Genomic DNA, 144,179 nt, shown 5'->3' on the forward strand with positions numbered 1-144,179 from the left:
TACGTCGTATACAAATGGCAAAAAAAAATTTAAATCTGATTTTTTATTATTGTTGATATATTATGATAGGACTGTGAAAGAAAATGATTATGATAAGAAAATGAAAACTATAGTCTATAACTAAACAATGTTTTAAATATATATATAGATTTAGCCTATACCAGTAAATTTTTAGGTTTCAGTCAATTTTTTTCTATAACTTGTAAAAACAGATATGAGAATAATGTTGGATAAAGATGCATATAGAAAATGTTTATATTTTGCATTTTGTATGCATACTAGTGCCTGCGTTTAATAGCCGTTTAATGTAAATCAGGGTTTTCAGGACTTCGGCAGCTCCAGGAAACTTCCACCTGAATCAAACTCAAAGATTTGTACAAAGATTCTCAACTATGGTATGAAAGATATAGGGAATGATTTGATATACTATTTACTTTACACAATATGTCTTTAAACATGGCAATAAAAGGCATTTCCCCCATACAATGTATCTATTCATTGTCTCTAATTTGCATATTAATGTGTTCTTTGGGCAACTTGTAATGAAAAAAGAAGTAGCTATGATAATGAGAGTAATGACATGGTAACATTGACATAATATCTCATATTTCATAAAAATATTGATATAATATTTATTCCCTATATTCACTAATGATGTCTTCCTAAAATGCCTGATAAGCATGCTGTACATCCTGGTGTTTGAAACGGATGCATGTCTCATAACAGACTGTCATATTCTGATTTGAAACCCCACTAAAGTTGTCTTGGGATGTTAAACAATATGAAAATGAGTCAGATTTAAATAATTTACAAAATATTGAGTTTAGTCATTCAGTCAATGTCATATTTAAAGACCAAGGAGAGGGACACCTCCAAACAAAAGCCCTGAATGTGCTCTTTACAGGACTTTAAACTGTGGCTTATATGGTCTCAAAGAAATGTTCTAAAATATAATGAATGTCCCCTACCGAGGAAAAAAGGGGTCTCAGGAACCTTTTTGGCATAAAGGGTTCTTTAAAATTGAGTCAAGAACTCTAGGGTTTTATATAAAATAACATTGAAAACTTTTCCCCCCCTAAGAGTGTACTTTAATCTTTTGTCAATTGGAATTTGTTTGTTCACTAAGTGCAAAATGCCTCAACTATAGTTGTCAAATTTTCAAATGGACATTAACCGATTCTCTCATTTTCTCCACTAAAGCATGATAATGTGTTCAAATTTTGCTCCAAATGTATTTCAGAAATGCACCATACATCATTAAAACACTTATTATAGAAAACCATTACGAGTCTTCATCTTGTGTAAGTGTACATCATGCAGATGAATGTTCACAAAATAATATATTTCTTAATCTGTAAAACTTTTAACAGTAGCCCAAACCACTGAATGCATTTATTTGACTCTGATCATACATCCACGAACGATCAGTTTGAAATCATTTGGCTACAAGCAAAAAAGCTTAAGAAATGCTCTAGCATAATTTATTTGCAAATGGTACTTGGATTGACATTTTGTATCTAATGCAATGAAATTTAATTCATACATTTTTAAGTTTGGCTCAAGTACTGTTTAGGGCCACTGAATACATCTATCTAAATATGAACCTTCTAATACCCTGGCAATATTAATTCAAATTGTTACGCACAATTAAAAACGAGGTCTTACCATTCAGTACAATCCACAAGAGTTTAAATCGTTTATGTAAAATCATCATAACATTCCAATCTAATGCTTTGGCCCAGTGGGCGACTAATATGCTGAATTCAGCTTTGCTGGGCTTTAATGCGGCACCGGTGTGACCCTCTGGATATAAAACGGTGTTTTATTGAGGAGCAGGTCGCTTCTGTTGGCTGACAGTTCCGCTGGGAAGTTTAAAGAGAGTTGTTTAAAAAGTATTATTAGAGAGCGGTTACACAACACACAGCTCACAAGAGCACAACATTCCCACCAGAGTCAAAGCACTCATATCAGTGAGTCACACTGAACCAACAGCCTCAGAGTGCACACACACATACACACACACACACACACACACACACACACACACACACACACACACACACACACACACACACACACACACACACACACACACACACACACACACACACACACACACACACACACACACTTACTAGACAAATGTGTAATGCTGAATGTCATATTTTACATATGCATGTTATTATATAACAAAAATGCCACTCTTATTACATTTTTAATGAATTATTATTATTAATGAGTAATAATAACAGGCACTTTGGCAGAATGTCTTCTGTTAGCAAACCTATCATGCATGGCATGTATGCACAACGATTTTGAAAAACTGGCTTTGCAAAAGATGCTTAAGAAGAGCTTTATTTAGAAAGAATATGGGTGATTATAGAATAATGAGACATCTGTTAAATTAAAAAATGTCACATTTAGGCGTAAAATGTTTTTCTTTGTAATCTTTTAAAATAAATAAACGTGCTTTTGCAACGTGCAAAAGAGTAAAATGTACAATGTAAGAGTGAAATGTCATGAATTTTTAAAAAAGCATCACAGAATTCCCACAATCCACTGCTACTTGATGTTTCTTGGTTTCTTGGATCTTTCTCAAGTCTTTTTCTTTTATTTAAAGGAATTGAAATACTTTTATTATGTATTTTCTTTTATTTAAAGGAATATTATAAAAACGTAACAAGGTGGAACATGATGTTAGGGACAAAAACGTTTTATGAATTGATAAACAATTAAATATAGGAGTTCTTGAGCAACTATACTATATTATTATAATTAAGTATCATTATTAAATATTTTTTTACTTTACTCAAGTACTATTTATATTGAATACTAAAAAATATTGTATGTTATAAAAATATTTACTCAACATTTACAAGAGAAAATACCATTCTTATATTCTTAGCAATTTCATTAAGACATTAAAAGTACAAAATGCATATTTGGCAGGTCTTCATGAGTAAAGACTGCTAAAGTACAAGCGTTACATACAAATAAAGCTCTTTCAATAGAATATGTGGGCTGATTATCATAAAGTATGCACCAGTTTGTTGAAAAGTTTAAAAGCAGAAATGTGAAGTGTTTATTTTTGTTAACGCACTGTCATTAATCTTTGAGTTCATTTCAGCAGATTTTTTTAGGTGCATACTGGACGTATTATAGTTCTTTGGGTGGAGTTGAAGTCAAACACGCTTGAATAGTTTATATCTCTACGTCCCACCATTTCAATACCTCTTCATTGTATCTCGATGGAGAAATAAAGCAAAATAGATTTCTTTTTGATAGCTGCAGTCTGGATGCTTTCACATATTTTCCATCTTCTTTAGTAAGTGAGATTAGATAGAATAATTAGTGTAAAATCAATGCATTACTTTTTAAAAAAGCGTTTACGAACAGTGACAAATGTGAGGTCAGAGTTGGTTTTAAATGTATGAGGTTTAATGGCATAATGTGTAAAAATTAAAGTAAGAGAGGCTCAAACAAGAACCTCCAAAAATGATGAAACTATCCTGTCTTTCTGCATTCAGCACTGGCATCACATACCATATACTTTTAGTACATAGTAAAAGCTGTTTAACGTGTTATTTAATCCAAAAACTAAATTCTGTCGTTTAAAACCCATATGACTTACTTTCTATGGAACACATTTTTTGAGTATATCCTTTTCCATATAATGAAAATGAAAAAACGTCATATTATTTATTTATAAGATGTAAACTTGAGTATAATTTCTCTCTTTCTCTTCTTTTTACACCACACTTGTTTGAAAGATTTCAACTGGGGGAAGTAGAGAAATACCTGAAATATTTCTTAGTAAATTTTCTAGTTTTCCATTATAAATGTTAGTTTAGAAACATGACCACAGCCACTCAAAACAACTTAAGTAAAATTGTTCACTTAATTTGGATATTATGATTGAATTTTTTTTCTATAGGCCTATTTTATTCAATATACAAAGACGAACAGTATGTGATAGAGACATGTAAAAATGCACAGCATTATAGGAATAACACACTGATACTCACTATATTTGATTGAATTTACATTGCAAAGTAAACAATTTTCCATATGATTCATAATGTATTTAAGGTAACAATGACAAGCTTTCATAGTCTTTAACCACAGCATTTACAACACAGACGTGCCTAATGTTTCTTGTGTGCTTATTTTAATATTTATTATAAAATTATAATAAAAAAAGAAGAGAATTAAGTAGAGAATGAAGTAGATAATTGAGAAATTAAGATAATTAGAACTATTACAACCCACTTTAAAATGTTGTGGGTTGGTAACTAAGCACTTTTCATTTTACATGTTGTGTTGCATTTAAATGAAATACAGAGAAAGGTGGGTGAAAGATGATATTATTAATGATATTAATGTGGAATATATCTTAATTTAATTTCACTTTTCATCTCTTTATTTAACCATTACTCCTATAATTAGCTAATACACAGTAACTTTTGAATTTGAATAACGCTTATTTTCAGTGTAGATGAACGTGCTAAAATCATCCATGATAAACCCCATGCATTAACCAAACTATTCCATGCACAGATAAGCTTTAATGATAACATTTGTTATTGACACTCCTGTCATCTAATTGCTACTACAGACAACGTGTAAACACTTTTAACAATGTGATTGTGTTTCTTTAAAAATGTCTTCAGCTTTTATAAAAGTTAAACAAATGTGTGTGTTATTTGATGTCGGCAAACTGAATGTAACTACGTCGCCCCCTGTTGATAAACCAAAGCAACAGCAACAGCGGGTCCCGGATCGTGGAACTCTGTTGAAGCTAATGCTTGCAGTCATCTCCGCAGGACTGATTCACCATTATGTCTACTTTGCTGTAATGTCATTTTAAATTATTGGGGGAAAGGTTCCAGCATCCCCGAAACAGCTGCATTAGTGCGCTAACAGCACTGAAATACACACTTGACAGTTCTCATCCACATCAGCAGCAGCAGCAGCAGCAGCAGCACCAAAGTAATCTGACAACATCTGCTACTATGAATATCGTAGTTTTGCGAGTACCCTAGTGTCTATGTGTCAGTATGCATATCTCTTCGTGAGTGAGTGAGTGAGTGAGTGATTGAGTGCGTGCGTGAGCGCATAACTGCACAAGAAGACATGCGCGCGCGCGCGTGTGCGTGTGTTTTTGTCTGTCAGTCAGTGCAATCCTTATAAAACCACTTGAAGCAGAGAGAAATGTGATTGGGCATTAGAAACATAAAGGGGAAACAAGGGCAGTAATGAATTTAGGGAAAATGAACCCTAATGGCACTGGCATTACTCGTGTTCCATATAACAAATTATTGGAAATTTGACAAGCACACCAATTTAACTCCTCATGTCTGCCGGGAGCTCGACGGAGTCCTCTTCCCCTCGCCACAGCAAGACAATTTCGGCTCATTTTCCTATTTATAACAATAGAACCAGCCATTAAGACAAATTAATGTCATTATCAAGTCCCTATGAAAATGACAACTACCGGCGTTTCGAGCAGCTTTAGTGGCTATTCACGATAATGAAATCCGCTGTACAGCTACTGAAAAGAAACACTCCAAGTAATTATTTTCTAGTAGCTTGTTTGTCTGCCGGCCGTTCGTTTGCTTTCAGCTCAATTATCGGTGCGAGCGGTGGCGTGGAGGCGCGGAGAGAGCGGTACGGGCCGCCGAGAGAGAGGCCTAATTGGGCAATTACCGTCCCGTTCCAGGGCTTTTAGCTCGAGCTGAGTGGGGAGAGCGAGCGCGCGGCCCGCAGTACTCCACGGAGCCACACACACACACACACACACAGAGCGCGCGCACTCTCAGATACTCACACAGACAGACGCCAACAGAGAGTGAGACACGCGAACGCCATCCCCACACCCACATAAAAGTCTGCATACGCTGATAATAGAGACACCTTATGAGGACCCGTGTCAGGCGAACTTGCGTTTCACTTTCAAAATAGCACTAGGCCTACTGTTTTGTAACAATATTGTATGATGCTGAAGGAACTGTAGCTATTACCTGACCTTCACTGTAAAAAAGTGAAACTACAGATAACTTAAAGAGTTAGTAAATCCCCCCAAAATGAAAATTATTCCATAATTTACTTACCCTAAGGCATATGATTTTCTTCTTTCAGCCAAACACAATCGGAGTTATATTAAAAAATATCTAGGCTCTTCCTATAGCTTTATAATGGGAGTGAATGGTACCAGATTAGCCCAACTTCTCTGTAACGTAGGCCTATGCCAGACATTTTATCATCATAAACATTCTTAAAATCAGATCTGCCTCCAGCCAATAAACAACCGATGGATCAAACCCCAATAGACTGCGTCATACTTATTTTCTTTTTCAATAATCTTTTTCTCTCGGATGTGCTTCGCATTATGAAAGAAAAGATCTGAAGTTACCTGCATTACCTACGTCAGAGGTCTTCAACTCTGCTCCTGGAGACTCACGCTGCGCCCAAATCTCGTATGTAGCCTATAGCAGGGTTTGAAACTTCACGACCGTTAAATAGTTCTAGATAGTATGAAGAGTAATATGCATGTTGTCCAGTTCAGTTGCATTGCTTCACCACATTCACAAATCCTTTCCCATGGCCTCCTGGGATAGTAAATGTTGGCGTACTGTTTTCCGCATAGTATAGGGCAGTATTCGATTTCGGAGGCGTCACCGTCCTGCAAAGTTTATTTCTAACCTACTTCAGCACACCTGTGATTTTAAGCAGTCCTGAAGAGCTTGATTAGCTAGTTCAGGTGTGTTTGATAAGGGTTGGAGCTGAACTCTTCAGGACAGTGGAATCTGAAACCTTAACCCCTATTCGGACACGATTAGTTTTACAAGGGTAGATGGAGTAATGTAATTTTACCACAGGCACTTACCTAACACTAAAAGAATTTGCGACCTTCTTTCTGGTCTGAATGGCGTGTGGAAAACACTTGAGTTTTGCCACACTTGACGTCCCACCGCCTATAACGCAACTGAATGCTTCAAGCACCTCCATACTTGAAAAAAACGTGGAAAACTACTTTTAAACAGGACATGATGGAATATTTACATACATATTTACAGCGGGACTATTCGCACGTGATTAGTATTACCTGAGGTAGTTTTTTTTTACCTATTTTTTTAATCTTTACTGATATTGTCCATATAATGATTACTGAGATGGTACATTAGGACGGGACTAAAATCACTGCGAAACTCTGGTAATAATTACTTTACCCCACCTCTCCATGTTAAACTAGTCCTGTCCGAATAGGGCTTTAAGCAGGTGACTTATTGCCTCGATTACTTTGTAGGCAGCGTTTGCGCAAGAAGGTACCTCACGGTTTGATGATCTACAGCAAAATAGAAGGAGCTTTGGCGTTGTCAATGATGGGCTAACTAAACTACACTCTCTATCCAAAACTAAAAGTATAAGGGGTTGCACTCGCCCCTATAATCTCTCCTGTCCGCTTCTCGTAACACACAGTGTAAATAAAAGAAAAAACACCACCAAAAGGGATTACAAAATGACTGGGTAAACAATCGGGAGCATTCTGAGCAAACAAGCAACACAACAAAAGTTAGTCTCCTTAATTCATCATATCTTATCACCTCCCTCTCGACATCTCTTTATTGTCCCTTTCTGTCATTCATTGCCTTTCTATCTGCTCCTGTTTTGATTTTTTATTCTTTCTTTGTATTTACTCGTTTTACATTTTCTCTCATCCTCACGCTCTCCCTCTTTCTCTCTCTGGATCAGAGAGCATGTGTTAATTAAACACTCTTTCAGATCATTCGCTGTCTAAAGTGGCTCCAGAGGCAGAAGCCATTAAGTAGAAAGCCCTGCTATCTGCATCTCCCACATTTATTAAAGTGAAATTCATCCTGTAATTACCCGCCTCTGCGTTGCCCCACGTTTGCCACTCACCTCCACCATCAACACCTGCTCAACGCGCCACCTTGTGCTATTTCCCATCATGCCACAGGGCCAATTAGACCTTGCGGACCCCACAAGCCGCTGAGAGCTAGCTAATTATGTTAATACAAAAAAAAAGGATCATTATGTAAAAATAACAGCTAATGAAACATTACCTTTGATTTTATTTGGATTAAAACAGTCAGAGGCACAATGGTGTAATGATAGTGATTGGCAAGGAAGAATTTCTTTCCCATTTCTTTAGAATTTCAGCAGGGGATTAATTCTTTTTCACTTGCTATGTATAAGAGTTTTGGTTGATGATAGACAATGAGGAGCAGCAACAATGTGCTTTATATTTACATTGCATCGCGGGGTCAGAGGTCACTCTTGCAATGGAACTAGACTCGCGTATGGTCATTACTGAAAGCCAGTGAGTATAAAGTTGTAAATATGGATATTTTTTTTACAAAAATGCATCATTTCACTTCAGAAGGCCTTTATTAAACTCCTGGAGCTGAATGGATTACTTTTATGATGGATGGATGGATGGAGGGATGCCCTTTTTTGGCTTCAAAATCTTATGTGCTATTCACTCATAAAGCTTGGAAGGATATTTTTTAATATAACTCTGTGTTTGTGTTTGGTTGAAAGAAGAAAGTCATATACACTAGGATGGCTTGAGGGTGAGAATGTGAATAGGGAAAGAAATTATAAATCAATATTCCAATGAAATATTAATATTACTATTATAAAAATGTTGCCAATTATTACTCCCATTATTACACTTATTTTTTCATTCAATCAAAAAATAGTGTAAATTGTTTCCTGTGTATTTCTGTTTTAAAATTGTTATCAGTTTTCACACTGAAATGGTTTGGTGAAAGTTTGTTATTGTCAATAACGGTAACTCATAAGAAAAGCACAATGTTGACAAAAAAAACATTACATAGAGCTAAAACATAATAATTCTGAACATTGTGGAGTGTAATTCATTACTAAGTAATTGATTAATTACTGTAATTTAAAACGTGAAATAAAAAGTAAAGTAAGGGATTACTCTTAATTTTTCTGTTATTTAATTACAGTTTATAGTCTATAAAATTTATAGACAATAGAACAATTCTATATCAAACAATAGTGAATTTAACACGTCTAATGTTGTCTAAAAAAAGCTCAAAATTGCTTTTTCAGTTTTTCAACTTTAGTTAGTGTGTAATGTTGCTGTTTGAGCATCAAAAAAGATCTGCAAGGTCACGTAGCACAAAAAAGTTTTACGCACAAAAGTTTTTCCTTGTCGGTTCTTGAATGTGAATGCGCTTATGTTGCCTCGTGTGTGTACCCTCTGCCCGTTTGCCTGCCTGTACCTGTTTTGTGATATTTGGAATCAGTAAATGTTTAAATTGAAACTTTGGACTCCATCTTATTCTTCAGCCCGCACCACACCCATGACAGAAGAACCGACCAAGAAAATGGATTTCCCTGCAGTCACAAAAGGGAAACAGCTCCCTTTAGGAACACCTAGAGGTTTTCCTGGATCTGGTACCTCAAACCAGTTGCTCAGACGACTGCCTCTGCACGTTTCTACGTGTGGGACTGAACAACACCACTCGAGAGCAGCTGTCTGGGGAACCTCCTCAAGGAAGCTTCGCCCACTTTGTGGAGTGGGTGCTGGTATCCTTCGGATCATCCTTCACTATCGACTCCAACCCCATTGCCAAGCCTGAACCCTACGGTTGGATCTAAGCAGTTTGAGCACACCGCAGACTTCGAGCCCTTCTCCGCCGCGAATTGCGAGCCCAAGCCATCGAGGGCTTGTATGCCCAACAAGGGTGTGTGCCCAACAACGCCGCGGAGCCTGAGATGCGCGGGTCTGACCAGGTGAGCCTGCGTCATCCACCATTGAGGGAGCTCCCGTGGAACCGGGGGGCAATGAGGACATGTCTGCCGAGACTGGCCTGCCTGAGTCTCGTCCCGCCGAGACTGTCCTGCCTGAGTCTAGTCCCGCCGAGACTGTCCTGTCTGGGTCTCTTCCAGTCGAGCCTGTACTTCACACCAGTCCAGCCTAGCCTGTACTTCACGCCAGTCCAGCCGAGCCAGCGCATCTCGTCATGCTCGCCCAGCCAGAGGCTGTTCAAGTCACGTCTGACCAGCCAGAGACTGTTCACGTCACGTCTGCCCAGCCAGAGACTGTTCACGTCACGTCTGCCCAGCCAGAGACTGTTAATGTCACGTATGCCCAGCCAGAGACTATTCACGTCACGTCTGCCTCAGCCTGTCCCGGTCCCAGTCCCTATCCTAGAGCCTGTCCCAGAGGCTTTTTCTGACACTGTCATTCTCCCCAAGAATTTTTTTGGGGGGGGGGGGGGCTATAGGTCTTCGCTGTGGCCTCCCAAAGGCCCACGGCCACCTGAAATGTCCTCTCCACCATGACCGCCTGAAGGGTCGTCTCAACCATGGCCATCTGAAGGGTCGTCTCCACCATGGCCACCTGAAGGGTCGTCTCCACCATAGCCGCCCGAAGGGTCACCTTCACCATGGCAACCCGAAGGGTCGTCTCCGCCATAACCGCCCGAAGGGTCATCTCCACCATGACCGCCCAAAGGATCATCTCCACCATGGCCGCCCGAAGGGTCGTCTCAACCATGGCCACCCCAAGGGTCGTCTCCACCATGGCCACCTGAAGGGTCGTCTCCGCCATGTCCGCCCGAAGGGTCGTCTCCACCATGGCCACCAGAAGGGTCGTCTCCACCATGACCGCCTGAAGGGTCGTCTCAACCATGGCCACCCGAAGGGTCGTCTCCACCATGACCGCCTGAAGGGTCGTCTCAACCATGGCCACCTGAAGGGTCGTCTCCACCATGACCGCCCGAAGGGTTGTCTCCACCATTGCCACCAGAAGGGTTGTCTCCACCATGACCGCCTGAAGGGTCGTCTCAACCATGGCCATCTGAAGGGTCGTCTCCACCATGACCGCCCGAAGTGTCGTCTCCACCATGGCCACCAGAAGGGTCGTCTCCACCATGACCGCCTGAAGGGTCGTCTCAACCATGGCCACCCGAAGGGTTGTCTCCACCATGACCGCCAGAAGGGTCGTCTCCACCATGACCGCCTGAAGGGTCGTCTCAACCATGGCCACCCGAAGGGTTGTCTCCACCATGACCGCCTGAAGGGTCGTCTCAACCATGGCCATCTGAAGGGTCGTATCCACCATGGCCACCCGAAGGGTCGTCTCCACCATGGCCACCCGAAGGGTCGTCTCCACCATGGCCGCCCGAAGGGTCGTCTTCACCATGGCAACCCGAAGGGTCGTCTCCGCCATGACCGCCTGAAGGGTCATCTCCACCATGGCCGCCCGAAGGGTCGTCTCAACCATGGCTATAGGTTTTACGCACAAAAGTTTTTCGTTGTCGGTTCTTGAATGTGAATGCGCTTATGTTGCCTCGTGTGTGCACCCTCTGCCCGTTTGCCTGCCTGTACCTGTTTTGTGATATTTGGAATCAGTAAATGTTTAAAGTGGAACTTTGGACTCCATCTTATTTTTCAGCACCCACCACACCCGTGACACTGCCACTCTCACACCAGACACGCATCAAAGTAGCCGTAGCATCTTTTCTCTGTTTACGGATATGAGAGACACTCACGGGCGAGTGACGCATGTCCGCAATTTCCCATGAAAACCATCCGGAGGGGTCTAAAACATAAACACTTATAATAGGCTTAGCATAGTGAACCAAGACAAAAACAAATTTTGAAAGAAGAATTGATTATGTATTGACTTATTTATTTATTTTTTAATTTTGAACAAAAAAAGTTACATAGTTTACCTTGCTGTTTAATATCTAAAGTTGCTAATGCTAAATTGCCTAAAATTACTTGTTTAGTTAATGTCAACCTTTTCTACATTTGATAGTTCAATCAACTTTTAAAATACAATGTATAATTTGTTCAAATTCCTAGGCATCCAGAGAAATATCTTAGCCTCTTTAGCTTTAGTCACTCATGTCACTCAAAAGGCTGTTAATAGTCAAACAAAGACGTGTTCTATGAGTAACAAACAAAGACTCCCTCACAGACACATATAGCCCAAAAATAGCGAGATGCTAAAAAGAAGGCACTGTTTAGAGTAGTCAGATACTGTGTAACTTCTGTATGGTAACATGCTTTTTGTTTGAAAGGTGTGCCACTATGCAGGGTGCCTGATAGAAGAAGTGGTATCCTTGTGCTAATTAGCAAACTAGGAAGCTCCCAAGTCTTGTTCATGAATGCTCTTTCTGCAAGCGTATCTTTCTCTAGGCGCAGTCAAGCGTGTACAATTATCCACCTGCTGCTCACAGACGACACTTTTTTTTTGTCAGCAATCTCCTTTGCAACAAAGTTCATTCTCCAAACATTTGTGGTTCATGCCCTCGCGGCTTCCTTAATCTAGGGTCTCATTTGCTGAATAGACTGGAACTTCATCATTATGCACTTTAGCTCTGTAATAAAGAGCGGCATTGTTCATTTCTCTGTCAATCTAACTTTTAAAAATACTGTTAAAGAAGAGCATTACATCATATGTACTATGTATCAAACACAAACATTAGCAAATAAATCAAATAATGCAATTATAAAATAGAACTCAAGACTTTTTTGTTTTTGCGGAGAGCCATACACAGTTACCCAACCCCCACAAAATCAGAAAAGGAATAGTCCTGTTCTACTGTTCCCTTTTAAATGAATGCAAACTCTTTCTTCGCCTTTCTTTCTAGTCCTGCCTGCTCTTTGAAACTCAAACTTTGTTGATGGTAACATAACAACCGCCTCCTCGATGACCTTTGACCTCAGGCTCTGTGCACTTCCTGTGCCCGGTCTCTGATGGGAGGGATCAGTCGCTGCACCTGCGCTTGGGCAGGTGACAGAGGAATTCTGGGAGAAATGCAGTCTTAGAAACACAGCAGCTTCTCTCTGACACGAGGGTTAAAGCCATTGAGAGCAGCAAAGATTAGAGGCTCTTTGTACTCATCAGCGTTAAACAAATTAATCTATTGCTGCTCAGCTGACTGTAAAATCTCTAGATTTACTGTTTCAAGGCCTAAGCCACAGGGTCAACCCATGCTGCCTTTCCCACAATGTCTAAAACACATATTAGAAAGCCTTTACAAAGTTTTTGTCTGCTTTTTAGGAGTTAGTATATAAAAAGAGCTTATGTGTGTGGGTATTAAAGGAGGATTCATCTTTTCCCCCTCAAACATTTTTTAAAAGGGTATACAATCATGAAAAAAATTACATATAGATCTACAAAACAGAATTGTCCCATTTGGCATACTATATTAAAAGCTGCAGTGCTGTTTTACCAGGTATAGGATAGAATAAAAATGTAAGACAAAAGTTATTACTTTTATTAGTAGTTTTTTTTTTTTTTTTTTTTTTTGGATTCAGCAAATGGAGGTTTGTAAAAGTAAGAGAGCAGTGTAAAGAGAAGCAGTGAGCGTTATGGTCCGGGTCAAATTGTGTCAACTCGAGTTAAGCACAGACGAGCGCACAGAAACTGACCCACGTGTCCTCTGAGATCAGTCTTTTATTCAAAACTCTTTAAGAAGTCTTTATTAGTTTGTTAAAATGTAAATAAACATGTTAAAATGGAAAAACTGTTGTTATTATAATAATTATTATGCTATTATTATTATTTACATTTAATACATTTGCCGTGTCTAACCATTCGAATTAGGCTATATACTTACAGCGCTGTGTAACATTGCATTAAATTACATTACAAGGAACTTTTAATTGACCTACACTTTTTTTTGTTTATTGAAATTAAAAATGTCATCCATAATGCCACATTGAAAACACCCGCCTGTGAAATGCACCGCACAACACAAGTACAATAATGCAACAAAGCATAATATTTTTTTTAAATAGATTTAAAAATGGAAAAATAATGCGGCATCTCATTCTACAAACAAAGGTATTATTTATTATATTAACCTATATATAAGTAATTCCTGGGATTCTGTGCCTTTTGTGTACCTGGTAAAGACCATGATCTCACTGCCTTAAAATGTGGAACAATATCAATTTTAAACACCATTTGAACTTTAAGCATCTTGAAGTTGATTAAAAAAAAAAAAAAGTGAAATATTTTATAGCATTTTGAACCACCACATAATCACCATTTTTCCTATGTCTCCAGGCCTGTGTATTCCAATTTCATGATAAATACAATACTTACTATACATTATTTTTTCCTTTACATCAGTAATTCTCTCTAATGTGAGCTTTTTTTTTCAAATTATTAAATTTATTTGAACAAATATAATCAAGGTTTTTAGCTTGTCCCTCTATACCTTGTTATTTTTGACTACTTTCCCTTTGAATGAAAGTTGGAAAAATTTAATGACATCATATCATTAAGCAGTCATCACTTCTTCGGAGGGAAAACAACATGGAAGTGAGTGAGATCCTTGATCATTTTGACCAATTTTATCTTTCAAATTTGATGTGGCCAAACTTAGTACGTCCACCCTGTTAAGGGAAATGTGAAAAAATTTGAAAAAAATCATATTTTTTAAATTACAGTTTTCACTCATCAAAATAAGTTAAGCAATTTAAAAAAAAATCTATAAGTTATACAAGCTTCAACAAATTTTTAAGTCAGTTTAATGTGATTGAAGTTGGCTTAATTACTTAAATATCCAAGTTTATTGTACTTAATAATTCAAGGCAGCAATTTTTTTTTACTTTAGTGTTCATCCTATTATATCTGAAGAGCTAACAGAGTGGATACTGAGAGTGTACTTGATTGTGTAAGGCCTGTCTTTCCGCGTGGCAAAGTAATTTGATTAAATGAAATACATTTCATCTCAGATGAAACTCGTTATTTCATCTGACTCCATAAATGAAAAAGGTTTTAATGATATCTGTGCATCATTAAGTGTGTGTGAATGTTTGACTATTCTTTTTAACCCTTTACTGAAAATGATGATGTCGATTAGAATAAATTCAAACGTTTACAATTTATTATGTCAGGTAAATGTATCACGCCATTTGCATAATCAGTTCAAAGATAATAGATACAAACATCAAATGCTCTGGAATAAAGAGAGAAGATTCCTTGACATTATAAAATACATGATGCCAAGTGTTCTGCTTACACTTCACATCACAGGCTAGTCTGGGTTACAGAATCAACCCGAGCCTCTCGTTGCATTTCATTATATAGACAGACCGAGGCAGAAACCTCTTTTCAAATGTAAAGATGAGTTCACAGTGGGAATTCACATGAATCACCGTCACAGACTTATTGGGGGCAGAAGTTGATTTACATGGAACCATTTGCTAACAGTGGGAATTTGAATTGAGTTTACACCTTCTGAGAGCATGTGGCCATATGCCTGGAAGACACACATCTTATGTTCACAAATTATTTCTGAACTCTTAAATACCTTATTACCGTTTTGGTTTACTTCTTTGGGAATGAGACCTTTGTACCAGTTGCACCGAGACATTTTAAATTATATCAAACATGTGTAATACTGTATGATAATTATTCACATTAACCCATATAGATTGTACCCATATCTCAGCATGATAGCACAAGAGAGAAATTCAAATGTTAATTTCCTTTGTTTTCTCAGAGAGTTGCACTATCTTCCAGTTTCTCCAGTCTTACAATTGTGAAAGTAATTTATGGTTAAAGTTGAAGAAGTTGCATTTAAAGTTCGTTGGCAATGTTTTACATATTGTTTCCCATCTAAATCCAGTTCAAAATTTGTAACTGGTTGGATTTACTAGTAATTCAATAACAATAAACATGCACTAGAGTATCGTAATGTAGTACTTTAAAGAGTAAACAAAACTGTCTTTTTGACATTTATAACGGTCCCTAACAAAGTGGAGAGTTCTTATTTTCCACTTTTATTTATTTTAAATGGTTAAATTTATTTACCCAAGCTTTACCAGAATATTTTTTCAAATGTTTTACATCACCCTATCACGATTACACAGAAATGGCCAAAAGGGATCGAATGCCAGTAAATGACCCTTAAAACAAATTAAACAACATTCTTAATCGGGAAATGTAATGAAATTCACCTTTCTTCATGGCAAATTTGATTTCTTCAGAAGGAACTGAGAAAGCAAATGTTTCTATTAAGCAATGCTGGACTCTTCGCCTGTTTACTCCTGAATATGACAATTTTTTAAATAAATATATATTTATTTGTATTCATTTATTGTTAATTTCTGTTGCTTTAGATGTTTTGTGAATTGTTTTTTTAGTAAACGATCTCTGGTCAGTGTATCTTGCTTAAAATTTTAATTTATTGCCTTGCTCTACCTTGAGTTTCCTTGTTTGTGTGTGTGTGTGTGTGTGTGTGTGTGAGAGAGAGAGAGAGAGAGAGAGAGAGAGAGAGAGAGAGAGAGAGAGAGAGAGAGAGAGAGAGTGTGTGTGTGTGTGTGTGTGTGAGAGAGAGAGAGAAAGATATATATGTATCCCCTATGATTTTTGTTCAATAATAATCATAGACAGTAAAGATAATAATACATTGAAAAAAGCAGCAGCGGCGCGTTTGCGTGACGTCACATGCGCGCGCCAAGAGTTAGGAAATTCACCTGGCGTCCTAGTTGTATTTATTTTGTGTTTATAACACAGATGTCTGTCTTGAAATTTTTACCTGACTGATACTGATCCACTTACTTCGTCCTCGACGTCGGTTCTGTGTCACTATAGTGTAAGTAGCTTCGGTCCGTTTGGTGTTTGTCGAAGTTCTGAAGAAATATGTCAAAAACCTTAAAGACGGAGGAACAACCTCTGCTTCTTTTTTGTCCGTTTTGAGTAAATGTTGTATGTTTTATATATCGTGTATAATGAATAAGTTTTTGTTTCGTTTCACCAATTTCATTTGCTCTTATTAAATGGTAACTTGCGTTATATATTGACATTATTGCTAAATTGTTCGTAGGTGTGAATGTGTGTGTTCTTGTTTAACTTACCCTGAGAGGTCCAAATGTCCCCTCAAAGATAGTCAAATGTGAAAATGTTGACATTGTGTGTCATTTGGTCAGGCCACGTGGTGAACAGTGATGTTTTTAAAAAATGTAAAAATGCAGAACGTTTTCTGTGATGGTAGGGTTAGCGTAGGGGGATAGAATATACAGTTTGTACAACATAAAAACCATGACGTCTTTGGAGAGTCCATGTAAAGATATAAAAATAAGTTTGTGTGTCCGTCCCAAGCCATGTAATTGGGAGGGTTGGGGAAAGACATGGAGACCTATTCCGGAAAAATCATCGCCAAAAAATTCACAGTCTCTCATCCATAGAATCACCAAGAGTCGGATATGAATGAAATGGTTAAAGAATGAATGATTAACATTATAATCATGGGTATGCTAAGTATTGTTATTTTAACTGTAAGTCAAAACATCATCATTACAGTCTGTGTAACATCCAAGACACTGTCTTCTAGGATGTCTCTGGGTTTCCTGAGGGTCGTTTTGAGTCAGGCACTGAGCCGCAGTCCTCATCGACCCATCAGCCTGGTCAACTTACCACTGACAACCAAACCATCAACCCTCAGGCCAGCATGGTGTTGCCATATTGTCCCATCCTGGCTAAGTATGTCCTTCTCCACAGACACTGAGAGTGGGGGCACAGACATGACAGCTATCCAGAAGGAGACTAAAAAGCTGGACCCGAAAGCACGAGTCACTTTTGGCAGCGTGGGTAGGAAGATTGGCCTGCGCCATATACAGTTACTGGGTGAGGATGGTGAGGAATTGGGTACAATGCACCGTGCTGAAGTGATACGACTGATGGACCAAACAGGGCTGAAGCTTGTTGCCATAAATGACAATTGTGATCCTCCATTATACAGACTGATGAAAGGGAAACAGATCCACGAGGAGCAGATGAAACTTAGAGACGCACAGAAAGCCAAGAAAGGTGCGTTTCATTCAGGAAATGCACATATCAAAGCTGCTGTATTGTAACCGTACTTCTGTGAGATCCAGAGTCATTTGCATAGTGCTTGCATTTCGTGTTAAACCTAACCTTACACTGTTTTGGTCTAACTGCAGGGCCCGTCCAATCTAAGGAGCTCACTTTCTCCTCAGATATTTCCCTTCATGATTTAGATACTAAACTGCAGCAGGTTGTCAGCTGGCTGGAAAAGAAGAACCACGTCAGACTCACTATCAGAGCAAGAACTGACAGTGGCACACCACTGGTATGGAAACAAATGATCTATTTCCTTTAACTTAGTTTAATTGTTAAATCAGTGCGTTGTTTGAATGCACATTTAATTTCTTTGCTTGTGTTGTTTAAAGTGAACAATGTTCGCAGTTTTGAGTTACGGAATTGTTCCAGGTTCAGAACAAGTTTTATGACTAGTATTTTACCTGAGCTTTTAAATATAGTAATAACAGTAATATGCTTATGATGGATGTCTATGGGATGAAGTTTACCAGACTGGTTATTATATTTACATTTAGCAGATGCTTTTATCCAAAGTGACTAACAAATGAGGACCAGCGTGAGCAATTTATAAGAGACAACAACTATATACTAGGTTTTGGCATCTTGTTCCATTACAGAATAACAGGGTGAAGGTCCTGGAAAGTGTCTTTATAGACTTTATGCGCCAAAGAACAAGGGCGCCGCCATCTTTAGATATTGTCTTTGAACTTCCGATTTGCGGTCGCTCTGTATATTTCTATGGGATTTCTGTCCAGGAGTAATTAGCTTTTGAAGTGGATTTACTTGATGTAAAGTAAACAGAAGTTATCATGAGGATTGTTATGTTTAAAGCAGATGTCTTACCAAATGTCAGAATACCGGGAAGATTTTAAAATGAGCCGTTCATTTATAAATAGGCAAGATCGCTGTGAAAATACAGACCGGAAGACAAAAGACAATGAGCGCAGCGCTGAAAAGGGGCGGGGCTACATAAGGTGTGTTACACCTTCTGTGTTATTAGCCATAATAAACAACTCATACTTTCTTATCGCTTATATTGAATCTTATATACCAAAAGTGAGTTATTTGAGCTGTGAGGCTGCCATTCTGAACACTTGTTACTTAGTATAGTTAATTATTTAGTTATACTAGCATGTTGTAGGGCTGGGCGATACTACTTTATACTCCCCCACACATTTAATGTTCAACAACAAATATTTTAGCAAAATGTATTTTCTGTAGATTTATGGTGCTATTCTATTGCGCTTTGTCATTAAACCCATAAGTATCTGTCAGGGCATCTGACGGGGCAAACCGTGCTAAACTATACATGTTAACTATATCAGTGGTTCTCAACTCCAGTCCTCGGGACCCACTGCTCTGCACATTTTTTATGTCTCCTTCCTTATTTAACATACCTGATTCAGATCACCAGCTCGTTAGGAGAGACTCCTTGAACTGAACTGAGTGTGTCAGAGAGACTTACAAAATGTGCAGAGCAGCGGGTCCCGAGGACTGGAGTTGAGAACGACTGAACTATACAGGTCCTTCTCAAAAAATTAGCATATTGTGATAAAGTTCATTATTTTCCATAATGTAATGATAAAAATTAAACTTTCATATATTTTAGATTCATTGCACACCAACTGAAATATTTCAGGTCTTTTGTTTTAATACTGATGATTTTGGCATACAGCTCATGAAAACCCAAAATTCCTATCTCAAAAAATTTGCATATCATGAAAAGGGTCTCTAAACGAGCTATTAACCTAATCATCTGAATCAACTAATTAACTCTAAACACCTGCAAAAGATTCCTGAGGCTTTTAAAAACTCCCAGCCTGTTTCATTACTCAAAAGCGCAATCATGGGTAAGACTGCCGACCTGACTGCTGTCCAGAAGGCCATCATTGACACCCTCAAGCAAGAGGGTAAGACACAGAGAGAAATTTCTGAACAAATAGGCTGTTCCCAGAGTGCTGTATCAAGGCACCTCAGTGGGAAGTCTGTGGGAAGGAAAAAGTGTGGCAAAAAACGCTGCACAACGAGAAGAGTTGACCGGACCCTGAGGAAGATTGTGGAGAAGGGCCGATTCCAGACCTTGGGGGACCTGCGGAAGCAGTGGACTGAGTCTGGAGTACAAACATCCAGAGCCACCGTGCACAGGCGTGTGCAGGAAATGGGCTACAGGTGCCGCATTCCCCAGGTCAAGCCACTTTTGAACCAGAAACAGCGGCAGAAGCGCCTGACCTGGGCTACAGAGAAGCAGCACTGGACTGTTGCTCAGTGGTCCAAAGTACTTTTTTCGGATGAAAGCAAATTTTGCATGTCATTCGGAAATCAAGGTGCCAGAGTCTGGAGGAAGACTGGGGAGAAGGAAATGCCTGAAGTCCAGTGTCAAGTACCCACAGTCAGTGATGGTCTGGGGTGCCATGTCAGCTGCTGGTGTCGGTCCACTGTGTTTTATCAAGGGCAGGGTCAATGCAGCTAGCTATCAGGAGATTTTGGAGCACTTCATGCTTCCATCTGCTGAAAAGCTTTATGGAGATGAAGATTTCATTTTCACGACCTGGCACCTCCTCACAGTGCCAAAACCACTGGTAAATGGTTTACTGACCATGGTATTACTGTGCTCAATTGGCCTGCCATCTCTCCTGACCTGAACCCCATAGAGAATCTGTGGGATATTGTGAAGAGAAAGTTGAGAGACGCAAGACCCAACACTCTGGATGAGCTTAAGGCCGCTATCGAAGCATCCTGGGCCTCCATAACACCTCAGCAGTGCCACAGGCTGATTGCCTCCATGCCACGCCGCACTGAAGCAGTCATTTCTGCAAAAGGATTCCCGACCAAGTATTGAGTGCATAACTGAACATAATTATTTGAAGGTTGACTTTTTTTGTATTAAAAACACTTATTTTATTGGTCGGATGAAATATGCTAATTCTTTGAGATAGGAATTTTGGGTTTTCATGAGCTGTATGCCAAAATCATCAGTATTAAAACAATAAAAGACCTGAAATATTTCAGTTGGTGTGCAATGAATCTAAAATATTATGAAAGTTTAATTTTTATCATTACATTATGGAAAATAATGAACTTTATCACAATATGCTAATTTTTTGAGTAGGACCTGTATGTTATGAGTTATTTTTAAGCCCTTTAATATAAAGCAGGTCATGTTTAGGGCAAATTGCATTATGCAATTTCCATGCAGCCGCTCACTCTGTCTCCGCTATTTTTCAGATCCGCTCGTATCAAAATACTGTATATCGATATAAGCGGTATTGCATCAATTTTAGTTATAGTTTATAAAATACATTAGGAATTGTGGCTAGAAATGTTTATTTTGTATGTGTATATGTAGTTTGTTCCATTACATTGTTGCTCAATATAATTCCTCTGTAATTGCATGATTTTTGCTTGCTTTTAACACATCACAGATGTTGTCAATAGAGCTTGTATTGATCCTGGAACATTCCATGAAAAGTAGGACACAGCCAGAGCTGAAATACTGGGATTTGAAACAGTGATCCAAGTTTACACCTAATTAGTTTATTTATATATAAATTCATTGTATACATTTAAATAAACAAGCAACAAAAGTCACATTTGCTTTTACTATTACAGTAAAATGCTTTGAAAATGAACACAGGTACAAATCACTGGTACCTAGATTTCAGGATTTTCCTCAGTTGTATTTTTTTTTTCTAAACAGGATAAAGTCTTAACTCAGATGGTGGAGAGGATATCAGTGCCTATTGGCTTTGTATCAAAACCCTCTGTGGTTCGTGGGGGTCGTGCTGCCATGTGCGTCCTTCGGCTTGCTTCGGCTAAAGAACTGCAGAAAAAGGAAGCAGAGACTTCGAACAGCAATTTAAAACCTGACTTTGAGAACCCAACATCTCCTGGTACCTCCACTACAGAGGAGCCAAAAGACTTAAAGCAACAGTAAAAATCTATGCAACTTTTAATGCAAAAGTATATTTACTTTGGAGCAAGCCTCCAAAAAAAAAAAAATTCTTTAGAAATTTTCCTGTGGGGTGAAATTAAAACTATTGGGTTCACTGGAAATGGACTCTACAGTAAGAGGGGTTCTAAAAGTTGGACCACTGGATTTGCAGTGTTGTTGAACTCAGAATAAAATGATTTTGATTGGCTGACAACACTCTCAGATTTAATGGTCTCTAAATCAGAACTTTTTAAATTCTGGGAGCAGGTTTCTGGGATGTCTGCTTTTAGGGTTGTAAAACTTTGAGAGCTGAATGATTGCAGCTGACCCATAAATTGAGGATTTGTAGTTGACTCGCACTGGCTAATGTGTGGCATTGAAGATTCATCTGAATTTGAAGTTTTTGCTTGACGTTTCTTTCTTTGTTTGTGACCACTCAAACGGGATGCCAGGGAACGTTTTGGACGAGGCTTCAGCTGAAAGAGACAAAGAGGGCCGTTATTTATCAACACATTTTGCTTCCCTAAATATCAACCACTCAGTTACAACCTAAAGACCAAGTCAAAACAAAAATGTCAGTTTCATGAGATCAATAAGTAAGTACCTGTTTCTTTTCAGGATCATGAACCACACCATGGCGCTGTAAACTTTGCTGTAGCAAAAAAAAATAAAAGGCATATTTTAAGGAAGTTCTTACGGTACACTGATTTAATCACAAATCCAAAATTTTTTATGTCCACAAATAAGACAACTGAAATTGGCCAGCTTACTAATTTAACAATTTAATTTGATTAAACTAGGAAGTATTAATAAATATGAGAAGACCATAAAATGGAGCAGGTGCAGGATACAGTGAAAAATTAGCAACAGTCTTTATAACATGCAGTCAAGCCACACACGTCTTGACATGGCTGAGAAAGGCTGCCCTGAAATGACTTGGCTCATTCAACTAATATCACTGTCGGGCAAATGGACTTTTTGTTCGTAAATAATTTATTATTAGTCACCCTTTATGTCTGTCTATGTTTTTTTTCAGTTTATTCACAAGTTCTTAGCATTTCCTTCAGCGAAACAAATCCTTGGATTTTAGTTAGTGAGGCAGACGATAGGAAAGCACCGTAACGTTACCTTCATGGAGAAGGACTTGCCACATCCAGGGTGAGTGCAGTTGAAGAAACGCTGCTCTTCATGGAAGGACAGTATGTGGCTCTGCAGATTGAACGCAGTGGTGTATGCACGGGAACATCCATCTCTGGGACAGTGGAAGACCAGGCGCTCTTTAGAGTGAACATGCTGATGCTGCTTCAGGAACCAGCTGTCTCTGAATGTTTTCGAGCACTGATCACACTGTACCCGGACTGAATACACACACACACACCATTTTGTTATCCATTTTGTAACTTTCTATGAGGTTGCATGCTATTGTTAGGCTATTAGGCTTACCTATATGAACTTTGTTGTGGTTTGTCATCTCTGTCCAGTTCTTTCCCACAAATGAGCAGCCCGCAGCCGTGCAAGAATAGCCTGGATCGGGATTTAACATGAAAGGTGGGGTGATGCACATCCAATGACTTAAAGAGCCACAAAAAGCACCTTTACTTTGTTTTGATTCAAATATGCTAAGCTTTTTAGCATCAAACCCGAGTTTCGATCTGTTAATCCCATAAAGCTACTGTCTATTGGCGATCTGGAGACTACAATTTATTTTGCAATGTAGAAATAAGCTATTTCCTCTGAATCTACAATTCTTTAGCCACAATAGATAAATAACTAGACGAATAACTAACGAAGTCCAGTAAATAATGAACTTATTTGTGATACAAACCACGAAACCAGTGTGTTTATGATTACTATAATAAATTCAAATAATATGATAAATACCAGTCCAGTTTGCAATATCAACCTGCAAAATGAACTGTCTTTGTAGAACTAAAATAAGTGGAAGTGAATGACACCAGAAGCCTCGCAAATTAAAGTTAAATACAGCCTGCTCTTACTTTAAAATAAAGTGGATAACCTATCACACGATTATGTTCATGTTTTTTTTCTGGAGAGGCCAGGGTATTCTTAAAAAATTCACCTCGCGTTCAACAGAAAAAGTCATACAAATTTGGAATCAACCACTGAACTATTCCTTTATGAACAACAGAACAAGCAGAGAACATACCATTGTGTACCTTCTCATGGCGCTTCAGTTTACCACGCTGTGCAAAACGTCTCCCGCAGCCTTCATATGAGCACCTGATGATCAGAGCCAATGCAGAATATACACAACATCAGACACGTCTCTAAATCAAATCTTATATTATGTTAGTTTACTGAGAAAGACTTCAATTAATGGAAAAAAAACAAGGAGACATAAGACAAACCAGTGGAAAAAGTCTTACAAGAACGGTAGCAGCTGGGTGTGTGTACACTCATGGGTTTTCAGCTGGTTATTCTTCTTGAATGCTTTGCCACATCCTTCAAATGTGCACTAAAAAAAACATTTTTTATAACTATTTAGACAACACATTCCCATATATAACATATACCCACAGCACAAAGGGTTAGTTCAACCAAATATGAACATTTTGTTCATCTCCGGAACGCTTCCAAAAGTTCATAAAGAGATCGTAAAACTAATCCATATGAATTGAGCAGTTTAGTCCAAATTTTCTGGAGACTTCGTCGCTTTATATGATGAGCAGATTTAAAATTAGGCTTTTATTCACATAAACTTTCATCAACTCACACATCAGTTGTGGTAAACCGGAAGCTTTAAAGATGTTCACTTGACCCACGAGAACCAATGAGGTTCATTCTCGTGTTACGCGGCACATTTAAGCTTTAGCAAGAACCAATGAAGTTTGTTCTCGCGCATCAAGCAGGTTTGGTTGAGCTTCTGTTTATGTTCGCTGATCAATGTTTTTTCTGAGAATAAAAGCCTAAATTAAATCTAAATTTCATCATAAAGTGATCGTCTTCAGACAATTTTAACTGCTCAATTCATATGGATTAGTTTTACGATCTCTTTATGAACTTTTTGAAGTGTGAAAGTGGTAGTTGCATAGCTTTTTTCAAAATTTCATCTAAAAGATCTTCATTTGTGTTCTGAAGATGAACGAAAGTCTTACAGGTTTGGAAGGACATGAGGGCGAATAATTAATGACAGAATTTTTGGGTGAACGAACCCTTTAACATTAGTGGTATTATGATACACTACAGTGAAAGTAATATCATAAAATAATGGTACTGAATGATTTATACACAATGATATAATATTTATATGACAGTGCTCAATAAAAGTGTGAGAGACTGGGGCCAGAACTTTCACTTGCTACTTTACACAAGAGTATTTGTGTATTGTATGCCTCTGTTTTCCAGCAAGTGTTTAAATATAACTGAATACAGCCATCACCGAGTTACATTTAAAATGTGTTATTTCAAGCCAACAACATAAATTCAAAACTAAATATCTTTTTTTGTTTTGTAGACATCTTACATAGGTTTACTTCTACTTACTATGTACTGTTTTGTCTCTTGTCTGTGAATACGTGAAACATGTTTCTTCAGGTTGGTGTTTGTGGTGAATCCTTCTTTGCATCCGTCCTCCGTGCATCTATTGACAGACATTGCATGAGTAAATAACAGCTTGCCATCCTATTAAACTTAATCTAAAGAAAACTCACTTACATGTAAGGTCTGTCTCCGGTATGTGTCAGCGTGTGACGAGCAAGGTGATATTTCGTGCAGAAAGATTTGCTGCAGCCGTTATATTCGCACTTAAATGGCCTCTGCGAAAGAAAATGTATTTAACATTAAACTGCATAGAGTCGTGTAGACAAATCGACTTCGTAAACACTTGACAAATGCCATACCGTTTAAATTTATATACATTAATAAAATTGAAAACAGCTTTCAGAACGTGCCTTACTCGTACAAACCTTTAATATCTGAGCACGTTTCCGTTTTATTTATATGGGTTTATTAACACAATCTTCACTCACATGTTGACCCTGCGAATTACTTACCTCCCCTGTATGTTTGCAGAGATGCGCTTCTAGCTTCCATGCTTTGTTGTATGACGCTTGACAGTCAGGAAAGGAACAAATAAATGTTGCGCTAGGTTGAACATTATTTTCATGCTTTGTCATTTTTCGGCTATGAGCTACCACGTGTGCGCCTTCATTTTGATCGAAACGTATGACGTCACGACAAACGTCAACACTACCACAATCCATCCAGTATGGAACGCCACCGAGGCCAAAAGCATAGAAAAATGCATACAACACGAATGGTTGCTATTATGGACCGCAGTATGTGCCAAAAGAAGGGGGTTAGTGCTAGAGGGACATACCTAAAGTGGTTTGCAGAGCTTTGCACACTGGACGAGAAGCGCCACATCTTTAAAATGAGAAAACAGTTTAGATTCCTGCATTTTAATTGCCCCAAATCATTGTTCATGTACATAACTTCATCCTAGTCTTTTTTTTTTAAATAAATAAAAAAAGGTCTATTTAATGTTATAAACAAGTCTATTTATAAATGTCAATTTTTTTTAAATGAATCCAATAAAAATATTTATTAATTTAAATAAATGTATTATGTAAAAAATCGTTTCAAATTACTGAATGAAGATTTGTTTCATCCAGAGTTTTCTTGAATGAATGATTCAATGATATAGATCAAAAATATTTTGCAATAACCATGCAATATAAACAATCTTTATTTGAAGTGTAACATTAGGCTACTACTTTCAAAGGCCATTTACTAATTACAATTAATTAATTACTACTTTATTTATTTACTAATTAAATACTAATTAATTATCGTACATACGGACTTATAGCCTATGTATTTTTGTATGTCATATTTGTACACAGTCCCCGGCAGGGCTAATCATTCATGTAATCCCAAGACAAATGGTTTAAGTAAACTTCAATTTTAAATATATTTAAGTGGAATTGAACACAATAAAATTAAGTTTATTTGCAAAATAAATATTCTCAAACTAGTTAGCTATGTCATCAACTACCTGATATTCCGATTCTCCAATACGATCCAGGTCATTTGATAACCAATTGTAAGGCAAGGAAACAGAAATCCGCTGCAGAGAAGTCTGAAAGTATAGCATTCACTGAAATGAAGTCTCCCTCTGAATGCTCATTCTCACAGTTTAAGAGTTTCGGTTATGAGCCATTCTTCCTAAGTATAGGCGTGGGATTGTGAATAATTTAACTCATTCCCACAGATTTTGTGCTTGCACCCAAAGCAGCATCTCAGTACTAAATTGAGTTCTTTTTCATTACTTATTGGGCTTAAACAGTCAAATGCACACAAAATAGTGTCAAAATGCCAGTCTTGGTGAGTATTCACGTAAACACAGTCAGTTTTAAGTGAATATAAACAGTTTAATGGACAGCAGCCTAATATACCTGCTGCCAAATTATTGCGCAGAATGAATTAGCCGGCTGCTCTCGAATCGCTCTCTCGCGGTACTTTGATGGCATACGTCACAGCGGTAGCATCGGCGCTCTATCAAGTCGGACACAATTTCTGCTTCAATTGCACTGCTTCAAGTCAGGGTCTGCGCAGTGCTTTATGCAGTCGAACAAGCCTATTTCTTGTGTTTACCTTCGGTTGTTTCTGGCTTGTTTTCATTGGTTGTCTAGGTTATTCATTGTTTCATTGATTTCATCCATCTGTTCCTTGTTTAGATAATCAGACCTTTGTGTATATATTGCCCTCAGTATAGTTTGTTCTTTGTGTTGGATGTGCATAGTTATGTCAAAACACACTGTTATGTTGTGTTTTCTCTAATTGTATTATACTAGGGGAGAGCGGGGCACAACCTTACACATTTTAGTTTTGGCTCAATTATTAAATAAATAATTAAGTTAGATTCATCTCTTTTTTTACACAAGCAACATACACATCTCTGCTACAAATGAAGACTTCAAGTTTTTTTCTAGGACCTACCATTTTCATACTGTTGCACTGAAAGTGACAGAAGTGCAAATGTTACAACTTACCCCATATGCGGGGTTAGTTGTAACACTTGTGTGTAACACATAATTCAGCACTATTTTATCTGTATAGTTTGATATTGTTTGTGCATCTGTACAGATAGATATAAATACATCCATCCCCCATCCAATCATCCTTCTATCAATATAGAGATATAGGAAAGGGCTGCACAGTTTTGCAATAAATAAATAAAATCATAAAATATTGTAATTGCAATTGAATTATATTTGTGTGTGGCAGCTGCATGTTTAATTGTTTAATTATTATTATTAATAATAATAACAGCAATAATAATAAAAATTAAAAGCTTAAAATCACATTTTAAAGGGTTTATTGCATGAAAAACAGGCTATATTTAAACAAATAAACAAGTGATCAATGCATAGTAAAAAATAAAAATAAAAATAAATTCCAACATTGTTTGTGAAAGTCCAACAAAGTTAAATATATAAATAAATACTCAAACTTGAAAAATTGTGTGGCTCCCTGTTTTCATTTCATTATCATTGTACACTTGGCGGCTTAGTTGTAACACTGTGCTACAACTAACCCCGCTGTGTAAAACATATTTTAAAAGCCTAGCTAACAGTTGTTAGTAGTTGCTGATATGTTTCAAAATGGTGCTATATTTCAGCCAACAAGACAGTCTCAGGGTTCTGTCACTTTTGCCTGGATTATATTTCTGTTGGTGACAGAACTCTGACATTCCCGGTTTGTCCTGTGTTTTAGTTTAGTCTGGTTTATTGTGAGCACATGACTTGTATTCCTGTGCCATGTGCTCTCTTGTCAATTGTCAGCCCCTCCCATCTCGTTACCTGATAATTGATTAATCTTCCCCACCTGTTTGTTCGTTACCCTCCTTTGCTTGTTCCCTATTTAGTCTCCCTGTGTTTGCAGTCCTGTGCTGCCGCACTTGTATCCACGCTTCCTGTTTTACCCATTCCGTGACAGAACGAACCAGCCAAATGCAGGGCTCGCAAAATTTGAAAATCGCTGGTAGCCCTTCGGGCAGGCACTGAGGCACACTTCAGATTTTGGTATCCCGAAATGGATTTTACTAGCCCAAATAAAAAGACAATTTTTAATTTAGAAAATTGGTTAGGAGTCAAACATCAATCAAAAACTTTTTCAAAACAAAAAATATCAACAATTGGATATAAAATAATCAAATTAAAATCATCAATACAAATATGCATCTGGTTCTAACTGAACTGAAATTTGTGTGACCAGTGTGGAGCATGAATCAGTCTGTGGCTCAGCTCCCAATGAGGTTATGACTAAAAAAGTTAACACTTTAGTTTTGTTTCATTAACATGCAGATTGCAGGGTTTTATAATTACTGAGGTCCCGGATGTGAGGTAGGCTAGTTGGGGGGGTTCGAAAGTATTTTATTTCTCTGATCTACATATCCAAAAAAATTGGATAACAATAACTTTAAAAACATGTCATGCAGCTGATTATTTTCCCTGTGTCAGTGAAGAAAGTAAACATAGGGTCAACTGATAGGTTGATTTATGAATAATTTTCTCAGAAGCGTTCATTTACTGAAAGCTACTAGGAAATCTAGGTAGCCTAACTAAGTTTATTAAATTCATTCACAATACACATATTCATTATTGATATTATTCCTAACAGGCCGTAGACAGGGCTTTATTATCAAAGAGGTCCTAAATTTAAGGGTTCAGGGGGTTCAAATTTTTTATTTCTCTGATGTGTGCATTGCAAGACATTTGAAGGCCAAAAAAGGATAAGAAATAGCTTTAAAACCATGTCAGTGGCAGTAGATTGTCAATACCTGCTCTCTCATCTCCATCACTCTTTCTTTTTCTCTCAGTCTCTTCATTTTGCCCTGTCTCTTCCCCTCCGAAAAATGAACTTTTTTAATTTACTGAAGGCTACAAATTGTATTATATTAATTCTCAACATGTACACATTCATTATTAATCTTGTGCCCAACATGATGCAAACGGCTTTGTTAATGTTTCTTGTCACCTCACAATGACAGTAAACTAATTATTACATTACATGAATCACGTTACATAAGCCTATTAGTTTGCCTGATTATTTTTGTCATTCGTTTAACATTTATGACCTAAAAAAACTGTCAAATATGAAATGTTTAGTTTAGCTACTTACATCTTATCTCGCACTTGACCATAAACTGAAGCGTCAGTCACTCTGCTAAAATTCGTGCTCAGCAGCTTCTGTGACATAAAGCCCGCCTATTTGATTGGTCTTCTCAAATATTCTGACATTGACGAGCAGTGACAGACCAATGAGGCTAAGATGAACACACACACACACACACACACACACTCACACACCCCTTGTCCTCTTTTTCTGACGTGCACTCTGCTCGCGCGCCGTTGCGGATTGAAGATGAACGCGCTGAATCTGATTATAACAAGACTGAAGCGAACACGAATTTGTGTAGATTACACTTAATCACACATTTTTAGGGGGGTGAGGCAAAAGTTTAGGGGAATTTGATTACACTATTTCAGATAGCCCGTCAGGCAAACTGGTTATGCATTTTGGTAGCCCGACTTGAAAACACAATAGCCCCGGGACGTCGGCCTAGCGATTTTGCGAGCCCTGATATGTGGATACAGCGGAGTGAGGTGTTTTCGTCGGGAGAGGAGAAAGGGTCTCAGATATCCTTGTTTGACTATTTTGCTATATGTAGACGTAGGACTGAGGAGAGGATAGCAGCCAGCTAGCATGTTGGAGGAGGTAAGCCCAGTACTGCTACTGGCAGCTTCCCTAAACTTCCTAGTCACCAACTACCCTTTGAGGGAACCCGCCTAGCCAGATTTTCTGGGACTCGTAGAGGCCGTAGGAGACGACAGGATCGACGAGAGAACCCTCCAGTGAGGCAAACTGCAGCGGTCCCAGTGGACCTCGGAGAACCTGCAGCGGTTCCAGAGGCAGAGAGCTTGGCGCCACCACCTCGCCATCAGACATGGCGGAGGAGGAGGAAGCAGGCGCCAACTGTTCCTCAAGTCCCGGAGGCCGTCCCCGAGAAGCCCGCTGTCGTCCCAGAGGACCCAACTTCGATTGTCCCAGAGATGCCCACTCTACCTATTGCACTGCCAGTGGTGATCAGAGAGGCTGCAGCACCGCAGAGATCTCGCAAACGGAGGAGGAGGAGGGCGTCTGCGATCCCACACGGCCTGGAAGCCATCCCCAAGCGCCTTGCCCTGCTGGCACCGGTCCAGCTCCTTGCCCTGCCGGTGTCGCCCAGGTTCCTTGCTCTGCTGGCGCCGCCCAGTTTCCTTGCTCTGCCAGTACCGACCAAGACCCTCGCCCTGCCGATGCCGCCTGCCGAGCCGGAGACTGTTCACGCCACGTCTGCCGATCAAGAGACTGTTCACATCACGTCTGCCGATCCAGACACTGTTTACGTCACGTCTGCTGAGCCAGTGTCTCCGGACAAGATGGCCGCAGCCGAGCCTGTGTCTGTTTCTGTTCCTGAGCCGGTGTCTGTTCCTGTGCCATGGCCGTCCAAAGGGTTGTCTTCACCATGGCCGTCCGTGGGATCATCTCTGCCCTGGTCGTCTCCACCATGGCCGCCTGAAGGGTGGTCTCCACCGTGGCCGCCCGAGTGGTCATCTCCACCATGGCCGCCTGAAGGGTGGCCTCCGCCATGGCCGCCTGAAGGGCCTGCACAGCCCGCTCCGCCCTGGCCACCCAATGGACGGTCTGATCCGCCCTGGCCACCCGATGGACTGTCTGAGCCGCCCTGGCCACCTGATAATTGGGCTGCTGCGCCCTGGACCCCTACTCAGCCTGATCCGCACTGGTGTCCTGCATGGCCTGCATTACCCTGGCTCACAGCCAGGAATTTTGACCTGCGAAAGTCTGCCTGGCTCAACCCTCTCGTCCCTCCCTGGTCATCTAGGACTTTCCGACCTGCTAAACGGGTAGTGACTAGACTGGTTTCCCTCCCTCCCCTCCCTGTCCTTGTGTTTTGATTTGTCTGTCTGGTCCGTTGTTGTGTTCGGTTTGTTTGCCATGTTCCTGTTCTGTTTTGGTGTCCCTGATTTGGGGACGCCAGGTGGCATCCCCTTAGAGGGGGGGTAATGTCAGGGTTCTGTCACTTTTGTCTGGATTATATTTCTGTTGATGACAGAACTCTGACATTCCCGGTTTGTCCTGTGTTTTAGTTTAGTCTGGTTTATTGTGAGCACATGACTTGTATTCCTGTGCCATGTGCTCTCTTGTCAATTGTCAGCCCCTCCCATCTCGTTACCTGATAATTGATTAATCTTCCCCACCTGTTTGTTCGTTACCCTCCTTTGTTTTGTTCCCTATTTAGTCTCCTGTGTTTGCAGTCCTGTGCTGGTTCGTTGTCCATGTTTCCCTCGTGCTTTCTGTGCCTGGCTGAGTTCTCTCTTGTTTTTCCCCCACGGGGTTGTTTTGTTTGTAGTTTTGTTTTGTTTATTTAATAAACATCCTTACCCGCACTTGTATCCACGCTTCCTGTTTTACCCATTCCGTGACAGACAGTGATTAAGGTAATATAAAGTTAGATTTGCTGACGTACACACCCAACCAAGAAACCGAAAAAAAAGTATGATAAAAAAATTTACTTGCATGGTGTCAAAACACTCTTTGTCCAGTATCTTCACAAAATCTTATCAAAACTTTCCACAAATTCGCGGGAGACCATCTTCTGGCAGCGAGAGAAAAAGAGCGGAAACACAACCTGCTTGATCCTGACTAACTATGTAAAAGGTCGTGTTACTTTCAACCCCGTGTTAGGTTGTGCCCCGCGCACCCCTATTTTGTTTTGTTTAATAAAGTATCGCTGCATTTAGGGCCAGTAGGGCCCCTTCGGAGCCACCAGTCAGACAGACTCCCTGCTCTTTGAATGCATATCTTTGCATTGTCAAGCACTTATGTTCTAGAGCAGGGCAGCTCAATCTTGTTTCTGGAGATTTACCTTCCTGCAAAGTTCTGTTCCAACTCTGACACAACTGAAGCAGCTGACTGAGATCTTCAAGAGCACTTGATAATTATAGACAAGTGTGTTGGATCAGGATTGGAGCTAAACTATGCAGGTAGGTAGATCTCCAGGAACATGATTGGTCCATAAGGGAGTGCGATAGGGACAAACATTTCATACAGAGACAAACATTTCAGCATTCACTCTTCTCTATGTCCAAAATCCTCCTGAATGTCCAAAAAGGATGAAGCCTCCATTCCTACGGTATCACCCCCTAACATCAGAGCAAGTCTGTGCCATTGTTCAAATGACTCTGTACAAATGTACAATGCACTGACCTGGTCCTGTCTTTCTCTGTAAACTTTTAAACTAGGTTGTAACGGACAGAACTTGTTACTTGTATTTTATTGTTGCTGGGGCACTAGTGTGATGTTTTGGGTCACATGTAGTTACAACAAGAGCCACTTGAGGGTGCTATTGCCGGGTGGTAACCTAGTATATAAACACACCTACCATAGAGGAAGAGAGTTCGTTTGGTAGAGGGAAATCCAATGTTTGGTCGAACTCATGCTACGTACTGGCTTGTGTTTATAGTCCTTTGTTGAGAACCCTGAGTTTCTGCTCAACTGTAAGTATGGATGGTTTATATTCTTGATGTTGTATTTATTTCTTAAGTTCACTGATGTTAGATGTGTTTTCTTTCTAGAAAGGACTTTTTATTCACATGTTCTGTTATGAACACTGAGCAGAGAAATGGACAGTAAAGCCAAGTGGGAACTCCATTGGCAATGAGGCTACAGCACATGGATAGCATCGGGGCACAGGGAACAAACAATTCACTGGCTACTGTGATGTAGAATCTTTTCTCACATTGTGGATAGTTGGATTAAAATCATTGCATCGCACTCAAAATTGACCGTGTGGAGTATATGCTCATTTCGTCTTCATCATCATCATCATCATCGTCATCGTCAACGTAACTTCTCAAAAGATAGGACATTTCAGAGTTAAGTTTACTTCATTGAATGGATTCATTGTTGAAGAGACAGAGATCTTGAGAGTGCTTGGTAGTTTGTTTATTGAGAGTTTGGCACATGGATTTAGCACAGTGGTGTAAATAAAAGAGGTTCAATGTTAATTTGTTTGTGAGGATATTTCTTGATCAGTACAGGTTAAAAAATTTCTGTTGAACCCCTCAGAGTAACATCGTTAAAATAAACGAGGTGTTACAAGGTAATTTGTGTGAATATCTAGTTCAGTTATGAAACTCTAGACGGCACAGATGAAACTCTAGACGACACAGGCTGATAGGTCCTTTACTTGCAATCTGATAGTAATCATATAACTTACAACACAGCCCCAAGCGGATTGGCCTCTGCTGATTCTGCAGCCAATGAGCTTGCTTGCTCAACATTTAAATAGTCAGGTTCAGTGTTCGCCATAAGCTGGTCCTGCAGATGTCCTGTCCTCAGAAATCCTCCACCTCCCCGAGCTCCACGTGTCACCTGGGATTTATGCCTATTCATCCAGCAGCAGCATATCTTACATGCTCACATCAGCGTATGTGTATATATTAGCAGTAACAAATATTAATACTTGCTCTGCAGCAGCAGCGTAGCAGAAGACAAAAGTCTGCAAAGACCAAATAGCCTAAAATAACATTGTCATTTCCATTAGTATGCAAAAACTGTTCAGAAGGTTCCCATGATTGAAATCCAGTTATTTTGTCTTGTGTAGATGTAAACATGTGTTATGTGAAACAGCTTATTCAGGACAGTACTAAAAAACAGGTAATTTTTATGATCCCTTAATTAGTTACTTTTTTTTAACAAATTGAAAATTTTGCAAGGTATATGTAAAAGTATGGCCACAACTGTTCAGACATATTGATATCTCTGTACTTGTACTCCACACACTAACAATAATGTTGAATTTAATTTAACTTGACATGAAGCAAATGATTGTGAAATAACGTAGTTGGTATTAGGAGGTCATTAGTAATTTACTAATCCTCGGACTGCACAGTATGCGTAAGAATTGTTGAGATATAGTGATTTTCAAGGCATGGAAGCATAATGCAATATTTGTCTTTTGCTACCATGTCTTCCTCTGACTAAGATGGCATCTAATTGTGCCCAACAGGTCTCCCATCATTAACACCACCACGACTAGAGAATTTGGGTGGTGTTACTGGAGGGGGGTTCTGTGAGGCACCATGAATGTGCAACTGAAGAGTAGTCCCTCGTCCTTCTGCTTGGACCACAGGGGCTGGGATAATCACATTAGTGGAAGATGGGAAGTAGACAGTGGCGTGAAAGCCGGGAGAGCAATGGCACGACTAATCCCGTTACTGCTGAGAGAGAAAAGAGCGACGCTGGCTCTCTGCGGAGGCTGAGAAAAACCCTACTTTCCCAGGAGTGAGTTCACCTGTATGGTAACACACAGAAGTTGGTCTTTTGATGCCTATTACAAGGAGACAATTGGCACTTGGCACGTACCACTGCTTTTTTTCTTTTCTTAACACCATCTCACAACATCCCACCCTCCCCATCTCCCCACAGTTAGGCGCCATTACATATTGTCAATGTATAAACAAAACAAAACTAAACAGAGGACAGGCATTCCATGGGACCCTCTTTGACTCCCTGCTGGTGAAGACGTCCCCTACAGTAAGAGCTGCTGTGTGTGAATCGGATAGAGAGGGGGCAGTGCTTCCAAAAACATAGGACTAGCTTTATCTGTGATTTGTTCCTGCACCCGAGTTCAACCTTAATGCAAACTTAATACAAGAACAGGACAATAGGATGCGCTCTATGAAACCGATGCCCTCCTGAATTCACTGGCAGATGGCCACAATCAAGGACAGTCCTAGATTGACAAGGCGTTTCATGGGGCAAATGGGAGGACATGTCCCGCATCCCCACGTTTTTCCTCAAGAGAAGTGCACAGAAGCAAGATTCCTTGCACTCCCTGGCAACGGTGGGAAAACAAAACGTCAGATCTGATCCGTCAAGTCTTTAAGCCCTCTTCTTCTGTCTGTCTCCTTCTTGTCTTTCTGGATTGTACTGTTGTATTGGTATAGGGATTAAGCTTAAGTGGTAAAATAGTGATTTAATGAACTTTGCATGGCAGCATGCTGCACTTCAACCACTATCGCAAATAAGCAGGGCCAGTGGGAGATCGCTATGGGAACTTTTCTGAGCCATATGCAAACAGGGGCAAAGGCTTTTGAGGCTATGGGTTTTTAATTCTACTAAAACAATTTCAAATACTTGAAAACAACAGTCCGAGTGTGAGAGAATGTTCTCAGGAAAAAAACAGACAGCCCACCAGGTGCTCTGTGAGCGTGATGCAGACAGTAAACAAAACAATGTAAGAAAGGGATGCATCCGCTCACCAGACTGCTTTTCACTTTGCCGTGTATTATGTTGTGCTAACCTTTCATCACAATAATGCTCTGCTTTAAATCAATTATACTGCGGATGACCGCATCATCCAACCTAAATCGTTAGATTTAGTCGCTTGTTTCAGTTTGTATAATTTAATTCTCCTCTGATGATCAGGATTAAAAGACATTCTTTTAAGGCATTTAATGAACAAATACTTTATTCTTTTGTTAATGTGAGAAGGACAAATAAATCCAATTTGAACAGTTGACAGGTAAAATCTGTGCTTGCAAAAGGTGAAACTCTATTGAAAGACATTCAAAAAATGTCATTCCATCATATCTATATGTACAACACCAAAAGTAAGTGAAGTATGTTACATTTCTAGACTTTTGAAAAAATGAGCACTATTACTACTATAATGAGCACATTATTGTGATTTGTTAACTTATCCCATTCATGAGGCCCAATGCACACGACAGTGGGTTTGAATCGTTAAAAGATTGTAATCCCCGACCATTGTGTTCAAAAGAGGCTGCGCTTTAGCTTTCAAAACAGCAAGTTCTTCAATAAGGAATATCCAGAATGCATTTCCTGACCTCTTCTTGTGTCATTTTAATCATACATAGTCCTTAGCTGAGTGAAAGGCACGATATGTAATTTTCACCGCTAGAGATCGCTTATTCAAAACAAAGATGTACCTTGATGACGCCGTGAATGAGCGTGGAATCATGGGAATTGTTGTCTTCACCTCCACAACCGATAGAAAAGTAACTCGACGGGACTCATAAATCATATTCATGGATGAGCTAATGTATTACAGTTTATTAACTTTTCTTTAGTATGAGGCAGGTTGGGCAGAAGGTCGTGGAGCAAAACGAGGCAGCTGGCGCGAATGCTAATGTCTCGATTCCAACTGAGCTTTTATTATGCTTATGATGCAGTTGACTGTTTCCGCTCTTTTCGTTGCGAATGTGGGGTAGCGCAGCGCTGTTTTACATGGATAAAACAATCATACTAAATACATTTGAGTTAGTGCTGCACGATTAATCATATTGCAATCGCAATCGCGATATTAAGCCGCTGCGGTTATATGACGCAAAATGCTGCGATTTTATATGAAATAAACAAATCAGGGCTGTTAACGCAATTAACGCAGCATATGTTATTTTTTGTCATCATTTGGCTAGTGTTACATGATCCCGCTCTTATTCGTGCGAATGCTTTTAAACCATTCATGCGGACTAAAGTCTAAAGAGACCACGCTGCCTGTGAATGTCCTGACTGTGACTCACAGAAAGACGTGTGCAAGTATCATGCATGCACACAAGACAGTGCGCCAGAATAGTTCTCTTTCGTGCTTGAACGAACAATAACACACGATTATGCCAAAATGTCGTTTTGCCGAGTATCTTCATAACATAAGATCATTCTTATGCTGGACGTAAAGAGTTGTGAGAGAATGAGGCGCGTGTGAGATCCGCGTCTCTGTCAGCAGCGGCTGCTCTTAAAGGGCCAGCAGCCAATAAAGCTTTCTCTATAAATAGATTAGTCTATTTATAATTTATAATGTATGCAGAGTAGACTGTTTGATAACTTTATTCAATTTCTTTATATATGTCCAACCTGTTAGACAGGAAGGGCACAGGTAAATATGACATTTATTATGGGTTTATGTGAGGATTGTTTGAAGTTAACTTAAATTAAAAGCTGTTATATTTTTTGAAGCCTAATAAATGTTTTAAAAAATTGATAGCTTTCAATTGTAATGACGGAATCACTGTAATGTTGGATGGCTATAATTAATGTTTAAATTCATTTTTATCCAGACATCAATGGCTTCTTGATCATTAGAAGTGTTATCAATCATTTAGTTTTTGTTGCTAGTTTGAGTTGAGAAATACACATTTCAGAATTATCATTAATCTGTGTGTGCATTCTGCTTTAGGACCAAGCAAGTTGACTCATGAAACCATTTGTTTATTATATCACAATCGCAATATTGACCTCAATAATCGCAATATGACATTTTCCCCAAATCGTGCAGCCCTATTTTGAGTGTGTTGAAAGTTGTTATAGTGTTACACTGTGCGTTCGCTCAGTGGCTGGTATGAGACACTTGTTGCACTTTGCAGAATTCTAGATCAATATTATAATATAAAAATATTAAAAACTGGACTTGTGATGCTTAATGACATGCAAATAATTTTAAAATATATTGTATGATGGAGAAAGCTCTCTCTAATTATGCTATGTTAGCCACTTGACAATAGTGTTGTCTCTGAGGTACAAACATGTTACTCGCGGTAAATCAAGAAAACAAGCGATATCAAACAATAAGACTAACCATGTTGAGCTATAAAATATTGAATAGTTTTCTGTCAAATAAAGTATCCAAACAGTTGCTCACTTGTCTAATAAAACACATAATATATTCAAGTATCTTTGGTGTTTCCATGGTTATATAGAAATTGAGGGTATGACATCACTGATAGACGACATATGGCACAGTCAGTAACACTGGTTAAAATTGCTGATTTATCTGAATTTAAACTTTGTTGGAAACATTTGGGTAATGTTAGTACACACGTCAACAATATATATATATATTACATTGTTCTAGTGTTTTTTGGGATATTTTAATACAAAAATCTTACATATTGTGCCTTGAAGTGATCTAAGGCAGAGTGAAAAATGAAGCCAGTCGAAATAGTGAAGAGATGTTTGATTCCTAGAACAAATTATTTAAAACTTTAAAATATGGATATACCTCTGAGGATCACCTGTCACCATGACAATCACCTCTGTGCACTATGTTTCCCAAAATCCTCCCTGGCCATTACCTGCACTCTTTTCAATCAATACACCTGTCTGCCATCATCCTCATCTACTCTCTACATAAGCCAGCACCACACGCACAGAGAGGGTCTGGTCTATGACTAGGACTCCAGCAAACATTGTATGAACTGCTTACCTGTGTGTTGTTTCTTTGTCTCCGCTACCTCCTGTCTCCAGTTCTTCCAATGGTAATCTCCAAAGACCTGTTAAAGAAAGTGTGAAGGATGTCATTTAATCTATTCAGCTGCAATCATCTTAAAGTGTGTGTGTGGTGCATAGACTGTAAAAACGGCCAGTCGATGAATTGCAGTTTAAGTCACTTCCGTGTTGGATTCAAGAGAGAGACCGGAAGGTTGCCGCTTGGTGTGGTGCAACTCCCCTGGACTGTTTGCAATATCTTCCTCTGCTCTCTTGTCTGCAAAAGCCTTTACTCACCGTGTGCACATTTGTTCATCACATTTGTTCTGTTTCCTAACAGAAGAGTAGACCCTAACCGATAAACAACAACCATAAGCTCCATTTCGTTCGATCCAGCCACTCTGCTTCTCTCCATAACCCAAGATGGCCACCCGATTGAGTTTAATGTTGGAGTTCCTTCAGCTCACCCACCAGGTACCATGGAATGATGAGACATTGAAAACTGTCTTCTGGAGTGGTTTGGATGACCTGCTGTTTCTACAAGTACCGGCAAGTGCTACCACAGGTACTCTAGATCAATACATAGATTACGTGCTGTGGTTTGTCCTTCACTGTTGGCGAGGTTGTTGAAGACGACAGCCCCACTCAGTCGCTGTCTCACCAATCAACTCCAGCCCTCCTGGTACCAGCGTTTTGTTTTTTCCCATCAAGCCCGTTCCAGACCCAGAGTTCGGAATCAATCCCGTTACGGCCCGTTAAATTTCCTTTCAGTCCTTGATTCCGTACAAGAGTTTTACCCAGAACGAGAGTCCGCTCCAGGGAGTGAAATCTCAAAATCCACTCCAGAAAGTGAAACCCCTGAATCTGCTCCAGTGAGGGAAATTCCAGAGCCCAACTCGGAGAGCTATTGCACTGTCCATTATGGCCCTAACCTTTATGTGTGTCTGGGCCACACACAGCTCCACACCAGTCCATGAGCACAGTCCAGTGATGGCTCAGGATCACCTATCATCATACTTGTCACCTCTGTGCACTACATTTCCCATAATCCTCCGTGGCCATCACCTGCACTTTTCAATCAACACACCTGTCTCCCATCATTATCTAGTGCTCTACATAAGCCAGCACCACATGCACAGAGATAGTCTGGTTCATGACTCCGTCAAACATTGTTTGAACTGCTTACCTGTGGTTTCCTACCTGTGTTTCTTCATCTCCGCTACCTCCTTGTATTATCTCCTGTCTCCAGTTCCTCCAATGGTATTCTCCTAAGATCTGTAAAGAAAGTGTAAGACTGTCATTCAATCTATTCAGCTACAATCATCTCAAAGTGTGTGTGTGTGGTGATGCATAGACTGTAAAAAAAATATGGACGTAGTGTCCGTGATGTCACCCGTAGGTTTCTGAAGAGCATTTTTGAAGCCCAAAGTGTGCAGAGCCGGCTGTCGCCATCCGTCACCGGAAATGGGCAAAGAGATGGGATTAGCTGAGGTGACGTGACGGCAAACAGACAGTAGACACACGGCTAGTAGTGACAGCAGCGACAATCCACCTGTCACTCAAGTGGCCACGCCCTAATTACGCAGAACTTTAAGGCTTAATATAATTTAAACGGATGAGTTATAAAAAAATTCACCACCCTCACTTCTCATGAAGGGCAAAATTAGCTATATAAACCAAAACCACTTTTTGTACCAGGCTGTAAAAAAAGAAAATCTGCTATAAAGTTGGGCATATTAACATGGGGTCTATGGGATTGACTCTCTTTTGGATCCTGTCTCTAGCGGCCAGTCGGTGAATTGTAATTTAAGTCACTTCTGTGTTGGATTCAAGAGACAGACCGGAAGGTTGCCGCTTGGTGTGGTGCAACTCACCCGGACTGTTTGCAATATCCTCCTCTGCTCTGTTGTCTGCAAAAGCCTTTACTCACCGTGTGCGCACATTTGTATTTCACCGTATATCTATGAGTCTGTGTTTCCTGACAAACAATACCTAAGGCAATGAGAAAAAATTACTTTTAGTCATTTCATGTAGGCTAAACAACCACAATCATATCAGCGTATCTTGAGATTTTCTTGAAGTAGGTGTCAACCAAGTCATAAGATTAAATAAAATACAATAAGATCTGTCAAAGTTAATGCATTAACAGTCAGAGTCACTATTCTTATGGGCAGCGCTCTTACACCTTGAGAAAAATTTACCAAAATGGTACCTTTAGAGGTACAGCAGCTTGTCACTGCAGAACCCTTTAATGGACAGCTCTGCACATTATCTGCCCCTCATAGGTGCATATTAGTACATAAATGTATGCAGTATGAAGGTATATGTTTTAACTTAAATGTGCAAGGCTTCCAGTTTCAGCCACTTCCAGTAATTTCAGCTTTGCTGCTTTATGTTGCAAACTGGTATTATCAAACTATTAATCATAATTCCAACAGTGTTTTGCGCAAATCATTTTACCATAACTGCACTTTGTTATTTGTCTACAGCGGCTAATGAGTCTGAAGTCTTGCCAATTTACAGGCAATAGTACGGTGCAGTTAAAAAATAAAGTGGATAAACCATGTGACAGGGCCTTACCCAAAGAGTGACAAGTGTTGGTTGTCACTTATTTAGAGACAGATATTAGTGTAATTTTTTTTTGCATTTTAGCCAAGGATAGTTCACCCAAAATGAAAAATCTGTAATTAATTACTCACCCTCATGTTGTTCCAAACCCATAAGACTTTCGTTCATCTTCAAAACACAAATGAATATCTGTTTTAATGAAATCTGAGAGTTTTGTCAACTACCACTTTTCAAGAAAGGTAGGCATATAAAGACATCATAAAAGTAAGATGCGACCCACGTGGTTTAACCTCAATTTTATGAAGTGAAGCGAGTGCTTTGTTTCACAAAAAAACATAATTTACCACTTTATTAACAAAATATTAATCTCCAACACACGTTAACACAACGTCTGCTCTTGCGTCAACATAACACGCATGCATTGTGGCGCTCTCATGAACGCGCGCAAACCATTTAATAATTTTCTCCTTACCATGTTCAGTGCTGAAAGATTTGCTGTTCATCTTTCTAGACTTCTTTCATTAAAAAATTATAAATCTGGAGGTCAACAGCAAGTCCACAGCAGGTTATTGGCCTTGGAGATTTAACAGTTTAATCACCCAACAATCGACTCTAAAAACAATCGACTTTGGCATAAATGAGAGAGAAGTCATATTCTGCTTAGATGTCACATTTATTGTTTGAAAGCACATTTGAATTCATTTCTTAATCAAAAAAAAATTTCTTTAACCGCAGCAAAAAAGCATGGAATTTGGCTACATTTAAATCGAGAGAGAGAGAGAGAGAGAGAGAGAGAGAGAGAGAGAGAGAGAGAGAGAGATTCACACAGCTTTTCCCCACACAAATATTTCACCGTACAAGCTGAGGTACAAGAGGTAACACAGAAAAGTAATATATAATAACATTAGCAGATCATTCAATTGAAATAAAACTGAAATAATAAATATAGAAAATACTGCAGCAACACTGTTGCAGATCGTGTTAGGTTCTTACAAGACCTTGATTGCTAATAGTTTAATTTAGAAATTCTGAATAATTTACATTTTCTGTTAGCCAATGTGAACCAAAAGTATTTTCAGATCAACACTTTAAATATCTCCTTCCTGTAACTTGGACATAGGCTTGCTTAAGTACATGATAGATCGTTTTAGCTTCATTCAAAGCTTCACTCTATATTGCATAGCATTCTTTAAGAAGTTGACATAATTCTTAACTCTTTCCCCGCCAGGTTTTTTTTAAAGAAAAGTTGCCTGTCAGCGCCAGGATTTTTTATCTTTTTCACAAAATTTTCATGGCCTCCAGAATATTTTGTTGTATGAATATCTAAACAAAAAGCTGAGAAAATTATCTGGATCAGATTCAGAACAATGATCGAGTCCATCAACTCCCCCAAAGCTTCACAGTCCTATACCTCGTCCTGGGTCAAAATTTCTCTCGTTAACGTTAGGCAGTTTTAATTTATATGCTGTTTAATGTTTAATGATCGCTTTATCTTACATGTGCGTAAGGAATGCTTCTATCGCTTGTTTCTGCTTCTTCTTTATCTGTGTTTTGATACAGATATTTTTAGTACTCTATCAGAAGATGCGTAATAGCACCCTCTATAATGGTAAAAACATGGATTGGCAAGGAAGTACTATGTCATAAACAATGGAAAATTCAGTCGTTGGCGGGGAAAGAGTTAATAATCAACTATATGTGGGTGTCTGAAGATGAACGCATTTATTTACAAGGAAGGTCTCTATTCTATCATTGTGTGTGTGGCTGACTATAATCAGTCAGACCATTCATTCTCATCAAGTTCTGAGTCGTCTTCTGAGTCGCTGTACTCCACGGCTATGCGGCGAGAGAGTATAGTGGCCACGTCATTCCCCACGGGCTCTCTTTTAGCTTGCTGCTCCTGTTGCTCCTGTACTTTCTTTAGTTGGATACCTAAACACACACACACACACACACACACACACACACACACACACACACACACACACACACACACACACACACACACACACACACACACACACACACACACACACACACACACACACGTACAGTAGTCTATACAGTACACAGGGCTAACTTGTTTTGGGCATAGCATTGACACTCTTAAAATCTTATATTGTAGCTGCTGAGTTTGGACTAAACAAAAAAAGCATAAAAAATTACTTAAATGAATCATACGTCTCAACATAGACATCTACATTTACATCCAAGCTATAAGAATATTACAATAACAATATTAATCAAATTTGGTTAATCCAAATTAATTCCAATTACGTACTGTATGGTATGTGCCTTTGCGATAAAGAAGTGCTCAAGTTAATAGTATTGAACGTGCACTTGTTTTGTACTTCATATTTTATTAAGAAAATCTGTACTTGCAAATAATATATGATATAAAGAAGACACTTGCGCTTAAAAAGAGAACACATTCATGAATGTTTCTTAACACTTACGTATACTTTTAAAAAGTGCACTTTGTTATAATTGTCACGTCTTGTTTTGGTCATGTCTTAAGTTTTCTGTTGTCATGTGATTCCCTGTTATAGTCATGTGATCCAGCCATGTGTTCCCTTGTCTGATGTGTCATGATGTCATTGGTTCATTGTTTCATTATTCACAGGTGTCCCTTGTCTGGTCATTCGTCCATGAGTATTTATGCACTCATGTTTGCCATGTGTCCTTGTCAAGTTTTGTTTCACTGTAAACTCTGAGGGCAAGGTCCTGTCATGTTCATGTCATGCTTTTGTTTTTTGTTTGATCACAGTCTGTAAATAAACTGCACTTGGGTTCTCTACAAACTTGCCTCCAGTGGACTGTTACAATAATGTCAAATTAAAGGTTTTAAATTCAAGTACATTTTAAATAGTTGTCTAAATATTTTGTTGTGCTTCTCAGAAGTACTTATTTTGATGTGTTGACTATATACTAAAGCGCTTGATTACATTGGTAACGGTAGTGTTATATTACATTTAAAGATAATATACTTCAAATGTACTAAATTGCAACTTCATCATTCGAATGTGTAATTACAGATATATTTAAAAACATTGCATCAAAGTTTCATTAGAAATGACATGTACTTATAGAAATTTTAGTTTACCATAAATGCTTGTCAGTACATTCGGCAGTACACTTATATTTAAAAGACTAAAGTACATCTATTTTTCAATTCATAATTATTTCTAAAGTTTAGTCGAAAAACACTCTAATGTTCAACTAATTGCATTTAATATAAATTTACAATATATTTAATTTAATTGCAATTAAGGCGAGACACCCCGGGTGAATAGGGTAAAAAACAACAACTATTAAATATCACCATACTTCACCATATTACACTAATAATAGCAAACGTTTTTTGTATTACAAGTTTTCTGAAATTGTATGTTTAAATGTGCACTAATTTGCATACATTACTAGGATTGGATTAAGTCAGGTTAAAAATTGTTTCATTTATTTGATATATTAGAGCCAAAGGTTTTTACAGAGAGGATTTTGTATATCTCCATTTAGCACTCCACAAATCAGAAAATACTGTCAACAGCAAAAATTAATTACATTTTCGCCATTTCTTTAGGAATAAAATGTTGTATAAAATCAGGAAAATTATATATGTAAAAACTTACATAATATAGATAAGAATAAAACTAAAGTCTGATGTATGGCAGTGCTACTGAAGTGAAGATTTCTGGCTCAATGTTGGAGGAAAAACTCATTTTGAAAAAACGTCCTTTAAAAATATATGCTGTAATTGAAATCTACAGATACAAATAGATAAGGTGCTCTAAAAGATACAGTTAAAAGTGTATTTTGGATGTTTCTGTCCAATAGTCTGAAAAAACACTTTATGAAAAGTCAAAAAGCCCAAAATTGACAGATGCATGAAAAAACAGTTTTTGACTGTAGTGTCTCCCCTTAAGTTTACGAAACCATTACACTCAGTTTGAACATAAGTATATTATTTCCTTAAGCATCCTGAATTGTACTTCTTTGTCACAAGTGTAGGCCTACTGTATAAAGTACTGTAGTCATGTGAATGTATAGCACTCTCCTGTTGATGTTCAGAAATCTGCAGAAAGCACTCGACTCACCCATGCGTATTGCTGAGAGTAGGTCGCTGCGAGCGTCTGTGACGGGCTTCAGACAGCGTCTCCGTCCCTCTCCGAGTGTGACGGGATGAGGTGGAGGCGCTGGAGGAGGAGGAGGACCTGCAGGAGCTGAAGCCGGTCCGGGAGGCGGGACCGGTGGAAGAGGACACCGTAGGGATGATGTGATTGGTCCAGGATGAGGAGTAGCTGGAGGTGAGGCAAACGCCGTCTGTGCTGAGGGAATGAGGAGAGCCGTTGCAGGAGGCGGCGGGCCTGAACTGGCATAGTACTCCATCATACTACAAGAGAGACAGAGAGAAGTTGAAAAATACAGTATTTGGAAACATACATGGTCATTGGATTGAGGCTTTTGACTATTAGCATAAAAGTCTGGTCCACATTGTAGCTTTTTCCAGTGCTCACTGTATCATTCCAGTAAACATTGTAAATGCAGTGGGTGTGTTCACACTTGGTTGGATTAAAACAAACCCTGGTGCGATTGCTCTGTAAGTGCGGTTCACTTGAATAAGTGTGAACGCTGCCATCTGAACCCTGGTGCACCAAGAGGATCGAGACGCTGAAAAGATGAGTCTCAGTCCTCTTACAAACGTCAAAGACATGTAAACCAACCAAAAACAGGACATGATGTCACAAGATGCGACCCGTCATAGCTGGCGATGTTGCTCACCACAGTTCAGAACAGGCATCAGAACCGTGTCTCCTCACAGCAGATGTGTGTGTGTGCGTGTGTGTGTGTGTGTGTGTGTGTGTGTGTGTGTGTGTGTGTGTGACGGACGGATGTGTGACGGACCTTTACACTTTTTATAATCTCTTCACGAGTTCAAAAGCTGGTCAGAATACCATCATATGTAGCTGTGCACACACAGCGAGTGCATTTATCCCAGAGCACAGCATTGTTTGGATGTTTGGTAAGTTCCATCACGAAATATACGTAATAAAAACCGACCAATCAGGTTTCGAACATTATACCCATGTCTTTAGGTTCGGTGTTAAAATGTCAATGTGAACGCTAAGCAGACCAGTACTACATGTATTTTTTTTGTTGCCCGGACCAAACAAGCCAAGCGAACCGAATTACATGTGTGAACACCTTTAGTTTACAGACCAATTCGAGATCTTTTTCCAGATTCATTTTGAGACCTGAAACTGGCAATTTAAGCCCACATTTCTTCATCAAATGGTTAGTGAATGAGTTGTGGGTAGTCCTCTGGTATGCTGTAAAAAGACTTTGACTTTTAAAAAGGGTTCTTATTACATAAATTATTTTAAAAGGGTTAAAAGAATATACTTCAGTGCTAACTAACTGTAATATTTTCGGTCATATAACTGCATGTCCATTGCAATTAAATGAAAATGTGTTATAGTTTAAATAATTAAAATTATAGAGTGCTCTTTTGACTCATTTAACCCTTGTGCGTGTTTTAAAAAAAAATATTTTTTGTCAATGTTAATGCCAACAAATTGGCACAAGTGTGTATTTTTATTGGAATTTTACTATTTCACCCCTATTTCCACTAATAAATCTATTTTACACTAGTAACACAAAATAGTTATACTAATGTCCCCAATTAAAAGACATTAAAACTGCAATTTTTTAATCCTAGGGCCATGTAACTATAAAATTATGCAGTCGTTGTTAATAGGCTTTCATTCTGTTGGCAAGGCCTCAAAATAAATTTGTTGTACTATTTTTTACCGGATGGTGCCCTTTTATTAGATTTGGCCTATAATGCAAATACTTTCTTTATTCCTGTTTTATACTTCTGCATATTATAGAGCCAATTGCATAAATTATGCAGCTATAATTGTGTGGATGTGTTGGTATGTCTGAGTGTGGTTTGTTTGTGTGACGTAAGAAAAGTTGTGTGTACAGTTTTTTTTAAAATATACTCATAAGATCTGAAGTACACTACAAGTGCACATTCAATTCAATTAAGTGCACTTCCAAAATGCACCATCAAAGCATATAACCAATATGTTTTTTTTTTGATTAAAGACAAAAACTGCTACAGAAAGTTTTGCACTAGAAATAGTTGTAGACTCAAGTTGTAGCTTAAGTTGTAGACTAATTTGATCATAAGCTACAGTAAACAGCATGTTATATGGCTTAACATGGTTATATGGTGTGTTCGGGAGGCGGGACAAGCGGACTATGATGGCAATTGTAAATGGGTCAGAGCGCTACACAAAGTTGGGCAATAAGTGGCTGATGCTTCACCTCTGCTAATGCATCCAGTGTGAGACTAGACCAGCACTAATTAGCATGGAAATACTTAAGTTTTTTTTCAGCATTCTGACAAATTCAGAAACATAAAACTACAATATCTTGTTTATTTAAAATAGCCGAGTCATGCATTTTTGCTATTACCCATAGTCTGTTGGTGGAAGCATGACGGTTCCATTGACTCCATTTTCCCGGGGCAGGTACTGTGGATGAGCTGGATGTGTTCGAGCCAGTAAAGCCACTCTGTAACCTTCATCAGCACCCACTGTGACCCCTGCAGGCCCTCCGATGCTGTGGTACTCGTGCTCCACCCCTCCATTAGCACTCGATGATGCGGTCCCCACAGGATGTGCTCGGGCTGGAGCGTGGCATGCTGGGACGGGGTAGTCGAAGTTGTTTGGATGTGGTCTGTTGGAAAGAAGATTCATGCAAATCATGCAATAATGATTTCTGAGGAACCGAATCATAAGAAATCTAGTTTGCTTCATTAAAATAATTACTAATGTACTTTATACAAATATACACTTAACCAGTCAAAAGTTTGGAATAATTAAATTTAAAAGGTGTCACACGATCATTTAGAAATCATTCTAATATACTTATTTGGAGCTAAATTATTAATAATGGTTCTTAAATGTATCAATGTTGGAAACAGTTTTGGCTGCTTAATATTTTTGTAGAAACTGTGACAGATGTATTTACTGTCACTTTTGATCAATTTAATGTGTCCTTGTTGAATAAAAGTATTCATTTATTATTCAAATTATTTTTTAAATCGTACTTACCCCAAACCTCTAATTGGTAGTGTATCATGGTTTCCACAAAAAATTTTTTTAAAGCAGTAAAAATCAGCATATCAGAATGATTTCTGAAGGATCATGTGACACTGAAGACTGGAGTAATGATGCAGCTTTGAACACAGGAATAAATTACCTTTTAAAATATTCACATAGTGTGATCGTGTGAAAATTATTATTTTCATGTTATCACTGTGAAGCTGCTTTGATACAATCTGTATTGTAAAAAGCGCTATATAAATAAAGGTGACTTGACTTGACATAGAAAAGTTATTTTAAATTTGAATAATATTTCACAATATTACTGTTTTTACTGTGTTTTTGATTAAATAAATGCAGCCTTGATGAGCACAAAAAACTTCTTTCAAAAAGCAAATACCTGCACACAGTTAAAAGAAAAATGTAATATATAAATTATTTAACCATGCAAATAATATATAGTATTAGCATGGATAGATCATTTATAATAACCATTGCAATATTCATTCAAAATTCTTGTATTGTATCATTGTGCATATAATGCCAGTGTGTATTTTAATGTTAATGTTTTAACATTGCATTGTCCCATTCACTTATTATATTACTAAGTACATCACTGTAACCATTAATATTATATATATATATATATATATATATATATATATATTTTTTTTTTTTTTTTTTTTTTACTGAGTAATGAGTTGAGATAATTTTTTGTAGCAATGTGAGTAATATGGCATAAATACAGTTTAAAATATCTAAAATATCAGACCTGCCCTCTGGAGACAGCGAGCCTTCAGACGATACACCCCTGCGAAGTGTATGATGATGAGGATGATGATGACGATGGTCTGGCCGTAACTCTTTATCAAAAGCCATCATGTTCCATTCCTGTCTGCGGTTATGAGCCTTACGAACCTTCTTCACCTCGCGAGGCAACGTCCCATCAACCCCCCGCTTCTGCTCCTGTGCCAGAAGATGTAAATGATCTGAGCTTTTAGCTTGTAAAAACTCAAGTTAATTCTGAGCAATATCATTTTCCTCTGGGATAGGATCGAGTTGAGTGAGTTTTCACTCAAAGGAACTGTGTGTGTATAGGTCAAATAAGCCAAACTCATTAAGTCATGCACTGCTGCAAACCCAACTACGTCTGCAAAAACGTTACCAGAGACATTATAGACATTCAAAACATTCAAAGGAGTGATTATTTTACCCTATATTTCCTCTTCTCTTTTCTCTTGTCTTCTGTGTCTTGAAGCATTTTCTCCTTCCACAAGTCAAAGAAATATGAGGGGTCTGTGTAGAACTTAATTCCATCAAGATGGTCATCCCTGGATCAAACAAACAAACACAACTCATTTATAAACAACAAACATCTTAAAGGGATAATTCACGTACAAATTAAAAATCTGTCATTAATTACTCGCCCTCATGTCGTTTCAAACCTGTAAGACATTCGTTCATCTTTTGAACAAAAACTAAAATCTTTTTGATGAAATCTGAGAGCTTTCTGTCCCTTCATAGACCTCTACACAACTCCCACTTTGATGCTTCAAAAAGTTAATAAAGAGATCGTAAAACTAATGCATATGAATTGAGCGGTTTAGTCCAAATTTTTCTGAAGAGACTCGATCACTATATATGATGAACAGATTTAATTTAGGCTTATATTCACATATAAACATTCATCAACTCATACATCAGTTGTGGTAAACAGAAGCTCAAGCATGTTCGCTTGACTCGTGAGAACCAATGAGGTTCATTCTCGTGTTACGCGTCACGTTTGAGCTTCAGCAAGAACCAATGAGGTTCATTCTCATGTTACGCATCACGTTTGAGCTTCTGTAAGAACCAATGAGGTTCATTCTCGTGTTACGCATCACGTTTGAGATTCCGCAAGAACCAATGAGGTTCATTCTCGTGTTACGCATCACGTTTGAGATTCAGCAAGAACCAATGAGGTTCATTCTCGTGTTACGCATCACGTTTGAGCTTCTGTAAGAACCAATGAGGTTCATTCTCGTGTTACGCATCACGTTTGAGATTCAGCAAGAACCAATGAGGTTCATTTTCGTGTTACGCATCACGTTTGAGCTTCAGCAAGGACCAATGAGGTCATTCTCGTGTTACGCATCACATTTGAGATTCAGCAAGAACCAATGAGGTTCATTCTCGTGTTACGCATCACGTTTGAGCTTCTGTAAGAACCAATGAGGTTCATTCTCGTGTTACGCATCACGTTTGAGATTCAGCAAGAACCAATGAGGTTCATTCTCGTGTTGCGCGTCACGTTTGAGCTTCAGCAAGAACCAATGAGGTTCATTCTCGTGTTACGCATCACGTTTGAGCTTCTGTAAGAACCAATGAGGTTCATTCTCGTGTTACGCATCACGTTTGAGATTCAGCAAGAACCAATGAGGTTCATTCTCATGTTACGCATCACGTTTGAGCTTCAGCAAGAACCAGTGAGGTTCATTCTCGTGTTACGCATCACGTTTGAGCTTCAGCAAGAACCAATGAGGTTCATTCTCGTGTTACTCATCACGTTTGAGATTCAGCAAGAACCAATGAGGTTAATTCTCATGTTACGCATCACGTTTGAGCTTCTGTAAGAACCAATGAGGTTCATTCTCGTGTTACGCATCACGTTTGAGATTCCGCAAGAACCAATGAGGTTCATTCTCGTGTTACGCATCACATTTGAGATTCAGCAAGAACCAATGAGGTTCATTCTCGTGTTACACATCACGTTTGAGCTTCTGTAAGAACCAATGAGGTTCATTCTCGTGTTACGCATCACGTTTGAGCTTCAGCAAGAACCAGTGAGGTTCATTCTCGTGTTACGCATCACGTTTGAGCTTCAGCAAGAACCAATGAGGTTCATTCTCGTGTTACGCATCACGTTTGAGATTCAGCAAGAACCAATGAGGTTAATTCTCATGTTACGCATCACGTTTGAGCTTCTGTAAGAACCAATGAGGTTCATTCTCGTGTTACGCATCACGTTTGAGATTCCGCAAGAACCAATGAGGTTCATTCTCGTGTTACGCATCACATTTGAGATTCAGCAAGAACCAATGAGGTTCATTCTCGTGTTACGCATCACGTTTGAGCTTCTGTAAGAACCAATGAGGTTCATTCTCGTGTTACGCATCACGTTTGAGCTTCAGCAAGAACCAATGAGGTTCATTCTCGTGTTAGCATCACGTTTGAGCTTCAGCAAGAACCAATGAGGTTCATTCTCGTGTTATGCATCACGTTTGAGCTTCTGTAAGAACCAATGAGGTTCATTCTCGTGTTACGCATCACGTTTGAGCTTCTGTAAGAACCAATGAGGTTCATTCTCGTGTTACGCATCACGTTTGAGCTTCTGTAAGAACCAATGAGGTTCATTCTCGTGTTACACGTTACGTTTGAGCTTCAGCAAGAGGTTTGTTCTCGTGCATCAAGCAGGTTCAGTTCAGCTTCTGTTTATGTTCGCTGATCAATGTTTAAGTGTGAATAAAATCCTAAATTAAATCTAAATTAAGTGTCTACAGAAAAATTTGGACTAAACCGCTCAATTCATATGGATTAGTTTTACGATCTCTTTATGAACTTTTTGAAGCATCAAAGTGGTAGTTGTGTAGCTGTCAATTGAGGAATAGAAAGCTCTCAGATTTCATCAAAAGATCTTCATTTGTGTTCTGAAGATGAACGAAAATCTTACGGGTTTGGAACAACATTAAGGGCGAGTAATTTAAAAAAACCTACCCATCACATAAAATTTATTTAAATTTAAGTCCCCATGAGTCTGTTTGAATTCAGGTTGAAATCCGCACTGGGATAGTAAAACGTGTGCACACACACACACACACACACACACACACACACACACACACACACACACACACACACACACACACACACACACCTGTAGGCAGAGAGTATGTTCAGAGGTGGTGGTTTGTCGCTGGTGTTGTACATCTCTGTGATGGGGTTTGGAGTGCTGCTCTTTGTCACCGCCTGCTGGTCTTGAACAGTAGAACTCTTGAAGGCTTTGCGCATGTTAATGTCCTGAAGTGATACTGTGGCAAAAAGGAAACAGAGAGATTATTACACAAAGTACATCAGTTATCTCTAGGCACACAATATCTGCTCTCCACAGAATTAGAAAACACACCTTTAACAAAGTTCTATATATGCCCTGTATTATCTATGAGTTGTATTTTTTCATGTTATAGTAATTCCATTTAACACATTTACCATCAGTTTCACAGATTTAAAAGAATAGCGAAAAAAGGTTAAAAAATAAATAAATAATCTACAGATTACGCCCATCATTCATGCATGATGCTATTAATATTTCTCTGGTTCTGGTTTAATACAATCATTTAGTTAACCTTACTTTGACATTTTAAGTAATGTAACTTGCATGTCGTTGCTTACCACAGACAGTCATTTTTATTTATCAATAATTTATATGCATTCAATGGGTAATGGTACAAATTTATTATAAATGCTGCAATATTTAATTAAAAATAATTGTCATTTTAATTTCATGGTGACATTAACCTCCTGAGACCCGAGAGTTTGCCTGGTGTGCATTTTATAATTTTTCTTGCTATTTGGTATAAGTAGGACCTAATAAGTATAATAACTAAAATTTGTTTTTGTACAGGAAGTGGTTTTTGCATAAAATTATGTCCTCATGCAAGGACAGTGGGTCTATCTTAACTTTATCCTCCTGAGACCTGAGTTTTGGTTTGGCGTACATTTTAGATTTATTCTAGCTTTTTGGGGTGTATGGCAAGTATGGCAAGCCGTTTTAACTTTTATTCATTTCCAGGATATGAATTCTTGATATCAACAATTCAATTTTAACTAGTTAAAATTATAGTTATTGATATCAGGAATTAGATTTATACTAGTAACAATGGCAATTTTTGATATCAGAAATTACATTTCCACTAGTAACAATGCTAATTCTTGATATCAACAATCACATTTTTACTAATTAAAATGCTCATTCTAGATATCAAGAATTGTATTTCAACTAGTAAAAACTATAATTCTTGATATCTGTAATTGTATTTTCACTAGTGAAATGTCACCATAGGCTGCCATTCAAAATCAATTGTTGATATCAATAATTGATTTCTTACTAGTTGCAATTCCAATTTCACATATCAGAAATACAATTCTTACTAGTAAAAACCTTTATTTTTGATATCAAGAATTCAATTGTCACTAGTTGAAATGTCTATTCTTGATATCAACAATTGAATTGCTACTAGTAACAATGTTCATTTTGGACATCAATAATTCCATTTTCACTAGTGACTATGTTAATTTCTGATATCATGAATGTGATTGTTACTAGTAAGAAAGCCATTTTAGATCTCTGAAATAATATTGATATCAGAAATACATTTTCAGATATCAAAAATGAAAGTTTTTACTAGTAGCAATTTAATTGTTGATATCAAGAATAGACATTTCAACTAGTGACAATTGAATTATTGATATCAGGAATTCACATTCTTACTAGTAACAATGTAATTATTGATATGAAAAATTATATTTCTACTAGTAAGAAATCAATTGTTGATATCAACAATTAATTTTGAATGGCAGCCTATGGTGACATTTCACTAGTGAAAATACAATTACAGATATCAAGAATTCAATTGTTGATATCAAGAATCTAATTGTTGATATCAAGAATTAAATTGTTGATATCAAAAATTAAATTGTTGATATCAAAAATGTAATTGTTGATATCAAAAATGTAATTGTTGATATCAAAAATTTAATTGTTGATATCAAAAATTGAATTGTTGATATCAAGAATTCATATCCTGGAAATGAATAAAAGTTAAAACGGCTTGCCATAGGCAAGCCATTTTAACTTTTATTCATTTTCAGGATATGAATTCTTGATATTAACAATTCAATTTTCACTAGTTAAAATAATAGTTATTGATATCAGGAATTAGATTTCTACTAGTAACAATGGCAGTTTTTGATATCAGAAATTACATTTCCACTAGTAACAATGCTAATTCTTGATATCCACAATTAAATTTTCACTAGTTAAAATTATAATTCTTGATATCAGCAACTGAATTTCAACTAGTAAAAACTATAATTCTTGATATCTGTAATTGTATTTTCACTTGTGAAAAGTCTCCATAGGCTGCCATTCAAAATCAATTGTTGATATCAAGAATTAATTTTTTACTAGTTGAAATTCCAATTTCACATATCAGAAATACAATTCTTATAGTAAAAACCTTTATTTTTGATATCAAGAATTCAATTGTCACTAGTTGAAATGTCTATTCTTGATATCAACAATTGAATTGCTACTAGTAACAATGTTCATTTATGATATCAATAATTCCATTTTCACTAGTGACAATGTTAATTTCTGATATCATGAATGTAATTGTTACTAGTAAGAAAGCCATTTTAGATATCTGAAATTATATTGATATCAGAAATACATTTTCAGATATCAAAAATTAACATTTTTACTAGTAGCATTTAATTGTTGATATCAAGAATAGACATTTCAACTAGTGACAATTGAATTATTGAAATCAGGAATTCGCATTTTTACTAGTAGCCTAACAATGTAATTATTGATATCAAAAATTATATTTCTACTAGTAAGAAATCAATTCTTGATATCAACAATTCAATTGTTGATATCAATAATTCAATTGTTGATATCAAGAATTCTATTTTTGATTTCAATAGTTAAATTGCTGATATCAAAAATGTAATTGTTGATATCAACAATTGAATTGTTGATATCAACAATTCATATCCTGTGTGTGTGTGTGTCTGTGTGATCGCGATCGAGCAAGAGAGAGTGTGTGTGTGCGCGCGCGATAGCGAGTGAGTGAGCAAGAGAGAGAGAGAGAGAGAGAGAGAGAGAGAGAGAGAGAGAGAGAGAGAGTGTGTGTGTGTGTGTGTGTGTGTGTGTGTGTGTGTGTGTGTGTGTGTGTGCGAGTGAGCAAAGTGAGTGTGTGTGTGTGTCGCGAGCGAGCGACGAGCAAGAGAGAGACAGAGAGAGTGTGTGTGTGTGTGTGTGTGTATGTATGTGTGTGTCTGTGTGTGTGCGCCGTTGAGTGTGTGTGTGTGTGCGCGCTCGAGTGAGTGAGCCAGTGTGCGTCACGAAGCTCAATGCAACTACAAAGTTTTGGTCTGGAGTGGCTGCGTGACATGTGACCTGTGTTCTCCGCCATCTTTAAATTATTTATGTTAAATTTTTTTCTCTTCTGACCCCACCAGATGGCAGTGTAAGTGTCCTCGTTTGTGAAAAACATGTTTCAGTTACACAGAATTAAGTATTATGCTGCACACAACCAAAAATGTGATGTCCTCATTTGAGGTCGCAGGGTCTCAGGAGGTTAAAAAGCACCGTGAAAGGAGAAAAGAAAGGAGATCCACGGGTCATTTTGAACCGCACATCCTGTTAAAAAAGCACCCCGCCCCATCTCTGGTCAAGTGTATGTGATCCTTGACCTTTGACTGACCTTCCTCCACACTAGAGTCCAACTCAGTGACCTTGATTGCAAGACGGTCTACGCGGTCCTGTAGAGAATTAGCCCGCAGGTAGAATGTATTAGCTTCATTAAAAAGCTCACCAAACACGTCCTCGGCATGTTTACCTGTTGAAGATGAGAAAAACAGACAGAAGATCGGAGATGAACTTTGAAATAGTCCTTTCGAGAAAGCAGAAAACATCTTACAGCTTGTTAGGAACAATCCTCTTGATGCAAGCTGAGGATAAGCTATACGCTCAAGGGCAAAACTTTTATTTACAATCTTCAAACATTACAGTATGTCCCCTCCTATATAATTACTGTGCATGATCTAATATACTGGAGAACTGCAACACATAAATATTCACTCCAAATCAAATGATGCGTGTCTCATTCCATACATTCACACAAACACATATCACATGCTCAGCAACATAAAGATGCACACACACACACACACACACACACACACACACACACACACACACACACACACACACACACACACACACACACACACACACACACACACACACACACACACACACACACACACACACACACAGACACACACACAGGAAATTGCAGGCGTCATGAATTCACCAACTCAGGGTCTTTGACCTCACAGAACATGCATACACTCGGCGTCCAAATCTGTCGATCTCTCTCTGAACTTGATGGGATTAAGCTTTAGAGCATTTGCTGGAAGCCAGCGAACTAAAAGCATTGTTATCTCATCCCATTCCATCTATTGATTTATAGTGTTTGTGTAAAACGGTATTACTTGCATATAGATTCAACTATATTATAATTTTAATCAGAACTCTAAACTGTGTTCTCAGAACAAGGCTGTCTTGAATAAATCTCAGGCTGCATGTTTTTTTTTTTTTTTTTAATGTATAAAATTAATTATTTATACTACTTCTATATATATTAATATATATTTAAAAAAATCTTCTCAAATTAGTGTCAATAGAGAACATTGTAACTTTTTGTTATTGTTTTTTAGGCAATATTGGTAGAAATGTTTAATTGGTATTTTTTGTTTTGCTTTGTTTTGCTTTGATTTTCTGTTTTGTTTTGTTTTGTATTGGTTTGCTTGTTTTGTTTTGTTTTTTTTTGCTCGTTTTGTATTGTTTTGTTTTGTTGTCCAGCTGTTTGGGTAAATTGTCAAATGATTATTGAAAAGAAAATATATTGACATCAGGGGCCGGTTGCATAAACATAGCCATTACGTTAAGACAGTGTCTTCAGTTCTAAAATGACCTACTACCAGTTAGTCAGGGGCAGTCAGTCTTACTTTTCGGTATTAAATTAGGCCAATCTACGTTTTTATGTAACTGATTTTAAAAAAGCTATGAACAGTCTAAAAGAAACAAATTTGATGTCTAACTTGTAAGACTAGTCTTAGAGGTTTATGCAACCGGGCCCAGAAAAAAGAGTACATATTACATTATGTACATGTAACATGATAGAGTAGGTCTTACTGAGGCTGCTGAGTTGGCGTATGATGGCAGAGAGAGTGTTGTTGGTCACACACTCCAGCTCATTGCTGATGGTCTCAGGTAAAGCTCCTCTGCACAGATGCCTTGGCTCCATGTTTCTCTTGACCAGCGGCATGGCTTCACCTCACCACACACACACACACAAACCTCAGCACCTGGAAGTACACAAACACAGTCAGTTAGACCAAATATCCTCACACATCATTCACAATGTCACATAATGAAGACTAAAATATGAACCTGACAGATTCAAAAAGTGCCATTAATAACCCAACTTAATATAATTTATGTTAAAAACTAATCAATATAAGGTAATGATCCCTACAGCTGTCAAGAAGACACCACAGAGAAGAGGCCAGATTCTCTCACGCGCACACACACACACACACACACACACACACACACACACACACACACACACACACACACACAAACACACACACACACACACACACACACACACACACACACACACACACACACACACACACACACACACACACACACACTTCTTCAGTTGTCCATCAAAATCCGATGATGACGTCCATGCCTTTAACGGTGAGATCTTTGATGGCTGAACAGTCTATCCTGGACTCACAAGCTCTACTGCAGGTGGGGCATATGTATGTGATGGAGGTAGTGGTGGTAACAGTAGCAGCTATGGCTGTATTCCTCCTTGCTCACTTCTGCTGTCTTGTGGTTGTCCTCTCCATATCTAGCGTACGAGCTCCATCTCTACACAGCTGTCTCCAGATGGTATGTCAGCAGCAACATCTTCCAGATCCTCAGGTCTGATTTTACACTTCCTCAAGGCGTTCTTCATCTGATCAACTGACCACTGCAGTTGGCGCTGGGTAATCATGACCTCAATACTTCTGCAGTTGGTCTTTTTAAGTATTTCAGTGTGAGGCACACGATTACGCCAGGTGATTCCCAGAATGCACTGAAGGCAGCTTATGAGGAAGTGCTCTAAGGACTTGATGTGACGGCTGTAGGTTACCCGCACTTCACAGCTATAGAGGAGGGTAGTGACAGACACCGCTTGGTATACGGCGACCTTTGTGGAGGGATGAAGGTTCTTATTATAAAAGACTCTACATCGAAGTCTCCCAAAGGCAGCTGATGCCTGTTTAATTCGGCTCTGGATTTCATTGTCGATGCCACTATCCTCAGAGAGAAAACTCCCCAGATATTTGAAAGATGGCACTACTGACAACTGTTCATCTCTAACAGTGAAGGCAGGTAATCTCGGTGGGAAATTTGTACTACATTGGCAGACCACTTCTGTCTTGGTGGTGTTGACAGTCAGCCCTAAACGGCACAGCAAGGACAGTTTGAAGATCCTCCGGCGTATGGGCAACAAAAGCACAATCGTCTGCATACTGCAGCTCCTGGACCTGTTCCCTACAGATTTTTGTGGTTGCGTGTAGCCCCCTAATATTAAAGAGGTTGCCATCTAATCTAAAGTCCACTGCCACACCACTGCTCTTTTTCAATCTCGTTGTGGAGAAGAGCTTGGTGACACACAGGAGGAAGATGTTAAAGAGTACTGGCGCTAGCACACACCCCTGCCTCACCCCTGTACGTACAAGGAAGGGCTCGGACTCTTATCCGCCTATGGTCACCCGAGCAGTCATCCCATCATGGAATTGGCGGAGGATGTTAACAAACTTATTGGGACAACCAAACCTCAGGAGGACATCCCATAAGAGCTCTCTTTGCACAGTATCGAATGCTTTCGAGAGATCGACAAAGGCCATAAACATGTCCTGATGTTGCTCCCGGCACTTTTCCTGAAGCTGCCGGGCTGTGAAGATCATGTCGATCGTGCTCCTGTTCTTTCTAAACCCACAGTGTGATTCTGGCAGCATTGATTCAGCGATGTTGTTAATAAGTCTGTGAAGCAGCACCTTGGCCATGACCTTACCACCAACAGAAAGGAGTGATATGCCCTACTTTTGCCGCAGACAGGCTTGTCACCCTTGTTCTTATAGATGACTACAATGTTTGCATCTCTCCATTGCTGTGGGATGTTCTCATCAGTCCAGGCCTTGGTGTTGTACTGGTAGAGGGTGCGCATACATATTTACCCTCCTTCCTTCAGTAGCTCAGCAGGGATGTTATCAGCACCAGGAGACTTGTTGTTCTTAAGGGAATGGACAGATGATAGAACCTCCTGGAAGGTTGCTGGTTGACTGAGATCGTGGATGGGAGAAAGTTCAGGCAGTTCGTCCAGGATGGTGGGGTCTGATTAAAGGGTTACTTCAGGATTTAGCATTAAGATTTGTATTAGTAGAAAACCAGTAGTATTTTCGAATTACCTTGCTTCCCCCCCTCATTTCCCCCTGATATGAGAGATTTATGTATTTTTAGTCTGGAAAAAATCCTCCGATGACGCAAAAATCGTCATTTTGCGTCATCGGAGGATTTTTGGGCCAGAGGCTTAAAACTACAGCCAGTACTAGTAGCTAGTTCCGCATGTTTTCACTACGCCCATATGGGGCGGGATCTCACTCACAGAAAGTAAGATATTGTCAGCCATCTTTCTGTAGAAGCTAAGCTAACAGGCTCTTGCTCTGTGTATAAAGTTTGTATAGTGGGCTAATCACGATAGCGGAAGGTAACGTTAGTTTAGAAGTTGAAATGACAGAAGGGGATTTCGAAGATCAGTTGCGCGAATCTGATGCTCGCGGCTACCTGTACGAGCCGCAATACAGCGATGAACAGTTGCGGGAGATGGAGGAACAAGATGCGGCCGGAGCAGCTGCTGCAGCAGGGGAGCAAGACCTGACTCGAGCCCGGCCAGACTCCAGCTGGGGCGGACTGGAGCTGTCAGTGCTCACGCTGTGCGCCTATGGAAACAGATAGAGAGTCCTATTGCTGTCGCGAATTTCAACGATCCCATTTTCTTCTGGACGAGATAAATTGGAAACGCCAGCCAAAGCCCGCAGGGACAAACGGACGGCTTAGTGTAAAGTGAGTAACGTTATTTGGTTTGTTTTTCTTTTTTTTACCAAGACGTAATGTACAGAGTTTGGACACCCGGCATTATCACAATGTTCTTCCCTCGTAACGTTAGTCAGCTGAGCTATTGTTGTTATATTTACATCTATGATAGTATACTGTGTGCAAATAGTTCGCATTGCTAACGTTGTGCTTACTGTTTTGTAGACAATATCGCCTAACAGCCTATCGTCACTTTATGGAATGGTTCCAGCAAGGCGAGCGACTTGGTAAAGACTATCGTCTCGTTTTGCCCACCTGTGTTGTCCAGGACATCAGACGGAAATATCCAGCTCCTGACTGACAATACTGTGAATGAATATAAGGAAACAGCCGAAGCTCTGGAAGAGCTTTGAGTGTAAAAGTGTTAATATTAATTTTAAGTTAATATAAAAGTTATAACTCCCATCGGTTGTGGTTCTTTTTATAAACCTTTAAACCTTTACTGTTACTAGAGTATGTATTAGCCTAGAGAATGTGTGGAGAAATTTTTTGGATACTGCCGCCTGTAACCGGTAGGCGTGGTTTGGGAGTGGCCTGGCCTCGTAAGGGCAGCAAAGCAAGTGCATTCTGGGAGTTGTTGTCTTTCAGCCACATGAGTAAAAAATACATTTTCTGCCTTTTCTCAGTCTAGAATGCTTCAATTTAAAAAATAATTTCACATTTCTACTATATAAATGATCACTATTAAATACACATTCATGTTCCCAGAGCTGAAGTATCCCTTTAAGCAGGGTGTCAAAATGGTCAGTCCACCTCAACAGGATACTATTCTGGTCCTTCAGAAGTGTTTGACCATCAGCTGTTTTCAGCAAAGTGATGCAGCGATTTGTTGGACCGTAGATGGTTTTGACTAGCCTGACGTCGTCATACTCAGATTCTAGTCAGAATGTGAGTCTGATACTGCTCCATTGGGCTGTGATTATGGGGCGTGTTTCATCCGAACCAGGAAAAAAAATGCCTCTGCAATGCCAATTGGATAGACAGAATCAAGTAGGAAGGACGGCAAAAACATCTTTCCGATCGACAAATGCCTTGATCGCAGTTCTCTGTTCCTCTTTTAAAATGAATGCGCTGTCTACATATTCTATAACAGACGCGATGGCTGAATTTACACATAAATTCTCCAGCGGCAGCCATTCTTTGTTGTAAACGAATTCAAACCAAGCACTCTTTGGTGATGTGGATGGTTATGTTACTGTTGCTCGTCTGTTCATCATCGTATAAAGCCCGCCCCGACAATTTGATTGGTCCGAACTATTTTTTGTTCAGGCATAATAGCTCCTCAACAGATCGAGTCCAGTCCAGACCGAACTTCCTGACATAAACATTTTGTGGGCGGGGTTCGGGCTGGCATCCAGGCTAGGTTTTGACAGCATTATAAAAAATGTTATCGGCAAAGGATTGGACTTCATGTGCCTTTTCAGTCCACCAGTCATGGCCCGTATTTTCCTTTTGCACTTTCCTCCTTTTGTACTTTCCGCTTCCTGCCTGCCAATGCTGTCTAGTCTTAATGGATGAAGGGTTGTCTAAAGTTGGGGTGTGCTTTTCGCATATCCTTAAGCAGGGCGTGGATGGTGTCTGAGTTATCGTCAAACCAGTCTTGGTGGTTCTTGCTCTTATAGCCGATGGATTTGGCTGCTGCATCGTAGAGCACAGAGCTAATATAGTTCCACTGTTGTTTCATAGTGTTTTCTGAGCTCAGACAAGTTTCCGACTCCCTAAATTTCTCAGCTATGAAACGTCGAAACTCACTCTTTGCTTGCCAATGTTTAGAGCGAGGGTGCATCCACGAGGTCTTATACTTTGTCTTCTGCTGGAAGATGGTGTTAGTTATGGTAAGGTTATGCTCAGAGCAAAAAGTAAGTAACGTCATACCATTTGCATTCACCCTGCCAATGCCATGCCTACTTAGTACTCCACTCCATATCATGTAGTTCTGTCCCACCTTAGCATTGAAATCCCCAAGCAAGAGGATCTTATCACTATTAGGGATCCAGCAAAGAGTTTCATCCAGGGCTTGATAAAAGCATTCCTTGGCCTCATTTTCAGATGGCAAAGTTGGTGCATAGACACTGAGAAGTGTGGCATAACGCTTTTTTGCCAGTGGGATACGGAGGGTCATTAGCCTTCCACTAATGCCAACCGGTGTTTCTGTAAGACTTGGTAAAAGGGTGTTCTTGATGGCCACTCCTACTCCATAAAGATGTTTTCCACCTGGGGGGAATCCTTTCCAGAAGAAGGTATAGCCCGTCCCTTCTTCTGTTAAAGAACCTTCATCCAGAAGCCTAGTCTCACTCAGGGCAGCAATGTCTATGTTGTAGCGGCTCAGCTCAGCAGGGATCAGGGCTGTTCTCCTGTGAGGTCTATCAGAGATGCCGTGCGAGTCCAGGAAGGTCCTTACATTTCATGTCGCCAGTTTTATATTGTATTGTTTCTTATTTTCCTTATTTCTACCGCAGTGGTGGAATAACCCGATAGGCGCGGTAACCTATCCAGGTAAATGGTTGAGTGGGCAATTTTTAGGCCACCTTTTCTAGGCCCTTCCCCAATTGGGGTGAGCAGTGCGGTCCGTAAAAAGGTCTGCTCAGTTGCACAGGGGTCTGTCGAAACAGCTGCCACTCAGTCCCAGTTGATAGCGACCAAATACCCTGTGCCACTGCCGTGCCAGACGCCCCATCGCCAGACTTTAACCATATGTAAGGTCCAGGTATTGTCACCGTGGTCAGGGGTGGAGACCTGCGCAAGGAAAGTTTTAAAGTGCCAAAGGGGGTGTGCCATCCCCAGCAGCACTATCTTCACCATGATGATGTAAATCCCGATGGCAAGGGTGGTCCCAGGACAACCAGTCCCCCATTGTGGCTGCAGGAGGCTGCCGGGTCCTTCGTCTGTTAAGGCCCGCCTATTGTGCACCTTCAGCGCATTGCTTTTCTGTCAGGGTGTACTCCCTTAGCCTTGTCTCAGCAGATTAACCACAAGGCAGTGGGGCTATTTGTCCAGTGGTTGATGGGCACCAGGGCGTGTCTACGCAGTGGTGGGCCTGCACACTGCGTCTCTGGGGTCCACTGCTGCTCTGAGATCCCCTGTAGTTTAGCCTGGGACTGTATGATACCCAGTTTCCGTATGTGGCCCCGAGGAGGCACTACAGGAGTCTTGGTGGTGGAGAGCCTCTATACTGGCAGGAGGAGGCTTACGCACTCGGCTCCTCTTTTCACCCTCTATCAAGAAGGCTAGCCTTCTCAACAGCAGTAAGCAGAGAGTAACAAGCAGAGAGCACAGCGCCCTCTAGCATACACTAACTACCAGCACCACTACACTATACTACACTACTGCACTAGACGCTTCACCTACACTCTGTGTTCTATACACACACACACACACACACACACACACACACACACACACACACACACACACACACACACACACACACACACACACACACACACACACACACACACACACACACACAATAATAAACTTTATAGTTTTAAAAAGTATACTACTTGTGGAAATCATATACTTAAAAAAAAGGCTTAAGTTCAAATTGAATGTAATGTGTTTGGACCCTTAATTGCATATTAATAAATATATTTGAATGTAATTTCTATTGAAACTTTTTTGACATCTGTAATGATGACATTTTAAAACACTACCGTTAAATTATAATCAAGTTCTTTACATGTACTTCAGATGTTAATCAACACATTAACATAACAGTACAAACATAACAAAAAAAACTATTAAACACATTGGTCAAACTTTTAATTTTACATTATTACAAAGTACACTTCTTTAAAGTGCACTCAAGTTTGGTAAACAGTTATATAAACACCTCACCAGTTCATTTCAAAGCTTGCATGTGTAACGTTAGTTTCATTCTGTGGCCTACTATCCAGAAACAAGTAAGGTAACTGCGTGTCACCAGAAGATTATACAGGGGATTAAGTTATTAGATGCGCGCACACACACACACACACACACACACACACACACACACACACACACACACACACACACACACACACACACACACACACACACACACACACACACACACACAAACACTGCTCTTTGGATTACACCCGCTGTCACATTAACTCCCAATGACACATTTGAGAGAGAACACTGCAAAAGATTTGACTATGGAAGTAAAATAATGACAAATGTTTTTGAAACAAAAAAGCTTGTTGAATTGCACTACTTATGTGATATGCATTGCATTAACCCTGCTTGCATTTTAATGCATTGTATTTTTAGGGCTTGTATTTTTATGGGATGAAATTCAACATGGTTGCGTTTTTAAGCTGTGAATATTTCAATTAAAAAAAATCAACAATCCATATTCACCTTTCAGATTTCACTTGCAAAATTTTCATTCTGTTTAAATATACAACCTGTAATATATGACAGGCAAATTTCGGTTCATTTTATTTCGCTTTACAAATTCAGTGTTGACGAAGAAAACTGTAGAGCAACGGGTGAGAGAGTCATTCATTCATAAAACAGTTTTACAGAAATGGAGCAAGCGGTCAGTATTTGTGAAATAAAATTAACCGAAAATTGGCTGTCGAATATTATAGTGTCACAGTCCTCGTCTGCACCTGTCTGTCTTCGTCTGCACTACACTACCCAGTATCCTCCTTGTCTCCACACCTGAACTCACTCCCTCAGTTACCCACCTGTTCCTCGTCTTTAATATCTGTGTCACCTGTCTTCACCTTGTTATGTTTGATCTGTACTTGTATTTAGTTGGCTTCTGTTCAGTCTGTCTTTGTCGGTTCTTGTTTTAATGTTACTGTGGTTTTGGTGTGTGAGTTTTCCTTTGGCCTGATATCCTGCCTGTACGTGTTTGTTGTTTTCATATATATTCAGTAAACTGTTTGCATTGAAGCCTCCAGACTCAGCCTCCTCCTTCAACCCTCACACACCGTGACAAAAGAACCGACCAACAAAATGAACATTCCTGCTGTGGCTCTCCTCTGCCTGGAACAGAAGGACCGCTCCCTGGAATCCCACACCAGGGATTTTCTGGAGCTGGCGTGCCTCACTCTTTATTCTGACCGTTTGCTGTTTGTTTTCTACATCGCCACGCTCAGTGAGCGGTCCCGGGCACGCCTCCCAGGGAGCGGTCCTCGCCACGATTTCGCCGCACGTGTTGAGTGGGTGATGGTAAATAATGAATCTACTTTTACCATCGACCTCGTAGAGCCTGCCAGCACCCCTCAACGCATTGCAGAGCCTTCACCGCTGTTCCTGTCCAGCCCTGAGCCTTCACCGCTGGTACCGTCCAGCACCGAGCCTTCACCGCTGGAGTTAGATTGAATTAGGGCTGCAACAACTAATCGATAAAATCGATTATAATCGATTATGAAAATCGTTGTCAACGAATGTCATTATCGATTAGTTGGTCTGCTTACGTCACGGGGAGCGTTTACTGGTACGCACACACACGCAAGGTCTCTCTCCCTCAGGCGCTCTGCCGAGCGCGCGCACTACACGGTTTGGAGCAGTCTCTTCTGTCTCGCATGCGCGCTCTAGATTTCGGGAGTTTGAACTAATTCGCGGGCATCAGGGAGCCGCAATCAATATGCGGGAGACTCCCGGGACTTCCGGGATCTTGGGATGTCTGTATTTTGTCTCGAGCATCAGGTTGCGCAATCAGTTCGCTCGCAACGTAAGTGATGGATTAAAATAGCGCTACCGCAGAAATAGGTTAAATTAAAACGGTCTTTACAAAGCGAAGCACTAAATATAAAGGCAGTTAATAACAGCAGCAGTAAAATATTGTTTTTTAGTCACTGTACTCAGTGGTTTTCAGCGAATGCTTGTGCACTAATGCATAATTTCTCCTGTCCTTTACTCAAGCCTGTTAGCTTGCTGGGTAACGTTACCTCCATTCCGTTCTCTTTTTATAGCATTTGTCTACTAAGTTTTAATTGTTTTTCAAACGCGATCTACTGCGGCTCTACATTCACACAATTGTTTTCAGTCTTTCTATATTTATTTAATCAATTTATCCTTATATTATTCTTTTATATATTATATATAATATATATTATATTCTTTATCCTTATATTCCTTATATATAATTAATTTTAAATAAAAATTAAATGAATTATATATTTTAGATGTTTTTAGTTTGTTTTTAGTTCAGATATTCACATCTGAACAACATGTCTGTGTAAATTTGTTTTAACAAAAATTGAGTTAAAACATAATATGTTGGATATTTTTTTTTTAACAATAATCATGTTTGTCAACTTGCCATCAGCAATTATCATTAAAAACAATGCAAATATTGATATTAGTAAAACTCAATGTGTGGCTTTTGCACTTTTTAAAGTACACTTTTACACATAAATACCCTGATTTAAGGTTTTATTTAGTTATAATAAAAAAAAATCTAATTTAATTTCTATCCGATTAATCGATTAATCGAAAAAATAATCGTCCGATTAATCGATTATCAAAATAATCGTTAGTTGCAGCCCTAGATTGAATAGACTTTTTCACTGAGCCTTCACCGCTGGTTCCGTCCAGTACAGAGCCCTCACCACTGGTGCCGTCCAGAATGCGAGGGAGTTGGATTTAATAGACTTTTTCACTGAGCCTTCACAGCTGGTCCCGTCCAACCCAGAGCCTTCACCGCTGGTCCCGTCCAGCCCAGATCCTTCACCGCTGGTCCCGTTCAGCACAGATCCTTCACCGCTGGTCCCGTCCAGCACCGAGCCTTCGCCGCTGGTCCCGTCCAGCACCAAGCCTTCGCCGCTGGTCCCGTCCAGCACCGAGCCTTCGCCGCTGGTCCCGTCCAGCACAGATCCCTCGCCCGGGTCCCGTCCAGCCCAGAGCCCTCGCCGCGGACGCCGTACAGCCCAGAGGCCTCGCCGCTGACGCCGTCCAGCCCAGAGCCCTCTCCGCTGACGCCGTCCAGCCCAGAGCCCTCTCCGCTGACGACGACCAGCCCAGAGCCCTCTCCGCTGACGCCGTCCAGCCCAGAGCCCTCTCCGCTGACGCCGTCCAGCCCAGAGCCCTCTCCGCTGATGCCGTCCAGCCCAGAGCCCTCGCCGCTGACGCCGTCCAGCCCAGACACTTTTTCCCCGCTGGCGCCGTCCAGCCCAGACCCTTTTTTCCCCGCTGGTGCCGTCCAGCCCAGAGACCCTTTCACCGCTGGTTCCGTCCAACACCGAGCCTTCACCGCTGGTCCCGTCCAGCACCGAGCCTTCACCGCTGGTCCCGTCCAGCACAGATCCCTCGCCGCTGGACCCGTCCAGCCCAGAGCCCTCGCCGCTGACGCCGTCCAGCCCAGACACTTTTTCCCCGCTGGCACCGTCCAGCCCAGACACTTTTTCCCCGCTGGTGCCGTCCAGCCCAGACCCTTATTCACCGCTGGTAAGGCCAGTCCAGAGTCTTCTTCACCGCTGGTTCCGGCCAGCCCAGAGACCTTTGCACCGCTGGTTCCATCCAGCCCAGAGACCCCTTCACCGCTGGTTCCGTCCAGCCCAGAGACCCTTTCACCGCTGGTTCCATCCAGTCCAGAGACTCCTTCTCCGCTGATTCCGTCTGACACTCTCCCCATTCATTTTTGGGGGGGGGGGGGGGGGGGGGGGGGGGCATAGACCCTTGCCGTGGGCACCCAAGGGCCCACGGCCACCAGAAGGGTCCTCACCGCCGTGGTCGCCAGTAGGGCCTGCTCCGCCCTGGCAGTCTGCTCGTCCTGCTCCGCCCTGGCCGCCGGCACGTCCTGCTCCGCCCTGGCCGCCCGCACGTCCTGCTCCGCCCTGGCCGCCGGCACGCCCTGCTCCGCACTGGCCGCCTGGTCAACCTGCTCCGCCCTGGAGGCTTCCTGCTCATGATCAGCCACGCCCTCGTCAGCTTCTAGGGCGCCCACCCCCCCATCCCATTGATGTTCTACGGCGCGAGGTCGCGCCTTTGTGAAGGGGGGCGTTATGTCACAGTCCTCGTCTGCACCTGTCTGTCTTCGTCTGCACTACACTACCCAGTATCCTCCTTGTCTCCACACCTGAAATCACTCCCTCAATTACCCACCTGTTCCTCGTCTTTATCATCTGTGTCACCTGTCTTCACCTTGTTATTTTTGATCTGTACTTGTATTTAGTTGGCTTCTGTTCAGTCTGTCTTTGTCGGTTCTTGTTTTAATTTTACTGTGGTTTTGGTGCGTGAGTTTTCCTTTGGCCTGATATCCTGCCTGTACATGTTTGTTGTTTTCATATATATATATATATATATATATATATATATATATATATATATATATATATATATATATATATATATATATATATATATATATTCAGTAAACTGTTTGCATTGAAGCCTCCAGACTCAGCCTCCTCCTTCAACCCTCACACACCGTGACATATAGGTTGTATTTTTAAGAATTAATATTTTGGAAGTGAAATCTGAAAGGTGAATATGGATTATTGATTTTTTAATAAAGAAAACGTGTGTGGAATGTTTTAGAATTTTAATATTCACAGCTTAAATATACAACCATGTTGAATTTCAGCCCATAAAAATACAAGCCCTAAAAATACAATGCTTTAAAATGCAAGCAGGGTTAATGAAATGCATATTTTTTTCAAGTAGTGCAATTCAACAAGCTTTTTTGTTTAAAAACATTTGTCATTATTTTACTTCCATATTAGACACATTTGTTACTCTTTAATGCATGAAACCGATAATGTGTGTAGAATAAAATGAATCATCTTAATCTAAAACCATAAAATCCACAACATAGATTCACCTTCCTGCAGAACATATCAGCGCTGAGACATGGATGTTAGTTCATTTCAATCCAAGGCTCAAGGTTTGCTTTATTGGATATTTTATAAATAACACAGGTTTAATCATAAACAAATGAGGAAAAAATATTTATTTCATGTCAACTCTCGGAGAGATTGACATGGTTATGGATGTGGCAAAGTTAATGTCTTTTGTATGTAACATACATGATTAGCCCCGTAGTATCTATACAGGTGGAGCTGGGGAAGGTGGAGGGTTTCTGAAGCAAGCAACAATGCCACAATCTGTATGTTGAGCAGCGAGCCTCAGCAACCAATCTGCTGCACTATGTAGATAACGATGTGATCGCTTGCTAACAAATTGAGTTGAGGACCTATCAGCCTGTGCCATCGTCATTTCATGACAGAACTTTGTATTTCTGTTAAAGTAATTGCAAGCTACAGTTAAAATGATTAAAGAACTTATGGCATTTGAAATGAAGATTTAGCTGTAGAAATGTGACAAACAAGTAAAATACTAAATCAGCAATATAGGCCTACTATTGATGGGGTTTAATTATATCACCAGAGGCAAACAGAGAATGTAGCTACAAGATATCACCTGTGTTTTTTTTCTTTTTTAAAGTTTTATTTATTTATTTTAATGTGCCATGATAGTAGCAGGGTATTTTTGAAGTACTGTACCTTGTAAAAATCAACATCATATATGACAATAATTCAGTACGTGGTTCAAAGTACCATGGCATCACTACCATCCCTGTATCATCAACAGTACTTTTTGTAAACGGAATTGGAGTTGGCAAAGCACTCTCAACTCCGAAACGCTGATAGATAGCAAAGCTGAGGACTTAATTAATGTAGCGTCCAGTATTAATGACGCGCTGTTCCACTGAATAACACATGAGTCGCGTCGACGCTGACAACTACGAGAGTTTATTATAGCGGACAATTAATCTCCCAACCTATGCCCTAAATAAACTATGTACACGTGTAAGATTAGTTATATTATAATAACGAAGCACTTCAAAGTTTTGAGTATGTATTTCAAAACATGTTCGCTTACCAAAAGTGTCTTGAATGCAGACGCACGTCAGATGAAACGGAGGTCTGGCTACTCTTCCATCAACGCATCGCATTAGGGCGGGATTATCATGTTGATTGACAGTTCTGTGCACCAATCGCATTTCACAATTGGAAAAGCTTCTTTTGAGATTACAACTGTGAGGACCAATCAAGCAGTCGCGTGTGGATAAAGACAAGCGCCGGGCTGTAATGGGACAGTCTCAGGAGGATAGGAATTAGGAAAGGTGAGCTATAAAAATGTATGCGTGATTCTTTCTTTAGATTGAGTTCAAAACTGTATCAAATGGTAGGCTAAGTAATTATTTTTTTTTTTGTGCGTGTGTGAATTATATCCTCCACACACGCAGAGATGCCATTGAAGAACCAAAAGTCTAGAGAAAAACTGTAAAAAAAAAAAAGAAAAGAAAAAAAGAAATACAAATAAAATAAATAATGATAATAATATTTAGATTAAAATAAATTAGTAAAGCAATAGCCTACATTAGATCTAAATAAATAACTAAATAATGTGATTTAAATAAAATAAATAAATAAAAATGTGATTAGTTATTAATCTATTAAATAGATTCAATTAAATTAAATAAAAAGAAATGATTAATATAACTAAGTAAACATAAGTTTAATATTAGATTAATATTAAATAAATATCTAAAAAATAATACATAGAACAAAATATATAATAATGTAACTGAAACTAATTTAAGATTTATAATATAAAATTTTAATGTGTATAAATTGGGGGTTTATAAAAGCCAGATGCCTTATGAATTTTAGGATGGGGGTAAGGGATGATCATATCACACAGGGATGATCATATTTTGGGGTCCTTGGCATCTTAAAGGCCAAAAAACCTTGCCCTAAAGAACCTTTCAGTGAACAGTTCTTAAAATAACCATTTTTTCTTTGAGAGAAGGAAATATTTCCACTATAAAGAACCTTTTGTGCATTGAAAAGGTTCCATGGATGTTAAAGGTTCTTTATGGAACCATTAAAGGGTTAGTTCACCCAAAAATGAAATGTCTGTCTTATTCACCCTCATGTCATTCCAAACCTATAAGATGTTCGTTCGTCTTCAGAATACAAATGTTGTTTCTATAACACTATATTATTTTTTAATATTTTTAATGATATTTTTAATGAAATCTGAGAGCTTTCTGTCCCTCCATTGACAAAACTACCACTTAGTAAGGTAGTAAAGACATCATTAAAGTTTTCCATGTGACTCTGGTGCTTTAGCCTCAATTTTATGAAGCGATGCCAGTGCTTGTTTGCGGAAAAAAAAACATTACTTAGGCTACCGCTTTATTTACAAAATATTAATCTCCAACACACGTCCACAAGAGCACCACGATGTGTCGCTTGATATTTGCATAAAGTCGCTTATATTTGCATAAAATGTTGCCGCTCTCGATCGCTCTCAACTCTTTCTCTGGTCTGCTGTCAATCCCACAATGCACCACGTGAGCGTAAAGCTCATCCAGAGAATGTCCTTAGACGGCTTTGGCTCATCTTCCATAGGAATGAACTGAAAACGCTCGCTTCGTGCCAGTGGACTGGACACGCACCGTTACGGGTTTGGAACGACATGACAGAGAGTAATTAATGACAGAAACTTTCCATTTTTGGGTGAACTATCCCTTTAAATGCCATTGAAGAACCTTTATTTTTGCATAACTCAAATCCCAATATCATCATATTTTTGTAATAGCTCTTGAGGAAACAAGTTAACTGTAACGGTACCAGCTGGAGTGCCCTTGAGAGCCACCAGAGGGCACTCCACATCAGATTATTGTCATTCCCTCACAAACTACATCTCCCATAACTCACTGCCTGGACTCTTCATCCAATTATCACATTCACCTGTGTCTCATTATCTTGTTTTGCTCACCCTATATAAACCTGTTTTTCTCATTCATTATCTGTGAAGTCTTGTTTAGTGTAATACTGCAATTCCAAGCATTCGCCCTGTTTTTTATTGTCTCTTGGTTCTTGCCTGTTCCCTCAGATTTTTATCAGATTTTTATCTCTTTGCCTCAGTCCTTATCGGTTATTGTTTGTTTGTTTATGACCCTTCCCTGGATTTGGATTACGATTGTGGATAACCCTTTAAATAAATACTGCATTAGGATCCTCAGCCTTCGTGTCTCAGAGCAGTTCGTGACATTAACAGACTGCGCTGCAGGTTGTCTCATTTGTTTTGAGTGCTGTGATTGTATGCAGTATTAATCATAATGTCTTTAGGGCAAAACAATAGGCTAATTATCTTACCGGTCACATTTTGCTGTTGGACATCTTCCCACATAAGGTCATTGTGGGTTTCTTACATGAATGTATTCCTAGGGAATAGGCTAACTCTGTAAATGTTTAAATAGGTTATTTGTAGCCATGGCTTTATGTTTTTAAGGCTAAAATAATCCTACCCTGAAAAATATTGAACGGGCGAAAAGTGTAACAACTATTCAGCTCTTGATTTGACAGATAGTATTAGTTTAATTGTTTTAGAGCTGCTTTATAATCACTATGATTGCTGTTGTCATTTATTTGCCCATTGTACTTATGTAGGTCCTTTGATTCGCTCACTATTGTTTTACATGCCGATCCATCATCTGTATATTGGCCTGCGGTAATCACACAGAAGTCCAGATCAATATGTCAATGTCATTCAAATGTAGGGCAAAACTAAATGTTAACATGTTAACAACAGGCTGTTGACCTTTCATAAGGAAATATCTGTTAATATTCATATAAAAATATATACTATATAAATAATGCTGCCACAGGCATCAATATTTATGATGAAACCAGACCAGTGTATTGACGTTAATAAAAGGTGCCCTTCCTTTTAAACAATGTTCTGCTAATTTGCATCCAATTCTTATTTTAGGCATTTGATACCTGGCGCATATCTGTTTTAAATATGGTGTAACACAATGGTCTTCAGCTGATGGATTACATAAATTCTTAAATACAACATGATATATTGTGATTTAAATGTAAAATTGAAACATATTTATGAATTATATAGTACAGTGGCCCGAAAAATTATATGGGGGCTTGAATATATGAATATCTTTGCATTAGGTCTATATAATAACGAAATACAGGTGGCATTTATTTTTTTAAATAAATATAGCAAGGCACTTTTCAAGCAAATTTAAATGCTTTGGTTATTACATTTTTGTGGAAAAAAATTACTGTGATGAACTGCAGTTACTCTCAAAGGATGTCTATGTGAACTTGAGAAGTGACTTCATATCCACTAAAAATCACTGAGGTACCAGTTGATTGAGAGTCATTGCAAAAATGTCAAATAAGCTGTTGGTGTAGCTTGATAAAGGCTTGATTTGGGGCAGCGGTGACAGCTGGAGAAGGACAAGGAACTTGACTCCAGGCACAAACCACTTTTAAATGAAGTATTGACCACTAAAACACTGATGGAGCCATATTGACATGTAGTGAAAGTAGTGACCTTTATATGCAGTGTATTAATGAATTATTAGTTTGTCAACAGTTGAGAACCTTTTAGTCAGATAAACCTTAAAGACCTAAAAATGTTGTGAATAATTACAAATAATATAATACTAAACATGTTCTGTTTGTAAGGTTTGAATATGATGCGTATATATATATTTCTTGCAAACTTTCTTGTATTTCTAAAGGCCAAAACAAAACCAGAAATCATTTACATTATAGAATCTATTCGCTTTTGCCACAGGAAATAATTTAACATTAAATATAAAAAAAGATGTTGTACAATTTATTTACAAATCTTTTTATCACTCCATAAATCAGAAGGAAAAAAGTCAACAGCCTTAAATAAGATACCATGTTTTAGGAATAAAATGTGAAGTACCCCTGAGTAAAAACTCTCAGAATTTAGAAAAATTTGAAGTGTGTGGTATGAAGTGGAGGAGAAAAAACTCATTTCGAGAAAACAGTATTTATGTATTGTAAACTGAAATCTACAGACAGAATTAGATAAAGTGTAAAAAAGGTAAACACTTAAATGTGTATTGAAGAAAATTAGATCATCTTAAAATTGACCAGTGCATGAAAAACAACAACAATGGTTTTGTCTTGGTCAAGACATGAGAAATCAAATTTACCCTGATCTTTAGACACAAGTTGTCTTTGTACCATTAAAACATCCAACAAGCTTCATGGCTTAAAATGTCCTCCTCAAAACAAAATTAACATTTATTTAATCAAGCTTCAAAAACATTTTGTGTGGATATGACTGCTTATAAAGCCGGGTGAACGCTGTACAATTTATAATAGTCTTTACAAATGTTGCCTTTCACACTGTACTATCTCTAGCATTAATTTTCATCATTAATTTACAAAAAAAAAAAAAATAATGAAAAATAAATTTTGGGAAAAATGATGACGTGTTTGTGGAGCAAGTGGTGGGTGTCCGAAATCACATACTCTCTTGAGTATGTAATCCAGATGTACTACATTCGCCATACTGTCAATATCATGTGACCTCCCAGCGTCAGTAGTCACTTCACTGCCATTCATAAAGCCTCTCCCGTGGCATCATGGGATAGTAAAGGGTCCATCTTATGCACACTTCAGAATCTCACCTGTAGTAGTAGATCATAGATATATACACTAGATGTCGCCTTGGGGTTCTAAGCATGCGTCAAAACCGCCGCCATCTTGGAACAGGGGTCTTGTCATAGGAAGTAGCTAGGTAACGCTGAATTCATGAATGATGCCGGACTTTTGTGCTGCGTATGGACGATCACATGAACGAAATCTAAAAACCAGCAAAGGGATTACATTTCACAAGAATGTGAAATTTTGTACATTTTTAAATATTTCTCTGGACTCAATGATAAATACATATCTGACCGTTGGAACGAACCAAAACAACTAGAAAATCGCATTCATGACGATTTATGGTGATTTTATTTCCGTTAGACATATTCCTACATTGACACTGATGTATTAAAGAGGAGGGGCTCCCCTGTTCCATGATGGCGGCTCTTTTGACACATTCGTTCCAATGAACTGCCGTAGCCAAGGCGACATCTAGTGTATATATCTATGGTAGTAGATCATCCGGGTACTTTTTCCCTACTCTTTGATAAGTACTGTGAATTCAGTCATACTTCTTTCGTCACATACTGTTTTCGCATACTATATAGAAGGGAAGTGTGCGATTTCGGATGCAGCCGTGGTTTATTGTGTCATCGGGTTCTGCGCTCCTGTTGGTTTCCGATTTGATGGTTGTAGTAGACTTCAGATTATGATCCAGGATCAGAGGAATATTTTAGGATTCACAAAATTTATCGCAGACGGACAAAATCGTAGTGTGAACCTGGTGAATAGTTTTACATCATCACTATAGGCCCCGTCCACCGTCGTTCAGTCTCTTACTCAATGGTTTTAAACTATACAGAATCAAGAATTTAAAAGGGGTGGTAAAATGGCATTTTCACAAGATGTAAAATAAATCTCTGATGTCCCAGTGTGTGTGTGTGTGTGAAGTTTTAGCACAAAATACCCCACAGATATTTTTATATAGCATGGTAAAGTTGTCACTTTTTGAGGGTTAGTAAAAACGTACCGTTTTGTGCCTGGCCCTTTAAATGCAAATGAGCTGCCTTAGAGAGCGGGGTTTCAAGAGCTCTTGTGTGTTAGCAGAGCGATTACCTCACGCAGACACACTAAAATGACAGAAACTGTTCTGCCTTTAATGTTAAAACAGAGTCAGAGAAAGATGGAGAGACTCAAGAAGAAGTGACAACATGTAGAATGCAACAGGACGTCTCTGAATGGTTAGTTTATGAATTGATGTTGCTAATGTGGAGTTATCTATCTTCAATTAGGATATTCTGTCATGATAATCTATAAATCGCTCGTATAGGAACTGTTGTGAGATGCACACAGAGTGACTTTTTATTGCATGTGAAAAGAAGGATGCTAAAGTTTGAGCTGACTCACAAATGTACTCTTATACAACAACTTTTCTAGACTGGCTCCGCCCTCCTACGCACTTCCGCTCAATTTCATTTTCCTTCAGTACTACGTCTGGGATTGCGCTGTAGACTTTGGTTTTCTCCGATCAATTTTTTACCGGGCCAATCAGCGAACAGAGGGAGTGGCTGAGAACGATGACGTTGATTTCGACGTTATTTTGAGTTGTAGTTCAAAATAAGAAAGATGCGAGCGAAGCCATTCGGTCGTTGTGGCAACGCTGCCGAATATCAAGAAGTTAAAGCCGGAGCAAGAACAATCTTTGCTTAGTTTTGTGTTTATGGCCATCCTCCCACGGGGTTCGGGAAAAGACATATGTCAAGACCAAACGTCAGCGATTGGTTATGGCAGATAGAGTGACTCTGGGCAGATCCAATAGTTTTAGACTTCAATAGAATACCCGCCTACAAGGAAGTTAACGCTTGTCAATGGAGCGGTGCCAGACTCTCTGTACAAATGAAATGTACGAGAGTCTGGTAGAACCAGGCTACAACTTTTCCTCTTCTCAACATGGACTCTGTGTTCCCGGGGGCGGGGTTTATGTACATTTTAGGGTTGCTGATGTCACTAAACCTGGGAGGAATGTCATGTAGTCCCTACCAGCCATTTGTTGTAGTCCTTTTCTCTAAAAACAAATATCTCTCTTTGCTATGCTCAAACAGCAACATTCCACACTAGCTAAAGTTAGAAAAGTGAAATTGTGTTTTACCACCCCTTTAATTGCATGAAATGGCATTTGTTAAACCTTTCAATGAAGTTCATAATATAAGATTTGACTCAGGAAATAGGAAAATTGTTTTTATGGCACAAAATTATAAGCAATGTTACAGTCCTTAATAATTCTTCAGTAAAGTCAATTAGAATGCAGCACTACACAGACACGATCCAAAATTACATACTGAGTAGAAATAATAATAAAAGCTACTGCTCCGGCATACTTCAGGTGCAAACCCTATGATTCTTTATAGTGTTATTTGCTTTATATTTTAAAACGGAGACACAAATATATCTAATGCTTGCTGACAGTGATGTCAAAGAACTGAAACTAAAATCACAATGATAAAACTCGGGAAAGAAAAACAGACATGTGACTGATTAGTGATTTAGAGGAAGAGATGGATGGCATTACATTTACAAATGAAAATTTGAAGTAGGCACATGTTTATTTAGTAAAGACAACACAGCTTCTTATTCAATTGAGATGAAAGATGTAATCTAAGAGGAAAAGGTAATAAACATTGCCATTATGTCTATATGTCATGTCATGTCAGCCATGATCAAAGTCCATTTAAATCTGAAACAGCAGCTAGCATTTAAATGGTAAATGTCTATATTAAACAAAGAATAGTCCATTTAGCTTGCATCAATAACGATAAAAAAACTCTTTCAACTACAATCTTTCTATATGAGAGAGAATAATGCCTTTACAGAGAGAGAGAGAGAGATCTGCAAGGAACTGCTTCAGAAAGTCAGCTTATGTATTGAAAATAACAAAACAATAACCGTTTATAAAGGATGTTGTTGTTGTTGTAATAATAACACGCCAAACTAATTCTAAATCATCACAGTCAAAAAGTAAATCCTGTGAAAATGGTATGATTTAATCTCTTAAACAGGTTGATCAATGCAGGTGTTTACTAAAATTAACATAAAAGGATTTACTTATCAAAGACGCTAATTCAGAAGTCTGCAATAATTTCTGTGCGACCTCTGTAGGTATAAATAAATGATTAGTATTCATTTACAAACTGGCAACCTGTCCATATTGCACATAAATGGTGACCAGAATCACCAACTTACAGGAAAAGTTTTCCCAAAATTTTGATACTCCTGTCTTTATTTACTCACCCTCAAGGTTGAGGTTTTTTCTTCAGCGAAACTTATTAAATTTAACAGAATAAGGAGGATGCCCCTTTCATAAGCTGACAAAGCTATCAAAAGACAATAAATCGCAATTAAAAACCATAATAATAATCTATATGACTTATAAGCTATATTTTATATCTTGTGAAGCCATGCGACAGCATTGTACGTGGAAAAATGCAGAATTTAAAAGCATAGTTCACCCAAAAATTTTAATTCTGTCATTAATTACTCGCCCTCATGTCCTTCCAAACCAGTCAGACTTTTGTTCATCTTCAGAACACAAATTAAGTTTTTTAATGAAACCTGAAAGATTTCTATCCCTCCACTTAAAGTTTGTGACACCAAAACTGACGCTACAAAAGGTTCATAAAAAGATTGTAAAAGCAATCCAAATGAATAAAGAGGTTTAATCCAATATTGTTATATATGATGAACAGATTTAATCTAGATTTTCATTAAACATTGATCAACATACATACATAGAGCACATTGAATATGGTAAACAAAACTCAACATTACTACACATAATGCTTGCGCGTCAATCAAGTATCATATTTTGTTTTACCATATTCGATGTGCTCTATGTATGTGCATTAATCAACATTTATATCTGAATAAAAGCCTAAATTTAATCGGTTCATCATATAAAGTGTTCGTGTCTCTAAAGAAGACTTGGATTAAACCACTCAATTCATATGGATTATGTTCACAATATCTTTTTGTTGCAATGCATGAAAGTTTTGGTTGTGTGGACTTTCAATAGAAAGGCTAGAAGGATGAGAGAATGATAAAAAGATCTTAATTTGTGTTAAGTCTTATGGGTTTAAGGCGACATGACGGCGAGTAATTAATGACAGAGTTTTCATTTTTGGATGAACTAATCCTTAAATCATCGATGACTGAAAATCTGCCCCTGCACCACAGCTGTAAAATCTAAAATCTTAGACTCACGCATATTCAGGCTTCAAACATGTCTAGGTTTGACAAGGTTTTTTTTGTTTTGTCTTGTAGAACAGTGTTTTGGATATTTCCCTAATCAACTCATTAGTAGAGACTTCAGAACCTGAAATAGGTGCCGATAAAATAAAAAGGGTGCAGTGTTTTTATATGGGCTACTGCAAAAAAAAAAAAACTTCTGTGGAAGAAATTCACACGGGTTTTGATATGACATGAAGGTGAGTAAAAGATGCGTTTCAATTTATCTAAGGATGGACTACTTTGTTAAGAAACTGTTTCATTAACCTCAAATAGTTTTTACATGACCTTTAACTGTGATTTGGACAATTAAGGAGAACAAATGATTTTGTGAACCACACCAAATCTGTATTTTTGTCAGGAATTGTAAATTGTTGCACATATGCCGTTTAGTGTTGGATGCACTAGCTATAACTAAAAGTGGGATGGACGTGTAATCTCAGTGAGACTGGACCGTGGCAAAATGCATCTCAAAATAAGGGGTGTAAAAATCCACCTCTGTGATATACATCAGAGAAAACAGATCCCATAACCACCAGTGATTGAGATAAAGGAGTCGTTTTCTATCAGACTCGTAGAGCGCCGCGTCCAATGAGCTCTGTGGTGTCGTTATCCGAGGGGTGACCCTCCTCATCATCAGTACCTTCATCCGAGTCCTCTACGGGTGAGCAGTACTCGTCGTCCTGCGGTGTGTGTGGCAAGCACTGAGCGGAGGTTGTGACCGTAGCCGCGGCTTCGGTGGACGCTACTGTGGAGGCGTAGTTGGGAGGCGGGCTGGAGGAGGAAGGGGACGCGGGGTTGGAGGACCGGAGGAGAGGGGTGCGTTCAGAATCAGCCTCACTGAGCGCGCCTTCCTCTTCCCCGTCAACCTCACGCGGCCCGGCCTCTTCCTCCGAATCTGAGGACTCAGAGCATTCTGGGTTGGGACGGGTCACGCGCTGCTTGCACACTGGGCAGGTTTTCTTGGTTAGGGTGAGCCAGGGGTCCACACACTTGCAGTGGTAAGCTGAATGATGGAAGCAAAAATAATCATGTTATGGCATTCTGAACAGGGACAAAAATGAACTCTATAAAAAAAATATGCATGTCATTTCGCTGTTTTCTGCATATATGAGAAAACAATGAATATCATTTCCTCCCTTGCTGTACCAAATTCAAGCCAGACACATAGCCGCTCGGGGTGGGCGACATGACCATAATCTTATATCACGATATGAGTCATTTTATTTCACGATAATGATATATATATATACATACATATATCACACTGTAGTTATTTTTGCTTTAAATAAGGTCTTTATGATATACTATATTTTTTATAATACTAACCCTAGTAAAAAAATAAAGAACTGAACTGAAACATTTAATTACTTTCACTTTAACTTCAAAATCCATACTTTAGATATGCTTATTAGAGAGAAAGGATAAAGACAACACACTAAAACACACACACATTGCTCACACAGATGATGGAGCAACTCACTTACCATGTGAACACGGCAGCACTCTCAGCTTATCTCCCTCTTCATATTCATCTAGGCAAATCGCGCACACATCATACTCGTCACCTGAGAAAAATATGCCATTATTGAAGTGTTAGATGTTCCAGTAAAACAATCATGCTTGCTATCAGAACCCATCAGTGAGTTTTCTTTGTTCGAGTGTGTGGTGCAAACTCCTACATATGAGATGTGCTGACAATTCAGTGCTGTTTATTATCATCTTTAGAGCAGCCAAACATGATTTTATGAAAATCATGCAGTTTAATGCATTTCTTTAGCTATGCTATGGAATTTTTCTTAGACTCCAACTCATGTTTGGTTTGCAAACCTGACCATATGTTGAACTGGACCATCAGTAAAAATTGTGCATTACAGTAAAAGTGTTTTTGTTTGAGGAGGCAAAAACATTTCATAAAAAGCATCCAACAGATGTGCTCATGCTCTTTTGCTCACCCTTAACAAACTTGTGAGTGGGGATTTTCTTCAGCTGTTCTTTGGAGAGTCTGTTTTTCCGAAGTCTCTTCCTGTGCTGCACGCACCGCACAACCTGGACCAGTTAGAAGGAAAAACATATATTATCACCCACCAATGAATATACCATCGGCTTTTTTACAAATCCTACATAGCTGCCTACCTAGACAACATTTTTTGGCATCATAAAGGCACTCCGGATGGGAAACTATTCCAATCAGTAGAAAGCCTAAAAGCTGCAATCCTCATTCACTGTAATTGAAAACATCTAGTACACTACTAAATCTTCTCTTTTTGTGTTCCATTAGAAAAAATAAATAAAAGTGGGTTTAGGTGAGTTGACCATGTTCATTCTATGTGACTTTCATAATATAAAAAATACTAGTGTAAGAATATACACAGATAGCATATCATATTATTATTACAACATATGTGGAAAAATCTAAATAATGTTCTTGACACCTGTAATTCCATGCATGATTGTTGTACACATTTAGGGGTTTATAAAGAAGTCATGGCAGCACTGACCAGTATGACGACCATGACGATGATGATCATGCCGACGACTCCAGTGAAGGGGATGAGATAGTAGGACAGAGGAAAGGAGAACTCGGGCTTCAGAATCACAAAGGCCCTGCAGCAACAAAAGTTACACACACGATAACATACATCAAACAACCTGCAAGCTGAATAAAGTCATTCAAAATGTGTGTGTATACCACTTGGAAGTCTGGACATGTTTGGACATTATTGTTTTTTTCTTCTTCTTAATAAGTGGATGACTTGGAGATTTTAGTTAAAGAAAAGCAAACAAGCCCTTTTCACTGGAACTTATACTGTAAACTACCCAAAGAGTTTGAAAGTATTCAAATATAAGATTTTTTTTATTTATTTGTTGATGGTCGCTAAATAATTACCACACCAGGGCTGAACAGTGCAGGCATTTCACTCGCATTTGCAACTAAAAATAGATGTGTGCGAACTATAAAATGTATTTAGGAGTACATAAAAAGCAGGTTCCTGCGGTCTTTAAAAATTCAGTTTTAAGTATCTTAAATGGTGTAACAAAAGTCTTAATTATCATTTGAAGAGGTCATTTTGGGGTTTAATGTGATTATTAAGTATTTCAAAAGGCGATGATTTACATAAAAAAAAAAGTGAGATCTGCACTTTCAAAGTAAAAATGTTGGTTTGTGGTTTTAGCGCAGTTTGCAATCAATGAATACTGTCCATTTTAGCCAAGAGATTGCTTATGATCTACTGTTGATGAATTATGCAATTGTGAATTATGTATTCTTTATATGTATATATTACAATGTTTCCTTTATGGTGTTTGTTTTATAATCTTTTAGATAGTTGTAAGAGCGCATATTTTATCTCACTCATGTGTTTGAACGATGATGGAAGTAATAAAGACATTTCAAAATAAGAGTCCCTGTGTATTTTGGACTTGTTTACAATAAAAGTCCCACATTATGTAGAAATTTCGGTATTTCGGTAACGGTATCTGGCATTTAACTCAATGTTTAGAGTATACAGAACTCCATAGTTGTTAAATACATTTTGAAGCAAAAATATCAGTAAGACTAGTGTACTTTTTGTATTCAAATAAAATAAACCATTTTGTCAAGTTCTCCTTGTATCCCTATATTAAGGGAAAACAAATGATTTGATATATTTTCATTGTGCCCCTACAGTTTTTTGTGTGCTCCTACATTTTTCAAATGAGGAGCACACTTGCTCAATGGGGGAAAAAAGTGCGTGCCCTGTACATGTCCATTTTTGTTATTTCATAGCTTTTATTCTCACCCTTTCTCTGGTATGATAAAGCTGCGCAGTATTTGAGAGGCATAGTAGCTCGTAAACACAGAGGGAATCTCGATATCATCCGCGATGGTGTCTAAAAAGAAACAAAACAGATTGCGAGGATGATAAAGTATGTGTCTCGCAACAAATGTCTCAAACCATTTTGAATAGGACTGTATTGAAATTTGCAAAATTCGAAAGAAAGCAAAGTAGACTTCAAACACCGGTCATTTAATATGTCCGCCACCACTTATATGTTAATTTATTAAAAATGTTTCAGTTACACTTTGTTTCGATAGTGCACTTCAGACATTCAACCAACAATAAGTAACTTTGCAACTACATGTCAACTAACTCTCATTAGAGTATTAGTAGGTTAGGGTTACTTGCAAAGTTAGTATATACTAGTCAGTATAATGTCTGTTGAGGAGCATCAAAATAAAGTGTTAGCAGATATTAAACAGACAGTCTACTAATACTCTGCTAGTTGACATGTAGTTGTAAAGTTACTTATAGTTTGTAGTGGACAACCGAAATAAAATGTTACGAAGACGTCTAATCTGATTTTCAGCAATCAATAAGAGTGTAGTATTCTCAATAACATTTCACACACACTCAGCACAGAAAACTAGAAGTGCACAGATTCTCTGTGGGCCTAACGATGACAAATAGCATTAAACAAACCTAGATGCACAGAGTTTATTTCCCATAATTGTTCAATACAAGCAGTGCATGTATGTGTGTCAATCTCACCATTGCTGGATCCCATACTGAGAAGTGAATTAGAGAACATGTTGTGAACTATGGCTGCACTGTAACCGGCCTGCTGTGCATGGAGCACCTATAAGACCCAAAAAACAAAACATAAACAATATTGCTCACTTTTTCTGTTGTTATTTATCGTCTAATCAAAGTGTGGATGCATGACATTTCTTTGGCCATATCAGTCTGCGATATAATTAGCACATTATGTACATTTAAACAATATACTAGTTATTTATTAGAATAGCCTTGCTGTGCATTAACCTTGATATCAAAGTTACAGTCATAGCGTCGAATGAGGACAATGTATTTTGTAGTGCTGTTTGTAGTGGGATCTGAGGGTGTGGGAGAAACTGGAGGAGGATCTATAGGTGTGCAAGCGTTCTGAGGACGAGCTTCAACCAGCACACCCTGGGAGAGAGAGAGAGCGAGAGAGAGAGAGAGAGAGAGAGAAAGAGAGATAGAGAGAGAGAGAGAGAGAGAGAGAGAGAGAAAAGTCAGTCACGCTAATGCTAGTTGGTTACTGGGTTAAATATACAGAAGCAGGGATTCATTACCATGAGTCCATCTTTTGGCAGGGGAGAGCCAAAGAGAGAAGGCAGATCTTCAAACAGCATGGAGGTCATGTTACTGTAATGCTGCATGGATAAAATAGAGTCCATTAGCAAATGCAGTATAAACATCATAGAGCAATCAAACAAACCACATTATTAAATTAATATTGATTGTAAAAAGGTGAAGCGTGTGGATTTCATGCAACCAAATACTCCAAAAATGTACTGTGCCAGATACAGTAGTTGAAATGTCTATAAAACTAATAATTGTGAAACCAGACACTTACAGCATATATATATGCATGACCAGGAGAGGGTGCCAGAGTGAAGCATAAGACGAGGACCGGGACGCCCAGTCGAGTCCCCACACACACCATCCTGAATTAGGCTGGGCCCTGATGAGGGGCGATGAAGAACTGCATATAGATTCATGAGTTTACAAACTTTAACAACAAAGACCATATTGTTCAGTGAGCAATGTCTAAAGAAATTAGACAAAGAAAAGTATGAAACAGTTCAATCTGTTAAATACATACAGTATATCACTTTTTTTATATAGCTTTACACTATAAAATAAATATTGACTTACAAATTGATTCTAAGACAGCACATATCAACTCAATATTAAATAATAAAACATTTCTGCCCTCAGGATGAAGTCATGACTATCAGCAGTTTTGTAAGTGCCTGATCTGTGCTAATAATAACATGAATGGAACCATGAATGATTTTATCTGTTTGATTTATATTACTGCAACAACCCACTAATGAGCTTTTAAAGTCGCTGATGAAACTGAACTTTCCTTCTATTTTGTGGAAAAAACTTGGAGTTTAGTGGACTAAATGACTAAAATCCAGCATACGTCACCAGAGAGGATTTGTGACATTTTGATTATACATTATCATTTAATTTTTTTTTATGAAAACATGCACAGATGAATTATTCACAATACGATATATAGATAGGGTGAATTTTCATTTCATGCCGACTTTTTAAATAGTTTCCTAATCCTATTTAAACAGCATTCTAAACTAATAAAAAAAAAATAACTTGCAATATGGCTAAGTGCGATTATTAAATTGCAAAGGTTGCGGTTTAACTAAATAAATGCGCTGGATGTTTCAGAGTGAAGAGCGGTACAGTGCATTTACACATGAGCAGCTCATTATACACCAGTGTTTGCAGTGTCTCGATTCGCAGTAAATGCTGCTCAACACACACTCCATCTCTGCATCTGCTCTGACTTTGGGTCACTTTAACCTGCATTTAAAAACGTACCCGCCATCTTCACATACTTGTAATGAGAAGTGATTAAAGTAAAATTACACTCTACTCAGCTTTCCAATAAATAATTCATCTTGCCTGTAAAACACACTGAGCACATTGAGCAATTTCAAGTGGTACTACACTGAGAGAAACTTGCTGTTTAAATGAGTCACGGGAAGTGAAACCGACTACAGGAAGAATAAGCCTAGCCTGGACATACAGAAACTAGCCTATAAACTTAAGACTAATCTCTCTAGTTCAAATTCCAATAACACAGGCTTAATGCAAATGTAAAGATCTACTTTTTCACCAATACATAAACATGTATTGGTGAAACCACAATGTAAGCATTCATTTCACTTCAATAAAAAACAATAGATAAGACATGTATGTAAGGTGTGCCTGAGAGTCACCCAACATGTTTAGTATCTGGTGGCTCATATGAAGACAATTGGTATATTTGTGTTGGCATACAAAACAGGCATACACTTTTTCAGATGTTATTCTGCTACAATCAGTCTGTGAATGTTGTCACTAAATATACTCAACAAGAGCCATTCAGCGATTATTTTTTACCAGCCTATTAATGGTAGTGGAATTTTTGGTAACACTTTATTTTACAGTGTCCTTGTTACATAATTATGTTACATGTACTTACCATAGTAACAACAGTAAATTATGCATAATTACATGCAACTAACCCTCAACCAAATCCTAACCCTACCCTAACCCTATAGTAAGTACATGTATTTGCTTAATATTACTCAGTACTTAAATATATAATTACACTGTAACAATGACACCTTAAAATAAAGTGTAACCGATTTTTTTAATTGAAGATTTAACATCAGTTTGCTATTTAATCATCAACATTATTCTAAGAATAATAGTGTTAATCTCCTAATGCTTATTGCTTACAATACCATGGCCTTATTTTTCTGTTAGTGTTGACTGTTGACTTCAAGACAAGACATGTGACTTGCTTTACGCATTTTATTGCCAAGCCCTACATAATTATGGGGAATAGTAAAACAAAATAGAAGTTTTTCGCACAAGTCAGTACTCATAGATCAGTAAAACTAGTAATGTTTTAACAGACTTTATCGCTATTGAGCAACAGCACTGACTGTATAACCAACAATTACAACTTAATTACAACCCGTGAGTCCTTTAACTGACACACACAGACATCAAACAGGGACTAAAATAAAATCTCCAAATTCCACTGTGGTAACTTAACCATGATAATGTACGAAATATAATAATTGCGTCATGAATCGATCAAACCTCGACTTGGAGGAAGCTAACGTTACTTCCCAACTCTTTCGGTCTCATTGAATAAACTATTTCTGAAAAAACTAATTATATTTGGAAATTACATAGTAGCGCTACAGTGTTGTTTGTAATGTAACAATGGCAAGGTGTCAGATAGTCTGTAATTATTTACTCACTGTACAAGCGACTGCCAGCTACCTGGCTAATCACTCGTATTCCTTAGCGGACAGCTAACTTAGTCCTCCACTCGCGTCGTTGCTTTGATTCAGCTGTAATCGTTGTGACACGGCGCTTATTCTTCCAAAATATCCTTCTCGAAGCTAATAGCTCATTGATTTGTATCGGTTTCTCAGGATGCTTGGTTGATTCCACTCTTCGTGGAACTACGATCTCACGTTTGTTTACAATTCTGCAAGGCCAACAGGAAGTGCGAGAACTGCAAGTATCGCGATATCGCTGACTGAGATTTCAAATGAGGGTGCGCGGATCCAGGATTCATTCTTTCAGTGGCAAATGTTCAAAAAAAAAGTTAAGAAAACGTTTAAATAGGGCAAGGATTTAAAATTGTAGTAAATATAAATAACCGGGAGAATTACACTTATACACACAGTTATACACACGATTTTGTTTGAAGGGTAAATAAAGGGTAAACCATCAGCCAGTGAAGAGACGGGGAACACGATTTGCCTTCAGCACAACTGATTCTGAATCTTTATTTTGAAACGTTTTTATGTCATTACAGTAGGCTTAAATACATTTTAGCATCATATTTGATCCATCTAGTCATGGTCAATGACCCAAAATGATGACTAGCCAGTGTAAATGGACAAAATATGTTAGATACAGATGAGATGAGATACATATGCTTATTAGAGCTCAATGCAAACAGACGGAATTCAACACCTGTATATTAAAGACACAATGTACACTTAAAACATATCCTTAACCAAATTTATTTAAAACAAAGCAACAGAACAGTTACAAGAAACAACTACTAGTTTAAGGACATGCAGTCTCATGACTTAAAATAAACACGATTAAAATATCCATGGAGTCAAAACTACCAATTATGTCAAGGCAATAAATATGACTCTTTTAATCAATGGAAATGCAAATGAAACCTATAATAAAACCAAATGTGTTTTAACAGATAACTTATATTAAATAGAGCTAATAGAGATCACCATGCCAAAATACACAGGGATTTGCTATATTAAACAACATGTTTCTGTTTATTCTAATAATGACCTTTAAAAACACATTATTTGGGACAGTAATATAGAGTTCAAAGCATTTTTGAACAGTGCGCTTGTACTGTGGCAGTTCTGGACTGCCTTTATGTGCATAAATTCATCTTTACCAAACCCTGCTGTTCATGTAAAACATTGTCATAGGAGTAAAATACTGTTCCATCACCCAACTGCTCATATACACACACACACACACACGCCTCTCACACACCGGTGGCGCTGCCAGCTCCTTCTTCCTCGCCTTTCTTCTGCCTTTTTTTGGCTCGGATCTCGTTCATGGCTTCCTCAATGGAGCGAGTGTCTCTCTTATTGGCCACAGGAACTGTAACAAAGAGTAAACACACATGGTAAAAAAAAAAAATTCAAGGCAAAGATTACATATTTTTGGTCACACTTTAAATTAGGGTCCAATTCTCACTATTAACTAAGACTTTTGCCTCAATAGACTAAGGTAGTGGTTAAGTTTAGGTATTGGGTAGGATTAGGAATGTAGAATGCTTAAAAAGGCATTAATATGTGCTTTACGAGTACAAATAAACAGCCAAAATCTAATAAAAACCAAAATGCTAATACGCAGCTAGTAAATAGTGAGAAATGGACCCTAAACTAATGTGTTACCCATGTTTCTACCTGGCAGTAACATGCATCTCCTGTGACCACTTGTAATTGATTGAATCTGAAGGACTTTTGAAGATTTTACGTCATTTGCTACACCACTGTGTGTTAAAAATCTCCCCAGTTTCTATATTTAAAGGGGTCATGACATGAGAAATCAAATTTGCATGGATTTTTTGACACATAATGGTCTTTGTACAATTAAAACATCCTGCAAGTTTCATAGCTTAAAATTCTCCTTATTACTGTAAAAACAATGCATTTATTTAATCAAGCTCCAAAACCGGCTTGTTTTGATATTGTGTGACTTCTGACATCACACATCTGCATATGACCGCTTCCAGAGCAAGACATCAATGAATCATCATCATCAAACATCATGACACCCCAGGCCCCGCCCACTGGCATTCAGTCGCTTAACGGCTGAGACTTTATCTACACTGGATGTGAGCATTGGGTCAAATGCAAATAAAACACATTATAATGACTGATGCCGTCTACACTGGACTTCAGTTTCTGACATAATCCACACACTTGAGTCTGTCGAGAACAGGACAAGTGAAAGAGGGTTCACTTCTTTTGACACGCCCAGTTTAAACAGCTTATTTGCATCTCTGTGTGCCTTATATTATGAGCTTTGGGCAGTCACAGAAACACAGTGTTGTAGAAACAGTAGTTTCAGTGTTTGTGGGGGAAAATGTCAGATGGGGACGGAAAATGCATCAACTGCAGCGAAAAAGAGTTTTATTCATACATTTATAGTGCAAAGTGCTTACAGAGCACTGAAGATATCAATGAGCTGAAACGTCTGCTTGCTCGTGTATACCGGTTTTTAATTCTCATGCACTTTGCACGATGCAACTCATAAAATAAAAAATGTTTTGTTAGACTTCTTCAGTCTGTACTGGATTCGGTGTGGAGCCAACAACCTTCTTACTCGTTTTCAAGTATTCCCTTGGTCTGCGCACCTGAAGCAAAACAATTTCTTGTCTATTTGGAGCACAACATTTTTTTCTAGTTTACCTTTATAGTACGAAAAGTCCATTCAGGAAAAACTTGATGGTATAGTCAGCAATATATAGAGGATGCACAATTTTAGAGTCTTTTTATAACAATATCACATGCTGGCTTCATCCAATCAGTGGCACTGACACAGCAAATATGCCAAGAAGAATGTTTAACCTGGGGTTTAGGAGTGTACATGAGTGTATATGTTTAACCTGGGGTTTAGGAGTGTACATGAGTGTACATGTTTAACCTGGGGTTTAGGAGTGTACATGAGTGTATATGTTTAACCTGGGGTTTAGGAGTGTACATGAGTGTACATGTTTAACCTGGGGTTTAGGAGTGTACATGAGTGTACATGTTTAACCTGGGGTTTAGGAGTGTACATGAGTGTACATGTTTAACCTGGGGTTTAGGAGTGTACATGAGTGTACATGTTTAACCTGGGGTTTAGGAGTGTACATGAGTGTACATGTTTAACCTGGGGTTTAGGAGTGTACATGAGTGTACATGTTTAACCTGGGGTTTACGAGTGTACATGAGTGTACATGTTTAACCTGGGGTTTAGGAGTGTACATGTTTAACCTGGGGTTTAGGAGTGTACATGTTTAATCTGGGGTTTAGGAGTGTACATGAGTGTATATGTTTAACCTGGGGTTTAGGAGTGTACATGAGTGTACATGTTTAACCTGGGGTTTAGGAGTGTACATGAGTGTACATGTTTAACCTGGGGTTTAGGAGTGTACATGAGTGTACATGTTTAACCTGGGGTTTACGAGTGTACATGAGTGTACATGTTTAACCTGGGGTTTAGGAGTGTACATGTTTAACCTGGGGTTTAGGAGTGTACATGTTTAACCTGGGGTTTAGGAGTGTACATGTTTAACCTGGGGTTTAGGAGTGTACATGTTTAACCTGGGGTTTAGGAGTGTACATGTTTAACCTGGGGTTTAGGAGTGTACAGTCTGAAATAGTAGCTTATCAATAACCAGGATTACAAGTTCTAATTTTATGACTGTTTTAGTGTATTGTTGTAATGTTTAACTCTTTTTCCTAGTTTAGAGCCTAATAACATCTGGCAAAGGGACTACCAATGAAAACTAGCCTTCGGGCTAATTTACATGTACATTTATTCCTTTAGCTGACGCTTTTATCCAAAGCGACTTACAATTGCTATATGTCAGAGGTCGCACGCCTCTGGAGCAACTAGGGGTTAAGTGTCTATAAGTAAAGCAGTCTATGGTTTCGATCCATCAACCTCTGGGTTATAGGTCCATTACACTTCCGCTTCTCCACTCATTTGGGTACATTTACATTTAAGAATGTTAATTAATGTACACAGTCCCTTTTCTAAAATAAATTCATTCATTAAAAAAAATGTAATTGTCAACCCCAGGTAAGCCATGAGCAGTGTGAAACGTGACGCAAGATAACCTAGGATTACATGTACCCAGGGTTAACTAATTCAAGTGTCAAATGCACTAAATGTGCTATACTTCACTCGTTAGTTATTTAGGGGACACAGAGCTGCGTGATATAGATTTAAAGTGTTTTTACTAAGTGTTAAGATCCTTTAAATATATACACACCACAGCCATATGCCTGGTTGGCTTCCAGCGTGTGTGCGGCGTCTTTAGCAGCAGACGTTCCTATCAGATGGCTGTATTTGTCTCTGTAGTTTGAGTTGGGCGACGCTGGCCTCTTCACACTGTGACTGGCTGCTTCCATCTCCAGTGCAGCCTTTTCCTGAAGAGAGTGCAGTAAAACATGTAAATATGTGTTCGAAGAAGTAGTAAAATACAGGATATCCAATTAGACAGATACTTCCCAACAGAAATATTAATGCATAACAAAGCTCTATAAGATAAGGAAATGACTTTCTCTGCTTATCTGAGGTTTTGAAGCCTAACAGACTGCTGCTCTTGCACAGTATTCTTTATGGACGTCCTCTTACCTTTAGTCGACGCCTCTCCTCGGCTTTCTTCGGGTCCCACTCCTCACCTTTGCGATAAGCCTCCAGTTCTTCATCTGATGGTGCAAACTCCTTCAAAACCAAACACACTAAGCATTAATACAGTGTTCGTTAATTTAGGATAGAGACGAACTGGTTTCTCCTGAGATTTTTTTTTCTTTCACTACTGTCACACCTGAGATAGTTTTTAGGGGTGTAATTATACCCTCATGTCACAATCACGACACGATTTTATTGCGATACTTGAAGACATATGGTAAACAAAAAAAATGTACTGTTGATTAAAATGCTAAAATTTGTATTACATTGTGTGTGTAAATGAATAGGCTTGGATTTGGTGCTGGTAACCCAATGTACAGGACAATAGTGACACCATAATAAAAATATTCATGATTCTTAAGCTGAAAATACAGAGTTATTTAGACGAATCTGCTTGCTAGTCACTGAATAGATATATTTCAAATAATGTTGGTCACTTTTTTCTGGAAACATCAGACATTTGGCAATATCAGGACCCACAAATATCCCCCCATTGCAGCATTATACATTATATATAGCAGTGTAATCTAGTACTGAGAGACTTAAACTCTGAAAACTAGATTTTTTTTCTCACATAGTAATTTTTATTTTGGGTGAACTATACACAATAAATATTGTCACTATCCACGATACATATTGTTGCATTTTTTGTATTGTGATATATTGTGACACGATATACTGTATTGTTAAATCCCTTTTGGTTTGGTCAGTTAGGGTTTACATTTACATTTATGCATTTGGCATTATTGCTTTTCAAGGTACACATTTTACATTCTTATCAGTTCTTAGTTCTTGCTTTCCCTGGGAATCGAACCCATGATGACCTTGGCGTTGCAAGCGCCAATATAGTTACATTATTTATGAATTTTGCTTAATGTACAGTTTAACTGTTTATCGCTATGAAGCCGCTTTGAAAAAATCTGTATAATATGGTACGCTGTAGAATTAAATGTAAATACATTTATTATTATTTTCCATTTTTATTTTTTTTAGAATTTTTGGCATTTTTTTTAAATGTCAGTATTTTTATTTGAGTTATTTTTCCACATCAAGTTAAAATAAATAAAAATGAGAAATTCTGACATTAAATAATTTTAAGTTTTTTTTAATATATTTAATTTTTTGTAAACATTTATTTTATTTCAAGCAAAAAATAAATGTTAATGGTGTTAGTTTTTATTTCAGATAGCTATAATAACTCTGGTGAGAACAGAATTAAAATCTTTCGATATAAAGTATATTAAACATATTAACAAAGATCCTCTGGAGAGAAAGTTGTCTTCAATACTTACCTTTTTAAACAGCATGACGTATCTGCTCTCTTCATCCTCACCAAAGGAAAAGGACGACAGCCCTGCGACCTCGGCCACATCATGTCTGAGAGAAGTGGAGGTGTTAGCATGAATGGTACTGTACACCAATCAAAAAAACAACCGATGGCTTACTTATAGTTGTTTCTTAAAATTAAACTATAATAGCAGACTGCTTTTAAAATAAATGCATTTTAACATTGATTAGTCACAGCTGGTAATGTTACTGACTCGGAACAAATCTTATGCCATTCTGAAGGGCATAAAATTTAACCCTAATCTAGGAATTGAACTCGATAATCGAAAGTATCTGCAGTTTGCAGAAGACCTCATCATGTCTTGAAATTTATAAAAAAAAAATACAGCGTAAAGGACGATATCATTCTGTTTATTTTAAGCGTGAGCCGCAGACAATATTTTTCATTTCCATTTAGTTTAAAGTCAGCATGAAACAAAAGTTGTGATAGTATTTTCCTACCTTATTGTGATGTATATTTTGATTAAAGATTTACAAGGGCACATGCATCTAAAAAAATTGCTATGTGCATGGATAAATCATTTATAATAAATACTGCAATATTACATAAAGCATTAAGGACGACTAATTTTATGTACTAAAATGAGAAACAAAATGAACAGAAAATATATGAACATATTTAAACAACAATAATAATGACAAAAACACATACATTACTAAAATGTCAACTACATTTAAAATGTAAACGGAAAAATATTAAAATAAAGGCCAATTCAAAATATTACTTAAAAACTATAATAGTATAGGCTATCAATGATACTAAAATGACACTGTGCCGAACTCACAATATGCTCCTCTCAATCTTTCCCATTGGGTTATATTTCTTCTTCTGCAGTTTGCTGTCCTGAATGAAGTCAGACACCTCTTTCTCCATCTAGAGCAAAAATCACACTCATTTTCATGAACAAAAGCTTACGATGTCATAGGCTCCTGTTTATGTGAGACAAAGAAAGGCAGTACCTTTCTCCTAAACTCATTTTTTTTCCTCTTCTCATCCTCCTCGAGCTTCTTCATTCTGGCTGCTTGTTCTGCACAATAAGAACAAAAATAATCAGAATATACAATAAAAATTACAAATATTATTTATACGCAAGACCTGTACGTGCACCGTTGGAATTGTTAGTGAACAATTTATTGTTAGTAGACAATTTATTGAACATTGTAAACATTGTTTATGAAATTGCTGTGGCTTTAATATTATTTAAGCTTAAATATTATTGTTGAGCTGCTATATTGCAATAGATTATTCGTGTTTTTAAGACACACTTTTAAGCAAATGTACAGCTGGCCTATTTATAAAACAGTTTAATACCAACCACAAAAGGCATCAACAAACCAGATATGACGTCGAGAGGATTTTTCAACGACAGATGACGTATATAAGTTCATGTATTATTTCTCAGGCGCTGATTGGTTATATTTATTGCAGAGTTAGTGTCGCAGAGGGCACTCGGATATTTGTTTATTTCCACTTGAAAATCTACAAGCATTCTCAGTTTCATATTCTTAGCTACAAGGAAGTGTATTTGTAGAATTAAAACTTTATACCTCTAGCTTTCCGTCGGCTTTCTTGGTTGTGAACGGTTGGAGGCTTTTCCATCGAGCTCAAGATCGAGCCCAGGAGGTCCGCCATCTTTGGACTGTCTAATTCTGACCGGAAACTCGCTGCATGCTGCATTCTTGAAATTGCATTCTGGGTAATGTGGTCCAACCAACGGATTTCACAGTGACGTACTTAAATCCAAATAAATGGGCTCAATCTAAAAACACCTAGGCGTGCGATGAATAGTCATAGTTGAGCAAATGCTTGCTACATAAGTTTTTATCACGTAGGAACTTTTAAAAAACTACAAAAATGCTTTTGATGTTATGCATATTATTCAGACAGTATTTCGTTTATTCTGCTCATTTATTCACGTATTGACTCTCTTTACTATCAGTTTAGAATATGTATATTTTAAAGGTTTTATTAATTACGTTTCTAAATGGAATATTTATATATATAAAAAATAATATTTGGTTAATTATCAATTTGTTCTTTTTAGATCATGATTTTATACATGATTATGTCATGTATAGAAATTAAGCAAGAATAACTTGTTCTACACCCAGCAGTACAACAACAAAGTATATTATATAAATATTTTATATAACATTTAAAAAAAATCATGTTTTCAAGTTTACTAATGAAGTGTTACTTAAAACAGCAAGCAAATGAAAAACACCACAATTTTATTAGTTTCTTTACTTGATGAAAACCACAATAGCAGGATTATTTTTAAAAGCTGGTCTCGTTTGATATCACTATTCATTTAAAAACAAAAATGCAATCAATGCCTTAAATACTAGGAAGAAATTATCAAGTGTTGAAAATTTGGAATTCTTTTCATCCCGAAATTTAAGAGAACAATAATTCCACTGTTACTTTCATAGTTCCTCAGACGAATACCTCGAATACCTCAAACTTTAATACAGCACAAGCAGCCAGCTGGTGTGGTATTGGCCTTTACACACCTCATTATCTTTATTACACAGTAACAGTTTCCAGTTAATTGTGCTCAATGCAAACAAACATCACCAAATGATCAATGCAAAGCAGTCTTTATGGTAGAACATGCTGATGTGAGGCTAAGTTGTTGTCACTGCATTGTGATCATAAGTGTTTTGCACACAATTGTGTGTATGCTGGTTAGATTCAAAATAATTATGAGAAGAAAGAGAAAAGTCTTTTATGATTCACTAAAATACAGGTTCGCATCTGTATTGACAAAGATTCCTCACAAGTTACAATGAAGCCTGTTGACAGGTCAGTACAGTTGTTGACCTTTAAGGAGGACAAGATTGTGTGGGGGAGGGGGGTTACATAAATATAATTTAAAACTAAAACTGGGGTCTTACTGGAGTGAGCGATACCTTCATTTAATTCAATCTATAATGTGGTCAGTCAGTTAGTCAGTCTATGCAATATAAGAGTCCAAATGGTCTTCACAGTTACCACCACAGCAAAGGGCCACAATCCACTCTATACATTGGTTCTGTTACCAACCATCAAAAATGGAAACTATACTGGGAAACCAGATGTGGGAGAAAAACAATGTGGAAGTATGGCCTGTGCTGTCCCCTGATGACCCGAAAGACATATCTAGGAGTCAAGGAAATAGATCTTGTAGAACTTGTTCATTTGCTCCAGGAAGATGAAGGTAAGAACCGTGTGCGGCCCAAGACGAGCGTAATATGGAGTGAAACCCTTCCACAGACTGAAGAATCCTTCGTTTCTTATGACCTTCACCAATACCTCCTTAAGAAAGAAAAAGTGAAAAAGAATGAGAAAAAGGCTGGAAGTGTCAGAGACTATACCACCACTAACAACAAAAATAATAATAAAGGACATTTAATTATTGCACAAGTGTATTTAAACTTTACTTAGTATTTTATCCAGTGTACCCATTACAATTGTACTGAAAAAGTCATGCCGTCCCGACCTGCTGATTAAACGTTACTGTTGGTGCTCTAATACCTGCAACTCAGTGCAAATCAACTGATTACTAGTCTTTTGGTTTCCTCCGAGATAAGAAGTTTTCATGGAAGCCTATTTCCACCACAGGATAACCATATAAAAAAGTTGTGAGAAAAATAGAAAAAAAAAACGTATTGCCAGATGTAAACTGAGAATTCTGAGGGAAAAAAATCTGAATTGCGAGATGTAAACCTAGAATTATGAGGAAAAGTCAGAATTGCTCAGAGTTTCCAGACAAACTCAGAATTTAAAAAAATCAAAGAATTGGTATATAAAACATTTCAACTGCCCATTTTTATTTTGTGGCAGAAATAAGCTTTTCCTGAAACTTGATCCATCTCTGATTTCTCCCTACACCAACGTGACTGAAAGGTCACATCTCGAGCTGTCTGAGATCAGCAGCTTAAAACAGACAAGAGATTGACTAGAGTGAATTAAGAACATACCAAACCATTCTTGTACTCCGGCTTCCCATCAATCATTCTCATGTTCTGGATTCTTTTGAAAAGAATGAGATACATGTTAGCATTGGATAATCAGCACAATATCTACCCAAACCTGCTGCACAGAAAACAACCAGAATAGGCAAAACTTAATGATTTGAATGAATGTTTTGAGTCTTCTGTTTTTAAGTCAGGTCTTATTTAATGAGTGACTCAATTGTCTTATCAAATCTTATCTTTTGGTTTGCTTCCAAATTGTAAAAATGGAAATAATAATAAATCGAATGAGATGAAGTACCTTGTAAGTACATTTAAGTTACTTTATCATTCATCAAATAAAACACATGAACATGGTGTTAGTGCTATGCTCTATTATAAGAATGTCATACTATATATAATAATGTTAATTTTAAAATATTATATCAAAATGGTTAACATAAAATGTTGAATTTCCAGCAACAACAATTAGTGTGATATATTGCATTTGCTGTGATTTTTGCCATTCAAACCTAATTAAATATCTTTTATACAGCATGTATATTCTGTGATGTGTGTTTGGCCACCTTGCTCTCTACATACGAGTAGCTGTATCAGGCATTGAAAAACCCTTTGACCACTAGCATGTATACGTTATAAGATAATAAAGAATGATGGTCCCTTAAAGCAGTTAGCTTAATTATCAGCTCCAGATTTTACAACCTTTACCTGCACACATCTGAACAAAATATACTCCGTCAACTACCTTCGTTGACCTGCACTCATCCTTCCACCATACAAGGTTATATTTTGATAGTTTTGGTACATAAAGCACACCAATGCACAATTTCCAGACACATTTTAGTAATGGTAAAGCATATGAGGTTTAGAACTTTATACCGTTTATGATGTTTCTGCAATACTGATACTCCTGGCATCAAGCCAGTTCCTTATAAACAAGGTTTGTTTATAAAACTCTGTAAACCACATCGCAAATAAAAGTAATTCTGAAATGGTTATGATTAGTGATGCACAATTTATCGGTCATACCAATATTAGATTCAAGCCTTTATTGTGAATGCAATCGCAGGTTTGAAATCTGTCACACTGGTGTTGGACCATAAAATGGAAATTAATTATTAACTAACTGTCGGCTTCAGTCAACATATTCATCGCTAGTTATCATGCATGTTATATTTGTTTAAAGAGATACAATTCTGTCATCAATTACTCTAATGTCGTTCTAAACCCAGAAGACTTCGGTTCATCTTAAAAACACAATTGAAGATATTTTTAACGAAATCTGAGAGATTTCGGTTCTGTCCCTCCATTGAAAGTCTATTCACCCTCAAGGTTCATAAAGAGATTGTAAAATAAATCCATATGAATCGAGTGGTTTAAAGTCACTTTATATGATGAACAGATTGTCTTTCGGCTTTTATTCACATATAAACATTGATCAGCGAAAATAAACAGCAGCTCAAGCATGTTTGAGTGACACGTGATAATGAACCTCATTGGTTCTCACACATTAAGCAAGCATGCTTGAGCTTCTGTTTGCCAAAATTCAATGCCATAGTTTGCAGATGAATATTTATATGTGAATAAAAGCCCAAATTAAATATGTTCATCATATAAAGCAATCATGTTGCTTCATAAGACTTTGATTTAAATCACTCGATTCATATGGATATTTTTTTGCAATCGCTTTATGAATGTTCTAAACCATCGGTTCCCAACATGGGGGTCGCGGCCCACATTTTGAAAAATGTTGAACAGTGAGCATTAAAGCAGCAGTCCGTAACTTTTTTTTGTGTTCAAAATGTACTAAATTTATATAATGACGGAGTACATCATGAATCCTTTTTCCAAACCGTGTTTTTGTCTTATCCTGAGTCACTATGTTACACCTATAATAAGTGTTTATATTGGGACTATTTTACACTGGTTCGGGTCGCACCGCTGCTGTGTAACCCAGTGCCTGAGTGACACGTCATAGACATAAACAGAGAGAAGTAGCTCCGGCTACAAAGTTCTTCCACAATACGCATTATTCTGTTAATAAACGCATGTTTATTAATCACTTGAGCGCCAAACGATCATATTACAATTACATTAGCTATCCCCTGGCTGACCAAAAAATGGGTTTTCAACGAGGTCCCAGACAAAAGTCATTTAGTAATAGCCTATATAATTTTTTTCCCCCTACACACCAGTGTGAATACTGATATTTTTGTTATTGCATTTCAAATAGGGCCAATTAATAGGCTACTCCTAGGCTTACTTTTTTGTTATAGTATTTTCAATATTATACTCTATTATTTGTGCATAAACATATCTGGTTATAGTAATAAACACACAAACAAAACATTTTGTCATCCTTGCTGCAAGCTTACAAGAGCGACAATATCATTAAATGTGAAGGGGGGCCCTAAAATATTTTCTTGGGAAAAAGGGGGTCTTAGACAAAAGAAGGTTGGGAACCACTGCTCTAAACCAACACAGTTTTGGGGGAACAGACTTTCAATGGAGGGACAGAAAGTAATTTGGGTTTGGAACGACATGAGGGTGAATAAATTACAATTTTCATTAGGAAGTAAAGCTGTACCTGGTCTTAACAATATCAACTGGCATGGAGGCAGCGGTGGTGACCAGTCCACTGATCATACTGGCACAGAAATGACACAAGATATCATCTCCGAAATATCCTGCACAAACAGAAGTAGAGAGAAATTTTAAATGGATAATTGCAGTACCTTTCAGATTGACCTCAGTTCAACATTTCATTCAATCAGAAGAACACACTTCAATAGTCCATTCTTACTATGGTAAGTAAATAACAGTTAGTGATTGGTTAATCACTAATTCATCTGAATCACATTTAGACATTGCTTAGAAAACATTTTCACAAAAAACACTTTGAATTGACCACGTGAAAACTGAATTATGAAAAACTCAAAGGTGTTGCTACTACTGGATGTCATGTTATTGGTGTGCTGCAAAACTGATCTGAGCTAGTTTTTCCAAAGGCATTATAAGTCTAAATGTAGAACCCATTTGCACTAATGGTCTTTAAGATCTACTTAGCCATACAATGCTTTTGGGAAACAAAACCCACATCTAATTTGATCACAAAAAGGATGTATTGCCGGTAAAATGGAAGATTTCATTCTCCATCATGCAGTCAACTAAGGTATCCCATAGGACACGGATAATGCACGATCATATTATGTGCTGCATCATTTTTCTGTTTATTTGTAAAAAAAAAAAAAAAAAAAGTGAAACTTTCGTCTACTTCGCCACCATCTGCATTAACAATGTCCAGCATTTCATCATCAACTCTATTGGAAAACGAAATATTTCTAGTCACTTTGCTGCTGCAAATCACTGTCAGTGTCAAAGCACCCTTAGCAAACAATAAGGTTACTTTTCTTAACATTAGTTTTTTTCAAATATAATTTTTTTATACTTTATTTTAAAGGATTTTTCAAGTTAAAACACAAAACAACACTGGCTCGGACCAACCCGCCTTCGTGTCTACCCGAACCAGACACAAAATTCCCAGTTTCTTCCAGAAAGGAGCTGCCGGCAGTTATCAAAAAACTACACCTCAAGGGGGGAAAAATGAACACCTCCCCAAGGCCTTAAATATGTGATCACAGACAAAATATTGCAGAAAAAAAAGGAAAACTAAAATAAATAAATGGATAAATATCAATAAATAAAATGAGTAAGTAAAATGAATTTAATTAGAAATAAAATTAAAAAGGGGTACAGATTTTCTTTTTTCTTTTATAAGAAAAAAGAGCATTTCTTAACATTAGTTAACATCAACAATGATATCATAAATATATCTCTAAAGAATTTATTAATCCAAAGTTGTTTCTGTTTATATTATTTATCGGACCTGAGCTAACAATGAACAGTTGTCTTGTATTCTTATTAAGTAATGTTCATAAAGACTAACACATACTGTAAAAATTAACAAATATATTGCTCATTGTTAGGTAATGTCACTTAATGCATTAACTAACGTTAACCAATAGAACATTATTGTAAAGTGTTCCCGCAAATATTTATAACCCTCACACAAAACCACTTGGCAATGCCAGGCAGAGTCCCACACGGCGGGTCCTGTTTGGTAAACTTAACATTAATTAAATCCACTAACTTAATTCCTTACCCGACAAAACTACCAACTACGATTGTCTCTTATGAAACTCTGCAGTATATATATATATATATATATATATATATATATATATATATATATATATATGTGGCCATTGGTCCACTTAGCAGCATAAAAGAAATAACACTTGTATTATGAGTAGACCATATACAGAAAGCGAGCAAAGAGCGATCCCTATAAAATCACTGAAGGTTTCAATCACTTTAAATCAGCGCAATTGACTTTAATTCTCAACGCTGCAAAACGCATTGTAAAAATAAACCTTTGACTGTCTTCAGAATGTGAACCCAATATGCACCAGACCGCTTGAAAGCAGCTGCCCATCAACATGTACCGAATTCAAATAGTCTTGCCTATGGACCGCAGTCCACCTGTGCCTCATGATTCCCGACCTGCATCGCAAATGACTACGCAAATATTATTCCACCCGTTACATCAAATAATAGCGCTTCACCTGTCAGGTACTTGCAGAACTCTGATGCCAGAAATGCTTTTTCTTTTATTACGATCAAAACCAAGCACCAAAAGACTAAATTATGACCTGCAAACACAAACAAAGCTGTTCTCGGTAAGAAACAAGCAAATTACAAAAAAAAAAGGGAAAGATTTTGGACAGTCTTGCAGGTTTTTGGAGCATGACAGATGATTTCTTGCTGGTCTACAATGTTCTTTCAACCCTAACCATCTTGACCGAGATGGTCTACCAGGTTGATTTGTGCTTAGTCCAACTGGTAGTTCAACTAATTACCCACCAAGATCAACGAACCGTGTACATCAAGATACCATCAGGATCTGGAATTAGCTAGATTTTCTAGAAGGGCTGATACTACATGTTTGTGACTGATAAGATAAAAGGAGGTCCATACCAGAGTCCAACAGCGCTTGTTTGGACTGGGAATATGAAGCAAGTTGGGCTGCGTTCACAACAACTGCTCTGGCCATGGTGGGTATGCAGCCCTACATTAGAAATAAAAAGAAAAACACACATCATTAGTCTTTGTATGATTTTGCGGCACCCATTTTCAGCATCACAGCTGACTTTCAGACTATTTCTGGTAAAAGAATCAAATTCATGAAAATTCATTTAGTTCCAGGATTTCTTTCAAATCGAGCCAGTCTTATTCAAATCCCAATAATAGGCTAAAGCCCCTTTCACACAGCGCATTGATCCCAGAAAATTGCCAAATGCAAATCGCTAATTTATGATTTAAAAAAATGCGCGAGTGTGTCGAGATCATAAGTAAACTTAAGACGCTGCGAGACATTACACATCACATCGATGTCACGTGTCTCTACAGGATCTTTATGAGATGTGTGTGAACACACACACAGATTCCGAAAAATCACTGGTAGTGTGAATAAACCAAAAACGATTGATCCCGGGACAAATCCCCGGACACATTATCAGTGTATTGTCTGGCATATCTGTGTGAAAGGGGCTTTAGTCTCACAATTACATAAAACAAGCAAGATGTAGGAAAAAACATAAAACTCAAACGCATGAACATCTGCAATCTAGATTATTAGTGCACATGTAACAAGATTACACACAAACCATATTCTTCTAACACACACTTACCCTCCAGAGTGTGGTGACTCCTTCCTCCCTAGTGATTCTGATGAGGGCATTGAAGACGTTTGAGTAACCTCTCCTTTGCTCTGGAGGCAACCTGGACAAGAAAGAGATAAAGGAGCGAGTCATACTTTATTAACATTTCAATAATTTAATAAGATAACGATAATGATATTAACACAATCAAATGATACTAACAGTGTAGTATTATTTATGTACTATTATTGAATTTACAAATTTACTTTTAAATATATTTTTAATAAAATGTATTTTATTTTTAGCATGTACAATGGTACTGCTTAGAAAGTATATTTAGTTATATTCATGTATAGTTACTGTTTTGTGTGTGTGTGTTGTCTTCAAGAAAATGAAAATAAAAAAAAAATATTTTATTTAGGGTGACCAGACGTCCCGAAAAATTCGAGCTGTTGTTCCGAATCCGGCCCGAAAAAAATACTAAAGCAAAATCTTGAGTAGTTATTAGTTATGATAAAACATTAAAACTGTCCATGGAGGTTGAGTAGTCCTGCAGCCAGCCCTCGCCGACTGCTCATTGGCTGCAGCATCTTTTTTGTTTCTTTTTTTGAAGTTCTACAAAGATACCGTAGGTGCGAATTTAGATATGCATAAGCTCATTTTCATTCATTGTTTCGTTGACATGGCTGGTGTACCGGAACCCCAATACGCCGCTAAAAAGCAAAAACGTCTCTGCAGGTCCCGGGAGGAGTGGGTGGGGAAGTATCCATAGTAGCCATTTAAAAAATTCTGGTGCGATTGCTCTGTTAGTGAGCTTCATTTAAATAAGTGAGAACATTTGAACCTTGGTGGTCACCGAACATGCAGACAAGTGCTCACTAAACAAGTGGTTCCAAACAAACTCTGGTGCGGTTCAACTAAAATATAAACGCAACACGGACCAAAGACATCTAAAAGAACCAAAAACAGGACGTGATTTCACAAGATGCGTCCCTAAAAAAGGACAGAAAGAATGCTTAAGCATGCCTGGGCTGCTTCCAAAAATCACACACTTCCCTACTATATAGTAAGCAAAAACCAGTATGTGACAATGACTGAATTCACAGTACTGAATACACAGTACAATAAAAGAGTAGACAAAAAGTGCCCGGATGATTACTACTTCAGGTGAGATTCTGAAGTGTGCATCCAATGGACACTTTACTATCCCATGAGGCCACGGGAGAGGATTTGTGAATGGCAGTGAAGCAGCTGACACTGGGAGGTCACATGATAATGACAACATGGCAGATGTAGTACGTCCGGATTACATTCATTCATACACACATCACACTATTTAGAATGTACGGTTTTTAGCATTTGTGAAGTAATTACTTATTCAAAATAAGCAGCTACTCAAGAGAATGTGCGATTTCGGACGCACCCTTGGTTTTTTTCGTGACGTTGCCCATTATAGTTCGGTACAGGCGTCAGAACTGCGTCTTCTTGCAGCAGATCTTTGTGTGTGTGTGTTAGGGATGGGACGGTATGGAAATTTCATATCACGATTATAGTGACCGAAATTATCGTGATTATCAATATTATCACGGTTTTGTTAAAACAAGATGAAAGTGTTAAACAAGAAGTGATGCTCAGACTGAAAACATTTCAAAAAGTTTTATATTTGAGAATCAACAAACAACAAATAAAACGAGCAGCTAAATGCTCTTTTTAAAGCAAGATTCTATTCTGTGCCATTTCCTTCCTTATAATAACTCAGCGCACATCCATGTATATCACAACGGACGTGCGCTCATTTAATTCAAATACAACTTCTTCTTGCGTCTCCGTTTTTGATTGTATTGAAAATGAAATCAGAGCTGATTTATTGTTACAGAATTTGATAATATTGTTGTGATCATCTTGTCCGGACGAGTTTTTTACGCTGTACAAAATGGATTTAACAGGTAATAATAGAGACATTAATCTCTATTCAATATGTGCCATAATTATGTGGTAAAAAAAATCTGTGTTATAAGTGTACAATGAATATACATTATTATCTCTTAAATGTCACTCTTAATAGTCTTGTTTGAACTTGTTCGTTCGTCTTTGGCTCAAAGCCACTTGCTGCGAACTTTTCTTCGCGGAAGCTTCAAGTTTATTTCAAGTGAGTGAGATAAAATATTTCAACTCAAAACAACATTTTGTGCCCAATTATTTCCCAGACGTAGTTTTAGTATTGAGGTCAAAGTTAACATGCCTTGCGTTCGCTACAACAGTGGATGATGGTCACACAGGACGACTCACAGATTTGAAGTGTTTACCCCTATCACAGCGACTTTTTTATGTGCATGTTTTGCAGAGACAGTGACCATCCTCGATTAAGTTTCCCCCAGGATTTTTGTAAATGCCAAAATATGACCACACCTCAGATTTGGTCCTCTTAAAAGGCTTAAAAATCTCCCGAACAAGGCCACTGCCTTCCGCCATTCCTTCTCAAAAAAAAAAAAAAAAAAAAAAACATTGCGCGGCTGCGTCAGACTGTTGCTGGCTGGACAGGATTTATAGTGAGTTATTAAAATCGCGATAATCAAACACGGTTTTAATGATAATTGAATTTGAAACGATATTACTAACCGTCAGTACATTTTATCGTGGTTTATAGTGAAACCGGTAATCGTCCCATCCCTAGTGTGTGATGGAGGAATTCCTGCTGCTGCTTTGACTCCTTTACACATTTTCTAATCTCTTTGAGGGCTTTGAAAAATACCATTGTACTGTATGCATGCATGTATTTATGTACTGGACTATGAGTCTTCTGAGGCAGTGGCAGAACCGTAAGAGGCTGGTATACAAAGCTTCTTTCCACACTGTTGTCTCGTCGGTCAACAAACTTTCCTGTAGATTTCCTGTAGCTCAAACAGTAGAGCGTTGGCGCTAAGGTCATGGGTTCAATTCCCAGGGAAAGCAAAAACTGATAAGAATGTAAAATGTGTACCTTGAAATACAATGCAAGTCGCTTTGGATAAAAGTGTCAGACAAATGTTAAAATGTCAAACATGTCTCAGTTATATTGTTATTTTCTGCTTGTCCGGCACTTTGGAACAACACAGCCTTGTTTCGGCAGCGACTTTCAGCATGTTTGCTATAACGACATCTGACGTTTGCATTGTAAGTGCGTGAGAAAGTCACATTAACCATGTGAAATACAATCAGAGCGTTCAGACTGATTTCCAGAAAAGCGATTTGAATAGGATTTCAAACCACATTTGGATGTAGCTTGAAACGGATTTGTAAAAATCACATTTCATGAGATTTTTTTTTGCCGTACATACTTGAAATCTTCAGTCGGATATGCACAAAAATCGGATTTGGACTGACAGTCTGAACGTAGCCTAACTGTGCGTTCACACTGCCGCCGGCGAGAGCGTCAAAGTGGCCGGAAGTCATTCATTTTCAATGAGAGCCGGCGGCGAGCTCCGGCGGGGGCGGCGCGTCTTGGACGGTGAGGGCGACGAGGAGATTTGAAATCTGGTCAACTTTATGGTAATGAGCTATGACGCGGTTCGGCGGCAACAACGAATCGGAATGTAGAAATGCTCCGTTTGAGAGGATTCCAGAGAACGCAGTCTGTAAACTTTGGTTCCGACCACATTAGTTCCCAAGCGAAATAGAGGAGATGTTGATCATTTGAATTTGATAAGTAGATGCGTAACACTATTTATAGGCAAGATTTTCGTGCTTATACACTTTTTTTCTGCGAGAATGTAAATTAGAATAGAACTTAACCATGAACACAAAAGCCACACCACACACATGGCTTTTAATTGGTTTATTTTGTTAGCAAACATGTCACTATAATTGTTAAGTTCTTTCCATCGATTAATTTTCTGCAAAAATAACCATCGACATGCTTGTTTGCTTTGCGGCCCCTTTAAATGAAGTTTTAAAAAAGACCAAGCATTCGATCTACGTCAGAGCAGCCACGAATCTTTCCACGGCGTCGCTGGCAGGGTGGCGAGAGCAAATTTTGCCGCTCTCGCCGGCGGCGGTGTGAACTAGAGGTGGGCGATATATCGTTAAGACGATAATATCCAAATTGTTGTCTGGACGATATGCAAAATTGGGATATCGAATATTTCATAATTTGTACAATCCGACCCCCCAAACATGAAAAGAGCTGAAGGAAGTTAAAGAGAAAACAAATAATGCACACTATAACCTTCTAAAGAATTATATGTAGCGATTTTAATACTGTAGGGGTTGGTTTGACTGTATTTTATTTTTTGTACAAAATCACGATCGTTCCTCAATTGCACGAGAGTAAGCTGCTAAAGTTACTAATTTGCAATATACAACTACAAAGTTCTTACCTGTGTGTTATGACGTTTAGGTTTAAGCAACAATCCAAAATCGTAAAGAGAAGGCAAAATATGCGTTGTTTGTGGAAAAATGATCTTAAGTTAAAAAGTTTTTCTTAAATGTCTGTGGCGTCCTCGAGTGGCGAGCTTCGTGATTGCATCATTAGAAAATTGCGTTGTATGAGTCCAAAAGATGGAATACATTTTCCCAAGAGATCGGTTCCGTATGCATTACAAACCGAACCATTCCGGTGGTTGGACCATTTTTCCTGCCGACCAAAATCCGCGCTGGAGCGAACACCACAATGTTGCGCAACATCAACTGGCAAATGTAATGAAAGCAGAACGAAACTCATTATTTTGTGCTTCACGGACCATTTATCATTTCGGACCAATATCAGTGCAGCGCGATCCGATCTTGAAGCAACACCGTTACTACATAAGAGATCAAGTAAACAAAGCATTTGAATTCGCCACTTAAGTAATAACATCGCTACGAGATTTAGTGAGAAGCATTACAATTTCTCCATTATTAACTGAGCAAACAGCGCTAATGTGGAAACCAGGAGAAACATTGTTCCATGAATGAACTAGTTATAGGTTTTAAGTCCACAGATCACCATGGATTTAATGTAGTAACACTAACTTGTAACCATGGAAGTTTGGCAGAAATATTAAAATGCGTCACACATCTTTTTCCAGCACTTCAAAACTCAAATGTTATATGTTATTTAAATTTTATTTTTAATGTGATGACCAAAACATTATTTGTTCATCCTTCAAAGATTACCCCCATTTATAAAACTAAAAGTTTCAAGATGTAGGAAAACTCACAATTATTTAAAAATAATTTTTCTATTAATAAATAGGACATTTCTATGGCATTTCTTTATTTTTGCTGTATCGAAAACGTACCGAACCGTGACACCACTGTATCATATCAAAACAAACCGTGAATTTTGTGAACCGTTACACCCCTATTAAAAATTTAAAAGAACAATAAAGACTTTGAATAATAAATGACTATTGAATAATATTTTATTATTTTAAAAAGTTTAGGAGTCTTTAAATCAATAATGTCTCATATCTTTATGTACTAGTAATTCTATACAATAATAAGTCAAATGCAGCAAGTCAAAAGACCAACTGGACCTTCTTTACCAGTTTGCACACATTTCTTTGAAGGATTGCAAAAATATCGTCTGAATATCGATATCGAGATATTGAAAAAAAATATCGAGATATTCATTTTTGTCAATATCTCCCACCCCTAGTGTGAACGCATAGTAAGTGATTTATTTAGTCACTTTTAGGTGAATTATGAATTATGCTGAAGCGTAATGATAATCTTCTACCTCCCATCAGCAGTCATTCGAATGAGCGCCACCTCAGCCGGAGTCCCGACGAACGCCCCCGTGGCCCCAGCGGTCATCCCGATCAAAGCCTTCATCAAGAAGTTGGGAGGTGTGCCATCCGCTTTAGACATGCGCTCAAACAGGACCGTGTAGATGCCCAAGCGGGTCGTGGTGTAGGTAGCCTGTCTCAACAGACCCGCCGAAAGCCTGCAATTAAAAACAAGGGACAGAATAAATGCGTAGTGAGACAAGAGATATACGAGATATGTATCAGATATAAACCTAATCAGATATTTACTGCTTGTGTAAAGCTATGGGCTCCATCTACAGCCACTCAGTAAGGATGTCCAGCTAGAGCTCCCTAGTTTCTCACATCCAGTGTCTGGTAAAATTAATGTTAAAAAACAAAAAAACATTAATTCAATAATTCATTCAAATTCATTACTCTGTACTTGAACATTCTCGCCTCGTTGTGAGAACGTGTACCTCACTAATCTACAACGCTGGTTTCCTAGCCCAGTCGCGCCATTGTTTTCTTTCTCACCCGGTGTAGATGCCCCCGACGCCCTCGTTGCGCAGGATACTAGCCAAGGCGTGCAAGCTAGTCTTGTACTCGCGAGCTTTGGATCCCTGACCGCTCAACTGCATCCGGTTCTTCACCAGGTCCAGCGGCTGCACAAACACTGTTGCACCCATCCTGGAAGTCAGAGAGAATGCATGCATGTTAGTTAAATCGGTAACACTTTACAATAAGGTTCATTAGTTAGCATGAACTAATAATGAACTGCACTTATACAGCATTTATTAATCTTTGTTAATGTTAATTTCAACATTTACTAATGCTTTATTAAAATCTTGTTAACATTAGCTAATGCACTGTGAACTGACATGAACAGCTGTATTTTTATTAACTAATGAACCTTATTGTAAAGTGTTACCGCTAAATCATGCATTTACTTTAAAGCCCTGTTCTCATCCTGAAGGAATCCTGTTAAAATGAGCAAAAATTAAAAAAAAAAAAAGATAAGGACACATAATATTAATTTTTCTCTACAGGATCAATATGATCCCTCAATAGGATAAAATATTCCAGTTGGAAAATTCAGAATAATCACAAACTGGAAACGGAAACTCCTGTAGGAATCGCAGTCCATCCAGTAACTGTTCATCCTGTTGCTTTATAATCTTAACAGGATCCTTTGAGACTAGCCTATTTTCAAATAACGACTGAAATGTATTTAGAATTTAAATTTCAACAGGAGTGCGTTTTTTGACTGAGGACCCTACAACAGCTGCTGTTTCTTTAAAAAAAAAAGTAACAAATTAAATTCCTTTTAAACTTGTGCATTTATGGTTTAATTTAGACTTTGGCTCAGTTAAACACAAACAAGGCAATAATGCCTTTAAAATGTGCATGAAACGGAAGTTGAAATAGTCTTTTCTTCCCTATATCAGAGTGAAAAGGCTTCTCGGTCAAGAAAAATATCTAAGGCCGGACTGGATTTTGTTTGTGGGGAATTTGGTTGGATGGTTGTGGTTTGCTATTGGTGGATCTCATGTGGGTGACAGGTTGCTCCGCCCTCGTGCCAGTAAACACGTCATCAGAAAAGAGCAGAGTTGTGGAAGGAGGGGAACACATTCTGAGTAAAGATTAGGAGGGCACATGAATTTTATGAAAATAATTAAGTGCACGGATACATCTTTTATAATAAATACAGCAAAATTCCATAAAAAAAACAAGAATTGTCCATGTTTACTTCATGGTGACTTTAACATTTACCTAAGGACAACCTGTATAAGAAATAGCATTGATTTACAGGTCTTGTATTTGTTTCAGAGAGTCCATCTGTGAGGGAACTGTCTTAATAGTGTCCTAAATTTGTAGTAATATATTTAAGGATGAAATTTAATATTTAAAGATTTTAGACAAGTCTTTTGTGAAACAAATAAGTTACAAAAGAGGGCCTACAACGTACATTCCTCAGTGACACATGACGACGCGTGACATTTAAAGTGAAGTTCAAATGTTGACACCGGGTTACCAGGCTTTCTCTGGGGCCTGCAAATTCGTTCACTACAAAACTCGGAGAAACAGACAAGAAAAACCATAACACACCACATAAACTCCTTATGCTGATTCTGATCAATAGCTCGCACAGCAGATAACGAATGACCCTTATCATTAATCTCACTCTCATCAGTTGCTCATTCAACTCAAACCCATGCAACAGAGAGCGCCGCTGATTGCATAGGCGCATTATACATACCCAGCCAAGCCACCGAAGAGAAACTTAATAGATTTGGGTGAGGTTTTGGGCTTGCCCGTGTGCGCTGCGGCTGCCATGGCTGCAGTGCTGGTTCGGGTTTCTGTAGGACACCTTCGCTTCTGCTGATTTACTTCTGCTGTTGTATACAGCAAGGTGACTCGCCTGGAACGCGCACGACAAGCGGAACACGCATGGACCAATGACGTACGAGTTTTAACTCGCGGGGCCGTGTACGTACGTGACGTGTCATTTTGTGTCTTAAAGAGGCAGACACGCCTTTTCAGCTGTGAGTGAGTTTTTAAAAAGAGAGAATTCAAGCCACTGCAGAGGTCTTATGGCAATTTAACATCAACAGCAACACCAAAAATAAATGCAAATTCTACTGGAAGTTATGCGTCTGTCATATGCATAACATATTTGATTGAGATTTTAGATATATACCTTCAAAAAGCTCCTTAATTGCTTTATTTACCATTTACTTGTGTTAATTGATGTAAACTACTCTGTCTTGTTTAATATGATATTACTTTATTTAGGTTGCATTGTTGCTACTATATTTATGACTATTACTGAGACTTTTTTAACTAGGCTAATTATTGTGTGTTTCTCAGAGTCAATGCTGAAATATTTTGTAGCTTATAGAAAGGGTCATTTGTAACTTTTACATTTGTAACTTTTCTCAATGCTGCTGATTATGGATCAATTATGTTATTACTGTATAGCCTACATATTTTTCTTCAGTTAGGGATTACATACGTGGGTTGATTTTCATGTTATGTCAGGCACCAGCTCTTGGTATTAATGGATTTAAACGATTAGGCCTATAGTTTTTCTCCAGTAAGACAAAAACGGCCCGAGTGCGGTTCTGTGTTTGGTTTTCTGAGTTGTCTTGCGCCCCCTTGAGGAATAACACTTTGTGTATCGAAGATCAAGGAACAATGGCTGATTCTGACACGTTTGAACAAAATAGCGAAAAATAATTGTATTAGATAAAAAGGTTATTTTAAGGATGACCCTATCGTAGTCATAACCTAAATAAGACACAAGTCATAAAATGTACACAAATGTGATGTTTATCTAAAGTAATTTTTGTTTATTGATATCAAAGGTCAGCAGCAAAGGCATTAGTTAATAAAGTGATATTAAATACATAAAGTCTATTTTTATTATTTAACATATTTAAAGGGGACCTATTCTGGCCCTTTTCAAAAGATGTAATATAAGTCTCTGGTGTCCCTGGGATGTGCCTGTGAAGTCTCAGCTCAAAATACCCCACAGATCATTTATTAGCTTGTCAAATTTGCCCCTTTTTGGGTGTGAGCAAAAACACCGTTTTTGTGTGTGTCCCTTTAAATGCAAATACAGCAATTACAGAAATTGTAAGTAGCGGTGTTCAGTCGGACACTGATAGAAAGACTCAGGAAGAAGTTATAACTTTTAGAATGCACTAGGACGTTTCTGAATGTTTAGTGGATAGATTTATGTATTTGTTGTGGGGTTGTCGATCGATTGTGTAAACACTGAAGAGCTGATCGTCACGTGCGCACTGTTGACATTGACAGCAGCGCGGATTGATAGAAACGGAAGGAAAATAGTGCCGCATTAAAACTGAGGTATGAATTTTGCCCGGCGTGTTTTTTTTTGTGTTAAATTAATCAAGCTTTGAAACGCAAATCTTTTTTTCACGTAAAAACGCACAGTTTTGTGGCTCCGGAAAGTAGCCGGGATTACTTCATTCAAAAACTTCCAGCGGTCAGAACTCGGACCAGGGGGGTGACAACAGAGTGGGTCAGTGTGTATACACTATAGTGCTGGTAAGGATTGCATACAACTTCATGTCTTAAATGGGCGAACTAACCCTTTAAGTCAATCTATGCTAATTAGGCAGATGGTCACCAGTCATGGGCGGGGCTTCCCCATACTCTTATAGAATAGGGGGAAATCTAACAGCTGGTTGTGAGAGATAGTTTAGGATTTATGGGGATTATAAAAAAGGGTGGATTTTTACCATTATAGTCTAGTTGTTTACACACACTGTGGACACTATGTTCAAACACATTATAAAAGTGAATTTTGCATAATGGGGCAATCCCCTTTAATTATTGCACGTTTGTGTAATATTTTGAGTTTGCATTTCACTGTTTTTATTCATTTTGAGGAATATTGAATCTGTTTTTGTTCAGGTGAGATAAGTAAATGCATGCTTACATTTAACAGCTACAATACCCATCATGTTCACACATGGCACACGATGCCCCTCCTTATTTCTCCCAACATGAGGACAGGAGAGCTGTGGGTCAATAAATGGGAAAACAAAGTAACTTGCGATGCTTATTTGATAAAGTAACTGTCACGGATCACAGAGGAATCAGACAAGATGGTCAGTTATCAGTGTTTATTTTGCAGAAGGATTGCGGTCGGAGATAACAGGTGAGAAGAAGTAACATAGAAAGTTCAATGAAGCTTAGCTGTGGTTTTAAGTCTCTCTCTTTCTTTCCCTCTCTTGCAGGTGGCGTGGCGATGGCTGGTACGGATGGGTTGATCCAAGATGAGTGAAGCGACGGTAAGTAGAAGGTAAGTGATCGGGAAGTCTGTGAGCCATGGAATGACGAGACCAGACAAGTGACTGCAGTGAAGGTGAGTGTTTTATAGTCCATATGGTTGATGGGACACAGGTGACGGTGATTAGTACTCAGGGGATAATGAACGGGGAAAAGTCTGGTTGGGTGAAAGGGAACGAGTGGGCGGAGATGGTGATCTGGATGATGTAACCCTGACAGTACCCCCCCCTCCCGAGGCGGCTCTTGACGCCTGAGACGGGCGCTGCCGGCGGCGAGGTCGACCACGACCCCTGGGAGCTGGACGATCCGGATGATCACTGTGGAACTGGGTGAGTAGCGTTGGATCCAAGATGTCATCTCGCAGGACCCAGGAACGTTCCTCTGGTCCGTAGTCCTCCCAGTCCACCAGGTACTCCAGCCGAGGACCTCGCCGCCGAGAATCCATGATAGAGCGGACTCGATAAATGGGCTCCTCTTCAACGGGAACGGGAGGAGGTACGTCAGTGGGAAGGTTATCTGAGGGAACAGGGGTGACAGGGTCAGTGAAGGGTTTAAGTAAGGAAACATGGAATGAAGGAGCAATCCTGAAATGAGGGGGAAGATTGAGCCTGTAGGTCACTTCGTTCAACTGCCTCTGGATGGTGAATGGTCCGATGAATCGAGGACTCAGCTTACGGCAAGGTAGACGGAGACGGATGTCTCGAGTCGACAACCACACCTTTTGACCTGGCTGATACTGAGGGGTGTCGAGTCGGTGACGGTCCGCTTGTTCCTTGTGTCTCCGTACTGCCTGCTGTAGATGCACATGAGCTGAGTCCCATACCCCCTCGCTCTGATGGAACCAGAAGTCGACAGCTGGAACCTCCGAGGGCTCACCCGACCAAGGAAAGAGTGGAGGCTGGTAACCAAGGATACACTGGAAGGGGGTGAGCCCGGTGGTGTTCTGCCGCAGAGAGTTTTGGGCACACTTACCACCCATGGGAGGTAACGGTTCCAGCTGTCCTGGTACTGATGGCAGTACGTCCGCAGGTAACGTCCAATCTCCTGAATCTTCCGCTCAGTCTGGCCGTTAGTCTGCGGATGGTAGCCTGAGGAAAGGCTGATGGTGACCCCGAGGAGTTTGAAGAAGGCTTGCCATACTCTTGAGATGAACTGAGGTCCCCGATCCGAGACGATATCCTCTGGGAGGCCGAAGTTCCTAAAGACGTTGTGGAATAGAGCTTCAGCTGCTTGTAACACAGTGGGAAGACCAGGTAAGGGAATCAGCTTACAACCTTTAGAGAACCTGTCCACAACAACGAATACGCAGGTAAAGCCTTCTGAATTGGGTAGATCAGTCATGAAATCGACACCAATGTGTGACCATGGTCGCCTGGGAAGAGGTAACGGCACGAGCTTGCCTTCTGGGACTCTCCTCGGGGTGTTGGTGATGGCACAGACTGAACAACCGCGGATGAACCTGGAGACATCTCTGGAGATGGACGGCCACCAGTACCGTTGACTGAGGAGCGAGAGGGTACGCTTGCTACCCGGATGTCCAGAGCCCGGAAGGGAGTGAGCGGAGTCCAGAAGGGGAGTACGTAGATGTGGAGGTACGAAAATACGCCCTTCTGGACCTCCCGGCGGAGCGGGTTGACGTGTCAGTTCCTGGGCGATCTGTTGGTCAACCTCCCAGACGATTGGACTGAGGATTACGGCTGGAGGGAGGATAGGTTCGGGATGAAGATCTTCAACAGAGGTGTGATGGAGTCGTGAAAGTGCATCAGCCTTGCAATTCTTACTCCCGGGACGATATGACACCACAAACATGAAGCGTGTGAAGAATAGAGCCCAGCGGGCTTGTCTAGGGTTCAGTCTTTTAGCCTCCCTTAAGTACTCCAAGTTGCGATGATCGGTGATTACTGTGAATTGATGGTTAGCTCCCTCCAGCCAGTGCCTCCACTCCTCAAGGGCCAGTTTGATGGCCAGCAGCTCTCGGTTACCGACGTCATAGTTCCGCTCCGCCGGGGCTAATTTCTTGGAGAAGAAGGCGCATGGAAGGAGTTTGGGTGGCTCACCCTGCCGCTGAGAGAGAACTGCTCCTACTCCAGTAGATGAGGCATCTACCTCTACCACAAACGGAAGGTCCGGGTTTGGATGAATGAGGATGGGAGCAGTGATGAAAGTTTCCTTTAAACGCTGGAAGGCCTGTACTGCGGAGGGAGATAGGGACAGAGACTTGGGCCGTCCCTTGAGGGAAGAAGTGAGGGGAGCACTGATATGACTGTAGTTCCGGATGAATCGTCTATAGAAGTTCGCGAACCCCAGGAATCGTTGCAGTTCCTTTACGGAGGAGGGTTGTGGCCAGTTCTGGATAGTTTCCACCTTCCTCTGGTCCATTTGGATGCCCTGTTGGTTGATGACATAACCCAGGAAGTGAACGGTAGAGGTGTGAAATTCGCACTTCTCCAGCTTCAGATATAACCTGTGTGCTCTCAGCTTCTCGAGGACCTGGATGACATGTTGATGGTGCTCAGACATAGAAGAAGAGTATATGAGTATATCATCAATGTAGACGATTACAAAACGGTTGAGGAACTCTCGAAGGACTTCATTCATATGACCTTGGAAGACGGCAGGAGCGTTGGACAGTCCGAAAGGCATGACCTGATACTCGTAGTGGCCTGAGGGGGTCACAAAGGCAGTTTTCCACTCATCTCCATGCCGGATTCGGATCAGATTATACGCACTTCTAAGGTCCAGTTTGGAGAAAATGCGTGCACCACGCAGCTGTTCCAGGGCGGCAGGTACCAGAGGAAGGGGATAGCTGAATTTGACAATCTGAGAGTTAAGATGACGGTAATCGATACAGGGCCGCAAGCCTCCGTCCTTTTTGGCCACAAAGAAGAAGCTCGAAGCGGCAGGGGAGGTAGATGGTCGAATAAACTGCTGATGTAAAGCTTCCTTCACATACTCCTCCATGGCCTTCTGTTCCGGGATGGACAGAGGATATATACGACCTTTGCGAAGGGTGGCTCCGGGTAGCAAGTCGATGGCGCAGTCCCATGGCCGGTGTGGAGGTAGTTTGGTTGCCAGTTCCTTACTGAATACGTCCTGGAACGCCTGGTACTCCACTAGGATTTCGCCTTGAACTTGGACTTCAGGGCTTTCCATCGAAGTAGAACAGACAGGAACTCTAGTTTCCCCCGCGGGTGACTTGGAACGGGACGAAGAATGAACCTTCTGGATGGAACTGAGGCAGGATCTATGGCAATCTTCACCCCAACGGAGTACCTCTCCAGTTCCCCAGTGGAGTACCGGCTGATGTTGTACTAACCAGGGACGTCCCAGGATGATATCCGCGGTGGACTCCTCCAGCACCATAAGAGAAATTTCCTCAGAGTGTAAACAGCCGATACGAAGAGTTAGAGTGGGTGTATAAGGCGAATTCGACCACGACCTAATGGCTTGCCTTGTATGGTTTGGACGGGAAGATCTCGGCACAGACGGCGTCGCCGAATATTCAACTTTTGGAGAAACTGGGTGGATATGAAGTTCCCCGCAGACCCGGAGTCAATGAGGGCTTGCGCTGGGAGACAAACACAGGAGGTTAATACATGTACTCTGGTACGTGTGAGAGGCTCAATCTTCGGGGAGAGTTGAATGGCACTTACCGCCTGTCGCGGAGGTCGTACAGGGCAAGAACTGAGGAGATGCTTGTCGGAAGCACAGTATAGACAGAGGGAATGTTGAAATCTGCGCTGGCGTTCAGCTGTAGAAAGGTGGGTGGAGTCTACTTCCATTGGAACTGGTGCTGGAGGAGTGACTGAAGGCGCCGGAGGCGGAGAACTTACAGTGGGTACAAACCTATCACAAGCGGTGAGACGCTGGGCTGTACGGATTGTCTGCTGGATCAGATTCTCTAACCCCATGCTGTCCTCATACACCACCAACAGCTGGCGGACGTTGGAATTCAAACCATGACGAAAGGCGGTGATCAGGGCGGTTTCATTCCAGCCGCTAGCTGCGGCTGGTGTGCGGAACTGAAGCGTATACGAACTCACTGAAGAATTTCCTTGACGGAGGTTATAGAGTTGGTCGTGAATGGACAGTTCTGACATTGTTTGCCCAAAAACCTCTTTAAAGTGCTGTTTAAAACTTGAGAAGGATTTGACCACCGGGGCATCTGAATCCCACAATGACTGTGCCCATCGAAGTGCTTGACCAGATAACAGTGAGATAATGAAAGCCACCCGGGCGGTATCACTACGGAACTGATGCTCATTCATGGAGATATACAAGGATACCTGGAGAAGAAACCCACTGCAGTTCTCCGCCTCACCAGAGTAGGGCGCTGGCCGGGCCATGGGACTCGCAGAGGCAGTGAACGAAGCAGCGGGAGGTTGCGGAAGTGGAGGTGGTGGAAAGAGTGCCGCGGCGACCGGAGGATTAGCCGCTGAGGAATCCTCTTCTAAATCCGACTGATTCTGCATAATCACTCCTTTCTGTGGTCTGGTCTTCTGTCACGGATCACAGAGGAATCAGACAAGATGGTCAGTTATCAGTGTTTATTTTGCAGAAGGATTGCGGTCGGAGATAACAGGTGAGAAGAAGTAACATAGAAAGTTCAATGAAGCTTAGCTGTGGTTTTAAGTCTCTCTCTTTCTTTCCCTCTCTTGCAGGTGGCGTGGCGATGGCTGGTACGGATGGGTTGATCCAAGATGAGTGAAGCGACGGTAAGTAGAAGGTAAGTGATCGGGAAGTCTGTGAGCCATGGAATGACGAGACCAGACAAGTGACTGCAGTGAAGGTGAGTGTTTTATAGTCCATATGGTTGATGGGACACAGGTGACGGTGATTAGTACTCAGGGGATAATGAACGGGGAAAAGTCTGGTTGGGTGAAAGGGAACGAGTGGGCGGAGATGGTGATCTGGATGATGTAACCCTGACAGTAACTCAGATATTAAATTTTTGTATTAAATTTAAAAGAAATGCTTTGCTTTAGTAGTTACTTGAAAGTAGTCTGATTAGGCTTAACTTGTGTTATTTGTAATGCGTTACCCGCAACACTCGGCTTTCGATCCTCTTGAAGGAATAACACTTCATATGTTTTAGCAATTTGCCACTTTTTGGCACTTAAAATATTCCAACATCTCTTCCTGTTGAATAGAAGTAGTTTTGTCTTCGACATGATATGCTATTTTTTTCTCTAGATATATGATTTGACTTTTCTTTTCTGAATATCACAGCTTTAAAACTTTGAAAGATGAAAGCAATAACTCTTTAATGTCGACGAAGGAGATGAAAATACTTGTGCCACTTTTCATCAGAATTTTTTTTTTTTTGCACATGGCACCATATTTTTTGGACATGCATTTTGGTAAAACTCTGGAACTCTTTTGAGAATATTATCATGATTATTCAGTCCTGTGCATTTCAATTTAAAATGGTAAAATTGTCTGAGATTTTAATGCCATTTTCTAAGAACATCCAGGAAAGATCCTAGCTTTAATCCAAGACAGATAAATCTCTGCAACGATTGATCTATATTTAGCTAATTTAATAAATATAATATGGTGTTCAGACATAAAATAAATTGTAGCATGACAACAGGGGGCATCCATGGATATTGCAGTGATCTGACATTGTTTCATGAGCAAGGTCATTCGTTCATTGTCTTAAGATGTGATGAAACATGCACAGACAGTCTCACAGAACTGACAGAGGTGGATGTGTCAGGCTGAGACTGCATGGATTTCATTTCTCTTTTTTATTTATTTTTATTTATTTAACTTACAGAATCTGTGAGAAAATAACGAAAAATTTAAGAGAATCTCCCTGTGCATAAATACATAAGGTAAAACAAGAGTGGAGTACATGAGATAATGAGGCAGTATATATGTGCAATATGTGCAAGGATAAGTCCTTGTAATGCAACAATGAGAAACAATGTGTGCTAAATCATATGTAGTGGAACAATAGCATATTCTGGTAGATTGAGTGAAATTAGCATAGCAGATGAGGCACTTTTATTTATGTGTAAACATGTGCAAATACATTAGAAATCCTGATGCCTAAGGCATCAATAATTTAGTTTATTACCGAAATATAAAGAGTACAATTATGTATGTTTTCAGCCATGTGTGTAACCAATGATGAAATTTGCCCTGCACAAGATATCTGTGTTCATATCAGGTTAGTAAAGGCCTATATACATTATTCTTTGCTGCTTGTGTGTATTTTATGATTGTGTAGTTCTAGACCTGCTCCTTTGACAGTATATTGGTTGGCACTTCTCCTTTGGTGAAACATGATAACCCATCATCACAGTTTCTCCTTAAGGCTATATGAAAGGCCTTTGGCGTCTCTCTGTCACCATGCATTATAACATACAACTCATTCATGTGTGTGTCACTGTATATGCCTGGGAATTGGACAGTGGGTGTGTTTTTAAAGTCTCTGATGCGTGAGTTCAAATGACCTTCATTTTACCATTCTATTATTTTCTGTCATGTAGATGTGTTTGAGATATGCCCTCCCTTGTTTTTACAGACCCCTTTATGACATCACCCACTGGAGATATAAATAGACAAATGATTTCACAGGGGTCACAGCAGCCTGTCAAGCTGCTCAACTAGGATCATGTTGTTGAGTTTTGCTGCTGACCACTGACTCTGATTCAATTCCCTACGCGTAGTGTTTGTGTTTGACTGGAAATGAATCAGATATTGGGTGGAGAAGGAAAGGCAGTCAATCCTGCATAAACAATGTATGTAATTGTTATGAGAACCAGATTTGCTGAAAGACATTCTAGATGGAAAGTACCATCTACTCAACTTTCAAGAGGAAAAGAGCATATTTACATTTGTTATTAAACTGTTGACTCACCAGGACACACTGATAAACCTCTCGATAGGTGAATTGCTGCAACCCAGGAGTTCATGATAAATCGAAATGTGGACTGGCTCCAGCAACCATACTAAATGCTCCCTTGTGAAAAAGAACTGCACTTAATTGTATTGTTTTTAATGTACTTAAAGCATTTGTTTTTAATGTACTTACAGATAATATAATATTCAAGAAATACTTAGTAAGTATACTTAAAGAGAGTACACCTTTATGACTGTTTCATTACACAGTGTTAGTTCACCCAAAAATGAAAATTCTGTGATTCATAATCACCCTCATTTAATTCCAAACCCGTAAGACTTTCGTTCATCTTCAAAACACAAATTTACATATTTTGATGAAATCTGAGAGCTTTCTGTCCCTCCATTGACAGCTACGCAACTACCACTTTGACATTTCAAAACGTTCATAAAGATATCATAAAACTAATCCAAATTAATTTAGCGGGTTAGTACAAATTTTCTGAATAGACTCGATCGCTTTATATGATGAACAGATTGAATTTAGGCTTTTATATTCACATATAAACATTAATCATAAACATAAACAGAATCTCAACTGAACCTGCTTGATGTGCGAGAACAAACCTCGTTGGTTCTTGCTGCAGCTCAAACGTGCCGCGTAACATGAGAATGAACCTCAACATGCTTGAGATTCTGTTTACCAAAACTGATGTGAGTTGATGAATTTTTATATGTGAATAAAAGCTTTTAAGTGAAACGCCAAAGAAAATCAGTCACTGGCAATTATATAATGATATATTTTAAATGTTTTTTATTTTTCTCTCACAAAATTGGATGTTGACACTCAGAATGCATGGCGTCTTTTTAATGTCCTTCAATGGACAATGTTTTTTTGCCACCAGACATGTAACTACGGCATCTACCAGCAGGGGCTAAAGGGACCATGCCATAACCAGGTGAACCTCGGCCCCTTGTTTTGCACATGGATTTATGTAGTTGCCGTGACATCAGAGCATGAGCTCTGGGGATGCTGGAGTAACACTGGCTTTGCCTCTACATAGTATTGTGGATTACTGGAGTTTACGTAAATGTCCCTGATCATTTAGCACCTTTAAGCAAGATCATTTGAGGGATTTCAGTGTTCCTTATAGCAAAGAAATTGTAATGTAGATTCACTCTATACTTTCTCAAGCAATCACATGAATTTGCTCTGTAAAAAATAGAAGGTAATGGGATATTTACTAGAAAAACATGTGAAGGCAAAGGAGTCATAAACATTTCTCTCGCTTTGGACAGCAGTGTTCTTGAATGAAAGCATGAAGAGAGAGTGATTGATGGAATAAAAGAGAAGAGATGAGACGAAACAGCTGTTCCCAGAGAGACTGCAGTCAATCGGAGTCTCTTAGGCAAGAGTTTAATCCCTGATAATCTGACCCTCTTACAGCGGATGGATCAAGGGCAGCTCAGCGTCCGCTGTCACATCCCGTGTGTTTCTGAGTCACGGTTGAACACTGTTCTGAAAGATATGTTGAAATAAATTATTCTAAAGATAGATCATTTAAAAAAAAAAAAAAGCAACCATCTGCAAAGCATTCTGTCAGGTAGATGCTGGTGTTAAAGGGTCATTCCACCGGTGGAGACATGAATATGTATTGAAAGTGGGTCATATATGTAGTAGAATAGTATCATAAATTTCTAATTTGGGACCTTCTTGGCTGATAAAAGGCAGAAAATGACTTTTTAGTGCTTGTGGATTGTAGACAACAATCCCCATAGTGCATTGCAATGCTCAGCTCCGCAGACCACTCCCACTACAGTTGCTAGCTTAACTGCAAGATATTTGTGCAATGAACCTGCCACGTTAGCGTGTTAACAAAATGAAAATAAACTTACTTTACAGAGAGACGACCATTTGACCCTGTAGGCTTTGGCTGACGTTGCCAGTTGACCTTAGGTATTCTAAAGTAGGTCTCCAGGTCGCCGCTATCCATATGGGGTGCAAAACTCGGGTGAGCAACAACATACACGTCCGTGTCATCCTCCGATCCCGGAGCACCGCTGGAATTCTCGGCAGCAGACAGACTCTTGTTCTGTGTCCATTGGCGCACAGTGAGAGCACAGCTCGAGCCATTGCGGGCTCCTCGTCCGCGGCAGGCAGATCGTCTGCATCGGCTGTGGTGGCAGCAGCTTCAGCCGCCTCCGGTTCCTCCATAGCCCTCAGCTGCTCGTCACTATACTGTGGCTAATAAAGGTAGCCACGAACATCCGTTTCTACCATAACTTCGTCAAAATCCAGATCCTCCATAATGCATCCGCCTGTGTATTCAGTACCTTCGTCCATATTTTCAAAAAGTTTCTCCCGGTGAAATCAAACGCACTGGCACTGATCTGATAGGTCTGTTAGCGCATTAGGTCCAACCCCCTATGGGTGGGTTGGAAAGGGTGGGAACTAGCGCTTGTAGTCTTCACAGAAATCCCCCCCTTTTACACTTCCTCCTACAATGACATAAAATGACGAATTTTGAGTCATTGTAAGAGAAAGTGAAAAAGGTAAATAGAGGATTTCTCTCGACTCAGGGGAAAATGAAAGAGTGTTGCACGAACATTCAATAGTATGACTGGATTTCTAACAATGAAAATCTTAATGCAAATGGGTGGAGTGACCCTTTAAGGAGATGCATGACGCAGATTTACAAATATAAATACATTGATCCAACCTAATGGTGCAACCATAGCTTTGCAAAAACATCAACAAAAAGTATAGAGATAAAACATTATTAATTTTAAATAAGAATCTTGTACATATCCTCATAAATCAGTGCCCACCCTTGACCACATTTAAATAAATTATTCAAGTGCAAGGGATTATGGGTATTCCCACAGCCACATGTGATCATCACATGAAGATCAAAGTGCTTAGACTTTATCACTCTGCAAAAGGTTACACTTCACAGTTCACAAAAATATGGACAATCCCATGAATTTCTTTTGCAAAAATACCGGTTTTAAAAAATGTCCTCAAAATAAAAATAAATTTACATAACAAACATAATTGAGAAACATAAGGCTTTATTTAAGTGGAAAAAGTAAGTGTGCTTAATTGTATTGAATGTGCACTTGTAGTGTACTTCAAATGTTAAAGGGGTCCTATAATTCCCTTTTCACAAGATGTAAATAAGTATTTGATGTCCCCAGAGTGTGTATGTGAAGTTTTAGCCCAAAATACCCCACAGATATTTTTTATAGCATGTTACAGTTTTTTTCAATTGTTTACACGCAATTTTGAAAACCGGGTTCTTTTTTTCAAAATGTAATCACAATTATCCAAACACCACACTCAATTGGCATAATTCCTAGATTGTTTGCAAAATGACACACTTCTGTCAAAACATACACACTTCAGTCAAAAGATATACACATATTTGTGAAAATGCTATTAGTTTTCATTTAACCAATACAGTCCTCAATGATCACACACTATTGCAACCAGTTTCACACTGCTGTGATAAATAAAAAACACATTTGTAAAAAAAACTATTTTTAGGAAATAGTATGTGCTAGATTTTTGGCCAGATATTGTTATGTAAGGGATAATTTAGATGAAAATTTTTTTTTTTTGCTTTGCGAGATTAGTTAAGGGTCATAAAGATTAGTTTGAGATATAGGGAGAATGTACACAAATAGGCCTACTATAAACTTACCAAGCACTGCACAACACTGATTTCTGCAGACTCATATTTCAAGTATTTATTTACAGTATTTCTTACCATAATCAGTTACAGTAATCAACCAACAATGAAATCAATGAAAAAAATAAAATCTGTAGACAAATAAAAATTACTGCATGAAGTACATACAGTTTGACTCTGAAGAAAAACTACTGTAAAAGCAACAAGAATACTGTAACTATTCAGTTACAGTATCAACCAGAGATTTGGTTGAACTCTTTGTCCAGCTTCCATCGGTGTCAGTCCATGGTTGATAACATGGTCTATAAGTGTTGCACGGATTTCTTGAGTCAAATTTGGTCCTCGTCTTCTTTGTTCAGGTTCTATCAACAGTCCTTCTCTACCTCTTCCTCTACCTAGGCCTCTTCCTCTATCCCCTTCTTCTCCTCTTCCTCTACCTAGGCCTCTTCCTCTATCCCCTTCTTCTCCTCTTCCTCTACCTAGGCCTCTTTCCTCTATCCCCTTCTTCTCCTCTTCCTCTACCTAGGCCTCTTCCTCTATCTCCTTCTTCTCCTCTTCCTCTACCTAGGCCTCTTCCTCTATCCCCTTCTTCTCCTCTTCCTCTACCTAGGCCTCTTTCCTCTATCCCCTTCTTCTCCTCTTCCTCTACCTAGGCCTCTTCCTCTATCCCCTTCTTCTCCTCTTTCTCTACCTAGGCCTCTTCCTCTATCCCCTTCTTCTCCTCTTCCTCTACCTAGGCCTCTTCCTCTATCCCCTTCTTCTCCTCTTCCTCTACCTAGGCCTCTTCCTCTATCCCCTTCTTCTCCTCTTCCTCTACCTAGGCCTCTTCCTCTATCCCCTTCTTCTCCTCTTCCTCTACCTAGGCCTCTTCCTCTATCCCCTTCTTCTCCTCTTTCTCTAACTAGGCCTCTTCCTCTATCCCCTTCTTCTCCTCTTCCTCTACCTAGGCCTCTTCCTCTATCCCCTTCTTCTCCTCTTCCTCTACCTAGGCCTCTTCCTCTATCCCCTTCTTCTCCTCTTCCTCTACCTAGGCCTCTTCCTCTATCCCCTTCTTCTCCTCTTTCTCTACCTAGGCCTCTTCCTCTATCCCCTTCTTCTCCTCTTCCTCTACCTGGGCCTCCTCCTCTACCTCCTTCACCTCTTCCTCTACCTCCTTCACCTTTTCCTCTACCTCCTTCACCTCTTCCTCTACCTCCTTCTCCTCTTCCTCTATCCCCTTCTTCTCCTCTTCCTCTACCTGGGCCTCCTCCTCTACCTCCTTCACCTCTTCCTCTACCTCCTTCACCTCTTCTTCTACCTCCTTCACCTCTTCTTCTACCTCCTTCATCTCTTCCTCTACCTCCTTCACCTCTTCCTCTACCTCCTTCTCCTCTTCCTCTACCTCCTTCACCTCTTCCTCTACCTCCTTCTCCTCTTCTTCTACCTCCTTCACCTCTTCCTCTACCTAGGCCTCTTCCTCTATCCCCTTCTTCTCCTCTTCCTCTAACTAGGCCTCTTCCTCTACCTCCTTCTTCTCCTCTTCCTCTACCTCCTTCACCTTTTCCTCTACCTCCTTCACCTCTTCCTCTACCTCCTTCTCCTCTTCCTCTATCCCCTTCTTCTCCTCTTCCTCTACCTGGGCCTCCTCCTCTACCTCCTTCACCTCTTCTTCTACCTCCTTCACCTCTTCTTCTACCTCCTTCATCTCTTCCTCTACCTCCTTCACCTCTTCCTCTACCTCCTTCTCCTCTTCCTCTACCTCCTTCACCTCTTCCTCTACCTCCTTCACCTCTTCCTCTACCTCCTTCACCTCTTCTTCTACCTCCTTCACCTCTTCCTCTACCTCCTTCACCTCTTCCTCTACCTCCTTCACCTCTACCTCTACCTCCTTCACCTCTTCCTCTACCTCCTTCACCTCTTCTTCTACCTCCTTCTCCTCTTCCTCTTCCTCTACCTCCTTCACCTCTTCCTCTACCTCCTTCACCTCTTCTTCTACCTCCTTCACCTCTTCCTCTACCTAGGCCTCCTCCTCTATCTCCTTCTTCTCCTCTTCCTCTACCTGGGCCTCCTCCTCTACCTCCTTCACCTCTTCCTCTACCTCCTTCTCCTCTTCCTCTACCTCCTTCATCTCCTCTTTGAGCTCCCCCTCTTATTCTCACTCTTCTTCTTCTTCTTCTTCTTCTTCTAGCTCCTTCCATTTTTTGTTGAAGACAGGTGAACTCACTGCTGCCTTTTATAGCACACCTGAGTGCTGCGTTTTCAAATTAGCACATGTGTGCTTCCACGCCTGATGGATGTGCATATCCAATTCATTCATTAGTGTGGTCAATGGCAAACCGGGGCTTTGCAATGACAAGGAAGTAACCTCACAATCCTTATCTGTGTCTAAGGTGTGAAAATGTGTGTAGAGTTTTACAAATCACTGTGTGTAATGTTTTGCAAAAAGGGTGAATTACAATTGTGCAAATCTAGGCTGGTGTTTTGCTCCTTGAGTGTAAGGTTTTGCTAATAGTGGGAACGTTTTAATTTTAGTGTGTAAGCAATTGAAAAAAACTGTAAAAATGTCATTTTTTGAGGGTGAGCAAAAACGCACCGTTTTTGTGTATGTCCCTTTAAATGCAAATGAGCTGCTGCTCCCGGCACAGAGGGCGGAGCTTCAAGAGCTTGTGTCCTTTTACCTCATTGAGGTAAAGGGTTAGGGTTTACATAAGGGTTAGATCCTTTGAGCGCTGCTGATGACGCTGTGAAGTGACGCTCGAGTGATCAAGTATTCCAATGTATATAAAAAGCTTTCATTCTATTCCTCCGTCCTCATTTTCTTTCCTTGTGTCCTTCCCTCACAAGGAGCTGAGACGCTAGGAAAGGAAGCGAGGAAAGGAAACGAGGATGCACAAATAAGAAATGAGAAGCACCCATGCACTGAACATTTCAAAAATCTTTAGTCTTTTATGTTCAAACCAAAGTTGGACAAAGATGGAGAGACTCAAGAAGAAGTGACAACATGTAGAACGCAACAGGACATTTCGGAATGGTTAGTTGAATTTATGTAGCTGATGTAAGGTTAAATATTTTCTAGTCATAGTATATTCTGTCATGATAATCTATACATCGCGTTCCCGGGAGCTGGGTTAATGTAAATTTTAGGGTTGGTAATTCACCACCCTTTGTTTTAGTCCTTATAAAGCGATTCCTGTAAAAGAAAACATCTCCCTTTGCTTTGAACTTTAAGATTCATAACTTTTAAAAAAAGTTAAATCATAATCAACCACCCTTTAAACGTATAAGGGCACTTTCATGACTATACTTCTTTTGAACACTTTGAAAAAATACACTTTGTAAGTTTTGCTTAAAGTTCATTCTTTTGTTTTTGTTTAATTTTATTAACCTAACCTAATACATTTTCGTTTACTTGCATATTACATGTAATTAAGTGTCTGGAAACATTCCATTCAGTGTGCCCATGAGAATATATTTTAAAGTATTTTATTTCCATAAATTTCTCTTTTTTTTCAAAAGTATGCTACAAGTGTACTTCTTTTATCTGATTAGATTTATGTTTAAAATCATAAAAAATAAAAAAAATTTTTTTTTTTGATTTTTCTGGATGTGCTCTGATGGATGAATAGCGCAGAATGCAATGATTAAAGCTGGAGCTGTGCTGAGAGCAGCAGATTAATGACTGTGAGTCCATTACACTGCTCTCTATTCCCCTCATCTCTATCCCCAATCCCCTCTGTGTTCCTCTGACACAAATGGGACAGAGAGCAACACATCTGGCTGTGTGTGTGTGTGTGTGTGTGTGTGTGTGTGTGTGTGTGTGTGTGTGTGTGTGTGTGTGTGTGTGTGTGTGTGTGTGTGTGTGTGTGTGTGTGTGTGAGAGAGAGAGAGAGAGAGAGAGAGAGGGAGAGAGAGAAAGAGTAGTACTTAGTGCTCCATAGAGAGGCTGTTAAAAAAACAACCCGTAGATTTTATGGTGTAGACATTTATTTTTTAATGTCTCATTTTAATCTCAACTTTGTTTCAGATGTTTCTCAGTTTTGATTGAGCCATAGACACAAGGCTTCATGTAATCACATTTATGCTGACATTCATTACAACAACAGCAAGATTGTGATGTATAAATTGTGATATTACACAACAAAATATGCCTTTACATATAACAAAATGAATGTGTATAGCACAGTTCAGATCATTCAGTCTCAAAAGATTTTGATGTGAAGTATTTCAGTACTGATTTCATGACTTTGATTTGAGCGCAGAAGTCTCCATCAGATCATCATGTAGTCTCATCGCTAGAAACAAATGATACGTAAAACAGATCTAAATTGTGATTTTTCCTTCATACACACCTGTGAAAAAAGACTGTATAAACTTGTATCTACTGTACTGAACAACATCTAGTATATTCTGTTTATAGCGCTCTGTTTGAAAACGATGTTATGATGACTGTCAACCATTCCCTTTTATTATTAGATCTTGCTGTGGTATTTTTGGCTTCCTTTTGGATTTCTGTCCTTAGTTTTATTGTATCATTTTTAGTGTTTCTTTTTCCACATCATTAGTTTGAGCTGTTGGATGAGGGAGGGGTGACCTGGTCACTTTTTATCTGAGTTTTTTTTTTTTTTACATCAAGCCCAATGCAAGCAGATTGAGCATTACACTGTGTGTGTGTGTGTTAGTGTGTGTGTGTGTGTGTGTGTTAGTGTGTGTGTGTGTGTGTGTGTGTGTGTGTGTGTGTGTGTGTGTGTGTGTGTGTGTGTGTGTGTGTGTGTGTGTGTGTGTGTGTGTGTGTGTGTTTTAAATCTAAACCTACAACATCACTGTAAATCCTCTGTCATCTTTCATACCAAAGAGCGAAAGAGACTGAGCAAAAGAGAGGAGAAAGCAAAAGGGACAAAAGTAAGAAAGAAATTGAAATTTTCAGCAATTTGTAAACTTTTTTTTGATGTGTCTGGGTTGTTTCCATTTGTTTTAAGTATAATTCAAACTAAAGGTTAATGCTTTAAGCAACAACAACAACAAAAATATTTGGGGTAAGAAAAGAATGTATCTTAAATCAGGAGATATTCTATAAAAGAAAATCTTATTATTTGCGCAATTTTGCTTGTCAAGTAAATGCATCTTGTTTTTTAGAATGTTTAGACATATTTACTAGAAAATAAAAAAGTATAAAACTCCACAATTGCTCAAGAAAATGTTTTTTTTGGGGAAGGTTGCAGTGAAAGAGATGATGTGTGTGACTTTTGACAGTGATGTGTGCAGATGTTCTTTTTTAAATCATTTTCACTGTGTAAAAGAACAAACATCAAAGGACGGGAGTTTTTTTTTCTTTTATCTGTGTGTGTTTCAGATAAATGTGGCATCTCCAAATGATATATTTAATTTGGTACCTGCATGCTGAAACTTTGTTCTTTGCTTTTTTTTGCCTTTCTTTTATCTTTTTTTCACTTGGTTCTGCCAGTTGGAGTGTGTCTAAATGCTCAACTGAGAGCTCAAACCGAAGACGACGACAGACCGAACAAAACCCTGGAAAATGGCTATGTTTGGGGGTCGTGGGGCGAAGGGGGGCAAATTCTCCGTTGAGGACCTATACGGGATCAGCAAGAAGCCTAAAGCCTCGTCAGGGGCAGCGAGCAGCACTGGGGCAAAAGTTAATGTGCAAAGCCGAGGAAAGGGGCAGAAAGGAGAAACGGATGCCTTGGCTTCTCAGATTTTGGAGGCGGCGCAGAGACTGATCGAGCGCCGGCGTCTTGAGCTTTACTTGAGGGAGTGTGGACTCAGCATCAATGACTGCCAATCAGAGAGACAAGCCATGCTGTACCGGTGAGTGTGTGTGTGTGTTTTGGGAAATGCACTCTCAATGGTGTCAATCAAACCCAATCAAATCAAAAGCAAATGTGAAAGGATAATAAATGAAGGTGGCAGTAGCAAAACAGAAGCTACATTCGGAACAGAAGATAGAACAAGAAATTAATACTTTTATTCAGTAAGGATGCATTAATTTGACCAAAAGTGACTATAAAGACATTTATGTCAGGTTATGTCTTGGGTTTTTGATCATATGTCTTAGTTTCATGTTTACCCTTTCAGTTCAGGGGCCGTTTATACAACACAGTTTTCAACTAAAAATGTAAAACTTTTTATGCGTTTTGGCCGTTCATTTCCATGATCAGCCAGATTTTCTTTCTTACCCTTAATGGAAAGCCTAATCATCAAGTTTCTTCAATAATAATCCTTATAATTTACCTGAAATATTTTCTAATGAATCCTTAACCAATCAAATCATTGGATCTAAGCCCTATTTTGATTCAATCAAATAAGATCAAAATCATCACAAAAACAGATTATTTTGCTAAATTCAAACCATTAGTTGGTGCATCTACCTCCAGGTGTGTTGGCCATCTCGTTTGCCCCATAGACATCCCGTTCTCACCAGGGTGACTCTTTGCGAGTCGTTGCAATGGTCTTTCCCTCGTTGGTAAGGTAGGCCGTTACAAGCACAAGCCTTTGATCCCTCACTTTGTGCTCTATGTGAATCGGTTCTGTTTGATGCAATCCATCCTTACGTCCTGTAAAAGGAAAATTTTAAGAGTGGGGTGGATAGGGCAAGTATGCTTGCTCTCTAACTTCCCACATTATGCGCTGTGCAGGTGCCACAATAATAACCCAGGTCAGGAAAGTTAGCCAAATTCATCCATAGCCATTATTTCATTGGGCACATTCCCTGTATCAAAATCTGCATGCTCTGTAGAGAAAAACAAATTTTGAGGTTATTCTCAGATAGTGAAGTACACATAGTTTCTTTCACAGCCTTCGCTGCTGCATTTGCCCTGGCGTTTCCTGCTGAAACAGTCCTGCAATTTTGTTATGGAGAAGAATACAGCAATTTTGTTAGGGAGAAGAATGGCTTCTTGCAGTGCTTTTACCCAGTTAAGCTCAGTGTCTTCCCAACATATATTGTCCCCTAGTAAACCATATTTTGGCCATATTTACCCAGTTAAGCTCAGTGTCTTCCCAACATATATTGTCCCTGTTAGGTAACGTAGTTGTTGAAGGAATCACAAGGAAGACGATGAGGAACTGGAAACAGGAATTTAAGCAAACTCAGGAGCCACAACACACGTTATACATCAACGGGAACAGACAAGGAATAGTGAAAAACAGATGGCTTAAATAACACAGGAAAACAAAGGAACATAATTGGGAAACAGGTGACACAGATGATGATGATGAACAGGACACAGGTGCTATAACTGAAGAGCAGGAAAATTAAGAAATAGGACTGAACCTAAACACTAAGAAAAGGGGGAATCATATAACAGTCCCCTAGTAAACCATATTTTGGCCATATTTGGCAATTGTTACCATCCCCCTTTTGATGCATGAATCAACTCGTGCATCAATCTAACATAATGTTGTTTGGATAAAGTTTGCACTCACCACTAACCCTAACGTTGTCCTTCAGCCAAATTTCCTCCAGACATCTTTCTCTGCCTCTGATAAGAAGATGTGATTGTGGCTTTGAGTAATATTTTTGTTTCAGAGTATTTGGAGGGCAATGGCCCTCAGTCTTACAGTGTATCCTGCTTTTCAGGCCTGTTGTTTGGTCTCTTAATCCAGTTATCTACAAACATTTTCAAAGTCATCAGTTGTTTCTGTCAGGTCAGGTCGTGCTGTACAGACTTGGTCAATGTCAGTCAAACAACATTTTCCCCCTTTGTTCACAATAATCATAAATGTGAAGGACTCTCTGGATAATTTGATATTGACTTAGCCAATATGTCACTTTGTTGTTGCCGTCAAATCTACAAAAGCTGTCTTCATCTTTAGCCACCACCATGTCTAACGAATTCAGGAGTTAAAACTATGTTATAGACATTGTAGCGTCTGGACCAATCACACACACAAATTCTTCATTTTATCTAATGAATAGTCCCGCAAACTCACTCTCCCAACAAAGATCAGTGTAACTTCCCCTGAAACTAACATCCCAATGAAGCTAACACCACTGGCAGAACTCGGGGTCCTGTTACATAGATAAGGATTTTTACGACCTCTAAAAGGGAATTCCTGAGAGATGTGACACTCACTTAATTCTCCTGAGAAGGAGAAATAAACCCTGTTAATCCTATATATTCTATATATATATATATATATATATATATATATATATATATATATATATATATATAACCACTTGAGAAATGTATAAACATGTATCTAATTTTCACATCTCATGATTTTCCTTCGGATGTTGTTTTGGCCTTTGTTTTCTTGTAAACTCTAATGGGTTAATGTTTTAGACTTTGCATACAAATATGTGAACCATATTTGGTCTCTATAAATTCCAATCTTCGTTCCTCGTTTGTTAATTTACATTACATTTTGTTAACTTTGTGACTCATGGGTATTATAAGAATCTTGAAGATTCTTTCTCCTAAACACCCAATGAAATTACAGATTCAAATGTGCTGTATGAACACAAAGAGTCATAAAATCTCCCTCCAAAGGGACAACTACGCATTGTCTCACATACCCCCAGAGGGTGTGACATCTTCACTCTTTTAAATCACTGATCAAGATCAGTCTCGCTCTCTCTCTTTTGGCTTTTGGACTCTCTGGACGCTCTTGGCTCTCTGAGCCCCCGTTGACTTTCTCTCTGTCCTTCCTGAGAAGTCCTGATGTGAAGATGATGCTAAACTAGAAGTGTTCTAAGGACCCCCCCAAGCTTGTACCAGGCTGCGGCCTTGTCTTACTATTCACCAAAGATCCTCTGTCTCCAACTGGTCCTCTCTCATCAAGACAACATCAGCAAAGATCAACTGGAGCCTCAACAAATTGCATCAGGACAGTTTAATTCAAATGGGCAAGTATCAAGTATCAAACTTAGTCTCAGTATTCGATACATTAAGTATCCTTACCCCTTTTAAAGAAGGGTGTGTTAGAACTAAACTGATGGTTTGCTCAAGGCTGTTGATCTGCTGAATTTCAAACAATGCTATAACTTCTTGCTTTCCTGTATTCTACTTCGGCTCTCTTTCCCTTGGGAAACTATATGCATGTATGTATGTGTATGTTAGAGTAGTTTAAATGTTTAGTCTAGTTAATAAAGTCTTGTTCATATCACACATAAAGTTGTCCATGTCTCAAGCTCATATCTGGAAGTCAATAATCATATCGATCTTGACTATTTGCTCTTAGTAGTACTTAGTAAGAAAAACATTTCCCATGCCCCGGAAATGTACATTTCTATTAATTAATTAATAACCAATATTGAGGGTTCACAGAATGAACTGAGTAATTGGTTGAAATGTTAATGTAGCTACATCAAGTTAACCGATTAACTGACACAAATATTCATAATCAATTATAACAAGTTATGATTGGTTATTAATATTTCATAGAGCTAATTCGCTACAACATATTAGCTCAAAATCAACACTTCTATACATTTTCCTTGCCCATAAGGCAACCAACATCATGTCCCTCATATAAATTAAGTTTTGTTACTGTCTCCATAACAAATAATGACAATCACCTCATTGTATCAGCTGACTCTTGAAAGCCCATTCCCATTAGCTCTTTATCTATAATCTTCTTTTCTTCAGGGTGTTGTCCCCTGGCATAGTTGCAGACACTTGTCACAATGAAAAACAAGCCATACAATGTATGCGGTTTCTGGTGAGTGGTATAGAGGAACTCACATTTCTGGGTCAGACTGCCGTAACTTCTCACAGCTCATCCCCCCTTCATGATGTAATGATGCCGCTGGCCTCACAGACATCCGCTCTACTCTCATAATCATCTCACATAAACAACTCCTTCAGGAGATGCCCAGTGGCTGCGGTGACCCCCTGCCTTAGGTTGCCCTCTGTCTGGCCAAAGAGGATCTTACCGTCGTTGAGTAATCACCTCGTGTACACTGGTAACCGCTCTTCCCATAATATAATCTTTGACCATTTTCTTCAACATAATCAGTTGTTTTTTGGAGCTTAGGAAAGGCACATTCAAGAGTCACCAGAGCTATTCGGACTGCCTAATAGTGTTCACAGGGAGACAGGTTAAAAACAGCAGTATTTAATCACTTCAGTCTTTTAAACATCCTCAGCAAAATCGCAATGCTTAGATTATACTCAGTGAATTTAGTTATCACAACTGTCCACTCAGTGTACTGTTACATCTGTAGCCGGAGCCATAGGCCTTGTATGGTGGAGACTAAAATGAGACAAAGAAGTTACTGGTCCTAAAATAAACTAGTCTAAAATGTCATTTCTATCGTTTAAAGGACAAGTTCGGTATTTTACACTTAAAGCCCTGTTTTAAGATCGTTTCTGATGAAATGGAAGGGTTAAGATTGAAATTTAGACAAATGCTGCTGTCCCGAGAATTTTATGTTTTTGTGTTAGCACCCCCCCACCTACACAATGGTTTCATAGGTGCACTGGAACAATCATTCATAAAACGCATTAAACTTTAGTTTACAAAGACGTGAAACTCACCGAGAGGTCTGGGGTGTTCACTGATATAGTCACACAAAAATCGCTGCAAATAATGCTTTCAAACAGGTTTTATCGTAGTTTTTGTCCAACTCCATTGACTTAAGTCAGGACAAAAACTACGATAAAACCTGTTGGAAAGCATCTTTTGCAGCGATTTTTGTGTGTTACTTTAATATTAAACAGTTACTTTAAATTGTAGTAATATTTCACAATATTACTGTTTTTTCTGTGTTTGATCACATAAATGCAGTCTTGGTGAGCATAAAAAAACTTCTTTCAAAAGCATTAACAAATCTTACCTACACCTAACTTTTGAATGGTAATGTATGTATTTCTTTGTAAGTTGTTTTACACTAAAAGTTGTATATTAGTACCTTAAGGCTACATATTGTGACTCCATGGTATTAAATGGGTCATGATGGTTCTAAAAAGAACATTATTTTGTGTATTTGGTTTAATGCAATGTGTTTACGCGATTTTAGGTAAAAAAAAGTCATTAGTTTACACATACTGTACATAATTGTTGCTCCTCTATGCTCCGCCTTTCTGAAATGCGTTCTGAAAAGCGTGATGTGCTCTGATTGGCCAGCGATCCAGTGCATTGTGATTGGCCCAAAAACCTTAAAAGTGTGACGTAAATGTCACGCCCGTTTCCATATTTGGAACATCAGCTCCCAAGCAATAATGGCAGGTGATAATGTCGGTACTACCTTATTAATTCGAGCCGGAATCTGATCCGGAAAATGCAGATGACCAAGCTGAAGATCAACTTATCCAGAGCGACTGGACCAGATCGTATCAGATTGGTAAGGTTTTATTTCATTGGGGACATAATTAAAGGTGCTCTAAGCGATGTTGGGTGACGTCACTTCTTGTTGACGTTCGAAGTATTGTCAAACAAAACGGAGGCTAGCTCGACCCTCCCTCCTCCTCATCCGCGCACTAACCCCCCAAATCCTTCTAGTCAGTTATTGGCTGGAACAGTTTGTTATGTTTCGTGGTGCTGGTTAGCCCAGTTTGTTTTTGTTGCCATTTGTGGAGCCTGGGGTGTCTGCAGAGACTGCGTTTTTTTACAGTGTTCAGGGGACAGGCAGCTAGCGGATAGTGAGGAGATGTTTCCTGTATGTGACAAAAAATGTTTTGGCCTAAAAAATGCGTGACATCGCTTAGAGCACCTTTAATGACAATAATGACTGTCTTTTTACGCGTCGAGTCGCACTACGGGGGGAGAACACTATGTAAACTGTAATGTTTTGTCTGAAGTTCCTTGATTTCACCACTAGATGGCATTGTTCCTGCCCAGATTATTTCTCCTTGGTTAAAGGGGAACTCGGCAACTCTAGCTATTTCTTCGCTGATTTTCACTTTTGTTGTCGCATGTTTTCTCAACGAGCTCCCCCTACAGCTGTGGGGCGTATATTTCACAACACTGTCATAAAAAACGGACTTGCGGCCCCTCCTCCCCCTTTCTTTCCTTGTATTTTCAGTCCTGTGTTGGTTCGTCGTCGCACTGTCTAGTGTAGTCTAGTTTCCCATATCCCCCCCCCCCCCCCCCCGTCGGGTACTTTTTGTTTTATTTTATTATCATTAAAACCCATTGTCCTGCACTTGAGTCCTCGCTACTTTCATCACACCCAATCCCTGACAATAATATACATTGCAGTGTCTCCTCTACTCTCACAGTTTCTGAAACCATTCAATACACAAGTTTACGCGGCAAATCGTGGGCGGAGCCATAACTCTACACCTATGCACTTCATTTCCGCCGGAAGTGGTTTGCACAGCGTCTGCCGGTGTAAACACAGCTATTAAGATGCTAGCTTGGGAACACGGTTCCACTACTTTAACTGGAGATGGCGTTACTATCCCCCACCCGAATTCAGTACAGAACTGGGAGGATAACATGATGACGTGGCCCAGGATAACGTACAGTAATATTTGCTCCTACTTTATACAATCCATGGCAATAGACGGAAAAGCAATGGACAATCTGAAAGCCTCCGAGGCGTACCAATATATGCACAGCAACAAAGTATAATAATAATAAAATAATATGCTATATATTTTTTAGATCATGAATAGTATATATTTTTACCATTCACGACTCTTGGGGTGCTCTCAGCCTTTTTGAAAAGTTCAAAGGTTATTTCATCTCGGCAACTCGTCCATCAAAATATTCTATGAGTTGCCCAGTGGAAAATACCACATGAGGGGTGTTCATGTGCATTTTCCACGTCGGCTTTTGGTATTTACCATAATTACCATCGCACATGAACGCAGCATAAGGCACACGCAGGCATGCACACACACACACACACACAAAATTAATGATGTAGCTATCGTGGGCATTGTTTGTCCCATATCCAAAACAATCAACTGCCTCAGCAAAATACCGGTAGCAATGTTAGTGTATGACAACTTGTTTATAATTAACAGTATTTTCAAATTCATAGTTAATTTTGCTTTACTTACTCTCAGATGCAAGTCTGCGTTTCTTTCTCTGGGTGGAGACAGTGGTCCGCTGGGTGAGTTGACGCCTCTTTGGCTGGGGAGGGCGATTGTATCCCAACCACAACTCTGGGAAAGGATTATCCTTGGTTGGTTTTTGGTCAACAAAGTGATAGGAACAAACAAAAACGGTGCGGGTGGTTTCTTTAGATTCAATGCCTTCAGCCAGGTCCTTGATTCCGAGTCGGTATCAGGCTTGCGAAAAAATGTAAACAATGGAGAGCATGGACATTGCCTCTTCGTAGCTGGTTTGTGGCCGTAACACTCTCTATCTAACCACTCGTTCAGGTGCTTTCGCGAGTTTTTGCACCCAACTACCGCACACATCGTTCCCGAAACCACTTTTATTCATGTTGTAAGTTAATTGTTATCCTCTTTGTCACTGCGATATCAGTGCTTTGTCGGCACAACGGAGCTAGGTAGCATTACCAGCCCGCCAGAACGGAAGTGGATTGCATAAACGGGAGGAGTTTAGGATGTAGAGCGGAAACGGCTCAAAAACTTGTGTATAAAGGATTCAGTCTCTCTAAACCCCGCCTTTATGAGAACCTGCTCTGATTGGTCAGATGGCCCAGTCTGTTCTGATTAGTCGACTGCTTACAGCGCCTGTCAGACTCATAAACCAAACGCTCATTACCATATCTGAATATTCAGCTCCGGATCTTCCTCTCCATTTGATACACACTGATACGAAGAGTAATGCTGGCATCAGTTTTACCATATCAATTCAAGCAGGAGTGTCATCCTTTGAAAGAGCATCAAAGTGGATTTGCTTTAGCAGTAGAAAACAGCATCTCAACATGTTGACACACGAACCAAACTCTTCCAGTCGCAGCTACAACTACAGTGTTTGAAGGACAAAGTAGACGTTGTTCACGGGCAACAAATGAAGACCATAGACTGGCATTATGCTAATTTGTTACAAACCTATGTAGGTTCATGCAGGAGGTAATACTGGAATTGCTGGGTTTCAGTCACGTGATTATGATGACGATTATGATGACGCGGGAAGGTGGGGCGATTTCAGATGGAGGGCAGGAAGTAAACATAGAGAATACGTCTATGGAGAAAACCGTTGCGGAGAGTCCGTATTGAGTCTAATTTACCTTGATCATTTAATGTCCCATTCCCACTGATCCCCTGAACGACAACCTAATGCTATATAAACACAGACACAAAAAAGCACGTTGGCTAGCTAACACACCGTCCCTGCAGACACGGCATTAACAGACTCTGCTCCTCCCAAACCGCAGACGTAACGTATTGTTAAAAATCCCCTTTTTACGGCGTTGTTCTGTGAGCTTTTTACATTTCTCACCTTTATGAATGACAATCTTTGGTACTCTATAAAAACCCTTTCCCTTTTCTCGATTAGAACGATTGGAGCAGCCGTAAACTACACAAAACATTGATGGCAGATCCTCAGCTATTTCACTTCCTGCCCTCCATCTGAATTTTCGCGCTCTCGCGTTGCAGCAGCGTGACGTCACGTGAAACCAACCTATTACTGACGATTCGTTTCAGGAGCTTCTTTCTTTTAGGAGACAATAACCGAAAAAGCATAATAGGGGCAATTTTTAAGTACTTTTTTTTGACAGTGTAGAAGGTCAAGTTTTGTGCTTTCTAGGACGCAGTGGATTACATGGGGTGTTCCCTTTCGAAGGGAACTCAACAATACGTCAACGACGCTATGGGGAACGCCTCAGGCGTGACAGGTGTCTGAAATCACTATCAAATCACGTCAATCATATTGACCGGCGACAGCCCGTGAATCATTAGCGTGAATGATTAACGTGCGACCTGGAAGTATAAAGGGGCGCCTTGCAAACATGACAAATCACCTTATCGTCTTCAGGGACTGTCTGTTTGAAAACGCTACTCAATGAAACGGTAAGAAAATGAAATGTACAGCACACGAGTGTGTTTTTTCCTGCCTGGGAGAAGAGCGCGCACGAGAGGTTCTCGAGGGAATCCTCTGTGTGAACTGTGAGCGTTTTTCTCTTAAAACGCTCCGCTCTCGTCTGGCCCTCTTCTCGAGTGAAGGGGGTTCAACGTCTGGTCCGCGTGGTCCCGCTCGTGCCGAGGCAGAGCGGCGACTTGCATCATGGGCTTCCAGATAGAGCTCATCGATCATCTTGAGAGTCCTGTAAACCTCTCAAATGATTCGACGGCTGACGAGGGCGAACTGCAGGCACCAATGGTTTCCTGCAGTTGCTGCTCTTCAGGACGAGCAGGAGATGGCTGAGGAGGTTTATAATCAGGTAGATCCTGAACCCTCTCAGCCACCCTGCCCCGTGTATGCAGACCTGGTGGATGTTGTGGAGCGCGCCGCCAACAGGCTGTAGCTGCCATGGCGACGCGCTAGAGGAGAGACCGCTCGCGGTAGGCTTGGCGATCGGTTTCTCCCCTGCCATACACTCCAGCTCAGGTGAGCCTTCCATTCCTTCCTGATCTTCACACGGAGATCGAGAGGGCATGGAAGAGCCCATACTCTGCCCGTATTCACCGACATCAGCGGGTTAATTTCGCTGATGTTGAGGGGATCGCAGAGCATGGGTATGTGTCGATGCCGCCCATTTGACGAGTCGTTTGCGAACTATCTCGTGTCTGGGCAGGCGTCGACACTGAGAGCTCCAACCCTGCCATCCAAACCGCTAAAGTCAACAGCACGTTTGAATGGCAGAGCATACACGACAGCGGTTCAGGCTGGTGCTTCCCTGCACACTATGGCGGTGCTGCAGGCATATCAGGCCGACCTGCTGCAGGATCCTGCATACCGCTGAGATCCGGTTCCACACCCAGGCAGGCGGGAGGGCCTGGCCCTTCACGGTCCGAGGACCGTAGACAGGGCCAGAGAGCCAGTGTCGCCTCTCGTGCGCCCCCTCCGTGGAGGAACAGGGCGCAGAAGAGGCGTGACTCCCGCAAGAAGAGGGATCTGAGGGAGGTTATCCAGCACAAGCGCACACAGTGTCGCTGATGGATAATCTCCCCGGAGGGCTTCATTAAAAAGAAATCCAGCCCTCTCCTCTCTTCTGACTCCCCAGACGTTCATTACATCAGGCCTGGGGCTGGGCCTATGATAAGAACGATGTTCCAATGGCCCGCCTAGGCTTGGCTAGTAGAAACACCTCTTTCAGGCATGTAAAGTGGTGGACCCCAGGGTCATAACGAACTATCTGGCGAGTCTTCACTCCACACGCCGCAGGTGAGCTGACTGGTCTTTTAAGAGTAATTTTTTGTGAATTAAAATTCCGAGATGTATCTCTCTACAGACCTCGTTCCCTGTATAGAGCTATGGGGTCATGTCAAGGTAATAAGGTAAGAGAAGTTTCCTGGATCATTAGGGCCCTGAAGTTCCCCGTTAGGTGGCCAGAACGATAACTATGTTAGCCTTCGGGCTGTTAGCCACCTCAGGGTAGAGTAGTTGGTCTCTCTCTTAGAATTTTTTACTTAGAGTGTTGACTGACGCTAGAGCTTCAGATAGATCTTATGTCCGGCCCACGGGTCCGTTGACTTCTTCCTGAGTATTTCGCCCCTTGAGCTCTTTTTGGGTTTCATTAGGCTGAGCGATTCTGCAGCCCTTTGTATGGAATAATACAGACTATATTCTTTAGTAAGGCTGTGGCTCCTCCGAGCCCTCAGATTGATCTATGCTTGCAGGCTGGCCCTCACCAGGGCCGCCTCTGTAGCTGGCCTAGGCTGTGCCATGGATAATAGAGGCGCTCTGCTAAAAATTTTAGCATTTCTTCCTCTGACCCTTCACTGTGTGAATGTTGGTTTCTAGCATCCCTGTATAAACAGCCTCCTCCCGTGGGAGTCGTTAGGCCAAGGCCCGCCCCCTTCTCTGCATTCTGGGGTGCCTAGAGTAATGCAGCGTGGTGCTGAGGATGGTTTGTAAGGACATTGTAGGCCTCAAACAGGCCTCCGTGGTATATATGTCTTTATTGAGCAGGGTTAGGCCGTCTTTCGCTTCACGAAGAAGACTGGGTTTCCTGCCCGACTCTGCCATGCAGAACTGGCCTACGGATTTAGGCCGCCAGTTTAGGCTTCACTCACCTCGCTGAGCTACTGCTCGAGCGCTAGGTTGTAGGTGGTTGGCTTTCATTCAAGCCCCACTCCCCTAGGTTGGGCACAGATACATTTCTGTCACCCCTAGAGCCGCTGGCAGGCCCGCACCCTGGTAACCTCAGGGTGAGGTGTGAGTATTCCCCTGTGATACAGGGTAGGTCTGAGCACTTCACTCCCAGTTCTGTTTTATCCCACCTCGCACCACTATGGCTCGGGTCGAGTATGAAGTAAGCTTCACTTCTTCTTTGGTCGAAGTACGCTCCCCTGAAGCCAGAGCATTGCCCTGAGCTGACGCCCATGCATAGATGGTAGGCCCCTGACTAACTGGGGCCTCCGTTGAGGCAGAGTGTCGTATGTTGTACTCCCCTTGTTTTAAGGGTGCTAGCTTTCTTGCGGAGTACACTGCCATGGGCAATGTGATTAGGCACCAGGATGCTGTAGGCGCTGTGTAAACAGTTTTTCTGCCAACGAAGGCTGCGCCATTAGGTAGTAGGCCTCAGCAGGCCTCCTTGATTGGACAGCCCCCCAGAGGGCACTGTAGGCCAGCTCACTTTACGTGGTTGGCCTTGGTGGTTCGGGCAGTTGACTCACTGATGGGTAGTAGGCCTTAAACAGGCCTCCTCGGAGGTGAGTCCCAACATTGTGGGACATACCTTATAGCGCTACTGGAAGCCCATTACTGAATTATGCTGTGTAGTATGGTTTCCAACAGTGTACTTTATGGCAGAATATGACTTGCTATTAGCTAGTAGGCCCGACCAGGCCTCCCTGATAGGCGAGTCCCCAGCTGGCTGGCCTTAGCAGGCCACCTTATACTTTCACCCGGACTCAGGGCTCAAAGCTACCAGTTGTTATCAGGTAGTAGGCCACTCAGGCCTCCCTGAAGGTGAATTCCCACTTAAGATGGTTATCAGGTAGTAGGCCTCACCCGGCCGCCCTGAAGGCGAATTCCCACTTACGTTGGCTATCAGGTAGTAGGCCTCTCTGGGCCTCCCTGAATGTGAGCTCCCAAATATTGTGGCTGTCAGGTAGTAGGCCGCTCTGGGCCTCCCTGGATGTGGGCTCCCAAATATTTTGGCTGTCAGGTAGTAGGCCTCACCAGGCCTCCCTGAAGGTGAGTTCCCACATGCTGTGATTATCAGGTAGTAGGCTCCTCCAGGCCTCCTTGAATGAGAACGGTCAGGTAGTAGGCCTCACCAGGCCTCCCTGAAGGTGAGTTCCCACAGATAGTGGTGACCAGGTAGTAGGCCTCACCAGGCCTCCCTGAAGGTGAGCTCCCCACATACTGTGGTTGTAAGGTAGCAGGCCTCACCGGGCCTCCCTGAAGGAGGAGTTCCCACGTACTGTGGTTATCAGGTAGTAGGCCTCTCTTGGCCTCTCTGAAGGTGAGCATCTCACATACTGGGGTTATCAGGTAGTAGGCTCCTCCAGGCCTCCTTGATTGAGAACGGTCAGGTAGTGGGCCTCACCAGGCCTCCCTGAAGGTGAGTTCCCACAGTTTGTGGTTACCAGGTAGTAGGCCTCTCCAGGCCTCCCTGAAGGTGAGCTCCCCACATACTGTGGTCGTAGGGTAGCAGGCCTCACCGGGCCTCCCTGAAGGTGAGTTCCCACGTACTGTGGTTATCAGGTAGTAGGCCTCACGTGCCTCCCTAAAGGATCAGGTAGTAGGCCTCTCCGGGCCTCCCTGTAACGCTCCCTAGTGGTGCTGGGTTTATGAAGCTAGTAGTCTCTTGCTATCAGTTTCAGCTAGCCTTAATAGGCAGCTGCTGAAGGCGAGCTTGCGCCCTGGCTCGCTAAAGTGTTCATTCTCTGCTAAAGGTTCCCTCCCGGAACCTTTTCTGCCTACAGCCTGGTTTGCCTACCAGGCAGACCTTGTGCTCCCCTCACGAGGGTCTCTTTGAGCATGCGGCTTCCTGAGTCTGGTCAGACGGTCGTAGGCCTCTCGTGAGGCCTCCCAGTTAGATCAGCCCTTAGGCCTTCACAGGCCTCCTCAGTGTTTTGAAACACAGACACTGGGTTGATCCGTGGATCGAGTAGAGAAACTCCCCTCGCTAGCAAGGGTCGGAAAGCACTATGCTGAGTCATACTCTCCGGGATATCCCGTCTCTGTGATCCGGGCCGAGTGGTTCACTGCCAGCTTCGCAGTCCCTCGGGTTGGATGCCTTACTTAAGGCATTTGTCCAGAGGCTCTGTCTTCAGACAGACAGGATTTGGCCAGACTAAGTGTCTATGTACTGGCGCCAGGTCAGGCCGTCCTGGTGGCATTTCGGGGTGAGTACGTTCCCCTGAATAGTGACTGGCTGGGGTTCCCTTGGGTTCCCTAGCCACATTCCCTAGAAGGGACCCCTTCTAATTGGAAGCTGAGGTTCCAGGCCCGGAGCCGGCCCAGGTAGACCTTTCATTTAACCATGTTTATGAAGGTTTTTCTGTGAGGCTGTAGCTTGGGCTATGACCGTAGGGAATGCTGTCACTGACAGCCCAGTGTGACCTGAGGGTGAGTGGTTCTAGCGTTTCATTTGAAGTTGCTGGTTTTGACAGTTGTCACTGCCACTTGGCATGCTCTCCCCTTAGCATGGCGGCGTTGGTATATCGTTCCCCATAGCGTCGTTGACGTATTGTTGAGTTCCCTTCGAAAGGGAACATCTCAGGTTACGACTGTAACCTATGTTCCCTGAGAACAGGGAACGAGACAATACGTCTCCCTGCCATGCCGCGGGGCTTGCCTACCGTACAGTCCCTTCAGACGATAAGGTGATTTGTCATGTTTGCAAGGCGCCCCTTTATACTTCCAGGTCGCACGTTAATCATTCACGCTAATGATTCACGGGCTGTCGCCGGTCAATATGATTGACGTGATTTGATAGTGATTTCAGACACCTGTCACGCCTGAGGCGTTCCCCATAGCGTCGTTGACGTATTGTCTCGTTCCCTGTTCTCAGGGAACATAGGTTACAGTCGTAACCTGAGACGTTCTGGTTGTATGTTGCATATTTTTGGCAA

General features: G+C 39.6%; 7 protein-coding genes and 1 long non-coding RNA gene across 12 annotated transcripts in view; 3 read left to right on the forward strand and 5 right to left on the reverse strand.

The window, feature by feature from the left end:
- Positions 1-16,305: 16,305 nt before the first annotated feature.
- On the forward strand, positions 16,306-22,016 carry mtif3 (mitochondrial translational initiation factor 3). Of its 3 annotated transcripts, none has more exons than XM_077206693.1 (4): positions 16,306-16,622; positions 17,361-17,836; positions 17,971-18,119; positions 21,567-22,016. In XM_077206693.1, exons 2-4 carry the CDS (start codon positions 17,362-17,364, stop codon positions 21,801-21,803), a joined length of 861 nt encoding a protein of 286 aa, XP_077062808.1. In that variant the 5' UTR covers positions 16,306-16,622; position 17,361; the 3' UTR covers positions 21,804-22,016. The 3 variants fall into 3 exon arrangements, with proteins under 3 accessions (XP_077062808.1, XP_077062806.1, XP_077062807.1); XM_077206691.1 differs by having other exon boundaries at positions 16,511-16,635; XM_077206692.1 differs by lacking the exon at positions 16,306-16,622 and adding an exon at positions 17,170-17,278.
- gtf3aa (general transcription factor IIIAa) lies at positions 21,382-26,009 on the reverse strand. The gene is made up of 9 exons (XM_077206690.1): positions 25,814-26,009; positions 25,476-25,576; positions 25,305-25,401; positions 24,188-24,276; positions 23,968-24,041; positions 23,244-23,324; positions 22,929-23,158; positions 22,405-22,452; positions 21,382-22,276 (listed from the first exon to the last, which is right to left on the reverse strand). Exons 1-9 carry the CDS (start codon positions 25,934-25,936, stop codon positions 21,929-21,931), a joined length of 1,191 nt encoding a protein of 396 aa, XP_077062805.1. The 5' UTR covers positions 25,937-26,009; the 3' UTR covers positions 21,382-21,928.
- Positions 26,010-33,297: 7,288 nt separating this feature from the next.
- Positions 33,298-33,895, forward strand: LOC143714864 (uncharacterized). Its single transcript, XR_013195639.1, has 2 exons — positions 33,298-33,385; positions 33,464-33,895. It is a non-coding gene; the product is annotated as an uncharacterized LOC143714864 (long non-coding RNA).
- An 8,446-nt stretch (positions 33,896-42,341) lies between these two features.
- wasf3a (WASP family member 3a) lies at positions 42,342-70,760 on the reverse strand. 2 transcript variants are annotated; one of them, XM_077206695.1, is made up of 9 exons: positions 70,671-70,760; positions 57,822-57,994; positions 56,326-56,460; positions 52,713-52,866; positions 50,013-50,130; positions 49,572-49,765; positions 48,168-48,431; positions 45,782-46,077; positions 42,342-43,619 (listed from the first exon to the last, which is right to left on the reverse strand). In XM_077206695.1, exons 2-9 carry the CDS (start codon positions 57,952-57,954, stop codon positions 43,462-43,464), a joined length of 1,452 nt encoding a protein of 483 aa, XP_077062810.1. In that variant the 5' UTR covers positions 57,955-57,994; positions 70,671-70,760; the 3' UTR covers positions 42,342-43,461. The 2 variants fall into 2 exon arrangements, with proteins under 2 accessions (XP_077062810.1, XP_077062809.1); XM_077206694.1 differs by having other exon boundaries at positions 70,659-70,733.
- Positions 70,761-77,460: 6,700 nt separating this feature from the next.
- Positions 77,461-87,615, reverse strand: rnf167 (ring finger protein 167). The gene is made up of 10 exons (XM_077206701.1): positions 87,330-87,615; positions 84,899-85,027; positions 84,615-84,695; positions 84,322-84,468; positions 84,049-84,136; positions 83,299-83,389; positions 82,018-82,123; positions 81,472-81,565; positions 81,004-81,084; positions 77,461-80,522 (listed from the first exon to the last, which is right to left on the reverse strand). Exons 2-10 carry the CDS (start codon positions 84,986-84,988, stop codon positions 80,083-80,085), a joined length of 1,218 nt encoding a protein of 405 aa, XP_077062816.1. The 5' UTR covers positions 84,989-85,027; positions 87,330-87,615; the 3' UTR covers positions 77,461-80,082.
- Positions 87,616-87,835: 220 nt separating this feature from the next.
- spag7 (sperm associated antigen 7) lies at positions 87,836-95,066 on the reverse strand. The gene is made up of 7 exons (XM_077206731.1): positions 94,930-95,066; positions 94,342-94,409; positions 94,167-94,255; positions 93,327-93,411; positions 91,978-92,067; positions 91,613-91,769; positions 87,836-88,725 (listed from the first exon to the last, which is right to left on the reverse strand). Exons 1-7 carry the CDS (start codon positions 95,057-95,059, stop codon positions 88,607-88,609), a joined length of 738 nt encoding a protein of 245 aa, XP_077062846.1. The 5' UTR covers positions 95,060-95,066; the 3' UTR covers positions 87,836-88,606.
- Positions 95,067-95,596: 530 nt separating this feature from the next.
- Positions 95,597-111,239, reverse strand: slc25a11 (solute carrier family 25 member 11). The gene is made up of 8 exons (XM_077206697.1): positions 111,024-111,239; positions 109,301-109,453; positions 108,757-108,963; positions 103,089-103,179; positions 102,376-102,466; positions 99,926-100,025; positions 97,345-97,396; positions 95,597-96,679 (listed from the first exon to the last, which is right to left on the reverse strand). Exons 1-8 carry the CDS (start codon positions 111,098-111,100, stop codon positions 96,524-96,526), a joined length of 927 nt encoding a protein of 308 aa, XP_077062812.1. The 5' UTR covers positions 111,101-111,239; the 3' UTR covers positions 95,597-96,523.
- A 17,716-nt stretch (positions 111,240-128,955) lies between these two features.
- The window catches only part of LOC143715086 (voltage-gated potassium channel subunit beta-3), an 84,782-nt gene continuing 69,558 nt past the window's right edge, over positions 128,956-144,179 (forward strand). For both annotated transcript variants that reach the window (XM_077206716.1, XM_077206718.1), the window contains exons 1-2: positions 128,956-129,003; positions 129,566-129,927. In XM_077206716.1, coding sequence (XP_077062831.1) covers positions 129,638-129,927 — 290 coding nt within the window. In that variant the 5' untranslated portion in view covers positions 128,956-129,003; positions 129,566-129,637. The remainder of the gene's footprint in view (positions 129,004-129,565; positions 129,928-144,179) is intronic.

The sequence above is a fragment of the Siphateles boraxobius genome, unplaced genomic scaffold (assembly GCF_051911475.1).
Source record: "Siphateles boraxobius isolate OS27281-9 unplaced genomic scaffold, OSU_SipBor_1 56, whole genome shotgun sequence".
Classification (NCBI taxonomy): domain Eukaryota; kingdom Metazoa; phylum Chordata; class Actinopteri; order Cypriniformes; family Leuciscidae; genus Siphateles; species Siphateles boraxobius.

Coding starts and splice junctions, on each gene's coding strand:
- spag7 (XM_077206731.1), bottom strand. CDS start 95,059: ATGCAGCATGCAGCGAGTTTCCGGTCAGAATTAGACAGTCCAAAGATG. Junction 94,410..94,929: donor AAGCCGACGGAAAGCTAGAG/GTATAAAGTTTT, acceptor CTTATTGTGCAG/AACAAGCAGCCAGAATGAAG. Junction 91,770..91,977: donor AGGAGAGGCGTCGACTAAAG/GTAAGAGGACGT, acceptor CACTCTCTTCAG/GAAAAGGCTGCACTGGAGAT.
- gtf3aa (XM_077206690.1), bottom strand. CDS start 25,936: ATGACAAAGCATGAAAATAATGTTCAACCTAGCGCAACATTTATTTGT. Junction 25,577..25,813: donor TCTGCAAACATACAGGGGAG/GTAAGTAATTCG, acceptor TTTCTTTCGCAG/AGGCCATTTAAGTGCGAATA. Junction 25,402..25,475: donor ACCGGAGACAGACCTTACAT/GTAAGTGAGTTT, acceptor GTCTGTCAATAG/ATGCACGGAGGACGGATGCA.
- slc25a11 (XM_077206697.1), bottom strand. CDS start 111,100: ATGGCAGCCGCAGCGCACACGGGCAAGCCCAAAACCTCACCCAAATCT. Junction 109,454..111,023: donor CTCTTCGGTGGCTTGGCTGG/GTATGTATAATG, acceptor TCTGACTTCCAG/GATGGGTGCAACAGTGTTTG. Junction 96,680..97,344: donor CGGAGTACAAGAATGGTTTG/GTATGTTCTTAA, acceptor TTCTTTCTTAAG/GAGGTATTGGTGAAGGTCAT.
- wasf3a (XM_077206695.1), bottom strand. CDS start 57,954: ATGCCGCTGGTCAAGAGAAACATGGAGCCAAGGCATCTGTGCAGAGGA. Junction 50,131..52,712: donor AACATACTCTCTGCCTACAG/GTGTGTGTGTGT, acceptor TGTTTGATCCAG/GGATGACCATCTTGATGGAA. Junction 48,432..49,571: donor TCGCTGTCTCCAGAGGGCAG/GTCTGATATTTT, acceptor TCTTTCCAACAG/ACCACATCCAAACAACTTCG.
- mtif3 (XM_077206693.1), top strand. CDS start 17,362: ATGTCTCTGGGTTTCCTGAGGGTCGTTTTGAGTCAGGCACTGAGCCGC. Junction 17,837..17,970: donor CGCACAGAAAGCCAAGAAAG/GTGCGTTTCATT, acceptor GTCTAACTGCAG/GGCCCGTCCAATCTAAGGAG. Junction 18,120..21,566: donor CTGACAGTGGCACACCACTG/GTATGGAAACAA, acceptor TTTTCTAAACAG/GATAAAGTCTTAACTCAGAT.
- rnf167 (XM_077206701.1), bottom strand. CDS start 84,988: ATGGTGTGTGTGGGGACTCGACTGGGCGTCCCGGTCCTCGTCTTATGC. Junction 82,124..83,298: donor TTTATCATACCAGAGAAAGG/GTGAGAATAAAA, acceptor TTGTTGCTGCAG/GGCCTTTGTGATTCTGAAGC. Junction 81,085..81,471: donor CACTCACAAGTTTGTTAAGG/GTGAGCAAAAGA, acceptor TATTTTTCTCAG/GTGACGAGTATGATGTGTGC.